The sequence below is a fragment of the Anneissia japonica genome, unplaced genomic scaffold (genome assembly GCF_011630105.1).
Source record: "Anneissia japonica isolate Jap-2015-1 unplaced genomic scaffold, ASM1163010v1 scaffold685_len2926416_cov193, whole genome shotgun sequence".
NCBI classification, from domain to species: domain Eukaryota; kingdom Metazoa; phylum Echinodermata; class Crinoidea; order Comatulida; family Comatulidae; genus Anneissia; species Anneissia japonica.
In genome coordinates, this window is record NW_022692922.1 from 606,286 (window position 1) to 730,974 (window position 124,689).

The 124,689-nt window shown below is 32.4% G+C and overlaps 2 protein-coding genes across 2 annotated transcripts in view; both read right to left on the reverse strand.

The window, feature by feature from the left end:
• Positions 1-10,893, reverse strand: part of LOC117100497 (multidrug resistance-associated protein 5-like) — a 36,065-nt gene extending 25,172 nt beyond the window's left edge. Inside the window, exons 1-6 of the mRNA XM_033240213.1 lie at positions 10,717-10,893; positions 8,259-8,407; positions 5,865-5,972; positions 4,340-4,702; positions 3,708-3,977; positions 1,803-2,006 (exon numbers count right to left, since the gene is read on the reverse strand). Coding sequence (XP_033096104.1) covers positions 1,803-2,006; positions 3,708-3,977; positions 4,340-4,702; positions 5,865-5,972; positions 8,259-8,407; positions 10,717-10,864 — 1,242 coding nt within the window. The 5' untranslated portion in view covers positions 10,865-10,893. The remainder of the gene's footprint in view (positions 1-1,802; positions 2,007-3,707; positions 3,978-4,339; positions 4,703-5,864; positions 5,973-8,258; positions 8,408-10,716) is intronic.
• A 39,046-nt stretch (positions 10,894-49,939) lies between these two features.
• Positions 49,940-118,322, reverse strand: LOC117100463 (multidrug resistance-associated protein 5-like). The gene is made up of 8 exons (XM_033240165.1): positions 118,154-118,322; positions 115,910-115,960; positions 109,651-109,852; positions 94,796-94,948; positions 68,614-68,761; positions 66,935-67,168; positions 51,738-51,911; positions 49,940-49,972 (listed from the first exon to the last, which is right to left on the reverse strand). The coding sequence occupies exons 1-8, from the start codon at positions 118,170-118,172 to the stop codon at positions 49,940-49,942; spliced, it is 1,014 nt and encodes a 337-aa protein (XP_033096056.1). The 5' UTR covers positions 118,173-118,322.
• Positions 118,323-124,689: the final 6,367 nt, after the last annotated feature.

The window sequence follows — 124,689 nt, forward strand, 5'->3', positions numbered from 1 at the left end:
AGAGAGTGCTTGACCATGCATAATCGCAAGTGTACTCTCTAGTTCTTTGCAGTCAGAAATAAGGTTAATTACATAAGTGCCAATGTCAAAAACTGTCTTAACAAGTACTGTAACTGGGGCAGATGCAGGATTTTGCACTAAGGGTGTGAGAGAAAATTTTGAGAATATGGACCTCTTTCGTACCTCAGAAATCTTACCGGCAATTCATATCAACAATACAATACAACAGTTATTTTTCTTCATACAATTTAGAGGGTGCAATTGCAATGTCTGCACACCCCTGCATCTGCACACCCCTGCACCTGCACCCCCTGCATCCCCTTGCATCTGCCCCAGAGTACAATACAAATGTTACAATTTATTATTATTATTATTATTATTATTATTATTATTATTATTATTATTATTATTATTATGTAAACATGCATGAGTGGAGTTGCTGAATACATAACTTAATTGTATTTTCAAAATAACTTGGCCTATATTCAACAATTCTTTTTCGCAATAAATTTAATGTCAGACACTGTGAATATTCGGTGAATATTTCAATGGATGTTTGTGCCCATCATCAGTCAAACTTTCACCTTGTTAAGATTTGTATTCTTACTTTTCTTTTCATTTTTAAGTTCCAAGTCGCCATTATCACTGATTTATTTCCTTTTCAATTTTGTAGTGTGAATCTTCAAAAAATGGAATAATATTTTCAAAATAACTTGGCCTATATTCAACAATCCTTTTTCGCAATCAATTTAATGTCAGACACTGTGAATATTCGGTGAATATTTCAATGGATGTTTGTGCCCATCATCAGTCAAACTTTCATCTTGTTAAGATTTGTATTCTTACTTTTCTTTTCATTTTTAAGTTCCAAGTCGCCATTATCACTGATTTATTTCCTTTTCAATTTTGTAGTGTGAATCTTCAAAAAATGGAATAATTTTTCTTCTGTGTTGTTTGTACATTTATCTTGTGAGGGTTTGAGTTTGTCACATTGAATTTACATGTTCCCAAAAATGTGACTTTTATATTATTCTGCTCATTCTTGATTGTTCATTCTTTGGGAGTGTTTCTTTTAAAGATTTTTCGTACATGTGTTTGTAAATTTGTTTTCCAACGTTACCCGGAATATAATATAATTGTCACTTTTTAAAAATATTTTAGTACTGTAATTAATTTTGTAGGTTAAATGAAGTATTTCTATGTATCGCAACACCTGTAATTGGGAACTTCATTCCTGTTGGTCGGTTAGAAATAAATTGCAAAAAATAAAGTACACATGGGAACACATGCTTAGTTTATTAAAAGCATTAGCAGGATAAAGCAATCTTACTTAAAAGATCAAAAAAGTAGGTCCAGCATTAAGCTATGGACCTTTTTAAAGTGTCAATCAAGCAAAAATATATGACCAATCAGAATACACTGTAAGTATTAGGCCACAGAACATAATGTCCTAGTTTATTGTCGGGTTTATCAAATAAAGGTTAATGCAGAGAGACTTGTTATTTGTTCTTTAATATTATGTTCATCAAAAAATTTGTCAAGCCGGTGTGTCACAATTGCTTTAAAGTAGTACACACAAATGTGAACATTGGATTATAAAATTTATTTTTTGTTCTTTGTCTGCAAAGTATTTTTGTAGCAAAACATTTTTATATACAAAATGCTTTGGAAACCAATATATTTGGGGTTATAAAACCAAACATTTCAGAATATAACAATAAAAAGAAATGTCAGCCATTCTATTTTGCGTGTACATACCATACCGTAGTTTACAAGAATGGTTCAACATTTTTAAAACTTACCTGTAACTGGTGAGTGACAAATATGACAGTTTTGTTTTTTAGTTCTTGGAGGATTAGGTGAGTAAAGAGGTGTTGACCAACATGAACATCCACTGAACTTAACGGATCATCCAATAAGTAGATATCATGATCTGCATACAGTGCCCTCGCTAGGCTCACCCGTTGCTTCTGCCCACCACTCAGGTTCATACCTCGTTCGCCAATCTGTTTAAAGGAAAAATTACACATTTTTATTTGGCATTACTTGGGTCGTAAAAATGAAAAATCTTTAAAAAATGAACAAAATTTTAAGCTACATATTTCTATACTAGCAATTTATAACTTTAACCTTTTACTTACTTCAATTTTATAACCATCTTTCTAATATTCCTTTTAATTTTTATTATAAATCTGTACAACATGCCACATACATTTATTTCAACCAAATTTTGTCAGTTTGTAAGTGATAGCAGCTTAGCTCTGTTGGCCAAACAGGTGGTAGCCCCAGTTCAACTCTCATCGCTAGTGGGAGACCTACTCATCGCGTTGAACAGTACTGTATTGTAATTTTTTAGAGTTAATGGTAAGCAAATTTAGAAAAAAAAAGCAAACAAATATTGCTAAAAATATTATAGACCTACTAAAAAAATTTAGTTGCCAAAATAAAAGATATTGAATACAGGTTTAAAGGTAGACTGAAGCTTTTTATCATGCACTGGTTAAAATTTTAGTTGAGTCAACTTTCAATTGTACAATGCTGTGAAATGGACAATAAAGTAATATTGTGTTAAATAAAATTTAATATATTGTTATTTTATTATTTTATCTTACACATCCTTATCAATTATTACAGGATGTAATGATGCTTTTAGTCTCTAAGGCTTAGGATGTGTGGTTGCTTTATTTTTCAGTCATAAGAAATGTCAGGATTTGAACCTAGGAGCCTAAGATTGGAATGCAACAAAAATGCTACTTTACCACTTAATGTGCTTGAATTGTTGAGTGATTTATGACTAAATTAGGTTCATAAACATTTTACAGTAAGGCATAAAGTTTAAAAGTTCTATTGTTTAAAGTTTACATCTTGGTAATAATACTTTAAAACTAACTTGTAAATCAAGTATATGTACTTATATTTATTTATGAATGTCATTAAATGTATAAAAAAAAGGTTGGCAGGGCATATTAGTTCATCCCAAATTTCCTCTGTTATCAAAGGTAAAGAAGGATACTGGATCGAAAGGGCTAAGGCTACCACAATTGTAGATATAGTATGCAACACATGAGGGTATTGGTTAAGTTATTTATTATTATTTATTATCATTAGCTAAAAATATACGCACTGGAATGTTTTAGCTGACAAGTTCACTACTAAGTATGTTGGAAAGTGTGTATTCATTATTATGGTCCCTAGAAGTTCACTGTGTGAACAAAGTCCATGGTTTTTTCAATTACAGTTTGCTAGTCTGTAAAGTACAGGCTATAGTTTTACAGATGTAGATATTGTTTCGATTTTTGTTTTGTTTTGTTTTTTTTTAAATTATGTATTGAAAACTAACTGTGACTATCAGAAAACTATATTATTTAAGTTTTATGTTTCCATATTTTTTCCAATTAATTTTCATTTGTGTGGTTAGATCTTCTAGCAAATTACTGAAGCTGAAATCTTTGATGATAGAGCCAAAATGATGCACTTTATCAAAAACACCAAGCAGATAAGAAATATAACAAAAGATTTTATAGTTTACATGTTTTAGGTTGAACCTTCATTAGTACCGTATCAAAATTAAAAAAGAAAATCCAAGACATTTCCAAGTGAGGACTTATATTAATTGCATATGGCATGTACATGTAATGTAAACAGGATATCTGATTTTCTTATAAATATTAAATAAATTTTAAAAAATGCTATTATTCAAAAATTACAATTGTTTCATCTCCATTTGACAAGGACTTGAGATCTTCCAAAAGGCAGCAGGCAAAAAGTGCTCTCTTGTAGCGTTCTTCGTTAAAAGGTTCTCCGAAAAGGATGTTCTCACGGACTGTTGCATTGATAATCCAGGATTGTTGTGCAGCATATGCAAAAGAACCGTCTGTAGCAATACTGCCTTTGGTGCGTACCATGTGGTTCAAAATGGCAGACAATAATGAACTTTTACCTGTTCCTACACTACCACAGACACCTAGAAGACAACCCTGTGGAAGATGATTAGAAGTACACTTAACAGGGATATTATTAAGACAGGACATAAAAGATGTATTTTAATTATTTAAGATTATGATGTAAAAAGGGAGCACCAGTTTAGGTTAGTTTTTTACATTTTTACTGAACATATATAATCTAAATAAATGCAATTTTTAGTCAATAGTTTCAAAATGAATATTAATGAGCAGAAATTAATGCAGTCCTACCCACCAAATATAAATTAATTTGCATATTATATAATACTGATAAGAATGTTATTTTTTAATTGTTTTATTTTATTAATTATTTTAATGAAAACAAAAACTATACTTTTCTGTATTTTACAAGAAATATAGTTTTACAAACAACTTACTTTTTCTATTTCAAGATTTATATCAAATAATGTTTCTGTTAAGTTGTCTTTTGAACCACATTTTATAAATGGTTCACACTGACTGCCATGATTAGCAATTGTATCTTTTGAAATCTCCTTAATCATCAGACCGTCTCCATTTGTAAAATGATCACCATTCTTTAAATCGTCCATCTCCCGGTCGACTAATTTTGATTTTTTCTTTGTTTTCTTCTTGCCTACTAATTCCTCTTTAACTTTACTGCTTTCAAATGGAAATGTGTTCTTGTTCCAACAAAATGTTGCTTTTGATATTGCAATTGCGATGTTGTTATTTTCAGGCTTCTTAAATTCTTCTTGAATATCTTCTAACAATAAAATTTCCTGCGAGACAATAATAAAGATAAAACAATATGATCAAGTTAAAAAAAAAAAATTAGTCAACTAAGGGTCAAAGTAGTATTGAAACACAGTGTAACAACATTCTTAAATATTCTTTAATTGCTGAAATTGAATACCATTTGATTTGATAACAACTTAAGATTTACATTTCGGAAAAAGCTTCCAAATCGGTATTTTTCACGGCAATTACACTTCTATTAATCAATCAAACGTCATATCAAGCGTTTTTTATTACGCTCGTTAGCTTGTAGTAATTAGAAGAGTACGTGTCTATGGAGACATGTCCGTGTGCATGTGCAGTCGTGATAATGTGCAGCAGCACGGTAGTACAGCACGTATCAATATCTTAACCGTAAGTCCATGCTCAATGCGCATCATAAGTGCATATTAAATTATGATGCTCGTTCAATTTCTCAGGCCATATGGCCATACAATTTTAGGAAATTCTAATTTACTGAAAGAAACATAGTACAGCATAATGTAGATAATTCAACAGTGTAAAGTCTTCAAATTTGATGCACATGTCAGCGATATTGGCAGATTCTTCTCTCATTATAGATAATATCTAATGGCCTGTCAAAATCAAAATACTTCCAGCGTTTCATATCTTACTTATTGTATTAGAATTTTTTATTAGAATATTTTGATATAATTATTGACTAATTCTGTTATTGTAACACTTATGATATAGTGTCTGTGGTAAAATAATAATAAAAAAGAAGAAAAAAATCAATTCAAATATTCACTTTCTCATCTAAAGGATTAAATATATTTCTTGATTTCAATGAGATAGTTCAGTTTTCTCTTAAGTATTACTTTTGAATTTAAAATATGTTGATTTTCAATTCTATGTAAAAACTGTAGAAATGTTCTATGTGTGTACATTCATTATTAATAGTTTAAATTGTTAATAGAAATCTAATTTCAAACTTTCTCAAAGAGTTTCATCCGGATCCATAACATAGTAGCAAAAAAATATAGTGATGAAAGAAAGTGGCCGTAGCAGTTGCTGAAACTGTTGCTAAGGTAAATCTTAATTTTAATAGAGTAAAGGAGATGGTAATTTATTTTATAGAAAAAAAAAGTATCAATAATCGTTAACCAGTTCTTTCAATACTGTATTATTATTTGTTATTCTTCTTACTCTAATTCTTTTTGCTGCAATAGATGCCTCTCCTATTCCTTTGATAGCGTAGGGCGTCGACATCAGGGTCACCCTCATTGAGTTCAGGCAAGCAACATACGTAAACGCCTACAGTATTGGTAAAGAGAAAAAATGGTGAAAAGTTATGGTTTCAATCAAAATTTTTTCAGTAATCTTGTAGACGTGTGACTTCCTTAAGTTTGTATTTAACAAACACTGAGAGTTAAATTAAGAGAGTCGGATCATAGCGCAGGAACATTTCTAAGAAAGGTGATGATTAGATATTAAAGCTTAGAACATTAAGATGATGGACAACATGTGGTTAATGTATGAGTTGCAGATTAGTGGCAGTTATGATGTTCTTCTAAATTAAGAAAAGTTCACCAATTCAATCCTTGCAAATGCAAGTACAGTATTTCTCTGACAAAAACAACTCTCATTCCATTCCAAGGTGGTGCCCAATGAAATTGCTCCAGTGGGGTTTAGAGGAAAATCCTGAGGAATCAAACAATTTAACCATTACTTTCATGAATGGAAAGAAGGGGGTTCAGTTTTTTTAGAGGGGTAGGAGATATTTACACAAAAAGACAAAAAGGAGGTTAGTGCAAACACCACAGAAACCACCTTAGGTATGGGCCTACCTTCACAAGCCAGAACACCCTTCACTAGACTTGTGTTTGTGAACCCTCTGCAATGGGGAGTGTATATAAAGTGCATGATATTCATTTGTATAAATGAAGTTTGAAATGAAACAAATCAAAATACCTCTTCTGAAACAAGCACACATCTTCACCTATAAGTGTACATTACACTTGTTATCATGGTAATTAATATTCAGTTTGTGTAGTAATTCCCAATATTTATTAAGATTATTCACTATAATCAATCGATTGAAATTCAGTGTAGAGATATTTGTGAAGCCAGAGGAGAAAATTCAACTTGTTATGAGTTAACCTGTAGGGCCTAATATCACTGCAGTCGAGTTAATTGTCATAATGCGTGATCAACACCAGTAGGCTATGCATGATCGGGGTTCACTAGTTCAGGATATGGTTAGGATAGTGCTTGCTTAAATGGGATTGTTAATTCAAGAAAGTCTTAAGTATACTGTTTACATGGAAGGACCCTTGTCACGATGATCGCTCCTGATTCTTTAAATCCCTTAAGGACGAAAGTACAGCGAGTGAGTGTTAACTGCTCAGTGAACTATGCAGTCTTAATGGTTTCTTCACTAGGGGCTAACAAGTATTCATCTATTTATGATGCTCTGTATTTTTATATTTTTTATTCAACATGAAATGTGACATTCGGGCTGTTATATTCATTGGGAATACTAATTTTTAAATTTGTTATCAGAAAATTGACTAAAAAGGTTTTTTACATACATTTGTACAATGGAAGAGAAAGATGGAGGAGTATGAACTATTACATAAACCTGTAATGCCATATATTTAAATTCAGAAACTTCTGACATTTACACAAGATATGAAAGCTAATATTTATCGAGTGCCAATATCACTACCAAAGTAAAAATGAAATGCACTAGGTAATTCTAGTTTTTAAAAAAATAACAAAAGAATGAGATCTTATGATGTTGAGGTAAAGAATTTTAAGAAAAGACAGCCATTTAAAAAAAAATAAATATTAAACAATAATGCTTTGGTTACATGTGTATATAACTATATAAAAACAATAATTAAACAATACTGCTTTGATTACATGTGTACATAACTATATAAAAACAATATTTAAACAACAATGCTTTGATTACATGTGCATATAACTATATGAAAACAATAATTAAACAATAATGCTTTTATTACACGTGTATAACTATATGAAAGCAATAATTAAATAATAATGCTTTGGTTACATGTGTATATAACTATATGAACACAATAATTAAACAATAATGCTTTGATTACATGTGTATCTGCGTATACTTATATGGGGAGCAACATTGCCTCGATGGAATAATTGGTATTTGGATTTTGCTGAAAATTCTTCTGGGAATTATTTGGATCTTGTTGGTTTAATTGTCTATATGCCTTGAGCACCTTTGGTGGAGATGTGCGCTTTATAAATCTTTATTATTATTATTATTATTATGTGTATATAACTATATGAAAACAATAATTAAACAATAATGCTTTGATTACATGTGTATGTAACTATATGAAAACAATAAGAAAAGAATAATGCTTTGATTACATGTGTATATATATATATATATATATATATATAAACTAAAATCAACAGCACAACAACTCAAGATTGAGCATAGTTTTAGGTTATATGCTACTTCAAACTTTTTGACACTTTTTGATTACAATCCAACATTTTTTGGAATAGTAGGCCTAATGGAAAAAAAACAAAGTATAAATAAGAACTCACCTGTGCAGCAGTGAGGCTATCACCTAATAAGGTGTGTACCAGTATTGTGACTACTGTTGCTATGATTGGAACCAAAGGGGATAGGGACAGGTTTAGACTCTGGACAATCGCTGCCTTCTCCAGAAAGCTCTTCTCATTCGAACGTACCTCTAGAAACAATTAATCACCATACAAAATTATTTCTTAAAAAAATATAATGGATAACAACAGACACATTTAAACTACATACTGTAATTATAAATATCTATATTACTTGATCTAAAATCATTAACTGCGATTAAAACTTACAAAGAGAAACATTTTCCATTAACCAGACACAAGAATAAATTGTTCCTACCAGTATATATTTAATCAATTTAAATATTTTTATAGAAAAACAAGATTAATGGCAATCAAATATATAATCTGGTTACATAAAAGAAACATTTCATTTTTAATATCATAGAAATATAAATCTTGATTTCATTAAAGAGCAATTACAACTCTTGCATTTGTTTATGTAAATATTGATATTTTATACCTCAATGAGAGGTATTTATATTAAAGAGTTCTGTTCAAATCATATTTCAAGGCCATAGTGAAGCCCAGCTTATAAGTAATTATAAACAATCCCACGAGGACATCATTAAAAAAAGAAACAAAATCTGACATTTGTTTATGTAAATGTTAGTATAATACCCCAAAGAGAAAGCTATTTATATTAAATAATAATTTTTTATTTGTAACATCAATAGCAACGCTTCCATTGCAATCGAAAAAATTTCAAGGCCATGGGGAAAGCCCAGATGACAGGTTATAAACAACTCCCCGAAGGACTTGGTAACTTTTTTTCAGTATCACTGTTACTGAACATCAGCGAGTTTGACTTGTTAGATGAACGAGAAGCCATAAGGGACGTAGTATCCATTGCATATTCATCATGCTGTCAATGTCGTTCTGCTAAGATGTATTAACATGATTGTAGGAACGGCAAGATGTGAAGAAGGGTCACCTAGTGGCCCTGGGCCATTGCTAATGAAACCTGGGGCCTTGAAACGCTAGCTCACTACTCTTAATAATATAATATCCACTTTATTAATAATACGTCTTTGGAGAAGCATGATATGCCTACTTGATATTAGCTACATACAAGACACGACAGTTAATAATGTAACAATAAAAACTAGAAATATTTACTATAATACGAGAAGCTTTATTGCAATTTTATTATATAAAATTGATGTTGAACAATAGACCAAGAAAACACAGTACAATAACATCACAAAAAAGGACATGAAACGCAAAATAAATAAAAAATTTCATGAAATAAAACAAAGTAAAAAAATTTTGAAAAGTTAAAAAATAAAGCAAAAAAGGGATTAGGCCTAAGAGAGAATAGAATTACATTAGAACCTCGTTTTTACGTACCCCAGATATACGAACCCTCGGTTTTACGTACGCCTCGTATCGACGATGACGTCATCAAAAACCCCAAAAATATTCAAAACAAACGGCCCTTTTCAGAACAACCATAAGTAAAAAGACTATTACAATAAACTATAACCATACACAAACCATAATGCAACGTATTTTCATTAAACTGCAACGCTGATTGAGCCTAATACCGGGTTGTTATAATTTAAAACCATGTGAACTGAGTGAGATGAGCAACTACCGATGGTGCTCAAAATAATTTATTTCCTTCTTAACTTCGTGTGGCAAACCATGGAAGAACTCATCTGGTCGAATTTTCTACACGAAGCTGGGTAGACATAGTTTCGTACACGAATGCTAATTGGTTGGCTCGCCCAGTGCATAGCACATGGTTGCTGTTTCACGTACACGAACGCTAATTGGTTGGCTCGCCCAGTGCAGCACACATGGTTTTCGTTTGTCTCAACAGGCCCAGACAACACCACAGCTCTGTTGTTTAGAATAGGAATGAAGGGGAATTCCCAAGTTATACCTTTGTCGTATAGCTTATCTTACAATATTTTCATTTTCTTTATTTTAGTTAAATAAAAGATATAAAGTGATGAATTAATACACTAGACATGGTTTTATTTGAACACTTTATTATGACATCGTAAAGTGATGAATAAAAACACTAAACACATATAGTTTTATTTGTAGGCCTAGAGGGTAGGTCTAGCTTAGGTAACATCCTTCGTTCGTATGTTTATTGAGCGTTACGTATGTATTAGGTCAAAGGTTACCACAAATTTAACCCAACCTCTATTTTACGAATCCCCCGATTTACGTACGCCTTCCGGTCCCGTACGTAAAATCGAGGTTCTACTGTAGATATATTTACAATTTTATATACAATTTAGAAACATTAAAGCAAAATATGCACATATCAGCGATTCTAAGTAAAAAAATTTAAAAGGTATAAAAATAAAACTAACTAAATCCTACTAAAGTTTTTTTGATATATTGTTAACAAATTGAAAATGCAAATACCATTGAAATCCCATACCTGAGATTGTCTTCAAAAACGGTATCTCCCATGCATACATTTTGATGAGTTTTATATTGGTTATTATCTCGTCCATCTTACTAACACGTTTGTCAGTGATGGCAACCGCACTTTCTCGCAGGTTGAAAACTATCTTGAAAATGACCATCTAAATAGAAAATTGACAAAGATGGAATTTATTGCCATCAGTTCATGAAATTACATGTGCCTCTTCAAAATTAAATACATACATAAATCTAAATAAAAAAAAGTAAAATATATTTTTAAAGACCAACTGTCAAATTCAATGTGTGTTCAATGTATAATTTAAAAAATCAATTAATTAGGCTAGTATTTGTTTAATACTGGTAAGTTTTATCCATAATCTGTATCGTATCATAAATCCTATCCCTTTATACTTCAGCAAAAAAACGAAAATACTTTGGTTGACATAGATAACTAAGTATTAAAAACAGTTATCAGTGGACCTATTACTTTTCGGTTTAATAGTGTGGCAGAGGAAGTAAAGATTTAGATTAAAGATTTATTGATCAATTACATAAAAAATACATGAAATTTGTTAAAATACATAAATATTAAAAAGTTATATAAAATGGACTTAACTAACAGTTGATAAAAACCAAATAAAAATATTAAAAATATACAGTATATAAAAATAAAATTGCAATTTATTCAACAATCTTTTGAGATGTAAGCCTGAGGACGAAAATGAAACCCTCTGTCAAAACGATATATATAAATATATATATATATTCAATATATAAAAATCCAAACTACAATGTAATCAAATATACCATAAAAAATTCATTTTTCTTTTTTTTTCTGAACTTCTTTAATAGGAAATCGATACATGTTATATTGAATGATGAAATTGGTAACATAGTAAAATCTCATTCAAATGCATCATTCATGTTTCCAATTAAAACACTTAATGGCTCATTTAAAAGATTGAATAAGTTAATAACTTTTAATGAAACACACATTGAAACACTCCTGAAATTGAATGGTTTCAATCTGTATCTCGTTGAAAGTTGTTAACTTATTCGATACTTTTGAATGAGCTATTCAATATATATGTTGAATGAATACTTAAGCACGTATGACCTAAACTATTTAATTACAGGAATCCTGATGAACAAGAAGATGGTCTAAATTAAAACAATACAAAAGCAACCATAAATTTTGTACTACCGGAAAAATTAGATATATAAGATACAACATTCCTCTATTTCCTGGGAATTATTTTCTTCTAAAATGATAATGATAGCAATACAAAAAGTGATATGTAAACAGGCCTTGGGCAGTTGCACCCAGGAGACACTAATCCATTAATATACTTTAATTGATCTCGTATATTCAAAATTTTATCTAATCTCTGAAATCTTCCACACACATCAACAGAAGGTTTGAAGTCATCTGTCATCATACCATAGCCTATAACCACATCCATGCAAAACAAAATGATACTCTAAAAACTAACACTAGGCATAAACTGGCTGATCCAACCTTTCACTAAGGTTGATTGCTAATGTCAAATGCCAAAGCTATTGGGCCTGTCATGTGCAAATATCCCCAACACACTTGCCAGTTTTTCCCCAGACAAGGAAATAGAATCACTCGCCAGTCCACACCAGTATGGGGAAGGGGCCTCCCAGTTGTAACATCATTTCCAATTACTTCCTTCCACTAAACAGAAGCCATACATCGCAAGGGACACTCATATTTGAAATCTTTACGAGACGACGCCAATTGTGCTTTTGCTGCGAACACTTCAAATCAACAAATTATGTACACTGCATGCAAACATGTAACGTTGTATGTTAAGCTATATTGATTTCAGAAACATAAATCCAGAGGAAAGTAAAGGTCTGGGGGGTAGTTGCCCTCGTGTTATGAGTATCAAATAAATTATGATCCTTAACCGTGATTCATTGTAACACTCAATGCTACCAACGTCTGTCATATACTATCAGATTTTGTATGTCAGACTATAAGATATACTATCTGTCTTGAAATATGAGGGTAAAAATCCCATCAAAATTTTAATTAAAATATTGAGGCTCACTTTAAACATTAAATAAGTTTTGTTTTGTTTGTTTATTAATATTTCTCCACATACACATAAATTAGAAGTACTGTAAAAAAAAGTATGTGGATGGTGGCCAAAATAAGTTTGAAAACAAATTTTAAGATATGACCACCATTAAAAATAATTAATAAATCATTATTAGTACGATGACAAAAATAAATTTAAAAAAAAATAAATAATATGCAAAATTAAAAATTAAGTTTTAAGTAGTCTGGTTTTTATAAACAAATAAGAATTAAATATATACAGCCACAAAAAATATGAAAAAAAAAATATATATATATATTTATTATATTTATTTATTTATTTATATTTTTATATTTAAAAAATTAAATTTAAGAATTTCCTAGAAAACTTTTATAATTTTTATTAATTAATTTTACTGGTTTTCCTTTCTTTCTTTCTTTTTTTTTTTTTGTGGCTGTACACCTAATAAATTTAGTCAAGAGAAGAAAGTAATGCTACAAATGTTACAAATGTTACAAATGTGACAAATGTTACAAATGTGACAAATGTGATGCTTAAATTAACAAATTGAAAATATTGTTGGAATAAGTTAGTAACTATAAGGCAAGACTTTTTTATACCTTGTTTAGCAAAAGACAGAGGCAAATGTTTAGCTTTAAATTAAGACCATCAATAAACATGGTTGTGAGTGCCAAAAGCCTTACCGTTGCACCACCCATACATAATAATAAGTTCTAACCTACACAAAGGCAGTTGGTAATTAATCAATGTTAGATTAAGATTAGTCAGAAGAGAATGATAATGCAACAGGTACAGCTGAACACATTGTCCTAAATAATTATTTATAAAGAAAAATATAAAAATTTTATTTCAATTAAAAGATACAAACTACTATATAGCACCTTTGATAAAATGGGAGAAAAGGTATGCTTTTTTTGTTCTACTTCATGACTGTGTGGTGACACTGACAATATGAGCGGTATCTCAACTCATTAATATACACATGTATCATCTCTCTGTGGTGACAACGGATATAATAATATCTGAAATTATTGGTACTTATCTGATAAAACTCGTTATTCATTTTGGCCAAAAAAACATTGGAAATTTTGGAGAAAAAAAAAATTCTTTATTTTGACCCTACCTGCTGCCACCATATCTCATAGTAAAAACATTAATTATTTTTTCAGGATTAAATAAATATAAAAAATTTATCAGCCAATTACTAAATCTGCTCCACAATACGACAATGCAATGGGATCTCAAATGAGGGCGCAAACAAAAACACTTTTTTATAGTCATTCACATTCTTTCCGCCATCTAGATCACAGGTGGGCAAAGTGCGGCCCGCAGGCGAGATGAATTAAAAACCCTATGTGTGCGGTCCGCCAAGCAACACTGACTAGAAAACACCTTGTTTTCTACAGCCTGGAACCTATCATATGTAAAAAATAACATTAAAGCTGAAAATAAAGTAGTGTAAAAGCAGTGCTTGGAGGTTTTTGGAAGCTCACTGGAAACATCAAAGTTTGAGTGCGGCCCTCGGTGTTAAATCAAAAATTTATTTTGGACCTCCAACCGATTATTATGCCCACCCCTTATCTAGATGCCCTTCTTTGTGGGATTATTACTATAACAAAAAAATACAATTTTATAGACTTTTTCTGTCCTTCTCTGAAGATGTTCACAAATTGAAGTTTGCTAAACATGGTATAAAATGTCAAGCCTAAAAATAAAGTATTTTAAAAAAGGATAAGGCCCCCATTCTTCATCAAAACAGCCAACACAGTGTAGTTTATGGCTTGGTCAGGACTTGCTACATGAATAATTTATTACCTTATTATTGCTATTATAATTTATACAGAGATGTTTGAATATCTCTAAATATTAAGTTTTGTTTGTTTAAATATTGTATTGTATGTAGCACACTTTATTCAAAAATTGAATACGAGGCCCACGTGGCCCAACATGTAACACATGCCTGGCACGCACAAGTACCAGGTATAACACCAGGTGTACCATCACCAAACCTTAGATTATTTTTAATTGTCTGTTTATTTTCTCATCTACTTAATATTGTTATTTATTATTATTATTATTATTATTATTATTTTTTTTTTTTTTGCTTTATAAAACAACTGTACAAACAATAATATAGGGGACAAGAAACATGCCTGGTTTGTGTTTGTGTTTGACCCTATTTATGAGATTTTATATCTTTTTAGAATCCATGAAGAGGAAAGGAGACCCAAACTAGTTTATCAGATCGTGTCGCCTTTAGATTACTTAACTTTGATTTGATTTAAACATGTGCAGGGGTTTCAGAATCTAAGTGAGAAAATTAAGTTGGACAAGCATGGCGCGCTGTGACTCTCCACTCTTGCTACCGTCAGGTGGTCATCCTACATTGTAAAGCCTGTGGAGAACGTCGATAATCATCAAAACCTGAAGCTATCAGCAAGATACAACGGTGATCAAATACATATGATGTATCCTGCAGTGAAAACCACACTAACTTTACATATCATGTTGACTGTATAGATTGTACTTAGTTTCCTGACAATTAAACTATATGGTTATATTGGTAAGCCTTCACATAACTTTAAAGAGCTTAAGTTTTAAAGCCCACAAGAACAGCCCACTAATTCCCCTATCTGCAGTTCTTTGTTATTCTGACCTTTCCCGGAACTTGTTTCTTCTAAATACAGTTCAAAGATCTCGAACGAGCAAACTATGTAATTCTGACTCGATATTTACCGAATATAGATAATCTCTTTAAACTAAAAGTTACCTCAATAAGAACACTGGGTTAAAAAATTAAAGCCTGTGACCTTTCACCACAGAATGAGTCGTGTCTCCTGTCACACATAAATGCTGGGAACATGGTATTAGAATATTTGAAGTATTACATATTAGAGTATGACAAAAATAGGCACAACAATAAAACAGACGTTGGTGGAGACCACATAATTGGGGCCTCCAGAAAAGTTTTCAGGCAATAACCGCTCCTTCGGGTCTTTATTTTCCAAATCAAGGACTTCAAAACTTCACAAGAATTGCTTTCTGGTACAATCATCCATAATTTGTGACCTCTTCTCTTGGCGAAGCTAATCAAACTTTATATTTTCAGCCCCAGAAGAAATACCTTCAACATATTCACACCCTATTTCGTATCTATAACAGTTGTTATTAAAGAGAAGCAAAGAGCACTACCTAAAACTTAAATTCAAACACCAAGCATGACAGTTGATAGCTCGAACCAGAGCCCATGTGCCAGCAACTCCCAAAAAAACTAGATAGTACGGTAACTTACAATTTTCACTTAGTTTACATTTTAATGGCGGGAGCACATACTGTAGTTTCTTTAAGGTGTAAACCAACTAAAAGAAACTGTAATTTAAAAAAATAAATACAACAGATGTACACAAAATTTAATGATTTGGTATGCCATGAGATCCAGGAATGAGAATCATGCCAAAAATAAGAAAAATAAAATTAGAAAGCGAATTACTTGAAAGAGGAGAAACGAGAAGGTAAGTGGAGATTCAAAAAAAAATATTCCTTCTGTGGAGTGCAGCAGCTATTTCTGTTATTAAGTTTGAGGAAAGTGTTCTGGTATCTAAGACTGAATCACACTATTCTATATTTATAACAGTAATAATTAGTATTTTAGCATTTATATAGTGATCTTTACCAGAGTGTCAGAGCACTTAAAAAGTATGAATTATGAAAAAAGGTGAGTTTTAAGAAGAGATTTGAATTGAGAAAAGGTTGGAGTATAACAGATGACAGTGGAAAGTTGGTTCCAGAGAATAGTGAAAAAGCATAAAAGCCTTTAGGGACAACATGCAGGCAACTTATTATTTACTTGTTATATAAAATCATTAGCAGTATAAATCTGCAATACATAGCAATAGGTTTGTAGTGCTTTTTGCATTATTCATAGCCATTAAATTCTACCCTTTGGTAAGCTTTTTCATACATGTGTGGATGAAATTCTAAATTTTGTTTAAATACCTATAAATCTTCTATTTAACTTTTCTCTCACATACATATGCACTTAACTTTTAAGTTGATAATGTAACTTAGTGAATAGAGACAACATAATTTTAGAGAGTATTAAGATATTGCTCAATGGTTTTGCATGGAAAAGTAACAATCGGTAATTGCTTGTGGTACATCACTTACATGGTTCTAAAAAAACTGTACTGTTGAGAATACTCAATATTTGAATAGATTTCACAAATATCATCGTGGTATTATGTTTTCATTTATAAATATTTCTAAAGATGTCCACACAATAAAGTTTTATATGGTATGAAACTGTGATTTGTATACAGTATGTATGGGTATGACATCATCATGAACATTGGGCAAATCACAGATAATTTTCACAGAAAACTTATAGTGCGGACAACTCATTAAAAAAGAGAGAATTAAAGTCGATATTGTACATTTATGAGTCTATGAAACTTGTATGTTCCTCTTGTGATGATGTTTGCCAAGTCTACGCTATATTCGTAGAATTTGTGCTGTATTAATATATCGGGTGTTGAATCAAAACTCATGATGGGGTATGGTATTTATTTTCCTAAGTTTTCAAACCTAGCAAATACACTGCATCATGGAATTTCATGCCTTATATCTGAATAAAAAAAATAAATATAAGGTACTGTACATTAGAAATCATGTTTGTTTTTTGGAAAATACATTTCCTAAAACTGTAAATGAATTTTAACATTTAAATGTAACATTTATCAGAAAGAAGATATGACATGAAACATGGAAAGTCCTTAAACATTTAACTAAAGCTTGCTTATTTAAAAGGGGGAATTATGTTTAACCTTGCAATGAGACAGAGATCAAAACTTTTCACTAGAAAATTCCAGCCAAGTTAAGAAGCTAAAGTGTACAAAAGTTTAATAGGAATGCATGGTATTATTTATGTAATGGTAGGTGGTGGGAAAGGGAAAAGAAAAAGAGAAAAACCAAAGGCAAGATGAAGAGATGATCTACGGAAGTACAACTGGCTGAGAATAGCTAGTATTAGGAACAAATGAAAGGCTTTGGAGGAGAGATACGTCCTGCAGTGGACTGCTAGATGCTGAGGGAGGGAGGGGAGGTAGAAGGAAGTCGGGTAAATGCATAAAATAAACTGGCAACCCTTCATTGACTTTTAAATGATTTATTACACAAGCTTTCACCAGAAGTCTTTCAGTTGTCAGAATAACTGCAAAGTAAGTAAAACCAATACTGAATTTTATTTCTCAAGTTTATAAGAAAAACAGTACTCTATAAATGTGACAATAAGGAACAACATGTATCATAAACAACATAGAGATTTCAGGGACCTAAAATATAATTCTATTTTAATATAATTATAAATTTGGGATTTTCCTCTTGATAACATATCTCAAATATTGAATCAAAATCTTAATATGAAAGTGGATCCGCTGTTCCAAGAAAACATGTGTAACGGTCCAAAGGGATTTGCAGATAAATTAGGATTTAATTTGAAATAATGTACAGTAACTTCCTAAAAGGTGCAGCAATGTCAAGGAAAGGCACTGAGCCTTATCAAAGTGTTTTTAAAAATGAAACACAAAAGGAATATCAAATGTCTGGCAATTAAGCCTCCTGATAACAGATTGGAGTTTCATGAACCTACAGTAAGTTCAGTTATTTGGCTGATGTGTTATTTTTTCAGTTTATATCAATTATACCAAATCTTTGCAAACATTGAACTTTCTTATAGTGTAATTCTCTCTGTTTTAAAATAAATGTAGTGTCTGTATCTATTTGGAACTTTTAAAGCCTCGGGGAGGGGACTCACTCTTAAATATTTCTATACGGGGAGGTGCCACATTTAAAGGGTATAGTTGCAGCATCTATGGGGTATACTTGGGAGGACTTTGTAGCACAAGTGAAATAATAACCAGGGTGAAATTGGTAGTTAAAGTCCCTCGACTATCCTGTGTCAAATTGACACGATTTTCTGCACAATTTAGTGGGAATTTCAAGCTAAACTGGGTGTAAGCCGGTAAGCCCTTTGCTAAGCCTACCTTTGGTACAGCCACGAGATCGGGACCAGATTTTTTCCATCGGGAACCAGTTGATATTGCGCCCTTTCTGGCACTATTGAGTGGCTTTTAGGGCACAGTGCGATTTTTGTAAATGGTAGTTCAAGTCCAAAAAAATTGTCAGTAAAATAGGTAGCGCAATTGTCTCGTCTTGAAGTGGCTGCGGCACCCCCCTGTTTGGTTGATATGCAAGTGAGCTACCCCAGTTTGAAGCAATTCTAAGACCTGTTTTAAGGCTTTATAAAACATTAACCTTGAAATAAATATATGAAAAAATGATAACTGATGTAAAAGTTAAATCGTAGGTAGACAAACAACTGCATTTTTATTATTGTTGAAAATCGTTAATCTTTATGTCATCTACTTGCTAAATATTCAACCACTCATGTTTATTAATAAAACTATAAAACTCAGATCAAATCAACATACAGTGGGCCCCCACAATAGGTTTATAAAAGGAAGACCTTAGACATTCACATTGCACAAGAGGGTGTTTTGTTCTCTCTGGTTTAATACTCGGTATTTTGCCAAGCCTGGTCAAAGAACTGAGTAAAAGTAAAGACAAAATATTAACATCACATTAGTATTCAAGAATCAAGAAAACTTTATTGTCATCGATCAAACAAGTGAACAATGAAATTTGTTTTGCCAGTTGCTAAAAGGACATTATTACAATATGGTTAGAAATAAAATATTGTTTTTGTAAAAACGTTGAAACTAAAAGATGTGACAAATAAATGTATTGCATCAGTTGAGTATTTGTATCGAGTTGGAATTAAATTACAAGTTTCACGATATATTGCATAAAAAAATATAAAAGAGAAGATAAAAAAGCATAATATAAATATGATACAATCTATGCTAACATTTTTTTATGTTAAACTTTAAATGCTTCAAAATACTTAAACATTTGAATTTATGGTCCTTAAATTCAAACACAAAAAAAGAACATATTTTTACAAAGGGATCTCTGTTTCCTTGGTAACTACTTCAAGTTTAAAACCTGCTAGCGTGCACAGTTCCTTTTTGTACTTGAACGATGTGTGACAGGACTGATCAAATACAAAAGGATGATCCTACATAAAAAAAACCATTAATCTTATAAAATCCAATTTAAATATTGGACTATTGAACTATTACAAGGATTTCGTAGCCTTGTCCCTAGGAATATGTTATTTCTTTACAACTGTATATATTTTTCTGGTTTCTTTTCCATTCAATACATTTTATTTAAAGTGAGGAATATTAGCCAAGTCAGCTAAGCTGGTGTTGGACTGCGGGCATCCTTCTCCATGGTTTAATTCTACCAGTGTTTCAGCCACATGTTACAATAGCTTTCAGAGGATCTGAGCCACCGGCAAATAGGACAAGAAAAAAACTGCACTCTTAGCAAAAAACAAATGATTGTCTCACCATTTACAGCCCAATATACTGCACTGCACTCGAAATAATTATTCAGACTTTGGTAGGTTATTCTTAGTGTAGTACCAAAGTAATCTAAACTCATGCATTCCATCCATATATCTTCATAGTTAACAACCATCTCGCATTGTGCGAGACGGTCCGCATTTAAAAGTGATTTTTGACCATAAATTTGTCCCATATTTAGCACAGGTCTACGTGTGATAATGAATTAACACGAATTCAGGCTTAAAATGTATTTAAAATTAGAAGAAATTGGTTTTATTAAAAATATAAAAACGGTCACAGGCTTTCGTTATCGTTCCAGAATCAAACTGCCAAGAAAATCTCTCTTTTCCAACCAAAACAACCCAGCCAACCACTGAATCTGAGAGGCGTGTGCGGACTTGCGTGTTCATTGTCACAAATTGTTGATTATTGTGACTGAAGCCTGGCCCCCACACCGGGGCTCCGCCCCTGGACCCTGGCAGAGGCCCTGGCATCCCCAGCCAACTGGTGTAGTCACGCATTTCAAATCTCTCAGGTTGGTAACTATGTATCTTGGTGTTGGTGTTATGTTTTATATACTTTCTAATTTGTGATCTTTTGTAGTTTTACTTTGTACCAATTTTTTTTTGTACAGTCTTATCTCTGCAATCTAAATTTTTATTACATAAAAAATACTTTTTATATTATTAGGCCTAAGTTGCAAGATTTCGTGTTCTTAGTTTGTTTTTTGTTCTAGTCATATATCAGAGTCTGACTCTCTAGTGTATCCTATAAGGCTGATATTAAGGGGGATCATTTAAAATTAGTGAAGTAATTAGGTGTTATATAACATATATAAGTTTTATTAGAAAGCTTAGGGTTGAACCAAGGACACTGGGATTGGAAGGCAAGTAATTTATCCACCATGCAACATTCTATGAGGTTGTTTCTGCTTTCTGCTTGCAGAAGGGTTGCCTATTTCTGTAACTAAAAACCGAGATAATGAACACCTTTTATAATTAAGTTTACTTTTAATAGTTATTTAACTGAATTATTGGTTAATCAATTAACCATTAAATCAATTAAACATTCATTCAGTCAATCAATTTACCATTTAATCAATAATTATTTAACCAAACAATCAATCTATTTAAATTAATAAAACCATCTATCTATTTATCTTTCAAAATATCAGAATAATCTGCAGTAACTGACTTTCCATCTCTAATCAAATTGATTTTTTGATTAAATCAATGATTAGAAAATGTAAAATGCATGCCAGAAATAATGTCATTGAAAATCAAACCAACATATGCAAACTATCTCAATATACTCTGTGCGACTTCTAACTTTAAGACTTTACCAAGAATAGGCCTCCAATGCATTGCCCAATCTTTGTATAATAGAATTAGTGTTACTAACAGTAAATTATTGGGAGCTGCAACATTCTGGGATTGCAAAATCAAATTGACGCACTATCACTTCAAATTATATTTGAAAGAAATCCATCGGTAGTGAGAAACGTTTCTTGGGAATCGTAGCGAGTGATATATATCAAGTTATTAGTCACGGCATTCAGATTGAGCGACATCGAATTCACTTAGAAATGGGAGATATTTTAGAATGCAAATTAAACATTAAAAAGTAGTTTGTATTACAGGGGCCTTGAACTTGCTGGGGGAAGGAGTCAGGTAGGGAAACATATGACTAGATTTACATATGCGCCTTTGATTTATTGACAGTGAAATGAGTTTCTCTGATACATCTTCGGTAATAGATTTTCATTATGAAACTTTCATGACATACAAGAAACTAACTGATTAAAACAGCGTGAATTCGAGTCTCTCAGACTCTTAAATTTATCCAATACTCAAGTTATAGTTGAGGAAAGAGAAACAGGAATACATGCTCCGAGAGCTAATCTATGATACGCGGTAATCTCGTTCTCAATTCTCCAATAACTATCACATATCAGCGAAACAGATCAATTAAATAATCTTCTTTATATTTGTGGATAAAATAAGGAATTATATTCTGAAAGAAAATCATGTAGTACATATTTTTCTCATTTTAGTGCGCTTTAGACGGAAATCCACACTATTATGGAGGATAAACCGTTCATCTATGTGTACAGAAAATGGCCTTGGGAAAATGGATTATTATACATAAAGGATTTGATCATATCAAAACATGTTATGCTATGGTTGAATGTTACTATATTTTCCTCTCAATTACTACAAATATAAATCAGAAAATGCATTGCCATCATAATTAAAATCATTCTTTTCCATCTATAACTCAAAACTTGATCATAGCAGAGGGAGAAAATCTGAAGAACTGATTGAACATAAGACAAAGTTGGATATGAACATGAAACACAACAATAAAGATTAAATTCCCTTTAGTATTTAAACACTTGTCTTTTTGTCAGACAATACTTTATACTAGAAAACGATATTCAACAAATACCATCAAATGCAGTTTAGTCAAAAACTATTCACAACTACAGTATTCCGTATTAGGTATTACCACCTGGTTTCCTTGCAGTCAAATTTCTTGGTCAAATTTAATTCTTTGGTAAGAAGATATTTTAATGTGCTGGTTATTGTGTTTTATAGTTAATGATAAAAAAAAAAGAGTTTTAAGCATCTTCCAACTACCCTGCATTATCAAATATATTTGTATAAATCCCATCTTCTCGATGTATAATATTTAATTGCATACGTAAATTTTATATAAAAATTTATTAACATACTGTATTACTTTGCCTAAAAGATTCAAATTCCATTTAGTTATTTTAGTACAAACACAAAAAGCTTAATGTAATTATTCAGTTATCCTGTCGAGTGTTGGTTAACATTTTTACTTTCATAGTTTATATCTATATTTGAAGATGAAATAAACAATAGGAAATGATGATTCATTACAGTATTTACTAAGTATAATAACGTAGGATTACTCCCAATTTTATTTATGACTTGATCTTATGTAGCTTTTAAAAATGTTAAGGAGTATTATTACTTTGTTTATAGGACTATTATCTTGATAAATGGAAGAATATTTTGATTGTGAGAACACAAATAATAATAAAATAACAATAATATTATTACTTAATGGGTCGTCCTTGCATCCATTCGTATATCTTTTTAGGCAATTAATTATTTTACATTTCAATTTTAATAATGCTGTTTTTATCTTGTATTTTTGATGTTGAAATTTTAACGAATTAAATGAATGCTAAATAAATAAATAAATAAAAATAAATAAATTAACTTGAGCATACTTTAAAAAATCTGTTCAGACTGTAAAAAAAAAGAGAAAAATACCAAAAGTCATGTAAAACGGTGTATAAACCTCAAAAAACATTTAAAGAACCTTTTATTCATTTAGAATCATGATTCTTCTACCTATTTGTATTTTTATGGTGAAAGTTACATATAATTGTTAGTTTATTTTGAAAATAATATAATTAATATGTCTCAGAGCACTTCTGCACCAGTAGGTCTACAATTAGTATTTTATGTGATAGTAAATTATGTAAAATGTTAGAAACCTTTACTGGTGGTGAATGAACACAATTAGAAAAAAAAAATCTGCAAATGTAGACTTCTTATAAAATTACCAAAATGCAAATTATACCCAACTATCATGTTTAATTTGCATTGCACACCTTTAAAAATCAATAGAACAATTACTACAACCAAAAAAACTGCATCCATATTAAATAAATCCATCATTTTTCTACCAACCAATATTTCCCCTGAAGTCAGTCAGTTCAGTTTTTCTGTAATCCCTCAGGCCTGTCAACTACACTCTTGTCATATGTATTTTAATTTTACAAGAGCTTCATTGTAGGGTATTTACAAGACACAAAATAAACATAACAGCTACTCAATATGAAAAAAGCAAATAAAAAATGATGATGTAGTTTTATCTTTATTTGTGTGTGGTATGAAGTGGGAAAATTGATGAGAATGGCAAGTTTGAAAACAAATGCATATTGCTTTAAAAAAAGCTTGCCGCTAAAACGAACATGGTCAGTTTATGCACAGTGCATACATTCAGGATTTCTAGAATACGAGACACACAATACAAGTCAAATTTATTGTCGGGATTCCTTTTTGAAATATATGGTGCATTGTTCTCCTGAAGTTGCTTTAGCCATTAATTTTACTAGTAAAAATAAACTGACCAACCAGTGAAAATTGTGTGTTGGTAAAATAAAAAAAAAGCACTTAGTAGGAAGACTAGGCTGGTCCTCTTTCAATAAATGAACATCATTCCTGTCCAGGCCTAGGCTAATGATTATGTATTGTTATTTTTTGAAGCGAATTGAACTTCACTTAAAAGTGGCAATAGCTTCCATTGCACATGCTTAGCTGGCTCTATATGAACAAATTTACCAGTAAAAAATGGTATAAACACGGTGGTTTATTTAAAAAATAATAGTAAATGATATTTCATGATAATAACAAGAATGCATTATTTGGTTTTGTTCTTTTGTTAATTTAATAAATTGTAGCCACAAACTTCTTATTTCCATTCAGGTACCTGGGTTGAAACACCTATTTTGTACTGCCAAATTCAAAACCAGGGGAACACCGCAATGATGCTGCCATCAGTCTCTTGTCACCCATTAAAATTTACTAATTTTCTATATTTGGTCTTGAACATCCTAAGGTAGCATTGTCAGAAAAAAAAAAGGTAAAAATACAAATTCAAACAAAACGGTAACTGAATAAATAAAGCACCTTGATGATATATAAAATTAGGCCATTTTTTAAAAATTGTAGATTTCTTTTTTTCAAAAAATGTTATTTATACCTCAAAGTTGATTAATGCATGGCATAATCTAGCATACAAACAAACTGCACTCGAGTACTCTCTGTTCACATTTTAGTCAAGATGCTGTGCACAAGTTGATACTGAGTTGCTAGAGCAACAACTTTCTACAATTAAACTACATGTCTTTTGGCATTGAATTAAGCGTCAATGGGATTATTCTCAGTAAGAAGGAAGGGATGGGGATGATGAACAATTATTTTCTTATATGGCCTTATAGTATTTTCGTAAGCCTTCACGCTCACAATTTCCTTGAATAAGAAGCGGAAATCTCATTCTTCCAGCAACAACAGTGCTAGTCCTGCATATGATGACATAAAATGTAAACTCATTCATTAACGATACTACAATTTGGTTCTCTATGGCCGGCAAACAAAAGAGAAAGTCTGCATAAATTTGTGATGAGTGAAACCACAAATCTATACAGAAGGACAAAACAGAATGCCATAATTCCATCTGGAATTAATAATATCCATAAGGAAAAACATCCTAATCCAGATTATGCTGTGTACTTCCTTCAGCTATGCTGTTCATCTAGTTTACTGGGGGAATTATGGGATGGAACAAAGTGTGAAGCATTAGTGGTTGACTAAGAATCAAACTCGATAATTTAAAATCTGACATTAATGATAAAATCATATATTTTGGCATCACAACAATTATACATTTATAGCAGAGTACTTAATACTGTAAGGAAACTGCTGTCCCCATTGCTATAAAAAAATTTCACTGGAATTCTCTATTCACCTCAGTGGGATGTTGTTATCTCACTGGGATCCCATCCTATAGTAGTTTGGTGGGATCCCATTCCAATTGAGTGGGATCCCACTATTAGACAAAATTTCACTGGGATTTCTTTATTCACCTAAGTGGGATATATTTATGACAGTGGGATTCCACTCACATTGAGTGAGATCCACTTTCAAGACAAAATCCCACTAAAATTCTACATTCACCCCAGTTCGATAGGCAAATCCCCAGTGGGATCCCAGTGGGAACCCACTTTTTTTTTACTTGGGCAAGTATACAGTTAGAGAAAAATAATACAGGAAATATGAATGAAAGCTAGCAGGATAAGTAGAGGGGTAAAAAGGAGGTCCCTAGTGTCTAAGTATGAGCAACTTATAAGGTGGCCACCAAGTCTCTCTTATTAATGAAAATATAAGGAAACAACCTAATTAAAATATAGAACAAGTATACTTATAATTATATATTTATGATTTACGTATTGCCTAATAAAGTATAACCTCAGATTTGAGCACTTGGCCTCTCATTAGGAAGGTGCTTTCCATTGTGCCATGTGAAACACAATAGAAATAAAATATATTTAAATTTTTAAAAATTAATAAAATTAAAAAGAATAAGGAGCAAAAACAATAAAACCTTTTATATCTTTAAAAGTAAGGAATTCTTTTTTTTAAATCATTTTTTAGATTTTATTGTCCATCAACATGTTATTATCTTTTTCTTCACAGGGTTTTCAATCATTTTCAGATTGTCCTTGTATTTTAATCTCATCCTACTCAAGTTCTTTTTTAAATTTTATTCTCCTCCAACTGCAAGTGACACACCACTTAGGATTAAAGTATGCGAAAATTTGTTTATGAGCCTTGTAACAAGTAGATAGTTTAGTCATGAGATCTTGCACCAAGATCCTGACATTTGGAAGGCAAGAATGTTAGCCTTTACTACATTCTCATCAATGAGTTTCTTACAGGATGAATTAAACTATATATGATATGATAAAATATAAACCTAATTAACCAGAAGTACCTGTCAGTTTGACTACAAAAAAACAAGTGCAGCTTGTGTACGGTAACACTCTGTGTAACATTTTTCTTGGTAAACACACATAAAGCATGTTAAAGATGTACTGTCCCTTGAAATAAAACAAAAAAAAATCATAAAAACCATTTTTGAAATTTACTTGCCCATTTTGAAGTAACATAAAAATTATCAACTTGAACATAGAAATTAGTGTATTTAAAAAATGCTTACCCATAAAAACCATCATTTTACAGCAAAAACTGATATGAACAAAAACTGATATGAAAAAAAATGATAGAAACACTTTGAGTCACTGGAAGTGTTTTATTATCTTAATTATAATTACCCAGTTAAAAAATCAGGAAACACATTTTTTAAATTTAATAATTTCTATGCTCAAGTTAATAATTTGTATGTTACTGCTAAATGAGCAAGTTAATTTAAAAATTATTTTTTATGATTTTAGTCATTTTCAATGGACAGTACATCTTTAAGGTTTCCCGAGTGAATTGTGACCAGTAAGATTATGGTGGCCAGGCTTATTAAAAAAATTTCATGGCGCATTTTGTGTATCTGAAAGTTAGAATTTGGATTTGTCTACATTTGAATGAGCCATTTACTAGTGACGATTAGTGTTTAGCCACAATTTTAGAAAACCTTCAGCAAGTGCAAACTGTAATACAATTTTGTTAATGCAGAATTACCCTTCACGTTGGTCTAAAAACTGAATGCAAACATAGCATTGTAATGTAATTGGATTATATAGCACTTTATACTAGTCTCAAAGTGCTTGAGGAGTGGACTAGCTCATACAGTAACATACTTCTCTTCAAGGGTCTTTTCGTGTATGAGCTACCTGGTAAACTGGTACCACCTACTGTCGTATGTCCACAATAGGGGCTGTATGGACAAGTAGACCGGGGTATCCCCCTTGATTCTCTATCAAGATGTGTCATATCTAATACAGGGGCTCCGCAAGGATGCGTCTTATCCCCCTTACTGTTTACACTATATACAGGTGACCTTAAGTGCAATACAAACTCTTGTCAGATAGTAAAAGTTGCAGATGATACATTTATCACTGGCTTTATCTCTAATAATGATGAAAGTATCTATAGAAATTTAATAGATCATCTTGTAAATTGGTGTAACTACAATCATCTTCAGATTAATGTGAAAAAAACAAAAGAGATGATTTTCGACTTTAGGAAAAAGAAAGAACATGTACTTGCACCCCTTAAAATAAGCAACAGTGATATTGACAAGTGTACAGAATACAAATACCTTGGAGTGTGGTTTGATGATAAACTAAATTGGAATGTTAACACTACTAAATTGTGTTCTAAAGCAAACCAACGTCTATACTTTTAAAGGAAACTCGGGGTTTATAATGTAGGCAGAGATGCACTCTTTCTTTTTTATCAAAGCATGGTTCAATCAGTGATTACATACTGTTGCATCGTGTGGTTTATGGGTTTGACCAGAAAGAACCAGGACCAACAAAATAAGATAATGAAGTCGGCAGGAAAAATTATAGGTATAGAAGTCACTAACATTAAGAGCATATACCAGAAAAACATGTTAACTAAACTTAGTGCAATAAGAGATAACGATACCCATCCGTTTAAATAAATATATTGTAACAAGCAGATAAGGTAGATTGGTAACAATTAACTCAGACTAATACAGTGCGATATAGGAATTCATTCTTGCCAAGCTTAATCCGTCTATTTAACAGTAACTTTCAACGATAATCATTTCATACTATAGCTGATATCTCTATTTAAGGATATTCCATTAAAGTAATTGTAAATAAAGAACTAATATATTTGTTTGCTTATGATACATATTCTAATATTGTGATTGTACAGAATGATTTTTGGACAGAATGTTTTTAGGTTTGAAGTTTACAATGTGTATATAGCCTACTAATATCTTTGTTGTATGTGCTAAATATTGTATGTTTAATTACCCAGGAAGACAAATTTCATGTATTTTTATATATGACTGAATAAATCGAACCTTGAACCTTGAACCTTGAACTCATCTCAAACGATGTACTGGATTCTTGAAAGTGCACATGAGCCAATTGTGCGCACTGGGCCTACAGTTTACAGTCCTTATCTAAAAAAGACTTGTTCCACCACCAGAACCATACGCAAGTGTGCCGTTCGAACCAGCGCCAATATTATGGCTGTACATTGTGGCAACCTTTTGTGTCTTACAAAAATCAGTTGTATGTATCAAATATATTTAGAATGTGGAATTTAGCAACTGAATCTGTTATTATTTATCAATATATTGGCATCTTTTAGTTTCCTTACTAAAGGTTATAGCTCAACAATAAGGAAACCAATTTCACTGATAGGCAACTTCCAAATACTTCCATGCATACAGTATTAGGATAATTAATTACTTCCAATTAATGTCAAATATACTAATTAACAATACTATATTCTAAATGATTTCCGTGACTGTTTCTACATAAGTGCATTTTGACTGTTGCCTATTAATATACAGGCTGAGGGTGCCACCATTGGTTATTATATAAAGATTGCTATGTCATGATGTAAGCAGTTCAGTAATTGAACTGATAAATGTGGTACATTAATTGAATTAAAAAAAAATATATATCGAATTGTTTTATCCAATGTACTTATAACCAACTATACCTTATGCTCTTAGACATAAAGTACCTTACAAGGAGTACCTGCATTGGTAATATGAGTGAAGTTTACTCCATATCCTTGGCCAGTCTAAGTTATAGTATAGTATTCAAAATGCTAATTGTTTACAAGTGCTTATGAATAGATTAGGCAGGGGTGGATTTAAGCCTGGTTCTCACAAGAGCCCTAGTATCCGGATCGGGAGCTAACCATTAGCGCTAACCATTAGCACCTGTGTGAGAACGCCCAATCGGTTAGCGCTAACCGATAGCGGTATCAGGATACCGCTAACGGTTAGCAAGCGCTATCGGTTAGCAAGTGAGCGCGTTTACAATTTCCAGTTTCTTATTGGCCAGTGATTCGATCATCATATTCTTGGTATCCGGATCGGGATCTGTCGCCAATATTATGGCACATTGTGGCAACCTTTTGTGTCTTACAAAAATCAGTTGTATGTATCAAATATATTTAGAATGTGGAATTTAGCAACTGAATCTGTTATTATTTATCAATATATTGGCATCTTTTAGTTTCCTTACTAAAGGTTATAGCTCAACAATAAGGAAACCAATTTCACTGATAGGCAACTTCCAAATACTTCCATGCATACAGTATTAGGATAATTAATTACTTCCAATTAATGTCAAATATACTAATTAACAATACTATATTCTAAATGATTTCCGTGACTGTTTCTACATAAGTGCATTTTGACTGTTGCCTATTAATATACAGGCTGAGGGTGCCACCATTGGTTATTATATAAAGATTGCTATGTCATGATGTAAGCAGTTCAGTAATTGAACTGATAAATGTGGTACATTAATTGAATTAAAAAAAAATATATATCGAATTGTTTTATCCAATGTACTTATAACCAACTATACCTTGTGCTCTTAGACATAAAGTACCTTACAAGGAATACCTGCATTGGTAATATGAGTGAAGTTTACTCCATATCCTTGGCCAGTCTAAGTTATAGTATAGTATCCAAAATGCCAATTGTTTACAAGTGCTTATGAATAGATTAGGCAGGGGTGGATTTAAGCCTGGTTTTCACGAGAGCCCTAGTATCCGGATCGGGAGCTAACCGTTAGCGCTAACCGTTAGCACCTGTGTGAGAACGCCCAATCGGTTAGCGCTAACCGATAGTGGTATCAGGATACCGCTAACGGTTAGCAAGCGCTATCGGTTAGCAAGTGAGCGCGTTTACAATTTCCAGTTTCTTATTGGCCAGTGATTCGATCATCATATTCTTGGTATCCGGATCGGGATCTCTCATATGGACGCACGGCAGCTAACGGTTAGCAGGATCTGGATCCTGCTAACCGTTAGCTGCCGTATGAGAACATAGCCCCAGAGATGTCCAAAAGGAAGAGAAACCAAAAGTGGCGCCGATCGAGATAAAAATATCATAGGGCGTCCGGGGACATGCCCCCGCTAAATTTCTGTGTTCCAGACGCCCAAAAATAACCTCTAATGCCTTTTAGGCGATCATTGTAACAATGAAAAAAAAAAAGAAAAGAAAGAAAGAAAGAAAAAGAAAACAATTTGTTTTCTTTTTCTTTCTTTCTTTCTTTCTTTTCTTTTTCTTTTTTCTTTTTTGAATTTCCAAAAGGGGAGGCTGGGGCCGGTCCGGCCCCCCCCTCTAAATCCGCCCCTGGATTAGGTAGAATTTTGCTTTCTGTAGATATTAAGACCCCTGTTAATTATATTTTAAGTACTCTTGGCTGGAGAAGACTCAATGCTAGTTGGGATGAAAAATTACTTATCATGATTTTCAAATGTTTAAAAGGTTACGCTCCTCAATATCTGACATCAAATTTTATCTTCAACAAATACCTACACTAAAGGAACACGTAGCCAAACAAATAACAATCAAGTCATCCCAGCTTGGAACAATAGTCAAGGAAAACAGACTTTACCGGGCAACAAAAATGTGGAATTAACTTCTAATGAATTAAAAATTAACTTTCAAAATATGACGTTACATTAATTACAAAACAATATTACTACATAAATGTATTTCACTGACTCTTCTCTTGCTTGGTTTTTATTTTGTGTGTTTTTTTATATTTACATTCTTTTTACTTTTTATTAAACAATTCTTTATATTGTACTATATATACTTTTGTTATGTTTTAAACTGTACCACTTTGAAAATCAGTGTAATAGTACTGAAAGTGTCTACAGTATGAAGAATAAATAAATAAATAAATAGAATGGATACATTAATTATAATAAAACAATTCTAAGAATAATCATATTTATAACTTCGATCATAAGGTTATCTTATACTAGGACATATTTTGTCAGCTGATACCATGACAAGAGTTAGGATACTCCAGCTGGAAACTATGTGAATCATTAAACATTGTAATGTATTCAAATGTCAACATACTGAAGAGCATTCTTTAATGTATGAATTATTTATCACAATCCATACGATCTCAGTGTCCTGATGAGCACTGATTTTTGCGTACACTGATGGCATTTGCACTTTAAGTGGTTTTTTGGAAATGTTTGGAAGTCAATACACACAATTACACTGATGTATTTAAGTTAACATCAATTACTCAAGAAGCCCACCCTGCCCCCCTTCCTCTTTCAGTTTGCAAAAGTAGCCTTGAAAAGAAGATGGGCTTCTTTTCGATGCTTCTTTTCGAGGTAGTACAGTACATATAATGTACACGAATTTCAAAAAACAAAATAAATTAAAACACATGTCTGGTTTATACTGTAGTTTAGGTGGTTTAATGCTGGTTAATACACTCCATGATACAGACTGATGTAGTGGCCCTAATAATTGTTTTATAGTAGTAATTCCCAAAATTTGCAGCATCAATTTTGAAAAGCCTCCCTCTTTACTGTGCAAAAGTATTTTGAAAAGAAGCCTATCTGGAAAATAATCCCATCTGGAAAAGAAGTCCATCCAAAGGTCGCAAAAAAAAAAAGAAGCCCAGAGCTTCTACTTAAGGTTTTACTGTATTCTTTCTTATTATATCATAGGTAAAGTTGATGAGAACATGTTCTGTAGTTGAACTGTATGTGTCCCGTCATTAAAAATTGATACCCTATTCTCAATTGCGGAATTCATTTCTTTTTATAGAAATAAACAATATATTCGCCAATACTAAATAAATCATACATCACTAGATATCTAGACAGTTGGAGAATGAAGAAAAGATCATGTCACAACATTATTGTAGGCCTGTGTCCACTTGTCATACAGGGGAGTGATGACACCTGGTGGAACAGACATCCAGTGGATGCCTATCTAGGGCAGCCATCAGTTGAAATAGGCCTATTCACTTGATTTATTGCCTCATACAGGGTATATACAGATAGTCCAAACACTAAAACACTTAATCCAGTTTTTTACTTAATTAACATATCTCTACCAGATTCAATTATCATTGCAACCTAGCCTACATTTGAACACATTTGAGGGGATTAACAGGTGAGAACAACACTCTATGCTAATTAGTAATTTACTTTGCCTAAATAAGTCATGTTATAGCCAGATTTTTTATATGTTCAGCAACTGGCAACCATAATACCGATGAACGGAACATAGGCATGTGGAAATGCTCTATCGTATTCATTAAAAAATGTTGATCATTGTTAAAGCCTGTTCCTTTTTTTTCCCTTCATGATATTCTCCTGGATGCAGACACATATCAAGTTTAGTAAGGTTCATGAATGCTGATTGTGGGACACATAGAAGGCTGTCAAAATGATTAATCTTCCAGCAAACTTTAGCTGAAGGAGTCAAGACATTGATTTGATATAGGCTCACATTAGACTTAATTTGGGAGCATTATGGATTATTGACTGTATTGAAAAAGAAGGCTGCTGTATTATACTTTCAGATAAATCCACTTTTGTGCAATTCTATGCAGTAATCATACTGAATATTCTTCCCCAATACATTTTATCCCAGTTAAAAATATTCCATTTGCAATGCTACCTGAACCTTTTTTTTCCCTGTGGAAACGGCCCATCCCACTAATATGGCAGAGCATGCCAGGCGACTTCCCACTTCAGTAGCATTGTGCTACAGATTTCTAGTCCAGATTTGGTACAGCTTGTCTGAACCAACCAAAGCAATGAATAGAAAATGATTACGGAGGTACCTTAAACAATACAAGAAAAGTACCAGCTTTTTCCCAGGAGCAGTACCAGATTTTTAACTGGCAATACCAGCCTTTTCCAGGAGCAATACCAGCTTTTTCCCAGGGCAGTACCAGGCTTTTCTCCATGGGCAGTACCAGCTTTTCTACAGGGCCAGCCTTTTCCCCTGAGCCAGTACCAATTTTTTCCCAGGGGAAGTACCAGCTTTTTCCCAGGGTGGCCAAGAACCTAGTCGTAGGGACCTGTGGCTCAATGGTTAGCATGGTTACCTTCTAATCCTGGGTTCAACCCCGGCAATATCAAGGGTCCACTCCCAAAGTTTTATTGAGAATCAAGCATCTCAAATGATTTTTTATATCATACTTTATAGGACTTTTGTAGTGTACCTCTGCCAAAGCAGGTTATGTATTCACCCCAGTTTGTCTGTTAGCAAGATTACACAACAACTAAGGAATGGATCATCATAAAATTATGTGGAATGGTAAATAAATAATCTAAGAGATAATTGGAAAGAAAAGGTCAAAGGACAAGGTCATGGTCACGGAAGAAAATAATGGAATTGCTTATACAGGGCCTGTGTATTGTTCAGTATCCAGGGACAGGCCAGAGGTATGCATTCTATGGAGGACTGCTCTAGTTATATGTGTAATTTTGCACTATTACTGTCATTCAGAATCATTCACCTCCTACCAAACTAATTTATACATCTGGGTGATGAGAGGCAAATGTAAAGTGTCTTGCCCACTGACACAAGCAGTGTGCCCAACATCGGTCTCATGCTAATGTCCTTACGACTAATAAAAAGTCCCATATCGCTATGGCTTCCACACCCTTGTCACCCTTGTTAATCTGCTCTATTAATATTATTATTTAATTTGATGTGAAATGGCAAAATAGTATGCTTTTCTAAGAATATATTAAAATTTAAAAGAAATATTGTGTTTGATAAAATCTAAAATTCTATTAAATCATTAAATTGCTCATTTAAGAAGATCAAATAAATAAGTTATCAACTTATCAGAAAAAGATTTATAAAAACAACTAATTTTCAGTTGTTTATAGACAAATACAAAAATCCTTAAAATAATTACCAGCCAATATGATGATCTAACAAAGTGTATATAAATTCTATCAATTTCAACTTGATACTTAATTTTAGCTCAATATATATACACTCAGATTAAGAAAAAAACAACCAGAAAAATATACAAATGTCAAAGAATACACCTCGTAAAATTATATACAACAAACAAAAGAAGAAAAAAACCCATTTAAACATCAGAAAAATAAATCATTTTGTAATTAAAATTTACCTTCACATGCACCTGCAAGACGAAATAAATTGCGAAAAAAAAAATTACAGCATTAAAGACTCCATCAATCAAAAATAGCAAAACACTGAAGATAGACAATGTATTATGTATCGTACACGTCCCCAACCATCACCAATATCATTCAATCATTTTCACAATTAAAGGCATTTATCATACCATAATCATACACTATCAGAATTTTACCTGTCAAACTCGGACATTTAATCAGATTTTAAAAGCTACCCAGCATAGACAAAACGTTAATAAAGCATTCACAAATTCTGCGAACATTGCGGTTAAATTATCACAATATTGCAGTAATGTCCGCATATATATTTATGGTACTTCTACAAGAAAATGTTGTAGACACCACCAAACTGCAACATTATTTTTAATATAAAATTTTTGGTGGGTTGTTTCAAACAAATCTGATCACACAATTCAGGTGTCTTTCCATACCGTTCGTTTGGTCAGACAATAATATACAGATATTGACTGCTGATGAGGGGAATGGTGATATCTATGCCCCAAGGTGATGTGGAGATCGCAGAGATCCCAATTCTCCAGAGAATTGCGGGTTTCTCCCGATTTTTGAGGCCGTCTCCCGCCCTCCCGATTTTTATTAATATCTCCCGATTTTTTTAAATATCCCGAAAATTTCACGAAAAATGTGATTTCCACGATGACATAGAGCAATGAAACAAAAATTCTTATCTTAAGCCAATATACTATGGCGCTCGCTCAGCCATAAAATGTGATAAACAAGGCCGGGAGTTGTTATTTAAGTTGTTTATCAAAATAACAACTCCAGGGCCTGTCGCGATAAGGCAAACAAGTACTATCAATAGGGTGATAGTAGTTTCTATTGCCCACTTCTTAAGCAATAGATGCCTTGAATCTATGTATGTGGTATATTATCTACTTTATCAGACAAAAATAGTCAACCAATTTGATAGTATAGGACCATATGATGACAAATTTTTTCATCTGCAAATATCTGGCTATGTATTTATATGAGTAAACACGAAAGAGGATTTATTGCTGGGGGTTTTGAAGTTGAATTTATTTTAGGAAGGTATTTATTTATTTATTTTTTGTAAAAAGAATACGTACATACTAAAATAAACGCTCCTTCCAGACATTTTAAAGGGAGTGTTTATTTTGTCCATGTTTAACTCTCCATAAATGATAAAGAAGCAAGTCCCATACTCAATCCACTATTCTACCACAATGTTTTACTCTTGTAGAATTCAATTATTACTAATCTGGATTCTACATAATAAAACACGGATTTTTTTTGGATTGATTATTCAAATTACTGTCACTATAATTCTGAAAGCAGATCTATTTCCAATAACAAAATAAAGATAAGTTTGTAATTTAACTAATATTGATAAACTTTTTCTTGGATTGTTCTTTTTTGAAATGTCTATCTTATCATAACCATCAAACATTAAAAATTAATCTTATATGCTTTTGACTTCATGATTAAAATGCCTCAAGACACAACAACTACTAACAACATTATTAATGATCAAAAAATGTCATTAACCATTTGCACTCCTTATTGTAATGACCTAATTTCTTGTGAAACATCAAGCTTAGCACAGCATAATCTAAATGCTTTTCTGGCAAAAGGTAAGTCAAGGAATTAAGTGTTCTCAACAAGCCCTCAAATACTTAGTATGTTCATAATGAACACATCAGATTTCTGGAAATGTTTTTTCCATGTACACTCAAACTAAACAAAAAAACATAACACAGACCAAACAAACACTGTGCACACAGGGGCAGATCCAGAGAATTTCTGATGGGCGGGGGAAGGGAGAATACAGGCCATTATTGCCCCACCCCCCTGTGCACACTACACATTTCAGAGATCTAAAAAGAAAATTCAGCACTATTGAGTATCAGATTATAACTCTTAAAGTAAACTGTACCAAGTGTTACATAAATTGTATTGAATTACAGTAACACTAAATTGGCGGGTAGAATATCTATGTAAATAAAGGCTTGGTTGCTAAATGAGTTTTGAGGACACGACTACACTTGCAGTGGCGTAAAACCAATGAGCTTTCACCAGGGCACCTGATTTTCAGGGTCCGGGATATAACAGAGAATCGGATTTGCCTTGTCCTGGGGTCCTTAACAGCTTAAATGGTAGGAAGGAATGGGATTTGCCTTGCACCCTGATGGGGCCCTACACAACTCAAATGGTAGGAAGGCCTGAAGTAGCTTAGCCAGGGGTCGTAGGCCTCTTCAATACACCACCTTACATGTATTTTCTGGTTTTTAGGTTTAAGTTTACCAAACATGATCCAAGGAATCTATCGCAAAAAATCAAAATGAACTTGTAAGTAATTTCTGAATTGATATCTTATCTTAAGATTTATGGATAATTAGTATAATACACTGTATTTAAAAAATTAATTTCATGTACTTTTTTCTTAAAGTGAAACATTTAAGGTTGAGTTTAGGCTTTTATTAGCTATCACAAAATGCTGATCCATAAATTGGAAATCTATCAGTTAAATATCCACTGTACTTCAATCCTTGCAATCCAAGAGCTTAAAAGATTTGAAAGACGATTTTATACAATCCGTATAAACATGTACGTTTAAAGCCCCATTCCTGGTGAAATTTCACTAAAAAAGAATTTTTCTTTTTGAAAAAGAATTTTAAGAAATGAAAAATACAGACTATTTCGAGATTACCATTTTCTAGATGAATTCTTCGTTACTAGGCAAATTCAGAGGTTGTAATCACACCTGCTGAAATGCTCTCAATTTTATATGTATACATTATACAGTCAATAAAGTGCACCCTCTCTAATGAGATTAGTTTTTGCACTTTGCATCTCGCACACTGCGGTAGATCGAGTAGGCCTGAGATATGTTCGTTTAAGTGTCAAAATCTCGGTCAGAATCACTTTTTTTTAAACAAATTTGAAATAATTCCTATGATATATTATATTTCACAAGTGTCAATACTAGCAACGGAAAATATCATGTTGGCCATTTTTATTCATTCATTCATTCTCTTTATTTCGAAAACTAGTTCATAGAGTACAATACTTAAAATATAAAGTAAATAAATAGACATAAATATACTGAAAAACACCTCTCAAGTACAATTCAAACTTGCGTTTATGTATGCAGTAGGGACATCCATTTTACATATAGGCTACGGTCACACTAGAGTTTCAAGCCTGGCTTGACTCACCGCAGGTGAGATTGACCACATCTGCACCGACTCGCGCCTGGCGTGACCTCGATCTCAATCTACCTATCTCGATCCCGGCTCAGCACCCATATTGACCCTGGCATGACCGAGATTGACATTTCCTCGCCGGCTGTCGACCAATCACAGTCGATGACACCGTTGCGTTTAGAAGTTCTTGAATAAAAATCCCGCGAGTTCTTCATGTGTGTTCAATCAAGACGCAATCATTACTTTTCATAAAAGTTAATTCAAATTTTAATTAATAATAATGCTATTGATTTGGAGCGACCAGGAAACTGCTGACCTGGTAGATTTGTGGGGCCAACCCGAGCTGAGAGTCCGGATAGAAAATAACAAAACGGGAATTTTTGGCGTGCTTGCTGACAGATTAGCCAGTCTCGGACATGAGAAGAGAACACGGCCCAAATTCAAACAAAAGTGAAGGCATTGCAAGCCCAATACAAGCTGATAAAAGATCAGTTGAAGAAGAGTGGTTCGGGCACGTCTGGTGTAAAATCTTTGATTGCGATCCATCCAATCACACGCGCGTATATCTAATTCCGTGAAACAGAGTTGGCCAAGCTCTCTCTTTACGGCTCTGCTGTTTCGACTTTCATAATTTGGAGGTCAATCCAACTAGTGTGACCGATACAGAATTTCGAGCCTGGCTTGAAATCTCACCTGCGTTGAGTCAAGCTAGGCTTGAGACGCTAGTGTGACCGTAGCCATAAACTGCTGTCCTTGAGAACGTGATCATTATATGCACTTTACTAATGTATTCTCACAAATTTACACCCTCTCAATAAATCCATAGACGGATTTTCTAAAGAATTCGCCAAAACTGGGAAGGGAGTTGGAAACAAACATTTTGCTAGCACTGCATGATCTGGGTTTGTTCAACAATAACCGCAATGCATTGTTGTAGCACACTATAAGTGAATTAAACGATTTACATTTGCACCATAAATTGACACAGTAAAAATTAATGCAATAGGCATTAAACATGTGTGATAACAGAACCTAAATCAAGGTAAGGCTAGGCCTAGCTTAGCAGTGTTGGATAGGTTAATGTTTCCGGCGCCTACTGTATTTCTTCGCAGACCTACTGCAAAATGAAACATGAAACAATTTATGTGGAACACAAAAAATCTAATTTCAGACTTATTTTACATTTTTTCATGTTTGGGAATGTCTAAATTCAATTCCAGCAATCTTGTATTATATTTATAAATCTTATAACATATACAAAAATCAGATTTTTCTTATCAACTGAAATTTTGCTGGGAATGGGGCTTTAATGTTATGGTTATCGTGCTGATTGCATTAAATCTATACAAATTAGTGCTAAAAACTAAATTTGTTGGGACTTGAATCTGGATAGAGGATCCCATTGGAGTATGTGTCAATTTATTCTGCAATTTATTTTATCAATACTTTTATTTCTTTATTTTTTTAATGAATAAATAATATATTTTTACGGATTACTGTATTACACTGCCGGTTTCATTTCTCAGAATAATAGACAATGGGCATGTTTCTGCTGCAAATCCCAAAAATACAGGAATAATACAGGTATTCAAAATACCTGTATAATACCGGTACCGAAATCCTAACCCCATTTCTACTGCCGATCTGAGCTTATTCTAATGGGTGGTCGTGTCTGGTTTCTGTCAAAAACACGACGGAATTTCGTCATCGTTACCGAAAAGGCCATTCGCAAAGCGGAAGTTTGAATTGACCTTTGACGATACTATCAACAACAACTCCACCGTAACTGCGCAAAAATTCGAAGATGCTAGCGATACAGCTAAATATTATTATTTTAGTATTGGTAATTTTGTCGATGCTAGCAAATGGTTGTCGGCATGGCAACTGTTCGGTCCATTATTCCGAACCGCCAAGATATCGAAAGTTTAGGTGGATTTTGCAAAGGCAAAGAAGGCGATTGCTGACAACCCTAGCAATGGTACTGGGCACGGCTAACACCATCGACGACGATAGAGCTAGGTACGTTTTGTGCCACTGAACTTCCCATTCAATCTTTTCTTCGCCCCACGCTAGAACCAAAAAACGAGTTATCTCTTCAGTCCACATCTTTTCATTAGGCCTACAGACAGTATTTTGTACCTTCGCGCGCCTACACACTGGCTAGGCTAGCAAAGAGAAAAAGGTCGTATCGGGGTCATTCCGGGGGTCACCAATACAGGTATTTTGTGTTGCAGCTGAATTTAGGGACTGTGAATACCGTTACACATTCCTGAATACCGGTGCGTACCCTCAATCAATAGCGATTTTTTAAGCGGTACAGAAATACCTGTATTTCTTAGGATGGCCCGTTTCTACTGCAAAAATATATTATATATATATATAATGTATTTTAAAATACCTGTATTATACAGGTATTTTCTGGCAGCAGAAACAGGCCCAATGTTAACAGGTATTTACGCCATTCTACAAGATATTATGCAACAAATGCAATATGTAATAATATAATAATAATAATAATAATAATAATAATAATAATATAATAAATATATAATACTGTATATTGTAATAAAAAAATTTTTCAAAGTAAATGTAAATGAAAGGATGATAATAACTATTTCAGGCCCCTCCTTTAACCTTATCAATGAAATGTTTACAGTCATAACCTGTAGGTTATTTATCACATTGTCCTTGCAAACAGCCTTGCCTTTCAAGATACCAAACATTTTAATATCCTATATTTCACTGATGATCAATATGTACTGTAGTAGCATACTATATCATTGAACAAACAATAAAATATTGACCTCAGCGACCTTTCCGGTTAAGGTGAAGGTGATGATAAATTAGCCCGTCTACAGTTTTGCCTCTTAATATGCGCCTACACTCTGTTACCCTACTCAATACAGTGGCTGGGTAATTTGCAATATTCCTGATATCTCTGGAGTTGCTTTTCGTACGGTAACTGATGTTTAATGAGACATTTTGAAGTATTTATTTTGTAATTGGCAATTCAAATTGCTAATTAATTAATAGTTTCAACAATACGAGGAGAATTTGAAGAATAATTTCCGGAGAGAATTTTATTCGTGATACAAAGAAAAAAATACACATTTGTAGAAACATTATAAACCTTGAAGTGCAATCAATGTACAATTAGGATCAATTTCAGATGCATTTTATCACCTGTTTTATATACCTTACAATTGTTAGATTTTATTTGTTGATCAATAACAGCAAATCATTAATTTTAATCATAGGGTTGGAAAAAATTAAAAATCCTGTTAAAGCAGCAATTTTAAAATGAGATACAGATTTTAAAAATATTTATAAACTGGGGAAAAAACCAGTGTATAACCATCCTATTTTTCACTTTTCCCCATTTTCTAAATATTCAAAAATCTGTATCTCATTAACCGTTCGTCAATCACCCTTTTTGTGTCTTAGAAAAACGAGTTGCATAAAGCATCAATTATTTTTCCTCTGGAGCCTGGCTTAAAACTTTCATTTTCATCTACTTGTTAAAAATGTAAACATTCTACGCACTCTATACATGATTGGATAATATCATTATAGCAAAATGCACTATTCATAATGCTGTATGAAGGCATGGTAGGCCTACATACATTAACAGTAGAGAAATACATAAATGGGTAGCTTTAAACAAAACCTTGAACTTAATGCAACCTATTCCACTCTCTAGTTAATAACATAGTCATTAAGCAGTTAATTGCTCTTCACTATTATTTGTGTACAATTCAGCCAATCATAATAAATGTAATTAAATTATCGTTAATATCCCCCTGATATGGTCACAGAGGGATGTGAAAAAATGAAGAATATAATATCATTACAAAACTAAGAGAATTATAGTTATACACAGAACGCAGTGATGCAGCAGTATTGGAATAGACTTTGGAGCATATGTTCCCTGGTTCCTGCCAATGTTAATTATCGTTTGTCCTTGCACAAAACCTTAACCAAAGAATTTTTTTTATATCTTACTTGTTTAGCAAACTATATCTTTGAAAGATTGTCTTTTTTTTTTTTTTTTTATCATTTAGCGAAACAGTTTTGTATCTGGCTAGAGGAGAAAATATATATAGTATTTTATTAAAATTCATGTGTGTGCTTGAGATATTACGGCATCGTCATGGGGTACATTTCAGTAATTGAATTATATTCAACTAATTGTGAGGAAGAAATAAATATTTCTAATTAGATTTCAAGGTGAAGGCAGACATAGTTTTCCTTCCACGAAGGCGGGGGCACTAGCAAGCCAATAATAAAATCGTTATCAGGCAATGTTTGACACCTGTGTCCAACATATATAAATCAACACTGAGTAATTATTATTCATAATAAAAGATGAATATAAGATTTCATAAAATAAAACCCTAATTCTTTAGGAAAGATTATTTATTGCTGCTAGATTTATATTGCCTAGTAAATGAAAATTCTGGTAAAACCAGAATACTTTAAATGACAAAAAAACAATTAATTTTTGCAACGGAAATCTATGCAAACAGGAAGAGCATCATTTATGCATTATTAATAATGGACCACTGCTAGCTCAACACCTTGGATATTTTTTAGCAGGATCCAGATAACAAACTTACGCGCTCACCTTTGCATTCATACAAGAAATCCCCAATTGGAAATGCGTATGTGTGATTGGTTGATGATAGAAACGTGCTCAACTTGCTAACCGATAGCGCTCACTAACCGTTAGCGATCCGGATACTAGAGCTCTCGTGTGAACCTTAAAAAAGTTCTACTAGCAAGTATAACATTTTCTTGTATAAATTCTCAAAGTTATTAATTCATATTCTTAGTAATCTTAGCATTATTTATATTAATATTTGTATTATTTTAGGAATCTTTTCATATATTTATATATAATTTTGGATAGTAATGGTATTTAATTGTGCTACATGAACTTCAAAATATATAAAAATTATGATTATTACTTCCTAATGTTTTATGATTTTAGCACAGATAGTATACTAAAGTTTTAACAGAATTTGACCAGATTTGGTCAAATGTTTATGATGACCAATGAAGGTTCATAAAAAAAGCTGGGTTGACTCTGACATTTTGTGTTCTATCATCTTTAACATTTATCTACACAGGATTTGAAAACTACCAGCTTTGCACCTCGCTGCAAGTCAAAATAAGGACCACATTTTGCGGTCAATGGCAGGAGAAATTTGTTTAAAGCGAGTGCGATGTACTACTACGGCAATGCAAAGAAATATAACACATGATTGTGGGTTTAATTGAATTTCCTAGTTAAATAAAGAGTAATTTAATGTCTTCTCAGAGGAATAACATCACACAATTACCTTTCTAGTATCTAAGTTGCATCTAAGTTACAGTCGAAGGTTACTGTTCTACAGGATTTAACACTTATTGTACATTTACAGGTCGTAGTTCTTACACCCTGCAGTGAATTTCTTGGAAAATTCTGTAGACTATATAATATCTTGATATTTTTCAATTTCCTTTCTTAATTCTGTATTTTATTTAAAATTGAAACAGATGTATGACAAAGACTTTGCATTTCCATATTTGCAATTAATTAATGGTGAAAAGGAAGAGCAGGGTCACAGAATATGAAGTAAATTTTTGCAGATGGAGGAACGAATACTGTGAAGTCAGCAATGTTCCTCTGTTCAATATGCATAACATTCATTTTATGCAAATTAATAAAAACAGTTGGAGTTACCTACAGTAATGCAATGTCATGCCCGAAACATGGTTTTTCACATGACCACCATATTAAGATAATTTAACTTTGCTAATTATTGTTTTGCAATTCAAAATCTTTTTGGCTTACTATTATGTATTTATTTTGTATATGTAATTTATCAAAGTATTAGGTACTATTGTCACCCAAAAATTTGAATTACACATTTCAAATAATAGAAAAATATAAATATAAATACGAAACATGTTTAGCTGGTGGTAGATATAGACTTTGTGAGACATTAAAAGGAAAATGACTTGACTTCAATTTTTTTGTGAATTCTGTTTTGATTTTTCAAGATTGATTTCTTTTACTTTTTATCAGTACCGGTATATACAAAGACGAAAGACAGAGGAAAAATGAAAAACCTAATGAAAATATGAGTAGGGCTAATTAAAAAATCAAACCATGAATTATAATACATTGAAGGTGAAATGTATGGATGTAGGAAATAACATACAGAATAGGCCTATATAGAATTATGTAATAATAATTTTAAAAAATGAATGATACTTCAAGTTTTATTATCCCAAATATATAAGAACCATAAATAGGAAAAGCCAGACCATTTACATAAACACGTCCATAGTACACTCCTACTCTCTTTTACTATAAACTCCTTGATTCTGATTCTACTACTTTGTAAAAAAGGTAACTAAAAACGATATCAAATTCTATGACTGTGGGGTACTATCATCCGTCGTTACAAATCACAATAGAGCTATGAGAATTTTTCCCATAAACAAATTTCAGAGGGAAAATTTATTGCAAGAAAAATCTGAAGCCCATTATATAAAATCTACAAAGCTAATATATTCTACAAGTTGTATTATTTTTAGTATTTTTTTGTCAATTTGCATAGGCTCTTAAATTGGTTGGTAATAAATTTTAAAATTGTGATTTTACTTCTGTAAATCAATGTAAACCAAATCATTTTGATCTGTATTTCTTTTTTTTAAATGAACTTTTGAAATTTATATCTCTATATCTCATCATCGACACAAACTTTTACAATTAAATCAATAATCAAAACCACATAGTTCAACCAATATTAATGATTAAAAAAAAATATGTTACTACATACATCAAAAAGCAATTACAATTCCTTTAAACGTTAATTTATCATCTTTTTAGAATTAGTTTCCAGTTGTAAAATTGTTGTTAAGAATTAAATTAAAGAATAGCAATTAATAATAATAATATTATTAATTTAATTTAATATTATTAATTTAATATCATTCTGGTGGGACATAGGGACAGTTATACAGAGTTCACCTAATGGCCAAGTCACTTTTTATATTTTCCCATTTTTTCCAAGGAAAAACTGTCAGCAATGAAACAAATAAAATTTGATAATATAAAAATTTATATCACAATAAAATATTAAGTTTGAGTTGAGAAAATGGTCAAAATTGAAGCATTAAATGCATCATTTATATCACAATAAAATATTAAGTTTGAGTTGAGAAAATGGTCAAAATTGAAGCATTAAATGCATCTAACATTTACAATTAGAAGCATGCGAGGATAAATATTAAGTATGCAAGATGATTTATAGTTGGCATAAAAATCAATAGAAAATGAATTTTAAAGAGAAATTGATTTTATAAATATTAATTTTTGCTAAATACCTATAAACTGTGATATGTATTCAAATTAGTATTGTGAACTAGGGACATATGGCAATTCTTTTCTTGAAGGTTTTTCGTACGCCTGAATCTTTATCTACAAATACTAACAAATATCACCATACATCTATCTTGTTTCTACCTCGATCAGAACATACTATGACAACAAATACATTGATAATTCCAACATGGAAAAATACTCATGGGAAGAGAACCTTCCGATACCGAGCACCAATGCTCTGGAATGACCTTCCAGTTGATATTCATAAACATTTCCAAACTATTAAGTTGATTTTTAAACCTTTTAATTTCTTTGGTGCATTGTTTTTTTTTTTTTTTACCTCTTTTTTTCTTTCATCTGTTATTTTGTTAAATTATTTTTACTTAATCTGGATCTCTTGGGAGACTAGTACATCAATTGTATTGAAATGAGCTTTCCAGAATAAAGAAAGATTTGTATTGTATTGTAATAGGAAAACTGGGAATACATTTAAATGCAGGCTATATTAGTCCACTGTTTTTAAATTTTGTTTTTTTCATTTAGAACAAAATTTCCTGTTTGTTTTCATTTCAATTATTTAGTACAAGGAACAATAATATTGACAAAAACCTTTATAAATTTGGCAGGATATATATGAGCACATTCATCAACACATTAAATATGAAAGGTTCTTTTTCTACTGTATTTGAATGTCAATTTTAACAGATAAAACGTAATTCAAAATCTTTAAAAAATTGGCAGAAATGGTGTGAATGGACACCCAAACAAAACCATAAACTTAACCAGATATTGTTCGCATGGCCAGAACCTAGCCTATAAACTGAAATAACAAAGTTAACATCAGCAGAATAAGTAGGACAAGAGCTACTCATTTTAAATGTTACTCGCATGAGTAGAGTTAACATATTGCGGTTGATGACGGATGCTTCCCTGTAATGACTGCTATTACTGAGTGAATGTTTCCCGATGCTTTAGACACAACCGGAGGACTCTTTAATGAGACTTCCAACACAAATTATGCGTAATTAAACATAGTTTCACAATATTTGGTAACAAAGACATTCATTGTAATTTGAAGAATCTTTAATAGTTCTTTGTTTGTTATATTTTATAATTTTGTTCTTACAGTACAGTATACTGAATGATCATTTTCAGTGAGGAAGCAATGATATCCAGCAGTGGTTCAGCCAAACATTGATATAAAAAGTAAATGCAACTAAAGAAATAAAATAATAGCACAGTCAGTTAAACTCAAGACATGATGTGTGTACTGAACCACGATGATCTTTTCAGAACTTTTGGCTTAATTCTATCATTGCTCTCCTTTGGTTCCAGATAAAATGCAAGTTTCAAAAGCAGATGAGAAAAAGTGGAAAGAGTAAAGGATTGTCCTCTAGCCCCAATTCCCTACCAAAAGGACCTCACTAGAAAATTGTCTTCCAACTTTCGTGGCCTAACATTGGTACATTTCGTACCAAAGAAATCTCATTCAATCAAATCCTGTAGTAAAAAAAAATTATGACTGACATAACTAAAATCAAGTATGTGAAAGAATTATGAGGAATTAAAATATGGTATTTTAAAATGCTGAGTGGCTCAATCGATTTTTATATAATTTGAGAGTCAATTCCATTCTTTAGTAGGATACGAGAAAGTGTTCTTTTAAAGCTGTATGCTATTCTAAGGTAGTTTCATTGAGTATCCTTTAGTAGTATTCTTAATCACTGAAATTACAACCACACGGAAATCTAAAGAAAAAGTATCTCACTGCAGTATTTTTAATAAGTTGTGATGAAAGACGTAGATTTGTAGAATGTACATATTATTACAAAACTGTCTGTATTATATTCAGTATGTATGATTCATTCCTACAGTAGTTCATAAAGACTATGCCTACCATATATTCTCGCATGTAAGACAAGACTCAAAATAGCAAATTACGATCGAAAAACAGGGGGTCGTGTTATATGCGTAACACATACCATACACATTTTTTATTTTAAAATCATGTTTGTCTTATATGTGGATTGTCCATAACATGCAAATTTACTAACTGAAATAGGCCAAGCCGTCACGGCAAAGGTGGCCGTCCTAAATAATTGTAGGCCATCCAAAAGACGGCCGGACGGCTCACTGGCTAAGCCTATGAATATGTGGGGATAGAAGATTTTGATGAACATTTATAAGCCCATAAAATGGTATTACTGCCCATAAATGGATTGAGCCTATATTTAGTTCACATTATTAGTGGATTAGTGGTCTTATATTATTTCGACATACAAAAAAGCGTCCAAAAAATATTCTCAAAATCGGGGGTTGTCTTACACACGGATTGCCTTATAGGCGAGAATATACAGTATATTTCTTTACTGTACTTTCTTTTATCTGAAAAAATGTGGGTTCCATGGCTTTATATCTCTTTCATAGTAAGGACAGGCAATAATGATATAGCAGTCAGTGAATAAATCTCAAGATGTAATTAACACAAAAATCTTAAAACATAGTGCCGTATTTTTGTACTATGCTATAGAAAGTTTTACACAACCCCATTTTATTCCAATGTTAAACACCATAATTTTACATCCTATACTTAGCATTACATTTATAGCTTTAATAAATTGAATTATAAATTTATGTGAATTATAATTTTCAAAATACAAAAATTGTAAAATTATTTTTATTTCAATTTAATTAAATACTACAGATACTACTGAAAGTAACATAATTAAAGTAGAACTGTCTATTTGTAATCAAAATTTAACTTAAGCAACTGTTTGTTTATTTATTCGGCATCTTTCAATACATAAAAATAGCATTAAAATATTATAAAAAAAATTAAAAATTATATACAAAATTTTTTCATAATTTTACATCCTATACTTAGCATTACATTTATAGTTTTAATAAATTAAATTATAAATTTATGTGAATTATAATTTTCAAAATACAAAAATTTTATTTCAATTTAATTAAATACTATAGATACTACTAAAAATAACATAATTAAAGTAAAACTGTCTATTTGTAATCAAAATTTACCTTAAGCAACTGTTGGTTTATTTATTCGGCATCTCTCAATATATAAAAATGGCATTAAAATATTATAAAAAGTTTAAAAATTATATACAAAAGGACACAGAAAAAAATTCTGATGCCAGGATAAGTTAATAAGTTAATAAAATAACTTATTTCCAATGTGGTGGAATAAAGTAAGAACATGAGCATCTGCGATACAACTATAAATAATTATTGAAAAGTTTGTGAAGCAAGAGTAATTCATGGTATTGGAAAGGAACCACAGAACATGCTAAATTAAATTTTTGGAGAAGAGGATTATCTTGGAAATGACCGCAAATTGAAATTATACTTGGTTTGCTTGGTTCGTTAAATTAAAAAATTCTGGAAACCTCAAAACTTTAAGATACACCATCTGTCATAAAATTTAGATAAAAGTCTAAAAAAATCAAATTATCATATGGAATAGCTCATTTGAAATTTGATATGATTGATTTGGAATTACACTGGGCCTGCGGTTCATAGTCTGTATCCGAGAAGACTTGTTCCACAACCAGAAACATGACGAGCATGCCGCTCGGACCATCACCGCATTATGGTTGTTGTGAACCTGCCTTAACCACTAGGCCATTCGATTCACCTAAGGTTAAGGTCACCAGATTCATGTAATTTATTGTCAAACTATACATAAAGAATATATTTTTTTTACGTTAGTATGCTGTACATGCAGGATGTAAATCTAAACTTTATTCTGTGGCATATTTTCTAAAAAAGATGAATATTGTAGGTGAAAGCATAATGTAGGTAAAAAGCTAAGTGAATCATCACAAACCAGGATTTTTTTCTACAAGCTAGCCAGGGTCTTACAAAAATAGAATTAAAGCAATAAAAAATACTAGACAGGCAATTCACTGTTCTTTGATCACATTATATCTGTGACCAAATACAAAACCTTTTTGTAGAACATACAGGATAGACAATGTATAGAAAAAAAATGAAAAAAATTAATGGCGTCGTCTGTGTAGTTCTGAATAAATTTAATTTGATAGATTGTGATTGTTGCAAAATTTAAAATAAAAGGGGATTTTTTGGCATCCAAACTCAGCATAGGAAAGAGAAACTGCATTAACTCAGTTGGCTATATGGATGGTAGCCTATGTGCACTGAGCCATGAAGAATTTTGGGACCCTGGTTTAAACCAGACCTTCCTACAGTGTCAATCAAACTAATCAGGAACAGGGTCTACAAAGCGCATATGTTTCACAAACACACATAAATTGGTTGAGGTCCAGGCTCTCAACCCTAAGGTTATCGGTTCACTTCTCATGGTGAACTCTGGTATGGTAAAATGGTACTGGATTCGTAACTGGACAACGCTACAATTTCTCATCTCCGTGAAGGTAGTCCTCCTGCAATATATCATACATAAAAACAATAATATCCAATATTACTAGAACGTCCTACTAGGTACCCATCTATACCTCTGGTTGGAGTGAGAGAAACATTAGTAATATGCCTTAGGATACCATAAAGAATTAAAATAATCATGGGAGGCAGAATAATGGAGTGACTGATAATGTGCTCAGCAACAAAGCAAGTAGACTGCTACCTGGATGCAACTTTCTATCAATAGAGGGCTCTTTACAATGTCCATCTTAATGAAGAGATGTTTCTCATAGTTTGTTATCCCATTTGTACAGTCTATTGATGAAGTCCACTGTTTGGATGAAAGAAATTAAATTTTATACAAGTTACTCTTAAAAGTGCTGCATCATTTCTTTTATATTAATGAAGAGAGAAATTTGTCAATTCAGTCAACACATAGGGCATATTTTGAATATTATTTTTGCTTAAAAATAGACGATGACTCTTTCTTACACAATGACTAACATTCATATGCCTTAGATTTACAAATAATCAATTTCCAAGAAATTAAATTAATTTCTGACTTTAACATTACATTAAGTTATATTGACATTATAGACCTCTCAGATATCAGTTATTTTCTTAGGTGTATCGGCCTTATAAGTGCATAAAACAATAATGAAGAATATATATAATGATAATAACAAATTTGAATATGATGATAGGGGGCAAGGACAGCTCCCTCCTCCCCATCCTCTGCATCACAGTTGGCTTTATACTGATAAATTTATTGTTGAAACAAAATAACAAACACAATTTTAGAACGCCAGTTTCAATGTACCGTCTGCGGTGTAATATGTCAAATGAATAACTGTATCAGCCACAGTGGTTCAAGTTATCAACTTGCAATATCAAAACAATTTAGTTTTTCAGAGGTTGCTTGAAGATGATAGACCTCAAGGCTTCGTTTCCTCAAAATCGCCACACTACATTTTCAGTGCAATCGTTGTACTGTGTAGCAGTCCCTGACGCAATCGAGAAGGCTCCCTGACCAATCAGCATCACCGAAAGCTGTTGGCGATAGTGTGTAGCGATTGTATGGAAACCAAGCTTAACCTAATTACCAGCCAATTTAATATTACTTTATGTATTTGTTAATTTGTGAGTCAAAATTTACATGTGGTAATTTTAAATTGAAAGCTAATAACTCACTTAACATAAAGTAAGCAATTCTAATATAAACAAATTACCTTAAAATTGTTATATTGGTGAAGCTGTAGAATGCGTGAGCTCTGAGGCTTTTCCCCTTCAATCCCCCCCCCCACCCTCTACAGAGACTTTACCTCTAGACATTAGGCATCTCCAGTGAGAACCTACAGTATGGGTCCCCCACAGTTAAAGCTTATTCCCCCTCCTCTGCAAAAAATATTGAATCTCTGCCACTGTGTGGAAGAGAATTTAAGCAATTTTTAAGAGTATGCTCCTAAAGAGAATATGAACTGCCATACCATCTAAGATGTGTATGTGTGTGTGTGTGTGGATGTGGCTATACAGAATATCAATTCATTTATGGACTCGATAAGAAGTATCTTAAATAGTTTATACTTGTTTAAATACCAATAGTATTAGATTTGCCACTTAAGTATGTGGAGCATGCTATAATACCTAAATGCGTTCAGAATTCCCAGGTTATTAAATGAACCCTGGAAACAACCTCTGACCTAGAATAAAACATTATAGTTGTGACTGCATCTGCAACAAAAAGATAATGGTACTGTATTGTCAGTAATAGAGCTCATTTGCACTTACCTGAATTGGAAAGAACAAGAAGAATACCCCGGTACCCAAAATGGCAGATGGTCCAATCAAAATGGCTGTGTAAACCCATCCGGTTATAGCTAGCACTGGACCGACAAAGAGAAATGGTAGAAACAGGACCATGTCCAACACACGCTGCCCATCACTTGTACACAAATTTATTATCTACGGAAAAATTCAATAAGCCATATAATTATTTAAAAACATACCACTTTGGTAATCATAGTTTGTTACATAATATGAAATTATGCAACTATTTCTGCCATCCAGTAAAGTAAAAACAATTACAAAAACAGAGACATATTTACATATTAAGCAAGACGATGACCTTTAGAGCATTGGAGAGTCAATTTGAACCTCTAATACACTAATAAAGTCTCATTTTGGTAATACTACTTATTCAGTTAAACAAGGTTAGTAAAGTATTCACAAAAAATATTCATAAATTCAATTCTTACTGTAGTAGTATAAGACCAGACTATGTGCTGTTAAATGTTTAAGTAAGTTAAACAAACACGAAACAAAAATATGTACACAAAAGAAATGTAGAATTATCTTCAAAAAAGTACACAATGATATGTAATGAATATAACGTAAGAATTTAACTATTTCGACATCAGTTAATAACAGTTCTAAGTATTAATCAAAAACTAAAGTATAAAAAAAGTAAGATATTGAAATATTGATTTTTTTTTCGTTCAAATTTATTGGAGTTGCTATATTTACAGTCTAACACTAAGCTGCTAGTCTGGCAATACGACCAGTAATAGTATAGCATGGTGGGGAGCTGCTATATTTACAGTCTAACACTAAGCTGCTAGTCTGGCAATACGACCAATAATAGTATAGCATGGTGGGAGTTGCTATATTTACAATCTAACACTAAGCTGCTAGTCTGGCAATACGACCAGTAATGGTATAGCAAGGTGGGGAGTTGCTATATTTACAGTCTAACACTAAGCTGCTAGTCTGGCAATACAACCAGAAATAGTATAGCAGTGGGGAGCTGCTATAGTTACAGTCTAGCACTAAGCTGCTAGTCAGGCTAATATGACCAGTAATAGTATAGCGTGGTGGGGAGCTGCTATATTTTCTGTCAAGCACTAAGCTGCTAGTCGGGCTAATACGACCAGTAATAGTATAGCGTGGTGGGGAGCTACTATATTTTCTGTCTAGCACTAAGCTGCTAGTCAGGCTAATACAACCAGTAATAGTATAGCGTGGTGGGGAGCTGCTATATTTTCTGTCAAGCACTAAGCTGCTAGTCGGGCTAATACAACCAGTAATAGTATAGCGTGGTGGGGAGCTGCTATATTTACAGTCTAACACTAAGCTGCTAGTCATGCTAATACAACCAGTAATAGTATAGCGTCATGGGGAGTTGTTATATTTTCTGTCTAGCACTAAGCTGCTAGTCATGCTAATACAACCAGTAATAATATAGCATGGTGGGGAGCTGCTATATTTTCTGTCTAGCACTAAGCTGCTAGTCGGGCTAATACAACCAGTAATAGTATAGCGTGGTGGGAAGCTGCTATATTTACAGTCTAACATTAAGCTGCTAGTCATGCTAATACAACCAGTAATAGTATAGCGTGGTGGGGAGCTGCTATATTTTCTGTCCAGCACTAAGCTGCTAGTCGGGCTAATACAACTAGTAATAGTATAGCGTGGTGGGAAGCTGCTATATTTACAGTCTAACACTAAGCTGCTAGTCATGCTAATACAACCAGTAATAGTATAGCATGGTGGGGAGCTGCTATATTTTCTGTCTAGCACTAAGCTGCTAGTCAGGCTAATACAACCAGTAATAGTATAGCGTGGTGGGAAGTTGCTATATTTACAGTCTAACACTAAGCTGCTAGTCATGCTAATACAACCAGTAATAGTATAGCATAGCGGGGAGCTGCTATAGTTTCTGTCTAGCACTAAGCTGCTAGTCAGGCTAATACAACCAGTAATAGTATAGCATAGTGGGGAGCTGCTATATTTTCTGTCTAGCACTAAGCTGCTAGTCATGCTAATACAACCAGTAATAGTATAGCGTGGTGGGGAGATGCTATATTTTCTGTCTAGCACTAAGCTGCTAGCAGGCTATACGACTGGTTATAGTGTATCTAGCTTACAGCATGCTAGGGAGTTTCTATGTTTCAGTCTAGCACATAAGCTGCTACTCAGGCTATCGGACCAATATTAGTGGATTGTAGCTGTAATACCGTATGCTGGGGAGTAGTTATGGTTCTGTCTAGCTCATAGGCTGCTAGTCAGGCTAATTTGTTGGAAGATTAAGAGCCCAAAAATTTAAGTGAGCACCAATCCTGAACATATGGCTATAGCTTAAAACGCTTTCTCGATGGTTGAGTTGGATTTCTGAGCAATAGTGACTACTCTCTAAATAATAGGTTTTAAAGTGGCGTAATTTTGGTAAGCTATAACTGCTTTCAAATTGGAATATAACAATGCTGACCTGTTGTTTGTGATTGGTGTGTACTTAGTTAGATGTGCTTGTTTTTATACAGACTATTCTTATTATTTCATATACAGTAGGCCTAATTCAACTCAAAATATGAAAAGATACTTTAAAAATTATGATTCATCATCATTACTACCACTAATTATCATTGTCATTAGAATTGTCATTATTAACATAACTAAGATTATTTTCCTTATTGTTGTATAATTAGCACTGCACTGTCATTAAATGCTATAAGCAAAAAATGCTAAAGATTTAAAGAGTTTTAAAAATATTGTGTCAAACCTGACCAGATTTTATTATTTCAAATTTGAAATTGTTTAAAAGTAGTATTTAGTTCCTAATTTTTACAGTTGGTAGGTTTTTACTTTTCCATGTTTGTTTTCCTTTTCTTTTATCATACCAGTAGTTTAAGAACATGGCCTCTTGGAAGACCAACCTTTGTAAAAAGATTGAAATGAGTATCCATGGATAAATAAAGTTTATTATTATTATTATTATTATTATTATTATTATTATTATTATTATTATTATTATTATAACACATTATACTTATAGTATTCAACAGGACAAAGATCTGTTTAGTAGTTAAGAGTGATTTGATTGTATTGAATACCACTCTTAATTTCCAGGGCAACAAATAAATTTTATTTTGATCCCGATCTTTACCATGATTTTTGTATCATCTTGATTGTCATCTTTACTATTTTCATTATAACTATCATATAAAAAAATTTATTAAATAATTTCAAAGATTTCATTGGTAAGTTGCACATATATTTTTTTTATCATTGTAGAATTTTTAATAATGGATTTCACAAGGACCAATGTAGCAGGGAACATGCTAAGTTTCCCCTACATTAGCATAGGTTGTGTGTAACATTTTTCCTTGAGTAAATCAGGAAATGGGAAGACAAAAAGTTCTACTTCTTCTACTGCTACTACGAGCTGCTGTCACTCCTCAATTGGTCTTTAGTGACATTACCAGTTAATATCATTGTCATCCCTACGAAAATTTCAGTGTCCCCTTTGTCAATATCATTGTCATATCATTTCCATTAACATCCTGGAATACCATTGAACTAAAATAGTTTTGTCATAAACGTTGATATTTACGACTCTGTTATGCATTGTCTACATCTGCACTGACAATATCAGCTATGACTGCCAAATATAAATGATTCATTTAGACAGCCAATGATTTATGGGCTGGAATGTACTAGAAAAAAAAAAAAACCTTTTGTAAAATCATTCCTTAAATAATATTTCTGACAGCATACACAACATTGTACGGTATCATACATGACCCACTAGTATGATGAATATATGAGGCTTGCCATCCGAAAACCTGTATCAATGACCAATTGACTTTTTAATATATTCTTTTCTCCATATTGTGAGCTTTACAATGATGGAGCATATAATTGAATTGCCTTTAACTAATGCCAAAGTTGAGTAAAAGTAAGGCTTCTCTATGCTAAATTACAGAATATTGCCACAATCTGCTAATCACCAAGTTTAACAATTAACGACAGTAGACAGGCTTTGGAATGGTAGCTTCATATAAATTAAAACATGTATTCAGTCACACATAACTTTGAAATGTAAACATTAATATTGTACTTACACTCAAAAATCTTATGTCACAATGATAATTCTAAAGTTGGCATATTAACAACATTTTAAGTAAACTGAAGTAACTTTACCAACAAGAAACTTCTACCCTTCGCATGTTTCCTGAATAAGGAGTTGCATATAAGTATTTGTTTAAAGTCAATCAAACAATAGAATTAATAAATAGCTAAATAGTAAAGTGTACTGTACACATGTTTTTCTGAGTGCTTCTTCTGTTTGATTTGATGTTACCTAGCAATGCACATCAAAGTCCCTTATGTATAAGCAAAGTACCTGTGATTGAATATGACTGTAACTATACCAATGAATATAAATTCTACCTTTTTGGAAAACACACAAGTGACAATGAAATTACTTTACACAGATTCAATTCACAGAATGCTTATAATCCAATATGACACACTTGACAGTTTTTAGTGTCGGTCATAAAAATGAAGAACTACAGTACAGGCCTTATAATATTAAATGTGTCACATTGGCTCATATCTATTTAGTCTACAATTATATTGTATTGCAAGATTACTAAGAGGAATTTAAGGAAAAAGTTGAACTGGCCCATGTCAATGTAGTAGAAACAGGGAAAATTATGTTCAATATATAGAAATATATCAAAGACTTTACTGATTCACAGACATTCCAACAACAATTCAGAAATATTCTGCCTGGGTTTATGGATAATTAAAACCAGTACTAATCAGATGCCTTTGTTAAGCCAACAATATACTAGAAGGCTATTAAATGTATCATAAAAGGAATCCCCTCAGCACATGCTGGAGTAAATTAGGGGGAACTAACCATTATGAAGAGTATATTGCCCTCATTGTAACAAGTAGAGATGGAATGGAAATGCAAATATTACAGGGAAAAGATGATGTGGAAACGACGTCAGAAACATCAAAATTTAATAAATCGTCTTTTACCCTAAAATGAAATTTACAATTAAGTTTTTCTTTATAACTTACTGAAGGGTTGTATTACATTTAATTTCTTATACCACATGTTTAACTCATATTAAACTGTACTTTTGACCAAAAGTGTACATTGATTTTCTAATTACTTTTCAATTCTAAAATGATATTTAAAGGTAAACTCTTGTTTTTACATATATTAGTGCAAATTACTTTTATTGATTTTAGGCCTTTGTGTTTACTTTGTACAATGTACTGTATACTTAAGTTCTACAATGGAAACTTGTTTTACTTTGGTAAAGTTACTTTTATTAATTATATGTTTTGTTAGAAAATAAAACAGCTTTATCATAGTTCAGTTGTAAGCAACCTTAAAGTAATCAGGGGTCTTAGATTAAAATCCAGCTCAAACAAAATGTTTCACTCAAAAACTTTTTATCTACATAATAAGACATTTATAAGGCACTGCTATCCACTAGGAGTGTGAAAACTTCAAAGGTTCATTACATTAAGTCAACTTGGTTCATAATAGGCATATAATTTTGGGATTTTTCTCAAACATGATAATACAAACAAATGCACATCCTCCTCTCAGATATCGAATTGAAACAAACATGTTCCTTTACAACCAGTTTTCTCCCAAACCCAACCTATTCCAAACAAACTTCTATTTTGTCAGAAAATGGAGAAAATAGGGAAAAGAACTATTAACTATTTATTTTGTTATCATACATTTATAAGAATTTTAATAATGATATTTTACAATGTGAGTACTTCATATGAATATGTAAAGACTGGAGTACTGTACATAAGTAAAGACAAAATTCTGTACATGAATATGCTAGCATGGATTGAGGTGAATAACCTAAAAAGAAAAAAAAATGTGATTTACTGTACACACCAACTGCTGGCTTATAATATCATTTACATTCATAGATTCAATCATTCTACATGAATATATGAGACATAAAAGTGGTGTTTCTGATGCCATTATGTTTTTCATATTTCCATTCAGGAGATACCTTGATGCTCTCAACTTATTTATTATATGAATTCTACTTCATTTTTACAGTATATGTAGTTGTATGATATTTATTTATTTTTTAATTTGTGTAAAATATTGATGATGTATTTTTGTATTTAAAACATCAAAGGATCATAATAAGAGTAAATCTTTTGTAAAACGGATTGAACTTCTGCACCCTAGAGTTGAATGTGGAAGAAAGGCGATTTAAAAACCAACAAGCAAAAAGAAATCAAAGGGTTTAAGTGGGATTTTCATTGTTATATTATCATTTTATTCTCGTCTTATGTAAAAATGTGTCGCAATGTATTGTAAAATAATGCATGTGCGCTTTGTGGTAGACTATTTGACCACAAGTCATGGACGAATGAAATGATGATGATGACTACAGATAAATATCACACAACACGCTACTTATAAGCTTTGGTTTTTTAAACATGAATTAAACAAGGTTCAATAACATTGCATACAAGAGGTTATCTGCGGTGCATTGGTGGTCACATGATCAACGAGTTAATGGAATAAGTTGGCTAGTTTCTGCCAATGGTTCTCCTTCAGTAACGTGCTTACACAATTCATCATTTGTCCAGTCTCCTCACCATCTAGCTTCGGGCACATTTTGAACGTTTTGTTACACTTTTTCATGACCCTAGATTTTGTATTGTTTTACTACTACTCCATCAGAAACTCTAAATAAAAGCTTGCATTATCATTACAAAAAAAAGGCCACTGATGGATGCAGATTTCAAAGAAATTATGATATTTATGTTTTTTGCAACACAAAAACTTAAATCATATTTAAGAATTAGTAGTACAGCAATAAGTGGGTGTGAGAATAACTGTTTTTTTTTTCTGACTGTGAAATGAGCTATATTTGTAACTGCTAATATTTGTTTGTATTGTATTTTATTACCAGAATTAGTTTTACTCTACATTATTTGAATCTGTTGAACCATGAAGCCTGTGTGGTCTAATGGTTATGACGCTCGCCCTGACAGCGAGAGGTTGTAGGTTCGCATTTGATAGGGGGATATTTTATTACACAATTTCTTTATGTCCTTAAACTGTATTTACCATTCTTTAATGATTTATATTAATCTTAATATATATATATACAGTAAAACCTCGTTTTTACGTACCCTAGTTATACGAATCCTTGGTTTTACGTACACCTCGTATCGCTGATGACATCATCAAAACCCCCGAAAATATTCATTTACGCACGCCCTCCGGTCTCATACCGTACGTAAAATCGGAGTTCTACTGTGTATATATATATATATATATATATATATATATATATCACCAGCACGTATGAGTTTATGGTCAATGGTCGTATATTTATATTACGCCTTCCACAGAAAACCGCCTCAAGGCGCTTTTGAAGCTACAAGAAACAAAGACAAAAGAACGCGAAGGGGGAGGGGGGAGTGCGCACCCCTGATTTTGAGATAGCGTCGCTATCACTACCGTGTCGTACCTCGGCATCAGTTTGCTGGGCTCCGGTAGCTTCCACCAAGGATAAGCCTATGGCTCCCCTACTGTGCACTGCTAAGTTGGCGGCGCTACCTCAAGTAAGGAGGTGCGACTTTTCAGGGGAAAAAAAAAACTTGACTACAAAACAACTTAACTACAGAAATTTAACTACAGAGATTAACAAATAAATGAGAATTATTAACCATGAGAAGTTAATAGAGATTGAAGAGATAAGCCTTCAAATTCTTTTTAAATACAAGGAGTGAAGGTGCCTCACGAAGATCAGCCGGTAATGAATTCCACAACTTTGGGGCAGCTACAGAGAACGCCCTGTCGCCGTAGGTCTTGAGACGTGATGCGGGAACTGATAGTATAGACGTGTCAGTGGTTGAGACTGAGAACATGTTGCAGAACGAGACTCCAATAGTTGAACAATGTATTGTGGAGCATTATGGTTAAGGGCCTTGTATATGAGGAGTAAAATCTTGAATGAGATGCGCTTGTTTATCGGTAACCAATGTAGTCGATTGAGGATAGGTGTAATGTGCTCGCGTCTAGATGTTCCGGAGACGAGCCGGGCTGCTGTGTTAAGACATAGCTGCAATCTTCTCAACCGACAAGCAGGAATACCACAGAGAACAGCATTACGGTAATCCAACCGAGATGTAATAAGAACATGCATTAATTTAAGAAGAGCGTCATTGGTCAGGAGCCTTTTAATGTGCCTGATGTTACGAAGGTGATACGTAACGGACTTGCAAATGTTGGATGTGTGTTTCGCCATCAACATGTTAGAGTCTAAAACAACTCCAATATTGCGAACTTCTGATGATAGAAGAACATTAGTCTCGGCTCCAATCGCGATGCTATTGATTGGAGGCAGTGTTGAAAGGTACTTTGAATGAATACATAGAACTTCAGTCTTATCGGGATTGAAGCAGAGTTTACATTCATACAGTACTCTATATCCACACGTTATATTAAATACCATGTGTGCAGTCTTGCACTTTTAAATAAAAAGTAAAAACTGAAATTTAAACATTATTTTAATACAAATAAATCAGTGATAATTAGAATTATTATAAATAAAATTAAGACTGCTAAATTTTACATGAAAGTATATAAACTTACGATCTTCCTCTGGCTCAAATAAATAAATAAATACGAATTCCCGATTTTATGAACGTAAAATCATATCATTGTTGTCATAAATAAAGTTCCTATTTCATGTACAAAACACACACGTGTGTCAAGAATTAATCGATAGGCGCGTGCTGGAGTTTATTCACTCGGTCTCACACTATCAGCGATCTCTATTACAATACAAAACGCAGATAGTGCGCTTTAAATACACTGACATTCAACACGGCGATCATACTTCATGTCTGCAGCCGTGAGAGAACTCTGCCCAATGCGTAAGTTGTCGGCATATCAATAGGCGGATGATTTATTCAGTGGAAAATTCTATTCACTTTCAAGTTTGTTTACGAACATTGTCCACTGAATAAATCATGTGTGTCTTAGTTAAGCAATCGTCCCACAACACGTGCAATTACTAACGGCAATTATTTTATTCCTAGACCACATTGTGAAATTTTTAAAACTGTTTTAGCTATAAGGGTCCAAATTTATATAATTCTGTTCCAAATTCTATTCGCTTATGTACTAATTTGCTATTTCTAAACTTAAATTTAAACATTATATTCTGTAATTTTCTTGTTTATCTTTTTAAAATGTTTTTAATTAATGTTTTCTCAAATATTTACAAATTATCTTTTATATCTGAATTTTATAAATTTGTGCAATTAAGTGATTCTTGTTTTTATTCTTGTATTGTATGAGGGCCCCTAATGATCAGCATTGATGGATGGGTCACCCTCTTGAAATATGGTATTAAGCCCTAACTCTTGCGTAATATAAAACACAAAATAATCTTCGTAATTAACCCACCTATCAAATTTATTTTAAGCAATGATATTTAAATAAATTTCACACTAGAGATTACTGTGTGGCGTATAGGCCTACAGTCAAGTTTAGGTTAGATTTACAATTTTAATTAAAAATGGATTTTATTTGTCAAATCTTACTAACGTTAATCTACCATTTCATTATTTTCCCTATAAAAAAAGACACTGACACCCACATTTTCTTTTTAACTTTATTATTCATTACATAAATGGTAATGTAGGCGTAGAACAATCGTATGGCATACAAAAAAATAAATAAAATAAAGTCCAAGCGCTGTTTCTACAGCCAATCAGCGCTGTGTTTCTCCGTAAGCTAAAAGATAAGTCATACTGTAGGCCTATTAATAAAGTTTGTATACACATTAACAAGTGTGTATAGTACTGTACATTTATGATCGTTATTTTGAATTTCTTTTAAGCGCAAGTTTGAGTTTTGGCTCCAATCCACCAATATTCCAGTCCAGGCCTAGCCTAGCCCAGCCTAGCATATCGGTAGTGTAAATACACAGAATTTCACACAAACACGATTTTACGTATGAATGCTTTTTACAAACACCTCTGGGCCCGTCCCGTACATGAATGAGGGGTTATACTGTATTGTAGAGGGGATATCTTAATTAAAAGATATTGAAAATTCACCTAGTACCATGGCAAGAGAAGACTATTACTAATTATTATTAAGCAGAGTTTTACTGATTTAAATTAAGGATTTCCCCTGCTCAAACAATGATTTTGATCAATATTTAGGTCAAGCAAAACATAACCTATAATAGCTAGTTTCCAATATTGAGCCGAATATAAAACATTACTTCAAAAATCATGGGAAAACAACATTAAAATAACATGTATTGACGTATTTAGCTAAAGTTACAGTATAAACTGGAAATCGGCATCTTAAGAATAGACTTAGATTTAGACCCCCTGAGAGAGAGCCTTTCAAAATTCATATTTATTTGTAACAGTTTAGGATCTAAATACGAAAGGACCATCGCTGTCCACCCTCTCCTTCAAATCCCACTTACATCCTGGTTTCTTTAATTACTAAACTCACAGTAAAACTGAAATGAACTGTGACTAAATTTACAAAAAAATCATCATTATTATTAGGCCTACGGTATTATTATGAAATTGAAATGATGTATTCTGAAATGAATAAAATTAATTTTGTTAAATATGAATTATATTGTACAAGACAATAAAACAATAAAAAAATAAAGAATTTAAGTTACAAAAAATGCCGTATGAATGTCCTTAAGTTATAGATGCTCGTAAAAGAATCAATGTTCCCTGACAACAACCATAATAGCCTATTCCATTCAGTTTGAAAGATGTTCTAATTCTGACACCCTTATGATCCATGTTATATGTTACCTCTTCTACAATCAACCCTTGAATTTCATTGGTCCTGGGGCTAACACATCAAAGCATATCAAACACACTAACCTAAATAATGCGTTATGGTTACCATCATCATCACTCATTCTTAATACATGTGTGATGAAATAATTGTGTCAAAGGTCTTTTCCAAGATGGAATAACGCAGAAACTAGGCTAAATTGTTTTATAGTCCATTTTAAAGTTGCTGCATCACGACTTTGTGGCCACATATACAGTGCACAGCATACATTCTAACCCTTAAATGCTCATTTACAGCAGTTCCCAATGAAGAACAGGTTTTTCCAAATTCAAGCAGCATAACCACGCAAATAGAATATGAGTATGGTGAAAAATGACAGCCGTGAGGCCACACAAATTTCTCATAAATGTTGTTATTGTTACAAGATGTCTCGGTTTTGGGTAAACTCGAACAATAAATCCAATATGTTAATTGCTTACTTCATGAATTAAGTCATTAGCTTTTAAAAGAAATATTGAACAATAAATTTCTATTCTCTTTAATTGACAGATGCATAGTTCTGAATTCTTTGAATAGACTGTTGTTCTTTGAATTGGTTAGTAGGTCCTTTAAGGATTATTGTATTCAAGTCTATTATTCAACGAAAACTGAATTTATGAGGGGTATTTCAAACTTTGCAGTACAATATATATTTGAATAATTGGCCCACTTTTAATTAAATGCCACTCCTGAATAGATATCCACTCCTCCCCCTTCCCCCAGAATTTCATTTGGAATTAACTTCTTTGAATAAATTCCCCCACACCTAACTGGAAAAAAACTAATAAAAGAATCACCAATCTTCCACCAATGTTTTACTCAAGTAGAATTGAATTTATATGGTTTTCATGACCATACAAAAACTCTTTCTCTTTCCAGGAAAATGAAAGCGTGTTTTTATGAGTAATGCATACATATATCCATATTATACGCCCCTCAAAAATCCCCACAGTAGGTAAACGCTGTGACATCTTTTTTCCCCTTTTTATTTACATGGTACTAGTAGGTACCGGCAAGGAAGTGTAAACTATGCAGGTTTTTAGTGGAATTTCCGGAAACTGGAATGATATTCATCTTTTTTAATTGAGTCTCTCTTGAAAACTATTGATCAAATATAAATTTTAAAAACACCTTTGTAAAGCTTATTTCATTATCTTTCATATGGTACTAAATATGTTCAAATCCATTCACAATAAACATATATAAAACGTACTAGAAGTATAGTCACTCAGTAGAGAATTGGGTTAGTGAGTACAGCAAACCTGGCGGCGCCGCGCACAGCCACATGAGCCATAAATGCACACGGGACCAACAGCTTAAACGTCTCATCCGAAAGACAGTGCGCTAAATTGTAACTTGTATATTCAGCCCTCTAGCTGAAACACAAGGAGAGGCAGCGATGGGAATTGAACCGGTGACCTAGAGATCTCCACGGTTCAGCGCACACACAGTGGCTACCACCAGATTAGCCGACTGAGCTAAACTGCTCTCTCTGAGCTAAGCTGCTCTCTTTACCTATTTACTGTAATAAGAATGAGAAAGTTTACCTGACCGTTTCCAAGAGGGGGAAAACCTTGAATTTTGAAGAACTTAAAAGTCATTAAAAGCCACCTCAGAAGTCTGGAAAGCTCATTTCCCGCCATCTAAGAATAAAAATTTTCCAGGCGGTAGGAGCCCCGGACCCCCTTTTTTGGCGTTTTTATGAAAAAAAGTCTGACCCTCCTCCTAAACCTAAATGTTAACCTAGATCCGCCCCTGCATAAACTATAAAGATGAATAAAAAAACAATAGCTGCAGAGTATGAGGTCATTTAGCTGGGAGAGAAATATCTAAAGCCTATTTACATCATTTGCCTTTATATAGAGTATACCGACATTCACTGTCAAAAGGAGAGAAACCTCGATTTCAATTCCACCTTACAGTATCACACAAAATGGAAAACAATTCTGGAAAGGACCAGTATGGTATGGAAAAATTGATAAAAACACCTTTTCATGTAGGTAACGTTAAGTGAACTGATTCACAACAGGTGAACCACAACAACACAGTTCTGTTTCTGTCACCTGGGGAGTGATTGCAAAAGTTGACCAGAGGTGGCTGACGGCCATGAAGGGCAGTAAGTGCCAAAATGAAATCAGATAGTCAGCCTCTTTACACTGCAAACTAGTCTAATGAAAGATTTATTGATCCCAAGTGAAACAATAGTACTAGTGACAGACCGAATGCCAATTTAAGCTTTATCGTCCATTGTCCAGGGAAAACGTGACTGAGAGTGGTTGAAAATTGTCAAGTAGTGTTTTGGTAGTAGGCCTACAGCTAAACCTAGAAAAAATGGGGAAAAAAATGGACTTCGCTTGCTATACACTAGACAATCATGTTAAAACATTTTTTCTTTAGTACATTAAAGTATGGTAGAATCTGCTGATTCAATGGTGGTATTTGTAGTTTTTGTGAGTGGTACACTTAGGCCCAATAAAAAAAATTATTAGTTTATCATGCATGTCTTCTATGTTAGGCCAAATAAAAAAATATACTTGTTAAGCGTCACCGCCTGCTTCTGATTTTCTAGCCGGCACCCTCCCCCACCAACCTTTTTTCCCCTTTTTTTTTAAATGATGAAAATCAACTAAAAAATGCCGATAATCGAAGGAAAATGATCGTTTTTATTCATCTCGAGTGCAGGGAACAAGCTGTGAAGTGCGCCCCCAACATCAAAGCATTTTTTTTGCAGGTAGGTTTTGTAGTGATTGGGCTTATTCGACTGGTTCATTTCGTTGAGTACGAATTTTAGTTAAGTATCATTTTCATTTGATTGGTTCGTAAAATAGACTTTGTTGACAACGAAAATTAACGTAACCAGAATGCGTTAATCAGCGTTAAGTTATGCACATAACCGAAAAAAATATGGCCGATTGGCCAGTTTTGCCACAACATTTGCGTTAATATAATTTAGATTAAATTTCAGAAAATAAAAATTAGAATATTTACCCACATTGAAGTAAAAAAATAATTGTAGGCTAACAAAATTCAAAAACTGGATGAAAACATTTTTTACGAAAAACCAATACTGCCACAATCCAAAGCAGCCTTGATTACGCAGCGTGTATCACGGTAACTATGCAGCCATTTTGTTTTGTCAAGTATTTACCAGTTTTCTATTTGACTGGTCATCTTTGTTAAGTAGGTGGGTGTGGTTTAACGAAGAACAACCAGTCGAATACGGCCATTGGTTTAGAACTTGCAATAGGCTCAACCAACCTGCAGAAAAAAACTCGCTTCCCGCACATGTACTGTACTTGACAGAAGTTCACATACATCAGTAGTGTAGTACATGTTTAATTTGGTTGCTTTTCGATAATAAACAATGTTTTGAAAATGATAATAATACTCTACAATGAAAATAAATAAGGTTTGTGTTACGATCTAGACAGCTACTTAGCTTCAATTGGCTGATTTTTTAGGCCTAGGTTGGATAGTAGCTAGCTACAGTACCAAACGACTAGGCCTAGGCAGGCCCAGCCCTAGCTAGGCTCTCAGTCAAGAAAGTCAAGACAATTCACACACAAAATCGTATGTAGGCTAGGCCTTGCCAAAAATAAATATCGTACAAACAAATCTGTTTTACGTACACTGGTTTGACGGCGTACGTAAAATTTAATTTCTGTTATGGCCTGTTTCATTCAAGTTTTGGTTTGCCACCCATTCATTCATTTATTGAAGCTGAGAAATGCTAGGCCTAGGAAAGCAAAAAAATCGCCATACTTTGCTGTGGCCATTCATGGGCTGTGTACATAAATGGTCCTAAATGTGTTTCCCAATGTTTAAAAAAGATGTACTAACTCATTTGTAGACTTTCTTTTAAGTAAAAGCCAAAAGGATGACATAAATTGAAGTTGAGGACCGTGCAGAGATGTCAATCATGGAGCAAAAAAAAAAAAAAAAATGCCCAAATTACTGAACTAAATCATTGAATTTCAGTCCCGATTTCAGTACAATGTACCCTTTAATGCTCAATGACCTACAAATGTCATAATCAGACTCAGACAAATCATCTTTGATTTGATATAAACTCATTAGAATGAATAAATTTAAATTTTCAGTCAACAATTAACTGAAGATGTCTGTAATTTCAGACCTATATCACAACCAAATGATGTAAACAATAATTATTCAAAGTCTTTAATCCAATGTCTGCAATAATGCAACCTAAAGGGCATGAAATAAAAGCTAGCCTATTATAAAATTTAAATTATGACATAGAGTAATAAATACATGGACTTATATGAGCTGACATGTGGAAAATACTAACCTCTCCTGCTGTCTTGCCATGTAGGTGTCTGATACGCATGATTTTGCGAAAAACGGCATGAACAATGGCTGTGCGTAACCGCATCCCCCATCGTGTGTTCAAGTAGAATTCTAAGCCGAATCCAAGGCAGGTTACTGACTGGCACAGGAAGAGTGCTAGAACAAGGATCATGCCATAATGTAGGTCCGCCACTGGCTGCTCTGAATATTCCAACAACTTGCGTACAACAACACTCTATGAAAAAACATCTAGATATCATAAATGCTACAGTATAATACAGATATAGATATGGATAAATATTAACTTAGATATCATCCCCAGAGTGAGGATTGTTTATGTTGAGTGCTACAGTTATAATAAACAATATAAATTCAATCTTATTCAAAAGTATGTACATACATGAATCTTTCCAATATTGTACTGTATCCCTTAATTCCCTTCTTATCGACAACCTTCATATATTAAAACTTTTTTACAACTGTAGTTTTCTATATAATATTGTTTTTCTGAATGTGAATTACCTACTTATTGAGCAACAGGCTCCCATGGCCAAATTAGAAATAAAATTTGTTTCTTGTATTGTATCATTCTTTTTTTGGCTACCTCTTTTCATTTGTTTTTTTTTAGGGTGGTTTGGTGCAGCAGTTTCTTCTAAGCCTTGTGGTCATGAGCTTAAACCTTGCACTGACAGGTCTGAGCCATGCTTAAATACAGTATCCCAACATGCATTGTTGACAGGCTGTATTATTGTGGTTTCAGTTTTAAGGTGCATGCATTTCATGGTCCTAAGCTGCTGTGAACATTCACTGGTCCATTGGGATGGCTTGTATCGTGCTCTGCTGGCTACACTTGTGCATGACTAATGATGTCATATTTAATGTGGCTATTGTTCGCCAAATCATGCTATAAACAAACATTTTTAAAAGCCACAGAAAATCCTGCAGAAATTGAATCATCCTTACAAACAATGAGTATGAGAATTAATTATTAATTAAGAATTATTAATTAATTTTTTCACAATTTAAAAATCAGACTTTTGAATTGTTAAGGCTTTGTTGCTCTGACTGTGTTAATATTTGACAGACCCTATTAATATTGTATAGCCTACATATATCAGTTCTGTTGTGTTTTATAATTGGGGGTTTTGATAACTTTCATAATGTTTAAGTGTGCCACGGTTTAGAAAGTCTTGTATCCAATTCAATTACTTAGCCTTTTTACTATCTGTAGGTTTATGCTGGCTAAGGCCTTGATATGTGGCTGTATATATGTTGTGGCAATATTAGTAAAGAAAACTAGAAAACAAAGGCTTCAAACTTATTTTTACTTTGAAAAGCTTAAATGAGAAACATTTTTATTTTTTTATTTTGCCTAATGCTCAAATTCAGAACTATTTCCGATTGCCAGAACATTTTCAGGCTATGTAGGATTAGGACATCAATATGTCAATTCAATGTCATTTCTAAAGTGTATTTTGATGAGCTTAAAATGTCCTGATCGTGTGTTTCTAGGGCGATATGTCAGGTAAGTAGGAGTAAACTAAATGCACAACTCTTGTCACTTCAATAGAAAGTTCAAGATGTTTTAAAATGTTCAACATGACTTACACCTACTTAACCCAAATCAACGTTTCATGTAAATAAATTTCAAGTCAATTACTCAAATCATGCATTACTCACAGCCTCAATAAACCATGAACCCAGTGTGATGACAAGAACAAATACACTAATGATAACTGGTCGCCATAGAAACTTCTGGAAAACTTTCCCAACAGATGCGTTTTCTGCTCCCTTTTTGGCCAGTTCCTCTTCCCAAAGCTCTTCAAATCTGAAAAAAAAAATGTTTTAAATGTGTGAAACCAAGGTAATCAGATTGAATTGAGTCGAAAAAGATTTAAAATTAAATGCATTTAAATTTACAGTATGGACAGTGGGCTCTCAACATTTCCAAGCCCAGTAAAATATTGCCCAGGCTCAGTGTTTCAGACTCAAAATGTTCTTATTTTGTTCTTATTTTTACACTACTTTTAAACATAGAAAATCATTATTGTAAAGCAGTATATTACTGACTGTATTATAAAGGGTATTACATAGTCACACATACTGCAAATAACATACAGATCATAAGATCTGTTGACTTTTCTATTTAAAAAAAAATAGAAACCTCATTTGACATTTTACTTCAGCCTCAATTTGTTCTTATTTTGTTTTCAAGCAATTTCAGCCTCAGTGTTCTTATAAAATGTGTTCTTATATTAGAAATGTCAGTTTTTAATTAATTGGTTGATTAATGTATTACTGATTGGTAGCTTATTTGATTAATTTACTGAGTTCAATCATTCAATCAAGTTATTCATCAATTTATCAACTGTTCGATGGAAAATTATTTATTTGTCAATGTATTGGTTGGCTCAATCTTATTGATTTTTCAATTGATTGAATCAGAAAAGGAAAATTTGTCCCCATTGTAATTTTCAGATAAAAACAATATACAAAATTAGATATCAATTTAAACATTTACTTTTATTTTTATTAAACAAAATATAAATATGTAGTTAAAAACTAGGGTCATGACAGCGGCAGAATTTCACCTTGCTCTTTTGCTATTGTTAAACGCAGACTGACAACAAAGAGTTTCTGAATCTGAGAAAGCCAGATTAGCTGAACTACACACAAATACTGTCTGTGTTTGTGTATAGCCTAGGCCTATTGGATTATGAAAGGAAAGACCAAAGCAGAAGGCTCAATTCCAGACAAAGGTAGTTTCCTAGAGTACTGAAATCACCATCAGTGGGTATGTAGGGCCTACAGTACAAACTGAATCATTTTCAATAAGGGCATACCATGTTGGGTAAAGGAATTATAAACTTCCAAGACCATATTACTTAATAGCTCAGTTACAACCTCAAACAAATTATAAGAAATTTATATAATAAACAGGAAACAATACACCATGCAAAAACAATGAATCCAGTCAAAAATTAAACTTCATCTACAATTGATCCAAAGCATTGGCAATAGCTAAATTACAATCAGAAAAACAATGAAGAAATGAAATTTACATAAACTAGAAACTTGATACCCACATACTAAAAATTGATCAAAATATATGGTAATTACAATCAGAAAAACAATGGAGAAATGAAATTTCCCGTAATAAACTGAAAACAATACACCCAACATCCAACAACAAAACTGTATCCAGTCAACAACCGTAATCAATACGTTAAAGGGCATTTGAAGCTGGGTCAGGCACACATGAAACGAGAGTGAAGGATCCTAGAAATAAACCAAATATATAAGAACTTAAATTTGATTTGATAAAAGGAATATGCAGGATAATGGACAGATAACTGAAATTTCAACTGGATTAGATTCACATGAGTTGTGGCTTATGTGGACTACATTCAATGGACCTGTTAAGCTGGCATACAATTATATGAATGACTGTCTGGAAAATCTGATCAGATTTTTGTGACAGCAATGTATCACTATCATGATATTTGGAAAAAATCTTATCAAACAATTCATTTCTTTTCATATAGGAAATTAGCTATGGTAGACTCCAGATTTCAAAATAGAGGAGGGCTAGGGAGGAACTTAGATAGATAGATGGTCTGCATCACCTCAGCCCGACCAAGGTTGGGGCTAAGGTACAAAATTTTATAGTAGCTATAGGCCTGTGGCTGCAAATGGCACTATATTAAAATATGAGTGTATTTTTCTTTTTCTCCTTTAGTTCTTATGGGAGGGAATCCAAGCCAGCTACCTCCCCCTCCCACCCTTAAATCTGTCATTGGACAGTGTTCTACTTCATCAGAAAAGTCTCATCAAATGTTGTCTATAGAGTTTGACAGAAATATGTGGTAATACTTACACAATTTCTTTCTTTTTTATTCTTACAATTTCATTTATCATTAAATTGTAACATTATCTGACTCTAGAATCAGCAACTATAGAGAATGATTTCTAAGGATTTCTGTAACTATGTTGGCCTTCTTTTACACACACAGTGCCTGGAATTAGTACGGTATACGTAGTATACGTATACGTAGTATTAGTATATTACTGAAGCACAAGACGAGATCACAAACACAAATTTGAATCACAATAAAACATTACCAAATTTAAAATATAATTTGATATACAATTCATTACAAATGAGAAGAAACATTATTATAACACTAATAAAGAACACATAAAAGGAAATGTTAAAAGTTCAAAATATGAATATGACTATAAAATAAAAATTAATGATAACAATAACATTAACATTGAACAAAAATTGATAATAATATGAAATAATCACATGGTTTATTATATGGTTTGCTTAATTAGCATAGTTTAATGGCATATTAGCAATCTGTAGCATCTATTGCAATCTATTATTAATGTAGTAGGTCTATAAATCAATGCAGTTGACTATTTAACAAACTACAGTATAACAATCTGATTCTTAAACTAACTATTGTCTATTTTAACTAGGCACACAATACATTGGCCGACACGACTTGATGGAGAACCCAATCATTTTTAACGACGGTACCCTCTAACGGCCACTGGCAATCAGCAGAGAGTGTCGCATCATCTAACACTCGTGCAAAGTAGAATCTAGGAGGCGCGTGCGGTTTTGTACGTTCATTGTCACAACCAACCGTTGATTATGTGACTGAAAACCGGACCCACACCGGGGTTCTGCCCCTGGATCCTGGGGCCCTGGCACCACCCTTAGCCAACTGGTGTAGTTGCTCATTTGAAATCTCTCAAGTTGGCAATGTTTTACACCCATACATTGGTTTTTCCATGACTGACTATTTTAGCACAGGGATTTTCCACAACTTTATGGCATGATTGCGACTTATCAGGTCTTTTCAAGACTAAATGGCATGCAAGACTTTTCCATGCGAGAAAAATATTTTTTAATTCCATGAATTTTCAAGAATTTCCATTAAAGCCTGGATGTGTTTTGCTACCATGTTCAATGTGTATACGATAGCATAATGCTTTATACATAGAACATATCAAATCTCCTATAACTTCCGTTAGAAAATTGCTCATTGGGCAAAAACAGAACTCGATATGAAATACAATACTGAAAATTGATACATAACTTACTATTTATCATGAATAGTTAATTCAAAAAGAAATTATAGGCCTACATAAGTGTGGGTATAAGGTTTCTAACTGAAGAGCCATCTGGTTTTTTTCAAACTCAAGAAAATATTAAGGTATTAGTCGGCCTCTAAATGTACTGTTTGGCTCTAAAATCTGGAAACCCATCAAGAAATAAATTAGAACATAAACATTAATTTGCACAGTTAAAGGGATCTAGTTATCAACTTGCAGTGAGATACACTAATGTTGCATTCACTTTTACCTGATTTACTGTCTTCTTAGGAAGAAAATCCTTAAATTGATTATCGACCACTTTAAAGGCTTTGCAAAGGATATTGGAACAGTATTATTTATTAATCTGCTAATTGGCGAGGGAAATATTTTCCCATTCTAATTTCCAGATGAAAGCTAATAACTGACTAAATACAAAGTAAGCAATTTGAATATTGAATTTTAAATGTTTTTGTTCATTATTTTCAACTGAACATGAACAGTATTAATTATAAACCTGAAGTACCCTGTGTGCGCAAAAGCTTGGTGCATCAAATTGTGTAGTTTTTATTAAAATATAAACAAACAACAACATGCATAGAGCAGTCAAATTTTTTTACAAAAAATAATATACAATTAAAATTGGAAATAAGTTAACAAAGACCTATAGTACACAAATTAACAGGTTGGACAATAATAAATAAGTTCAAATTAATATAGTGCAGAAGCTAGACACCTACATTTTACTTTACAGTAATAAAAAAGGGCCAAGCTATGTAGGCCAATGTTTTACGACAAAATGAACCCTTTAAGATGTCATAGAAATAATATTTAGGTTCATAATCAAATAAATGAAAATGTAAACACTAGTCTTCCACATGTTTCTATTAGTCATTATTCTAGATAGCTCAAATTATTTATAAACATTTTAAACATTAACAGGGAAGTAAATTCACATTATCATAAAGCAAATACTGTCAGTTTTTCAATATTTGAACTATTTATCATAGCAAGATATTTTCAATTGAACTTTATTAATTGATTTTAGTTAGGTTTTTCTCAATTTTACCACAAGCAATACAGTAAATGAAACTTTGTAGTAGTAATAATGATGATGATGATGATGATGATGATGATGATGATGATGATGATGATAATAATTTTTTTTTTTTGACGCCTTCACCCTGTGAAGGCGTCAAAGATAAGATAAAAAAAATTACGTCAATGTACTTAATATTGAAGATGATGATAAGGCTTTTCAAAACACATTAGTTAATCATGTAAAACTATGTTGTTAACTTAATATTTTTCTTTATATAAATTATTAATGAATGTCATAACTCAAGTATCAACTAAACTCTGCCTTATGTATTACACTTTGGATTTATTGTGTTGTGCCATTTCTTTGTTGTTTTTTTTTTGTAGGTTTTTTGAAATAAATTGAAATTGAAATTATCCAAGAAGAGAATTAGAGATGAGTAGGACTATGTCATCATAATGTGACTATGTCATCATAATGTGACTATGTCATCATAATGTAATTTTACCTTTCTGTATTCAGGGTATGCATTCAGTGCATTTGGCATCAATATAATGCAGATACAGTACACTTAAGGAAAAAGCAACATAGCTAAACTGGTGGTAGCCAGTTAGTATGTGCTGAACCGTGGAGATCCTCTCAGGTCCTTTGGTCTCTGGTTCAGTTCTGTTGCTGGTCTCCTTGTGTTACAGCTGAAGGCTTTAAAGTTTGAGCTGTAAGTTCTGTGTATATAGTATTATTGGCTCATGTGGACATTAAAGGTTACAACACAGTAAACTCAGAAAAAAAAAGCAGATTGCCTTGTAGCATAAACTGCCACTAAAAGTAAGGATTTTGGTTTTTATTTCACACCAAACCAAACTAAACCAGGCAACATAAAAACCCTAAAAATCCTGTAACACATTTCGTGGTATTTTGAGAAAAGCAAAGCTGGTATCAGTGATACAGTATTTCCTTTCTAAAATAGAGAGCGATAACATTCATGTTGAAATATTTTTAACGAATGACACTGTGTTACCTATTCAAAAGCATGCTGACATTTCAAATAATATAATAATACTAAACATACTAATAACAATTGACAAAATCTATTTCTATTTACAGAAGATTACAAAAATAGCAGCCATTAAGATCAGCAACAATAACATTGTTTCCATAGGACATATTTTCAACTTGGTACATGGTAAAAATTGTGCTGAATCACCTGCAGCCAGAAATTTATGAATAAAGATTAACAATACTGCCACACAAAAATAATCTCAAAAAATAAAACAAACAAAATTATATTATAACTATATATAATACGTATAGGTGTAATTTTGCCCTACCTGACGTGGAAATGTACCGAGTACTCAGTACATTTGAAAACAACTGCGAAAAAAATCGCAAGTTGTTCTCGCAGTTTTTTTTTTGCGATTTTTTTTTCGTAGTTGTTTTCAAATGTAGGTCTACTGAGTATTCGGTACATTTCCACGTCAGGTAGGGCAAAATTACACCTAATCCAGTTATTGTCTATTATTCCATCACGATAATAACAATTACTATATATAATACTCTAAAAAAATATATATATATAAAATAATCTTTGAATTGTTCATTAAAAAGCACCACACTTTTAATTTACGTACGGATCAATGATTACAGATTTTAATGAAAATCCTTATTAAATCTGCGAACAGTTAGTTTATTAATGTAGCCCTACTGAACAATATCAGCTCAAAGTATCCATGTTGAAACAAAATATAACATTAAAACATTTGGATATTTTTTGTTATTTCTAATATTGACAATTTATTTAATTTTGCCTTAATTTAAAATTGGAGATATGTGTTTGTGATTGTTTCTGTATTGCTCAAGATTTTTTGTTAAAGACAGATTTAGAGACAAGCCATGTAGGGTTTCCAAGTAGTTTCTCGAACCAAATTGCTTTTATATATTTTGCTAATATATTGTTTTAAATGATTTGATTTGATTTTTTTGTTTACATTCATTTGAGTAATCTGGTCAATAAATGTATTTTGAATTTTGAATTTGAATTTGTTCACAAAAACTACAAGAATGGTAAGCATAATCACTCATGGGTAAATCCAATTTTGTACATACCATACTGCATGATTCTATAGGAATGGTTTTATTTAATTTTTTTTCTCTCATTCTGAATTTAAGTCTTCAAAGCGTCTAGTATTAAAATACAACATATACCCAGAGACAATCTTTGCAATTTTCAAAGAGTGTATTGTGTTATTATAAAAAAGTAAGTTGGATTTTAAAATTTTTACATTATGAGTGTACTGTGTTCTTCATTTACATGAAATCAAGCAAGTTTCATTATCTAATTTTTAAGTTTATAATTAAATATTCAACAACAATGAAATTGAATCAATAATTTAATGTTGATAACATTGAATAAATCCTTTTAATTAATTTATTCAATATTTTAATTTAATTTTTAATGAAAATGTAAACACTTCAATACAAGTTAGGTAATTTAACGAGTATTATTATTAATATATATTATATAGACAGTATCTACTAAATTGTTGCTTTGTCAAATGAATGAATAAATTCATTGTTGAAATTAATGCTCAAAATCACAAATTTCATTGACAATATTTGCTGACATTATATCTGCTACCTCTATCATAACTTTGTATAGGTTTCTGCCTACCATCAGCAAACAACATAATTCTAAGATCACATAATGGCTACAAGGAATGATAGCATTACAAGCTGTGAAGTCACTCTTAAAACCCTTAGAGCTGATACACAAATATAAGATAATAAGCTGTAATTGATATTGTTAGTGTGGGTATTGTAAACATAGCCAAGAGGAGCAGTAGTGAAACTTGATAAGTCAATAACAAATTATTACAACATTAGACAAGCAACTCCATAACACTCCCTAATTTTCCTAAATCTCAAACTTTTAAATTCCTTTTCAAATGTTTATTTATTCATTTATATTGCTGTTAAACATATTGTGTTTTCTCCTAGGAGACAAATAATAAATTAAAGGGTAAATAGAGAAACGTTTGGATTCAATTACTAATTTCATTTCATTTATTTAGTCCAAAGAACAATAAAACTGAAAAAAACAAAATAACAGAAAAAATAAAATACTTAGACAGGATTGCCAAAAAGTGAGCTGAATCACTGTCTAGATGCTTTCTGATGCCAATGAGAACATAAAATAGCATAAAATATTCAAAAAAAAAATTTAAAAATCATAAAAATATTAATTAAACAAAAAAATGGGTGTCTATAAAACGAAGACCGAAGACCCAAAAACGAAGACCCCTATTTTTTCTCTTTCATTTTGATAATACGCCAGGCTGTCACAAAATCAAAATTACGAAATTTTTTGGCCGTCTGTTTGTGAAATTTTTAAGGGTCTTCGTTTTATAGACACCCTATATAGGTGTCTACAAAACGAATACCGAAGACACAAAAAACGAAGACCTCCAATTATTTCTCAATTATCTTATTGAAAGTATTTCAAAATCATCATAAAACAGTTGCCAAGTACATATTTCATTATTTTATCAGGATTGGGAAAAAAAAATGTGGGTCTTCGTTTTTCGGGTCTTCGGTCTTCGTTTTGTAGACACCCATATAGGGTGTCTATAAAACGAAGACCCTTAATTATCTCGTCCATTCTGTGTTGGTGTCACTACCAAATGACCGATGCTGCACATAATGCGTCACTATACCACATGCCTACTGTATATTTTAACGTGGAACAAGTTTATGAATGAAATATTCAAGGTTTTTGTAGGCCCCCCCCCAAAATACGCGTACTGCTAGGCCAAGCCTTACTTTCGTTTAGAGGGTAGGAGCGGCAAGACGCACTCAGCCACCACCAGCTGTGGACGTACATTGGTTGCCGCTTTGGAACTGGAATAAAGGGTAAATCATTCAATTGACTCAGATTCAGGCAACAATGTGCTAAGAAGACGAATACTGTATATACATAGCATGAAGTGATTTAAAAACATTATTTTCATCACGATTGAAAGAAAAAAAATGTGGGTCTTCGTTTTTCTGGTCTTCGTTTTGTAGACACCCATATAGGGAGACCCTTAAGTATTTCTTGATATTCCTCATTTCATTCCGATAAAATAATGAAATAGGTACTTGGCACCTGTTTTATGATTTTGAAATACCTTCAATAACATAATTGAGAAATAACTGGAGGTCTTCGTTTTTCGGGTCTTCGGATTGCGGTCCGGAGCCCGGAGAAAAAATCAAGAAAAATGGGGTCAGAAATAAAGAATAGGACCGTTCACATCAAATTCGTATGATTTCCAATCCAGACTCCGGATCTGAAGCGATGGATCTGAAGCGATGGATCTGAGAGCCATTTGCATCCTGAAATCGTACGTTTTTTTTCTTGGACCAATCAGCAACAAGCTTGGTTGGTTCGAACCAATTGAACGCATACGTACTTAACCTGAGCAACTTTGTTCCGTGCGCGATTTTTAACGCAGTGTCCGAAAAAACGTAGCAACTCACGATTTTTTGTCCGGGCTCCGGACTGGATCCGGGCTTCATGTTAACGTAGCTTAACAGACATTGCCCTTTGCATTAATATAGATTGCAGGGGTGGTGCTATTAGGTGCTACGGGAGACACCTGGCCAGACACTGGAGAATCATGGTAAAACTTTTCTGCAAAAAATTAATGCAAATATATTATTTTCTAAGCCAGAGATAACCAGCCTGAGAGTGCCATTTTGGGGCATAGGTGACATAACCTAAATTTGTTTTCCTCTTGATCCTAACCATGGTGGGACTGAAGTGGGTGTGCCACATCTTTCGGGAAACGATGGACCACCTGTCAGGAAAATGCTGATGCCACCACTGTCCAAAAATGCAAAATAGACAGGAAAATTGATTGTTTAGGGTGTGCTCCTGTATTATAAACATGGTTGAGAAAAGCACTTTGCAACTTGATAAATCAGAAAAAAAGTAAGCACATTCAAAGTCTCAATATTAAGGAAATAGAGTGCAAAACTATGGAAATGGACAAGTTGCTATACAATGAGATTGTTAAAGAAATACAGTACCGGCCAGTTTTATTGCAAAAACCTAGAAAGCGTTGCAATTCCTGTCTCTTATACACATCTAGATGTGTATAAGAGACAGCTGTTAATTCAACGCTTTGCGTTGAATTCAGAATAAACTATTTCTGAGCTCTCAACGATGTCAACAGTTTCAACGACAACGCCAACGAAAACGCCAACGCGTTGTCAACGAAAACGCAACGGGTTGAATGCGTTGAATTTTTGCAATAAAACTGGCCGGTACTGTAGGGAGCACAACTGAAATCAATCTATTTTAGACAAAATGTTTGTAGAGAAAAAAAAAAGATAAAATTCAATTAAAACATTGCGTCATTTAAAGAGATCAAATAAGTTGATAAATTCTATTAATAAAACACAGTTAAAAGATTTTTGTTCTGATAGGAAAATTTAAAAATTTATTTACAGCCAACTTAAGGTTGATGTTTTTCCATCTGTTAATTGGCAACAACAATATTTTAAACATTCTAATTTTCCATTGAAAGCTAACTCACTTTATGTATAAATAAGCAATTAAATATTGAATTTGAATTCTAGCTCATCACAGACCATCTTGATGTGACTACTAAAGTGATAATACTGTACAAAGCTAAATATAACTACAACTATTTATAGAAGTAATATATTTGCACAGTGGAAAGACATTTTGGCTGGGAAATAATGTGCTATAAATGTTAAAATGAGAATCATAAAAAAGTGAGGTCTCTCCACAAAATGGGTGTTATGGCTGGAAAATCAAATATTGAGTTTATAGTATGTGGGTAGATCACATTATAAGCCTTAATTTGGTCTTCTTGAATGGCTTTTCTAGGATAAGTAGATACAGAGATGTGATCATTTGGAGTTATAAGTGTATGAGAACCTGGTTTTATGAAAATCAGCCTCAAATATGAACTAAATAGAAGTATAGAAATATGTGCAGAGAACACCTGTATACAGAAAATTCACAATGAGAGTACTGTATCATAAAATAAATAAAACATAAACAAAAATCAAAATTTGATCAACATTTTGGCTTTAACTTACTCTGATAATTATCTTAATACGACTTCACCAACAATGCATCTCATTATAATAATAATAATAATAATAATAATAATAATAATAATAATTGATTGTGTTCTTCACAAGTATATAATTAAAATTTAAATTAAAAAATCAATTACAAGACAAAAGAAAAGACTTAAATAATCAAAAACAAAACAGAAATAAAGAAATAAAAAGAAACAAAATACATATATGTTTCTTTTTACTATCTTATGTAAGAAACTTTCAATTATTTGTTAATAGGTTTTTTAAAAGCATGAACATTTGGGGCCATTCTCGAATTGAAGTTTAGGTTACTCCGGTCAATGGCTCCCTGATAGGAAAAACTTCTTTTCTTGTTCAGTACTTGGTTTGGGTACCTCAAATACCTCATTTTGTGGTAAGACCTCACAAATTAGTCGTCTGACTACCCCAATATTATTACCCCAGGCAGAATTCATAATTTGTTTTAGAGGTGGTGGGAAGAGGAGGAAACTGAAAAATACATAATGACCGCATGGTCTTCATACTGGGTTCAGCTTAAATTGAAATTACACCCTTTTTAATTTACCCTGTTGCAACCCTTCTTTATTATCAGTGAATATTGTAATTAGATTTCATGTTCTAATTCCAAAACATGTTCATAAAATTAGAACAGACACACAAAAAACATATTGTGGGGTGAAAGACCCTCACATGAGTTGATCAAACTGCAAAACTATTGTAATTTTGTGTAAAAAATTGAATATGAAATTATGTAATTAGATTAAATATTTATAGGCACATAATCCAAGAATTGCCAATATCACACGTCACTATTAATTGTAATTGGTAAATCTTTCTCAACACAACAAATCATGTATTTCTCAATTGTACACGTACACGGACATTACAGGAAGTGATTTGGCTTGGTTCGCTGAGACACAACATCCCCAACTCGTTCTACGTATATAAAACCTAATAAGTTTTGCGATGATTTAACCATGACCTATGTCCTATGGATTGGAAAGCGAACACTAAACCAGCAATCCATAGTTCCGCTCCAATAATAACAAATAGAATCAGAGTGACCGGGACGGAAATTAATAAGTACGTTCTTAGCAGAGTATGCATTGCATGGACAGTACTTATTAGATTAAACCTTGAGTCCATACAGTAGTAAAACCAGAGGGAAACCACAAAAAAATCAAAACATTGCTCATTTCAAAGAATCAAATATTAAATTTTCTAAGAACATAGACTTATTATTACAAAAATTGATCATCAGCCAACAAAAGGATATACTTGAAAATGAATTTATTATGCATCTGTTATTAGACAAGAAAAATATTTTATCTTTCTATGTTGCATAAAAAAAAATAAATTCAGAATTATTGTATTTAATTATTCCATTTTTAAAATAAAAAAACATTGTATATTTTTATCATATATTTTTAGAATTTGAAAATGCTTTTATGAAAAGCATGCGTTCTATAACCACAAATGAGAAATCCATGTACCATCCCTGCATGTTGTTAAACTTCATCTTCATTTAACTAACCATTGATTTTTTTTAAATAGTGCATGGTCTAGATAAAGTATCACAGACTGTAAGAGGAAATCTTCAATTATCTTAATTGGAGCATGTAAAATATCCCTTTTTAGCTGGCTAATTAATTAAATGAAAACCCTATGATTTGCTAATGAAACACGACTGAAATACATTAGCTAATTGTATCATCAATAACCCAAATTAAATCATTTAAACCTGTAACACGATTAAATTAAAGTTAGACCGCATTTTGTAATTTGATAGAATTTCTTATAATTTTGGAAACTGCAAATTGTTTATCATTTCAATTATATTTACTGTATTGTATTGTATCTTTCTCTTCTGATCACTGACAAACATACACTTTTTACAGTTGTACACAAGGAAAAATAACTTGAATAAATGTAAAATAACTGACTCAGAAAGGATACAAATTTGCCTAGATACATTATAATTATCACAAACATTTTAACAAGGATATGAAAAAGAAATTGTGCTATGAGATAAACAATATTTTGTGAAAGCAGTCTATCCAACCAGAGCTGATCACTAGGCTCCCTAATCAGCTCCCACAAAATATTGTTTAATTAATTAATTAATCAATTAATTAAATAAAACAAATATATAAATAAATAAATAAAACAAGAAACAAAGGAAATGAAATAGATTAAACCAAAATATAAAGAATATTAAAACAGAATTACTGTGGGAATGTTAATACTTTCTTGATACTGTATGTGATCACCAATGAAAATCACTAGCCCAAATTTTTATTCATCAATGTTAAGGTACTCTTTTAAACAATTACACAAACAATATCGATTCAAACAACATGGAAAGTAAAGAGAATTAGGTAAAATATCAAAAACCATCACAACAATACAAAATTGACCCACACAATTATATTATCTTTGATATTATTTTATATTTTTAAAAGAGTGATACTGGAAAAAAATAGAACGTGAGTGAAATTCTGGTTTCTGGAAAGGTTTTAGGCATCATGGGGCACTACCACCTTCTCCAGATGTACTGTAAATCTGTGTGCCTATAGACAAGCAATTGTAACACCTCATTTGATATTTTAAGAGTGTGCCGCTGTTGTAAAAGTGTTGATTCAAATACAGTTATTATTATTATTATTATTATTATTATTATTATTATTATTATAGGGTTTTTACAATATCATTTTAGGTATATTGGTTTCTATCTTAAACAAAGCTTCTTTTTGTAATGATATTTACTGGACTTTTTTAATATCATTTTTTTTTTTGTAACAAGAAGACTAATTCTTAAGACTTACTTCTTACACTGTTTTGATGACAAACATTAATCTGCATTAATCAAGAAATTGTTTACTCATTCTCAGCTTATGTGACAAACAAAGCAAATATTCTGGCAATTATTATATGCATTTGTTAATAAGGAATTCAATTAAGTTCAATCAGGCTTTCCCAGACTTTATTTCATAATGCACAATCATTACGGCTCTTATAAAAACATCCAAAATGTATGTATTGCATTGCATGTCATTCGGTCATTGACATACTGTGATTATCGGAGTCGGCAATAACACAGCGATCACATTGCTAAACGAGTGATAGCTAATACTGAATGAGATGGCTCCGTAATAATGATGAGCATACAATACTAATTATAATTAGTCTCAAACAGTAAAATACTATGTATATTGTTAATGTATTATTGTTTTTGAATATCTCTAATGCCATTTGAAGACATTAAACCAATTTATAGTATATGCCCTGAACAGGATAGTTCCATATAATGAACAGGAAATATAAGTTACTAATTTTTATTAGTCTTAAATAGTACCTCTCCTGTTCCACATTATGTATTTTATCATGTTATTAATACATGTATATTGGTAATGTTTTTAAATATGCCAACTTTAACCAATTGGTTACGTTACTCCAATACTGGTGTATTTATAATATACCGTAATGAGTTAATGGATAAATGGTTGGTTGGATAAATGGGTGGATATTTTTATTATTATTATTAAAAAGCATTTATATAGCGCCTTACAAAAAAAGATCAAAGTGCTGTACATCAAAACCCATTATTACAAAGATAAAAATAAGTACAATATTTTAAATCTATCAATAAAAATGGCAAGTACAAATTACAACATTCAATAAAAATTTCCAAGATCAAAGTATAGTACATTAAAACCCATTTTTACAAATATAAATGTAAGTACAATAAAAATCAATTAATAGAAATGGCAAGTACAAATTACAGGCCTGGAATTCAATAAAATTTCCTACAAAAAGCTAGTTAACAATAAAAACATAGCAACAATAAAACACAAGATAGATGGATAGATGGATGGATATCAATAGATAGGTGAATAGATGAAGATGAATGAACAATATTTGTTTACTTTAATTTACAGACATAGAAAATATTTCAAAAGATTCCAACAGAGACAGTATACTTGTATCATAAATTGGAGGCACCATATTAGAAATTTAACTATTATATATTAACTAGAAATTAGGTAAAACATTATAAATATTAATTACCAATTGGTTTTTAAGAGAGTTGCATACTTGGAGCTTTACGTTATTTTGAACTTACATTTGTAATTAATTTTGGCTAGCAACCTCTTAAGCTTCACAACAACCAGCTTATACCACTTCAAAGTAATCCAGTCTGGTGTTGGTTAGTATTTGGACTCATTAATTGTATTTTTAACTTTTATTTTTGAATTTCTAAAGAAAAAATAATTGATATATGGCGAGCTGGTGACTTTTATATACAGAGATTATTATAGTTGCAGTGCAAGCAAGCGCTCTTTGAGGCCTACCAATAATCACCTACAGTATCTGCCAGTGTGATGCACATCTGATCAAGCGTAAACAAAGAATGTGTGATTAAAGATTTCCTCTGGTCTCAAAACTGCTACTTAATACTTTTCATTAGGCCTAATTATAATTATACTGTTCAGGCCCGTAGCCAGGGGGGGTTTTTATGGTTTGGGCGAACCCCATTTTTTTTTTTGTGAACCCCCGTTTTCTAGCGAACCCCCTCGAATTTTTGAATGAGTCCCACTCGGACGGAATGTCTGTTTTTAACTTACCTAACATTAAATCAAAATTTAGCACCTAATTCATTATTTGGTCACCCGTTTTTAAATTGTAGCCTGCGATTCAAGCCTACATTCATAGAATATCTCAGCTTCAGAAGTTCGGAGATTTAAATTGAATGCGACTTCAGCAAACCATGACTTTACGATGGCACACATAAGGATGGCAAACATCGATAAAAACCCGGCTGCCGTCTCAAATGACCTTTGGCTGAATGTTTGTAAGAAATGTACCAACCTTTAACGAAACCGGTCGTCGTCTACCTAGAGTAAATGGTGCCACCAAACAAAGCTAAAGTTATGCAACTTAATCCACCATATGCAGATAAAGTTTTGCGACTTAATCACCTGATTGTGGATTCTGTTGTTAGTAAATTCCATAGCCATACTGTCCATAGCGCACATTAAACTATGTGCTGATGGAGCATTTTGGGGAAATGACTCTCCTTTTTTTCATCCCAAACAAAATATTATTAATAAATCAACAATGTCCATCTCAGTCATCATAGCCAGTCACAAAATTAGCTAGGAAGTTTGTTTTCAACAGCAGACACACACACTACAGAACGGAGTGCGTCAAAACGAGTGTTTGTTAATTTTTAGTGATAAAGAATCATAAAACATCCAAGAATAACTGACTTTTTTTCGTCCGCTGTTGCAAAGAAGAAAACGACAGATAGTCCTTTAAGTTGGGTTATTGATTTCAAAATCAATTAGCCTAGCCTAGATGTTGACTAGCTAGGTTCGCTCCTCGCTCAATTAGAGACAGAATTATACCCCGATGACAACAAACTAGTGTAGGTCTAGGCCTAAGTACAATAGGACGTACTACAGGTACTAGGCCTAGGCTTTTGTTGTAAAAGTTGAAGTGCATATACAAAATGCGCCATAGGCCTATATTTAAAAAAAAAAAACAAAACAAAACAAAAAAAAAAACATTTTGTTAATTATTATTGGTTGGCCTGGGACTGGAGCAGGCAGGCCAGCTTTACCATCGAAAGAAAGTCCTGGAATTCGACGATGACGTCAGTGCACGTTTACAAACGCCATTGATTAGAGTGAAAATAGACGCGCTGAATTTCGTTTTTTTTTTATGAAAGATAGAATTTATTGAACATTTATCTATAAAAAAACAAGATTAATATTGTAGAAATTATAATTCATATTTCATTTGGTGGACAATAAATATTCAGGAAGATACTAAAAATGATTATTAATTCTAAAAATCTCAGCTATTAATTATCAGTATGTAGCCTATTATGTTAAAGTCTTAAAATAATAATTTCAAATTAGGCCTAGTATATAACAAATATTTGTATTAAAGTTTAGTTTCTCATGATGTCAGATTACGTATTGAATATGATGCTATATTTTGGGCTCTGACTTAATTTAACGATGGCCCTGTCAGTAGTAATGACAATATTTGTGCTTTTTTTAGCCATGTAGTAAAATAGTACTATTATTTTCAGTGTACAAAATGAGAGTCAGACCCATTAAACACAAAAACTGCTCTGGCTTGGGGCTTCGTCCCCGACCCCACCATGGCCCTTAGGCAGGCCCCTCGCGAAAACCCCCCCCCCCCCTTGAAATGACCTGGCTACAAGCCTGCTATTCTTCATTATTTTGTATTAATCTTGCACTGTTTTGTGATGTGATACCAACTGATTTTCCAAGAGGACACAAATAAAGAAAAAAAATGATGCATTATTTTGAAGACCGTGTACTACTGCCACCTCACACATCGTATATCTAGTCCAGGCACACAGGTTACTATTTGAAGAGCATTGAAATGAAATTCATTATTTCTTTAGGATTTTTATACTGGGAAAGTGAATTGATTTGAGTTGCAACAGTTATTTTAGTAAGGATGAATGTAGAAGACTGGAAAACCTCTCAAAAAATGCAGAAAACCTGAAGCTGATCTCAATTTCTTGAATGAAAGTGAATTTGAAAATGATGAAAATTGCAGACTAAAATAAGAAGTAAAAGGAAGGGTGTAAGAAACATTTGCATTTTTTCCCCATTTTTGATATGGTAGTCAATAACAGCATTTCATAGCAATTTGTATTTTTCTTAAGGAAGTACAGAAATATTCATATCATCATTAACTGCCAGCAAGTATGTCATGTTTCTATGCATTATTATTCCATATTCAAATAAGAAGTACCATATGTTAATAAAATAATTATATATGATTTTTTAAATATTATTTAACTTTCTGGTGCCTATTCAATTCCAACGACGTTTGGTGGTTTAGTGGTACCAGACTAGTAACTTATGTTCGATTCCCAAATAAGTATTTTATTATTTTATTTGTAAGTGTTTGAGATATACTGAGTATTCTGTGTGATTTTTCACGTAAAGCTTTGGCACAGCATTGGCAGACATTAGGTGGCGCTTTTGGAATCTATAAATTTTTAGGTTAACCAACTACAGCAGCAACTACTGTTGTTGTTTCCCAAAGCCAAAAATATAAAATTCTGTTGTAATGTTAATTTACTTTACATTGGACAGATCATGTAATGAAGATTATAAGAAAGAGTTCAAGAAAAAAGGTTGATTAATGTGATGAGTGAGATAAAAGAACTTGATTGGATCATTTGTCAGAAGGGAAAGACTACTGAGACCGGTGATACACAACCAGACTGGACAGAAAGAGGACATAAAAGAATAATGATATTGGCCTACCTTAAAGGAGAGAGAAAGGCAGAAAATCGATAATACTGGAGGAGGAAAGCAGAACCAGCATAAACTAATGAGGATGATTGTAAATGATTAATTATTTAATAAGCAGTTTCACTGAAAAACAATAATTCATTTTCGAAATCAATTCTTTATGATTTTTTTTTTCCGAAGACGTTCACTGTGTGGTTAAACATTTTCTAAATTTCTGTAATCAATACTAATTTTAATCATATTGGATGAATATATTTGTATACATATTATTTTATATTGCATTTATTTTTTCATCATAACAGAATAAATTACAGTAAGACTTACACAAAAGATGTTCACATAAACACATACATGAGCCTCAAGAAGCTATGGTGTAGAGTTAGTTGGTGCGAGGACAAAAAATAGTAACTTAATAGAACTGATGGCAAAACTTTAGAAATGTATTAGGCAAGCATCGTAATTGCCTAGTAACACCTTAACAATGGCTTAAAGATATTTGTGTTACAATTTTTAAATAAAAACATTAATTGCTTCTTTATAAAGGATTAACTTTTTCCAATGAGTCGCAGCTTACAGTTTTGTTTTAAATTTACAGACTATCATTATGAATATCTTTAAATTGATTGATTATTATAAATTAAATATTATTAATTACAACTTAACCACAGATAAGATTTAAGTACTATATGGATTGAATGAAAGACAAAGATTATCTGAAAGCTTTCATTTATATGCAGTGAATAGAAACATTTAAAAATCATAAACCTGAGCTTGAGTTTTACAAATCTGAAGGCGACACTGCATTAATTCATAGTCAATCATAAAACTTAAATTAATATCTGTTTATTTTAGATATTTTAACAACAATATTAATAGCATTTGACAACTGTAAGAGAGCTGGTGAGGCATTTGCATATAAAAACGTTTACTCAATATATTTCCAAGATAGTGTGCATTACTCAAGTGTGAGGATACAAATTTATAAAAACTAATTTGAATGAGGCCCTCAACTTTGACGAACTACTTTCTGTAGTGTAGGTGATTTTCTGTCAATTAGTTTTATTAATCATTCAACACTGCAATCAATGAGCCGCACATGTTTCTGGAGACTATGGGGACACTGCTTTTGCAACTTATGGGCAGTGACAATGCCAACTGAATAACATTAAAATAAAATAAAAAATAATCAACTACCAATAGTCTTCATTGTAATTATAAACAGGTTTAAGAAAATAATAAAACATAAAAATAAAAACACCAATAAGTACTTTAAATTAAAGGATAGATTTGAAATTAAGAAAAAAGAAAATATTGTATTTTAAGTAAGTAGAAAAGACAAGTGCAGATACAGCATATTTAGGATAATTGTCTATTCTTTCCTGCCAAAATGTGCTTTTTAGAAGATTGCCATATAATTATTAACTAAAAGATACATTCATAAAACTATTCTTATAGGCTAATTTTTAGCAAAGATCCTTAAATTAGATGGCAATAATTTATGTTCAAGTAACATGCAAATAACCAAAAACTTATTTTCTTTGATAATTTATTAGATCATTAATTTTGAAAAGAACAAAATATGTTCTTTTCAAAATAATATGAACTATATGGAAGAATTTTGTCTTCATTTTACCAGACAATGGCCTACTATATGTTTCTATACCACAGACTTACCTTTAATAACATTGCCAAAAACTCATTGCTGCGAAGCAGCCAATTCATATTCTTGACAGCAATTTGACCTCTGAAAGGTCATTGTTTTTAAAAAAACAAGGGCCTAAGACGATTGAAAAGCGGAGTTTCCTTCTTTCGTTCTGCCGGGTAAAATCAATTACTTTAGGCGACGTTTGTAGACTAACCTACATGACCAACGTCCGCATGTGGCGACGCTCGAGTATTGCTATTCAGCGTTTTTACTAAATTTCTAGGTTTCCTATTTCTACGTTTAATCGGCCCATGTCTCAGCCACAATATTTTGAGGCCAATATTATTTATGAACCCAGTTAAACTTATTTACTAGCCTATTTCAGCGTGCTAATTATTACATTTAGGGGACGCTTGTTGTAGACTGGCATACACGGTACCAATGCTCGTTTTTACTATGTTTCTACGTCAGCTCGTCAGTGTTCTAATATAGACAATGGGTCGTGTCTCATATTATTTGTTATATTTTTATTTTTCATTATTTTCACTTGACTCGCATAAATAATTTTGTTCAAAGAACATTTATATGCAGTTGTACTTCACAGCACTTCACTTGCAATTTGCAATTTCTAGTACTAACTTAATATTAGGTGATCTTTGTGGAGCTATTGTTTAATCAAATGTTTAATCTCATCTAGACCTATCATTAATCTTTTTCTGACCTAATAATATCTAATGTCAATCCGCACCCAACATCAACCTTTTGTTGACCTAATGTTTGACACTTTCCTGACCTCCAATATCAATGCAGAATTTAATAGTGTTTAATCATCAAGGGGACAGATTAGTTTTTATGACTGTGCTGAAAACATGCTTTAATAATAAATATATTTTATATTCGAGTACTTAAACTTCACATTAATGGTGTCTTGATCACATCCTACAGTCAGCAGCGGCGTAAGAATTTTTCCTCTTGATTTTACCTATTCCGAGTGTCTGTGAGGTCATCGCCCCCACCGCTTCGGCCAACACATACAAAAATATAGGTGGCGATGACAGACGAGAAGAAAATTGAATTACATTATGTATGACGTACCCAATCAAGAAAGCTGTCAATCAGTTGATTGTTTGGTTAGAATTAGTTAAACGTTTGCTATAAAGACACACTTTTGAAGTGTTGGACGTCTCAACTATAATTACTGAAAATCAAATTGATGGGTGATGCAACACCTGGCCATGGACAGTGGCTAATCGTAGCGGACGGGAGAAATTCACATGACACTTTTAGCAGAACCAATTACAGAACAATTTATATCATGAGTCAAGTTGATCGAACCATGTGCTTAGAATCTTCCAGGTGCAAAAAATGCACCCTTTGTAATTATCGTTTTCAGCAGGCAAGTTTCAGCTATGAATCCTTAGGTTAGACCTCTTACCTTTAGCCTAGAATGATTCAATTCAATTAATTTAAATGTGTCTTATATATTCAAATATTGTTAATTTTACAATTATTAAATAGAATTTTTTTTTCAATTAGGCTTCTTTCAAGAATAGAGTATTCATACCAAGTTAGCTAAAATTAAATGTACATGTTATTGGATCTGCACTGGCTGTAGGAATGATTCAGCTGAATTTGGGAAGGGGTTACAAGGGGGCTTGCCCAGAAGGAAGTTATTCAAGAACCTTATAATGATTTGCTCATTTCCTCAGCTTTGGCAAACACATGAAGTCTGTCTCCTACAATTAGCACACATTTTTTTATATTAGGTTGATTGACTGAATACATTCCTAAACAATATTCTTTTTAAAACATTGGCAGAAAAAGTTATAGAAATAGTTTTTTTTTTTTATCTAACTGGTTGCTAATACAGCATAATGTTTTTGTTGTGTATTTTATCTCTCCATTTTGGAAGTTTTTTAATAAATTGAAATTTAAATTGATATAATTGCATACTTATGAATTAATTTACTACAACCCCTAAGTCAATGTAGAGTGAAATTAGTAACTTTGCGAAAACTATTGAACAAAATTTATGTAAAGCAATGAAGAACAGTATTTGAAAGGAGCATGTTTAGAGCTTAAACTAAAAAATATCTCTGACTGATATCTGAAAAATCCAGGTTTTATACTGCTGTATGTAATCACCGAAAACAACAAATGAACGTACAGTAGACGGCACAAATTGCTGGGATGAAGAACATATAATATTTAATATAATATTTACAAGGACCACAGGCTCAAAACATAATGGGAAAAAAAAACTAGAGGGACAAATTGCACAATTTGCCGCCACTGACGGTATGGCCCCAAACTTCATGACAAAGACAATCTTTAAAGATTTTTTGTCTACAGTGGGCTAAAAGTAGCTGTCGATTACCATCATCATGGTACATTTTGCTCACCTTCAAAAAATCTTAAGTTCAAAGCCTGCACTTACAAGGAATTCTTAAGCAGTACAAAACCCATTACAATGCTTCATTGGCTGCTTGTATGTCACAGAGTCTGTGTAAACTCAAATACATATGTAATATAAAAATAGCCTTGGGGCTAATTCCGACGGCCATTCGGACGAGTAGAATAAGAACCAGTAAAACCAGTAACTTCTCGTATGTCTTTCCTTCAACCAAGGTCAGACACAAGATTTTTAGCAATATTTTTGTTGTTACTGTTTAAAACTATACATAATTTAGCCTTTGTAACTTCATTTGGAGCTTCAAGTGATTTCTTTACCGTGATAACAAAACTTTATTACATTCGGCACACGTCCACCGCTAGACGACGCCATGTTAAGTTGTTGTCGCCAAGTAAAGTTTAACAAAAGTTTGTATAAAATTATTTTTCTGTTATTGAAATACAAATTACATCTAATTATAATTTTTAAGTTTGTTTTTAAAACAGTAATACTCACTTAACAAATAATAAACTATGAATTAGAAATACAACATTTGAACGAATATAGTGACATATGTAAAAATGTCGCTTGCTCACTGGCCTACTACAAAGAACTTTTTTTTGTTGCAAGTTTAAACGTCATTTTCTCGTGATCTGCGAAAGTTCTTACTGTCAAACTTTTTTAATGCTTTTAAATATTATTTAAGGAGTTAAATTATTATGAGAAAATTGGAACGGGATTGAACGATCGGGATTGAACGATAGGAATTTTACTCTGGCCCGGTTGTATACAAATTAAGGTCAACTTGTGACATGGGCCCTGTTACATGTGATAAATTACGCCTGGAGGCAGCATGTAATTGAAATATCCACTACAAAAGATGGGTTTTTGGGACAGATGTTTTTCGAATTTTTTATGGCTAGAGGCAAAATTTAATTGCCACGCGTGGCCTCTCAATTGAAAGTACCCAGTAAAACTTTACTCCTCCAAATGGGCCCAGAGATGGATTTCTGGATGTTTGAACTTTTAATAGGATTAAAACTGTAGCAACACACGAACAACAGATGAACTAACAAACAGAACTGTAATAGTGATATTCAACATTTTCATTTAAGAACCTATGTAAATGCAACCCATTCATGAAAATATTTCTAATATAAATAATTTTGTGGTTTTGTATGGATTAACAGGTACAGCACCTCACGCAGGCTGATGAAGCCATGTCAACGAAAGCTTGCTAAAACCAACATCAATCATGTTTGGTCTTACCATAATTGATTAATTATTGATTCATTCATTCATTCATTCATTCGAGTACTAGTTTTCAAAAGTGGTACAGTTACAAACAAACCATAAAAATAGAAAGAAAAAAACACACAAAACAAAGTCAAAAGAAAATTCAATGTAAAACATATAAATTAATGAAATTTTGGAATGAAACTGTCATTTCTTTTAAAGTTAACTTTGTTTTGCTTGGAAGCTCATTCCAAATTTTTGAAGCGCAATATAAGAAAGCTCTTTTACCTTGGCAGATATACCAAGGTAGTACAAGTAAATTCCTAAAGCTGAAACTGAATATTAGAAAAATAGTCTCTCATTTTATTGTAGTCTGGTAAACTTTGGAATAACTTTGCTGATGATCTAAAATGTGCTCCTAATAGACATCTTTTTAAAAGTTTACTTCCATAATTGGTTACTTTTGTTTTTCTCTTATTTTTGTCTGTTATTTTTTTTTTTATCTTCATATTATTATAATTTTTTTTTAACTTCCCCACCCCTCCTTTTTTTTCTTTAAATGTGGTTTTCTTTTTGTTCTTTTACTTTAATATTTTCCTTAATACATTTTGTTACTTTACATATGGCCTTGCATGGCCTTGACGAAAAACACCCTTGGGTGAATCAAGTGTATTCCTGTAAAAATAAAGTATATTATTATTATTATTATATATCATTACGAGATTGGCTACGTGTGCATTTTGAATGATTATGTTAATAATGACGGCAGAATAACAAACGACAAAGTTATTACAATAAATGTGTATAATAAAGATGTATTGTCCCATGCAAGACACCAAAAAAAAATTATTTTTAAAATAAACTTGCCCATTTTGAAGTAACATAAAAATCAAAACTTGAACATAGAAATTAGTGAATTAAAAAAAAAATGTTTACTAATAATTTTACAGCGGAAATGTTTTTAATGACAGGGTACACAATTTTTTAATTCAATAATTTCTATGCTGAAATTAATAATTTGTATGTTACTGCAACAGAAGTTAATTTCAAACTTATTTTTGTCATTTTTAAGGGACAGTACATCTATAAAGAAATTTATTTCACTTTATAATTCAAGGTCTGATATTTAACCTAAGGGTTTTGCGATCGATCTAAAATCAGTCTGCGTCCCAATTTTGTGTTCAGAATCTAGGCTCCTGCCATTTATAAATTTGATTAACATTTCTAATATCCTCTAATGGTATCAATCATTTTTTAATCTGTATCTGAAGCCAAATAAAAGTAGGCTACACTTTTATTATTATCTCATTTCAAAATCCACTATACTTTTTATTATTTTTCCTAAAATTTCTGATTGTGTGCCTTTTCCTTAATACTGAATACGTTTTTACAATTACAACAATGTAAGCGTTATTTTCATCACAATATTCACTATCCCGAAAATAGTTTGATGTATTATGTCCAAAAAAATGTACAGATTAATAGATGTCAAATTTCTATACATAATTTGGAAAAGCCAACCATCAGCACAAATATTTACATGGAAAATCTCAAACCCCCAGAAACCTATAATATGCAGATCTTTAGGAAAAACTTTCTGTCTGGCTTTTCTCAGCTTGTATTCCCAAATGAGGAAGTACTGTGTCAAGGGAGTCATTACACAATAAAATTTATAACAATTGGGTTAGTAAAAACTAACAAAAGTTAGGCCAACGATTCTCCCTAATTAATGCATCCACTCTTCATAAAAAAGACCTGGATTTAGTGTATAAAACTAAAACATACATTGTGTTCAAGCACTCATTATTCATCATTCAAGATTCAAGATAATTTTATTGTTTGAAAAGCTCAAAAATTACATTCCACTGGCAATTCTACAAATGTTAATAACAGCAATAAATAAAAGATAACTAAGGATATAAAAATATGAATCTATGAGCACCAATCAATATCGATTCATAAGATAAAGAGTACATACAAAGAACAGAATATTAAACATAATATTAAACAATCTAATTTGTACTATTGTTTTATGTATATTTTTGCGTATTTTCACCTGGAAATTGAATAAAATAAAATAAAACAAAATAAACTGATCTGACTTAAGCTTTTGTGAAAGTTTAAACAAGTTACAAGGAAGAAATTATTAAAGTTTGATGAAAATTTGCATTTGGGTGTGAATTTGAATCATTTTAAAGGGCTAAGGTCACAGCCTTAAATATCTCTAAAAACTTATCAATCCATGGACCTACTGTACATGACACTTTCCAGAATAGTTTGCCATGTTTCAATGAAGAAATGTTTAAATTTTTGTGACGATCCGGAGTAGGGTGTGGATATGAGGACTATTCAAAGGAAAACGTCCCAGACCAGATATTTCAAAAACTATCAACTGACCTGAATGAAACTTTCGTGGAAGTTATGAGGAAGAAATTATCAAAGTTGGTGACGATCAAAATTTGGGTGCGAACTTGAGGGTCATCAGGACCCAGACCTTTTATTTTTATGGCTGATTAAAATGAACTGTCTTGCCCTGCTTAAATGTACTGTACATCATTGTCATTTGTAGATCTGTAAACAGAGTAACTGCAGTGAGCCTGCCTATGGTAGTTAGCCCAAAGGGAGGGTAGGAGATTACTTGAAAAATCGGGAGAAACCCACCAAAATGGGGAGCTCTTTCTAAAGTATAAACTAAAAAACAATTTTGTACAGTAGGTTTCTGCATCATGTTAAAAAATGAGTGGAAATTGTAAAATCGTAAAAATTAAGGGGCTGCGAAATATTTCAAATTGTAAAATTGCGAGAGACCCACCAAAATAGGGAGCTCTAGCTAATGTATAATCTAAGAAACATAATTGTAGGTTTCTGCATCATGTTAAAAAACTACTGGAGATCGTAAAATCGTGAAAATAAAGGGATGAAAAAATATCATAAAGGGCTTTACAGTATCTGCTTTACACACATCTAATATCCAAAAGAAAAGTGGACAATAACTATGGTAATAAAACTTAAAATTGGATAATTACCTTTCAGCATTTTCTTTAGCGCTATCACTCTGGGAGCACACAAAGAGGTCATTGACATTTAGCGGTCTCTTTGTAGCTTTCCGGAAGAACTCAGTGCACCATGAATACGTGAGAATTGAAAAATATCCGACAGACTCCAAAGGATTTGGCTTTCTAAAAAAAAACAAAAAAAACATTTTATTTTTTGCTGATTAACAATACTGTATGCTTTTTGCCTTAAAAAAAAAATTAAAGTGTCTATATAGATCAGAAGAGAAACTGAAAAATGTCTCCATACATTCAATGTCTATTGTGCGAATTGGTTTGTCGGCCATTATTACATAATGTGATGTTACTATAATCATAACGGCTTCTGATAATTAACATATTTCATGGATTTTAGTATCAGCATTAACAGCGTTGTTGATCAAAGGCTGCGATGTTTCTCCAGTTTGTAGCTCTCTTCTGATCACTTTGACACTAAAACATTATTTTAAATTTTAGAGGCAATCAGAAAGATTTTCAATGAGATGTTACATGACAATGTTTGTTTTTCACAAGAACTTACCAGAAATTGTGATCTAAAGAAGTGGAAATGCCTACAAGACCATTAATTTAATGAATAAAATTATTATGACAATAAATAAATTAATAATAATTACCAGTATAGGACTCTCAGTGTACACAAATGGCTTGTGTGCACTTAAAGAACCCAGTACATCTTTCGAGATGAGTAGGGGGTAGATCAGACACGAAGGGGACACGAAGACACCCTCAGGGGAGAAGCAATACAAGCTAGCCCATGCTTCAAATACTTTGAGCCTCTGGTTAAGTGCTACATAAATCTAACTACATTACATTATTAACAACAATTAGTAATGTTCTATAGATCACACAGTATCACAGGAAATAATGTTACACGACACTCCAAAATGAGAAAGATCAGGAAAATCATAGATGTAATTAATTACAACTATTAATAAGAGTTAGAAATATTATTACTGATTGTACAATATCAAATAATAATTATGAAATCATACATAATAAAATAAACATATTTTCATTTTGAATATTATACGATGCTTGGTAATTTAATAACTAAAAACAGTGTACTGTAATTCACATTTTGTGAACTGAATCTTTAATATGAGAAATGGATTTTACTGTTTTGACTCAAGACCCCTCCAGGTATTATGGTTATGGCTAAGTAAAAATGATAACATTATCATCAATTTATTAAACATTTTCTTAAAATGATTACAAATAATATAGACCTACAGTATAGCACCATTGTAAATATAGAATTATATTACAAGAGATAATTATATAAAAGAGTAGAATTTTTAATTGAATGTTAATAGTGAAAAATCATTACTTTATTGTGTAGCCTAGCAAGAGTAACCTTTGGGTATGTGGTTAGTGAATTTGAAATGTTAATAAGATCACATCATTAATGAACATTATTATAGTAATATATTAGTATTAATAATTGAATAATAAATACAATAAAAATTACAAATTAGAACAATTTTCAATGAAGTGTTAACAATGTTACAAGAACTGTTCTATTGTGTAGGGCTGTAATATAATGTGGCAGGGAAAGGTGTGAGTGTAATGCTTGTAAAAAAACCTGATTAATAACAATACTGGAATGACAATAAAATAACACACAGCTATAATATCATACAACATTTTTTTAGTACATGTTAATGACCAAATTGTGCTAAACATAAATGAGAACAGTTTTCCTGAACAATTATCAACTGAACGGTAATAATGACCACCTATAATTACATTTCGTCACATGATCCTCAAGTATTGCGGTTACAGGTTGAAATGCCAATTAGTCAAAAGCCTTCATAAAAAAAATAAAAAAAACTATCATGCCATTAAAGTAAAACTATGCAGATGACAATTCATATTGTCATTAGTTAGAAATAGGAGGCTACTCAAAGATAATGAGTGAATATTGGATACTTTATATTCCATATTCAATAGACTACAGTACAAAAAGGCATGGCATTTATTATAGGGGCACTCTATAATAAAAATAATAATGCAACATACCTTTGTTTCGATACATTAATTAAACAGTTGGACTACTTATTTTAATAATTCTAAGACAACTAATATTGCAGGTACACGTTTAGATAACTAAACTTCCTATTGTGTTTAAATGTTAGTATACTAACAGAACTTAAGAGAAATATTATTCCAGGGTTTTGGATGTGTAATAGTAATTAACATATTGTACTTCCGTTAAGATTTGTGAAAGATATTAGCACAGTACCAGGGAATTTTTTTAATCATACATTACAAATTTTTATGAACAATTACAGTAGATGTAAGGATTTCTACTTGGAATTAATAACTCAAATGTGACCCAAGCTCACAAAATGGCTGTAAACTCGTCCTCAGGCTAAAATGAGTTTTTGTTATAATGGCATAGAACCTATCATTTACTTTAAAATGACAGTTAAATGAACTCCATCGGGTGTCTGGAAGCAAAGTTATGACCGTTTGAATAATCGTCATCTTATCAACTTTCTTAAATCAAGTTTTGAGAAAAATGCTTTTATTTGCGGCAGGTTTCTATTCATTTTTCACTAGCTCCCATCCGAAAATGGCTAAATTTTACCTCTTACAGTTATAATTTTAAACTCAAACTTTAGGAATAGTAAGATTAATAGTTATACTTTATTTATTACACAAAAACCCAATTTACACAAATTTATAGTTTGCCTATTCTGGCTATAGAGGCTTGTTTCTCAATACAGTGCAGTGCGAGTTTACAGCCCTTTTGTGAGCTTGGGTCACAAATGTTGTTCTGTAAGGCAAATGGGTAATCATTGTTTTAGTAATAAATGTGTAATTTATGCAACTGTGTGGGGATTACCATTATTGCACTCTCATGATACCATCTATAAGCTATCCAAAGTATGGTCATAAATAGAATGAACAATGTCCTCTACCCTTTGAGATAGTAAGAGGTGGCATAGACAACCCTACATATGTTATCTATTTACATTATGTTACATGGCCTCAGTCGGGACAGCTTTACATTTAACAGCGACGTTCTCCATTAACACGTACGCACACAAACAAAAAATGAGGCAAGCCGATTATGAGAGAAGAACATTGTCATAAAGCAGCGTACACTACTGCCAAATATAATAAAAGTTCTCTAGTCCTGCCGCTGGCATTAAGTATCTACCATTGAGTAACTAATGTTACCTTGTGACTTATACAATGCCAGGAGTGGAGATTCCATCTGGCGTCTTTCATGTTCTGTATTAATAGATATTTCGCCTGTAGGCAAAAATGGTAACGACAAAACTGCCTTTTCAAAGTTATCCTAATATTGAAAATAATTTGGCTGGATAACTTGAAATCAGCAGAAGTCCTAATATGCCAAAATTTAGAATTATTTAATTGGTTTTTTTTTTTTATCTTTCTTGAGGTTTCAAGTAGCAATCCTCATACAGCTCAAGAACCTAAACAAATCATTATTTTGATTTATTTTTTGTCATTATTCCAAATTTAGAATTTCATGGATGGCAAATACTGTACTGTTATTTCCACAAGGACCTAAACCTGATACTGAATCTGAATAAAAAGAAAAGTTAATAAACATCATTGATATGAAAAATAATTATTTCAATTAAAAAAATTAAAATAGTTTTTTAATCAATTAATTAATGTTATTTTTATCCATCACATCTAAATGATGATTATACTAATAATAAGTTGTCCTTATATAGCGCGACAATGCTTAAATAAAGATTATACTAATAATAAGTTGTACTTATATAGCGCGACAATGCTTAAAAAAAGATTATAAATTTAATTAACTGCTCTCCTTGTGCTTAAGCTGGAGAGCTGAAATAAAAGTTTCAAAAGTGCACCATGTTTTGGTAAAAAACATTGGTTCTGTGTACAGTACTGCTCATGTGGTACTGTCACTGACACGTGCGCCTCTTCCTAGCGATTATAAAGCACAGTTCTGTTCCCTAGTCATTTGGTCCACATGCTTTAAGTGTTGCTGCTGGTAATCAGTGCAGGAGCAGGCAACCCCACCAGATACCCATTCATACTCCTGGGTAGAGAAGCAATGCAGATAAAGTGTCTTGCTCAAGGACACAAGTGAAATACACAGCGAGGGATTGAAACCCCGACCTCGAGGTTTGGAAACCAAACCATTCCCGCTGCGCCAAACCACTTCCACATGTTAAAGAATGCAGCTCTTCCAAAGAATGTTAGAGAATGCTTCCCAGTGTACTGTCCAATTCACCCCAGAGAAATCCCACTGGAATCAAGTCTTCATTCCGACTTAATGGGTTTTCTCAGGGGTGTTTTATAACCAAAAACTCTTATCCTTTCAAAATATACAAATTCTTTACTCTGTATGTTGGAATTGGATTTTAGAAAATATTTCCCTCACCATTTGGTTGTTTTTTATTTTTAAGTAGGTTATCAGCCCTCCATTGAATATTAGATTTAGAAATTCTGTTCCTTGCCAATTAGCAGATGTAGTAATACAGTTAATATATCCCTTTGCATAGACATTTAAATTGACTAGGATTAACATTTAAGAATTTTTCTTAGTAAAACATTTGTCAGCAAAAAATGAATTATTTTGATCTGTGTTACCTTGAAAGTCATTACTTGATATTATTAAATCAGCAATTTAATGTTGTTATTTGATTTTGACAGTTTCTAGATTCTACAACAGACAGTATATTTAAATTAAGACTTCTACTGTATATTCCAAAAACAATGACATGAAAATCAAAATATAAGAAACTGTTTGAAGTTTGAAATTTTATAAAAGGGAATCCATGAGGATTTACCTATTAATTGTAAGCTGCAAATCACTAATATTTATAACAAATTATGTAACTCAGTTATAACCAGAAAGCAATCAATAATCTTCCATTCAACTATTCATCCTTTTTCCTAGTTTGAAGTACATGTAAAAAAAGGAAAACATATTATGATATTAATGAAATGATGTTTACAGTACATTGACTGTGTGATTTTTTTTCATTTTTATGTTGAATAGATAAGGGTCACGAATATGTAGACCAATGTCCCAATAAATGTCATAGCAATTGTGCACATCAGTTTAGCATCCTCAATAAAATGACATAAAAAATACACTAACATAAAAAGGGGCTTAAGTGACGATAAAGGAAAACTTAACAAACCGAAACAAAATGCTTTATAATTCTTTCCAAGCTTTCCAAGTCACAAGGTACGCTAGGCACTTGTTATATAAATAATGATGATCTGATCTCATTTTATTGCCAGATTAAAAGTTTAGGATTTAGAAACTTTCCATTATAGTTTTTTTATTTATAATATGACTTCAGCTGGAGGTGAATACAATACTGGTAAATATACTGAGTTTCTGAGGATTTTTGTTTTTTTGTTTTTTTGGGGGTTTTTTTGGGGGGGAGGGGGGTAACAGTGTTTTGAACTGTAATAGATCTACTTAATAAGTAGCAATAAACTCTTTAATTGCTAATAACATCACCAAAATATAACTTACAACTCTTTGATTTAATGGTAATTTGAATTGTGTAAAGCTATTCAGATATGGAAAGCACTATATATAAATGCCAAACATAAGTGTAATTAGAAAGAAAACAGGTAGAGACTACCTATTTTCCATCATTTTCACTTTATTCAAATTCTAATTTTATTAAAGTCAATGGTGACATCATCCATTGTTATATCTCTTGACATAAACCCATGTTGTTGGTTTTTTTCAAAACCACATTTTTGTAAGGATGACCCTTCCAGCATATCCTAGAAGGTCGTTTGGTATTCAGGCGCCCTCTTAAATAAATGAAATAACGAGATGATTTCATCAGTGAAGTCTCTTATGAAGCTTAGGGAGTGGAGTTGTTTTAGTTGTGAGAAAAAGTCCTGCTGTTACAGGAATTGAACCCAAGACACTAGGATTAAAAGGTAAGCATCTTAACCACTAAGCTATTCAACTCCACTCCACATTGTGTGTATGTTTTTTATGTCGATTCCCCTTGATACAAGCATGTGCAGTTCAATCTACATATTGACTTATTGTACAAGACAGACCGAAACACATACTAAAGGCAACAAAGACCTACGTGTATTTTTAGGGCATTGTCAATGCTCAAGTTTTAATCACCTTCAACTTCATTGTCGTTGAAGAGTCTAAAGTTCCAAGTTCGCAAAATATTCAACATTTCGTGCATATTAACATTTTGACCAATAGCATTTTAACAAAAAAAAATTGTTAGAACCTAAAATGCATGTTTTTTTTTTTTTTAAAGTAAACCTACTAATTTCTATGTATACGAATGTGCGTTAGTTGACAACTTTTAATCTATCATGGACAGTCGCCACTTATACTTGATATTCGCCTTATAAGCTAAACATTTGTTTGTGTAAACAATCGTGTGTGTATGTTTGTCTTGTGTAAAGGATTGTCACCAACAAGTATGACAGTCATGATTCACTATTGACAATCCTTGGCACATATTATGTTGTGCGCCCCTAAATATTTAAAATAATAAATAAAAAATAAAATAAAACTTTGACTATGATTATGAATTTTAAATTTTATCCAATTAATTCTACCATTAAAATGCAATTTCATGCAAAAGTTATGGGTCCTGGACAAAGAGAATTGTGGCCCCTGTAATTTCTCTTCAAAACAATTTAAAAAATTAATTTTTGTTATTTTATTTGGTCCAGGACCCTGTGAATATGCTTTGACAGGAGTAGCACAACAATTATTTGATGCACATTTTGATATGTTTTTGCACTACTACTCCCAAACAGCCTAATTTTTAAAATAACTTTTATTTATTTACTTATTTTGGTTGGGGCCTCCAAGTGGTCTTTGTGTTATTCCCTGTCTCAGCCCCAAGTGTGACGCCACACTTCTCACTGCCAAGTAATTCCAGAATGGTATGAATTCAAATTATACAGATGACTATAGGCCTTATAGTCAAATACACCATAACAACAGTAACACTGCACTGGCAAGTTATTGTTAGAATATTTTTACAGCTAGGTCTGTCTAGACTCTTTGTTTATCAATTGTTATCAGTAATGAAAATGGTAATGAAAAAAATATCTTGACCCACTTCAAAGTTGTTGCAACTGTGTAGAGCTCACTAATCGCGTTCCAATAAACTTTGCACTTCAAAAACTTGTCCCATCAAAACAACTGCAGGCCTTGTTCCTTGTAGCTATTTAAAGAACGATTATTTAATTCCACAATGCATCATTAAAAACGAAGAATTGAGAGTTTTAAAGTATGTAAAAGAACGCAAGAAAAATATATAGGTCATAATTAAAATCGTTCAATTTGTAAATAATATTTTTGTTTAAAGTGTATTCACCTTAGAAGCCATACACTACGATTTTTGTTACAATGTTACCTCCTAACTACTCAACCTATATTTTCATCAATACCACCATTCAGTAACAAAAGTAAGTTTTATACTCTCAATTTTCTGTTTAAAAATAGTGCAGTATTCTGTTGGGTTTTTACTTCTTTGAATATGGCATATAATATTAATGGCTAACTTTTTAGAAATCCTGTCTCTAACAAAATTAATGAAACCTAAATAAAAATTCAGGAGATGGCAACAATCAAGTACCTACCCCAGCATCCTACTCCCATGTAAATCCAAAAAGATTTGACAAAAACTAAGACAAATATTTAAGGTTTACATTTTTTCTTGATTGTAATTGTTCTGTAGTGGTAGTGGTTGGTCACACAGAGCGCTTCTGTCTGTCAGCTATAAATTAAGGTTTAAATTCCTAGTAGGTGATTTGCTTGAGTTTTAGGGCAAGGCACTGTATCTACATTTGCATTTCTCCGCCCAAATGTACATTAAATTCACCCAAGTACAATAATGGGTATCTAAATACTATACTATATGTTGACTTTACCACGCACATGTGCTGGTGAGGGGCGGCGCTAGCAGAGGGTCCAGGGGACAAAAGACCCCCCCGTTGGGGACCTCTGGACTCCCCGCTCGGGGAATTTCCAGCAAGGTTGTCGGGGAAAATGAAATGTCAACCACCGAAAGTTCAGGTATGGTTTATACTAATCTGTCAAATTGTAGGGATTAAACTCTTTAGTGCGAGCAGTACCGTATGTGTGAGGTGTGTATATTATCGCGATCGTATAGGTTGCAGGTGGTAGCACCAGATCTTCCCCAAGAGGGGTCTGGAACTTCCGACAGGTGGTTAGTACCCCCGATAGGGGGCCTCCTAACATGGTATTCTATCAAATTATCCTTTTTAAATAAAGAATAGCGTAATCAAGACAATTTTTCCCTGAAGTGGGTGGGGGTGGGGGGAAGAGCTGCTTGGCTTCTTCAAAGGGAGGAGGGGGGGAGAGAGGAGAAATGTGGACCCTTTGTTGGGAGCTTGGACCCCTCTTCAGGGAATTCCTGGCACTGCCCCTGGTGCTGGTTATTTATACATTGGCAGCAATTTCCCCAAGGACCAAAAAAAAAGGTTTGCACTTTGATGGATTGTTACTGTTTTTAATGACCAGGGTAATTTGAATTTTGTAAAGCTATTCAGATATGGAAAGCACTATATATAAATGCCAAACATAAGTGTAGTTAGAAAGAAAACAGGTAAAGACCACCTATTTTTCATCATTTTCACTTTATTTAAATTCTAATTTTAGTATAATTCAATGGTGATATCCTGCAACTACCAATGTTACATTTACCATTCAGTACAATAATTTTTCACATAGTATACACTTTACACTTGGCTTGATTTTTTTTTTAGGTTCGTGTGTAAACGATCAATTGAACTTGTACATCACACAGCGATGAATTCTAGGCTTCAATTGTCATTGGTTGACAAGTCAACTGAAAAATTACTTTCGTAAAACAAGGTTGGTTATAACCCGAAGTTACTTTAAATTCAATATTGAGTAAGAAAAATTAAGGAATTCTTTGAATTAATGGAACCTAATAAACTAAAGAATGAACATTTAATAAGAATATTCTAAGAATCAAGGAACAAAATTAGATGTAGGCCTCAGCAGGAGGCCGACAAAGCCTAGACCTAGATGTGAAATCATCACATCATTTTACCTGTCTGCACTGAACAAAAAGTGTTTAAAGCCTACATTTTTTTCTGAAATTATTTTTAAAATGTTTAATTCTTTGACAAATGTCTATCAAAACACAATAAAAAATAGTCCATCATTAAAAAGACGACAATTGAACTTATAAAGCTGCATGCATCCTACAATATCTGAAACTTATTATACTTAGGTTAAATTTATTGCATTTAAACATTTTTTCAAGCATTAAATCTAATTTTTGTATAGTAATTTTCCTATAGTGTACTATGTGCAGCTCTACTAATTGCTTATTATTATCTTAGCCTCATTCTCATCTAAAACTACAATTACATAATTACTAAAAAAAAAAACTATAACATATACGGTAATAGTACTATGTGCCACCTACTATAATAGGCAAGTGTTCCAATGCATAGAAAATGATTATCCCCACCTCCTCCACAGTTATTAAATAAACAAAAAGCCATGACAAATTTAAAACATCTCATACTTCCAAGGGAATATTCCTAATTCTAAGCTACTGTAGTTAGTTCTGCTCCGAATTCATTCCAAGGTCCTTCACACAACCTACCAGGTACCCATAGTCCTGGGTGGAGAGTGACATACTGTCGAAGACCACTAGATGACCAACACGGGACTCACAACCAATTCAGGCTGAAAATTATGGCACATGGAAATGTGATGCAGAATTCATAAATCATTGCTGCATTTGCTTTTACAGATAAAAAGGTAGTATTAGGCCTATTGGAAATATTTAATGAGTAAAGCTGCACAGTAACTTAATGGGATGAAATGCTCGCCTTCAAAATCTAGAATTCTGGGTCCAACTCCTATCAAAACCTACTTCTCTATTTCCTAACTTCAAAAGAATATCCTGAAAGAGTTACTCACTATCGGATAATAATGAAAAAAAATGAGATAAATAAATAAAAATGCAACATACAGAATACATCATTGGTTGTAGCAAATGATTCAGTTGACATAATTTATGGGCTATTGCTAACCTTTAATTCAAAATTAATTGGTTTAGGAAATTCACTTCATTAATTGCTAGAGATGTAACCAATTACAGAAATTATATTGCCATGACCTCCTTACACATATGATTTCGGCAATTATTAATGGCAAACGCTCGATATTCTTTGGGTCGGTTCAACATTGGATTGGTTCACAGGGTTCCAAGACCAGCGATACATTTGTGTCCGCTTATTAATGTGTATATTGTGACTAAAGGTTTGACCCAAAACCACTAATTTCACCAGGGTTACATCAATCAAAATGGTAATTTGTCATGAAATATTTTTTATAGCTATTATTTATTACTCAATCAAGATACTGTTTTATAGCCTTACTGTAGATAGTTATTGTAAGCTAACTTATACAGTACAGATGTTTACATTATTTAACACCCCCTACCTTAATAATTACCATAATTTAATCATACATAATTGTGACCAAATCTGGCAAAATCAGACGCATGTTGTCAAAAACTAAAGCCTTCAAATCAGCTAAAATTCCAATGTTTTGACAAACTTACAGTAACACATGTTGGACTGAAAATATAAATTATATCTTCACCAACTGTCATCGTGTTTTCGCGCAAGTTTGTTCATTGATATCTGACCTTCATTTGATGGCCAGTATTTACCTGTAGTGAGACGGTGATATCCTAGCTAGCTACGTACGAAAGACAGGGGTGCGGTGTAACATACCCAACGCGTGCGCAAACCCTAGGTTTTTCCTACGCATTTACTACGTGTAGACTATGTTAATCCTATGCGTAGCCTAGGAAGCATATGCCTAGGAAAAGATGCAGTAATCTTTCTGTACTCTAATGCATGTTGGACTGAAAATATAAATTATATCGTCACAAATTGTTATCCGTTTTTAACCATTTTTACATCACTTATTAGCTTTTTACCTCCAGATTATATAGGTCTAATAATGTCATTGTGTTTTATGGTACTTAGCATCTTTCTAAATTCCACAATGTTATATAGCGATCAAAGAGCTATTACATGCATAGGTGGATAATTATTTTCAGTTACCTTAAAATCCTATTATCAGAGCCATTGTTTATCATAATACATTATTTTGTTTTAATTATCAAATCAGATTATCTTGATGTTTACAATATATTAGGGAGCTTTCGATTTGTTTGACGATGCGATGCTAGAACGGAATCACTCATGCGTGTCCCTCCTACTGGGAGTCCTACTTCTCTGCATATGTAGATTAGGCCAAATTAAGACCTGCAATAGAATCCACGTGAGGATGAAAACTTTAGTGACGTCATTATGTTTTACGTAACAATGTCGCCATGCAAAAGGCTCAATATTACTGAGTAAAGCGAAACACTTCCTACACAACAACTGAAGGGGGTCATAACTTTTATCCATATACATTTATCTTGGTATGTTTAATGTCCCAGTGTGAGAATGAGAAATGTTAAATTTGGAGATTTTATACAGTATGGAATTAGGCTTTTATTGTAAGACCACTAGTTTTGGGCTCAAGTTTTAGACTGCCCACTTGGGTGCTTAGTCGAAGCATTTGAATCCTTGCTGTCTCCCTCCACCCAAGAGCATACAGCAAACACTGGTTTCACTGCCATATTAACTGCCATGTTTTAATACTCCCAAGGAGATGATTATTTTTTCATAAAGTGTTCGATCCCTTGACCCGGGAAATAAGGTGAGCCTTGACACACCAACAATAAATAGATGAGTGCAGTACAAGCAAGCGTACTCCAACCAAACTTATCTACTACTATTACTTTCCTTAAATTCACTCCTGCTTTTACATTTTAGTGCATGCATATCTAGATTTTGTAATTAATTCTGTAATTCCAAATGTAAAATTTAAAGATAAACTCTTATATTACATTATATTACATTTATTAATTTACTTTTATTGATTGCATATTTTACTTTTGTTCTGTATAACAATACATAATTAAATTCTACAATGAAAATTTCTTGTTTTACATTAATTAGTTGAGTTATGTTTAAAAATTGTTGTTACTTTTGTGTGTCAAACTGAACCACTTTGGAAACCAGTACATTGTATTGAAAGTGTATTTCAGAATAAAGAAAGAATAAATAAATAGATACAGAAATGGTGCAGATATACTTAGGTACTGTATACTAAGTCTCAGTTATAATTTCTATATAGTAAAAGCATACCATCACTATTATTATGTCTAGTTCAATCACAACAGAATACTCCACTTAAATAAAAGCCCCTCCCCTCCCCTCCTCCCCCCCACAAGAAGGCGAATTTATTTTCTGTTCAGCTGAATAATTCATAATGTACATGCTGTAAACTAATTGACATGAATGACATTCCCCTAATTAGAGCTAATTACAATACAATATGAATCTGCATCTATTGACCAGGATAACAAACTAAAAGCAGAGCAGGTGAACACAAGAACATTATCATAACCGATTTTCAACCATATACTACAATTTCGCACATGTGAGTGATTGTGGTTGTGGTGCAAACTCTTCAAGCTTTTTAGGCTCACTATTTGGAATCCCAAGGCTGTGTAATTCATTCATGTCCTTTGGCATATCTACTCTCTCCCCAGAGAAGCGTGAGGGTGCACATAATGCATCTTTGCTTATATTATGGATCTGATAACCAATGGGTATAATAATGTTTTAAGCATTTGACTGTCTTCGCTTGTTAAATTCTGTGACTCAACACTTTAAAAGGATGAAATAAACTATGCGTCACTTTATAAACCCATTAATAGGGTTGATAATGAAGTCGAGTTGGTTAGATAGGAGAAATTAGGATTAGAGCCACTGGGCAATGTGATTTGAAGGGCAGAATCTACAAATATCCCTGCAGGCTTCTGCACCCTTCTTTTCTTTTAATGTCTAACTCTGTCCACACTAGATTATTAAATTTCATGTGATAAAGACCCATGATCATACCCATATGGGTGTGAAATGATGAGATCATTATGCCCATATGTGCAAATCACATAAACTTATTGCATAAAACGTTATTAGTATGAAGAGATCTTTGGTTTAGAATATGTCATCTTTGTGGTGTATATTCATTCATTCATAAGACACTTATTTACTTCCATACAATATAGTTTTTAGGCCTTATCTAAATTATTCAAAAAATAAATAAAACACAAATAGATCTAATTAACATCTATAGGTATAACATATATTTTGGTTACCATTACTACGATTACTATTATGATTCACTGTACCATTATTATTAATAATTAATTATAACATTAAGTGTACATTAAACCCCTTTCTTCAGGCTCCATCTGCCTAATTAGGAAAAAAATACTTGGAGGCTTATCCACAACAAGGGGTTATACAAATGACGTAAGCAGATCAGGGAAATTTATTACCTCTTTAAATTAACATAATTAAGGTAAGAATGATTAGAAGAAGTACACAATTCTCTAATGGAGATGTACAACTTATGAACACAAGAAGAGCAGTAATAGAATCGAACCAGGAACCAATGATTTTCATGATTCAGAGCACACTCAGTGGCTACCACTGGATGTTGATTGAATCTTTGATTGGATGACTGATTGATTAGATAATAGGACTGACTGATTGATTGATAGACAATAGACTTTATTTCTCTAAACGGACCTCTTTCAGGGTAAGAGAGAACATTCAGCTTCTTGGAAACAAAAATATATATAATTAACGAGGTGCGGACACCACACTTTCGCAACAGAATGTACAAAACTAAAATAAGCTCATAATTTTCGAAACAAAATTGGCGAGATTAGACTCTTTGTTATTACTTGTGTTAAATAACTGGTACATTTTCATGACATTGGGTCTGGTGTAATAGTACTTTTTTATAAGTCGCTCCCGTTCAATATTTAACAGTGGACATACAAATAAGTAATGAAATTCGTCACCCACATTATTAAGATTACATAGCATACATTTGATATCAATATCATGACAGAGGTATCTTTTATGAACCGGTAGCTTATGATTACCACATCTAAACCTACATAAATCAATTCTATCCTTATTGGGTAGCATGATTAGTGTTTGAACTCAAGTTCGGATTTAATATTTCTATAATTTTCACACATCCTATTACTGTTTAAATCAGACAGCCATCTTGTTTCAATACATAATCTAATCGTAATCCAATGCTTTTGACTATCCATTTTTTATTTAGATAATTACATTCATTCCATACATAGGACATACCACAATTGTCAAGTACACTTTTAATCTTACTTGTCCATTTTGAAATGTATGTACCCTGATCATGTAATCTCTTTAACAGCTTAAACATAATATTTGACAGTTTACTCTGTTTACCCTCCAAAATACGAACCCAGAAAATTAATATTCTTTTCTCAATTGTCACTTGGAATTTTGATCTACCTACTTCACCCAAGACCATACTGTTGGGAGTAGATTTATTTAGTTTTAAGATATTTTTCAAAAATCTTCTATAAAACACTTCAATCTGCTCTAATTTTTGAAACCCCCAGACCTCACAGCCATAAATGAGGATAGGTTATTGATGATTGATTATGATTCATTCACTCATTCTTTCATTAGATGATTATTTAAATTATATGATTAAATGATTTACAGTATTTATTTAATTGATTGATTGCCTTAATAACTAATTAACTGATTATGTGATTCACATTTTTATTGATTTATTGGATAATAATTATAATATTTTGGTCTCATTAATTTTAGCATTAATAATAATATTATCATATGCTAATGTGACTTACTTTTCATCTTTCTGGAGTTGGTTGTAAACACGCTTGTGCTGGGCATACACGACCTCCATCTGCCGATGGACCGCCTCAGAGTACGAATCGTACGAGTTACATCTTGGTCGCATTGTCTGTGGTGAATCACCTTGAGTGGCAGCATCCATTGGTAGATAACCACCATCAGCCATAGTTGTAAAACAGTGGAAAGAAACAGCACCTAAAGAGATGGTTAAAAAACAAAAGATTTAAATAATTACAATAATAATAATAATAATAATAGCTATAATGCCTGGTTATTAATATATAATGTAGAACCTACTAAGGCAAAACATGCTTGACATGTGTTTTACATAACCATAAGAAGGAATGTTTTGGAGTTTTTTAACTTTCTGAAAAATGTTTTACCCTGATTCTGGATTAGTTCAACCGTCTTGTTGTCACTATTGTTATAAATTTATTAGATGTTTCGGTGACTGAATTAAATAAATAAATTATTTGTTGAATGGCTGATTGACTGATTAGAAAAATGATTAATTGATTGGTTGATTAATTCATTAATTCACTGGTTGATAAGAGGAGCTATCTACACTTTGCCCTGACCCAAACATAACAACATTGAATTCTGAGCTTATTTCAATTAAAAAATAACAAAACAAAAAAAAAACAAAAAAAAGATTTCAATTAAATATAGTACAGTATATCACATATGGGATCAATGATTGATTAAACAGTTTATACCATATTCAGCCCATGATGGCTTTCCTTTTCTAATAGTTAATTCAGTCAGTGTATACTGTATGTTATATAACCATATGTTACATTGCATTTGTTTCACAAGCTTATTATAGCTACTATAGTACTGTATAAATTGACGAGACAAAAATTTTGAGTGCTTGTGAGAAATTAGGAATTGCGACAAACAGAGGGTTTTGCCAGAGCCGGTCACATTTTCCTATAACTTAAATAATTACAGTGATTACATACAATTTAAATGTCTATGTAAAGAATACATTCCTGAACAATATCGATTTAGTGTTATATAATACAAAAAAAAGAATAAATCTTTAAATAATTTTGAATTGAAGGCTACTGGCTTAAATATACAATTGTAAGGAATTCAAAAATTGTTGATTGTAATTTACAAGCTTTATTTACTGCATTTTTTAATATCAACCAGCAAGAGTAGTAAAGAGTAAGAAACTGCACAAATAATAAACAGTGCAGATACTAGTGTTGAGATATTAATCCCTATATATTGATGCGGTCCACAGTATGCTTAGCTACAATAATGCACAGCTAAAATAAGGCCTTGTACTCTGCTGTTGTAGTTATGCAAATATTGTAGGTCAAAAAATGACTACTGTAAACCAAGACAAAATATGTAGTGGTCGTCAACAATGCCAACATTATATTATTTAAAATATGATAATATTTAGAGATCATGCAATATGGTAATAGTGAATAAATTTAATATCTCATTATGGTACAAAAAATAAAGTAAACTAAAAGAAAAAAAGGAATATTATATTTCTGGAAAATTCCATGACAGTTGTATAATATATTATTTATTTTTTAAAGTAAAACAAATGCTTAGTATTGACCTCTAATAGAAACAAGGTCAGGTGCATTCTCAATATTAAAGAGAATGAAAAAAAAAGTCAAATAAAAAATTATTGATGACATTTGTGACGACTGAGTTTTCATTGTGAAATGAACTTTATGGTTAAAATGCTTGTTTTCCAATCCAATTCCAGGGTCTCTGGTTGAAATCCAGCAACCTGGATTTTTTCACCCAACATGCTCCACACCAATCACTTGGCATCGCATAGAGACTTAGGTCCTGTTTTAATTCTAACCATATACCTGGTCAATTTGGCCAAAACCTTTACAAAATGTATCTACAATTAGACTGACCACACAAATCTTATCTACTGGTCGTTTAGCCATGGACTCGGTAAAACCTAAGTACCGGTACTTCAATAGTGTGAACAGTTCAAATTTATCAAAGGTATTTAGGCCTACTTTCTCTTTTGGTCAAAATTTATCCAATGTGAACAGGGCTTATGCTTATCGTGAGAGTTCTCACTTGCTGTTGAATGCAAATAATTATTGGAGAAAAAATCTCTCTTGAGATTTAATTTTATATTTACAGGTCACACAGTAATGGAGAATGACTTAACAAATTTAACAAAATTAATTTAAAAAAAATAAAAATGTTAACTTTAAACTAATTTTAACTTTAATGTTATACTTAACAATTTACTAGCTATTAATTTATTATATATATATAATAATAATAATAATAATAATAATAATATTTATTTCAGATTTCTGTTCAATGCGCTTTAGATAAAAAGATAGAATACAATATATAATAGGCAACATTATATACTGAAATTACAAAAATATTATATGGAATACTACAAAAATATACTTATTATTATTAATTACATTATTAAAATAATTTAAAAAAATCAAAATTCAGTAAAAAAGTAACTAATTACATATACATATATATAATATACAATATATAATTTAGATCTTACAGTACCTTAATGACGCGATCAGCTGGGTGATGTGCTATAGCACCGACCAACAGACAACAAACAAATAGCCAGCCACAAGAAGTGAGACTGTCCCAGTGTTAAGTGGCCTCTGCCTGACCCTGTATCTATTCAATGGGGCTAAAGCCAACAATCAACAGGAATCCTTCCCTGAATTTGCTAAATGCTGCAAATGAGAACAGTGCTCTGTTGCAAACGACCAATCAGACACAGAGTGGGGGATTACTCCAACAGCCAATGAATGCTCTATCTCAGATTCTGATAAGTTGAAATAAAATGCATCTTCCTGCAAGAAGGAATTACGCCTTAATCTCGCACACACTTAATACTGTCATTTTGAACAGAGATCTCAATACATAACATTGTATGAAAAAAAGCCTTAATGCTTAAAACTGTACGCATTATGATGTCAAGGAAAAAGACATTTCATACAACATAGCTACTTACTGCAAGCATCTCGCAAAAAGAAAGAAAAAACATCATTTCAAGTACGAGAGTGTGTTTTACAGTACAAACCAAAGCCACGATATATTTTTCCATTGGACTTAACATAAATGGTTTGATGAGACTTTTTTATGATAAATAGATCTATGTTTGGCTTCCAAATGAAAAAGAAAGAATTTGTTTGATCAGACATACAGTATTAGATTTAGTCTGACCAAACTTTGTCTTTTGTTTCTGACAAAAAAAATGATAAAAAGCCTTAATTTATAGTTGAAAAATAAATCCCTGTTTGATTAAATAGCCCCTGAAAAGTGTTTGTATCAAACATTGGATCTATAAATAAATTAACTTGGCCTTCTGACGAACTAACAGACCCTACAGATCAGTTTTGAGAAATTTCATAGTTTAAAGTTAATAATAAATAAAACATCAAATACAATAATTCTAAAATCGATTAAATAAGCATTTGAAACCTCTACATTATCAAACCTTTTTGTGGCTTCACCCACAGAGCCAATTTCAAAAGATTTAAAGCCCACCCAACAATGACCACTTTGCTATTGTCGGGTACATCAGCTTTCCTGTTGGGGACATCGGACCCCCACCCCCGTTGGGCAAATCCTGGCTCAACCCCTGTATTCATCAAATGATTGGAAAAAAAAATATATTGCATTCTTCAGTAATTTCAATTGAAAGAAAGCAAATAACTCAAAAATATAAAACACAAGTAACAGACTGAGAAAAGATGTCTACACCAAATAAAGTAATGTGATGAATAAAAACAATTTAAAGAACTGAACACTTTGAACTATATACTTTTGAACTCTGTTGTTTCGTCTTTAATCTGCATAGATTTCTAGTTTAAATGTTTTCAAATTATTACAAACTTCAGTTACACAAATACCATATTTATTCCAATAAACACCACAGAGCGTTTACTGTTGAGAAGGATTTTTCAGGAGGCGTATATTCGAGGGAGGCATTTATTCGAAGGAGGCATTTATTCGAGGGAGGCATTTATTTTTTTGTGTAAAATGGATACGTATATACTCACGTATAATTACTGCCAAAATGTGTTATTGCAAGACTATAAAGACTTATTGATATTGCACTACATTTTAATAATGATTTTATATTCTTTGAAATTTTTCCAGTCACACAATTCAGCATATGATGCAATGGATTGTTTTTTTACGTGATTTTTACGCAATAAATACTGAATACCCAAATATATTAACTATTGATCTGGAGAAGAACATTAATAGAGTGTGAAGAGCTTCCATTATTTTTGTTTACAGTCACATGAGGGTGTTTATTCAAGGTATAAATAAAAACCCCCGGGGCGTCCTGGGTGCTTATTCCAAATGAGGCTTTGAAGGGGGGTGTTTATTCAAGGGGAGAGTTTATTCAAAGCAGATGTTTGGATAAACACTATATTTTCAATATAAAAGAAAAATACCAATTCCAGATTAATATTCTTTAGATGAAATACCTGAATAGTTTGTTAAAAAAAAAAAATTTGATTAATTAATCTATTATTGCTTAGACTCCGGTTAATGTGGTGATCAGGCACATGAAGAGCATTCATTTTTTCCTCTTTTAAATGACCTCATCACATTTCATAAACTTTGTCCATCATGACTTCTACCACCCAGAATCAACAGTTTGAAGAATATCCCCATATTCAGAGACATTGCACAAAACAAAAAGAAATGAAAACAAATAATCCAAGAAATAGCAACAAAAAAAAAAGCGCCAAGGCATGTAAGTTAAGCAAAAGTCAAGCAAAATAAAAAAATAAAATTAGTAAATAGTGGTTAATATTAATAAAGTCCATGCTAACTTACATAGTACCAACCCCTCTATAGTAAACTACATTAAATTCTAGTGGTTCATTTTTGGGGGTTTTTTTCTCACAAAATTTTATCCATCAACATTTCTTTATAGTCACATAATTAAATGTGAGACTAGGCTCCTTGTTACAGTCACATAAAAATAAAGTAGACTCGCTGTAGTAGTACATAAAAATATAACATAAAAAAAAATGCTCTAGATAAACAACATCGGATCATAACAAAAATAAAAAATATCAAGCTGGAATTTTTAAAAGACATGGGAAGGGGGATAAGCAGTATCAACAAACCATGAAATTTCAAAAATTGATTTTCTGTCAGTAAAAAACATCAGAAACCATACTCCAGCAGTTGACTGTGAAAATGAATGAAAATCACAAAAGTAATTAAACGGAAATAATTTTAAAACTCTTGCTAAAGGTGATTGATGGTCAATTGATTGACAACAGATTTACACATTACAATCAATGATAAAGGCTAAACTTTACATACAACACAAAACTCCCAGCCCCACCAATCCAGTGAAAATAGAAGCTTGCGAGTTTGCAAGGCTTGTGCACTCATTTTTAGTATGCCACGCAAAAGGACACAATCATTTTGAGCGAAAAAGAAGCAAACATAAGCAGAATCTGAGCTGATACAAGGATGGTAGATGGTAGCTCAGCTGTATTTTACACTTCATGTCCAGCAGGCTTAATCCCGGATATACCAGCACAGATTAATGTACAAAAACAGTCCACTTGAAGTATTAGCATTGTTGCAGAAATATGAAGTGTTCAGAAAATAAAAGGCTTGAGAGGCAGTTACCAGATTACCGTAGCAATGAACTCTCACAAATCAATATTCAATTCCGAAGGTCATTAGTCACATAACTAATTGAATGAATTAATGAAACATAAGAGATTTCTTGCTGTTTATACCAATAAGAAAGAAAATATTATTAACAGCTTATGAGAAGCAAATAATTAATGGTTTGGCCACCAACGACACATTTGAAATCAATCCAAATTATAGAATTAAATTTATTCAATCAGCTAGGGGAATGTACTATCTAAACAGCAAATCACTGTATATTTATATTTTGGTTTTGAAATTGTAACATCAATGCTGATATTATTAGATTTGATGGTAGGGGATTTATTTAGAGGTAGATATTCCAATATTTCAAAGGGGATATTCATGAATTTACTCATTCATAAGTGGGAGGGGGAGGAAAGACTAGATAAGGTCACCCTGGGGCCTCAGGTGGGATGTAGTGGCAGAGCACCAATGGAGGTCTGGAGTGAAGCCCAGAAACTTTGGCAATTCTCAGAATTAGGAGTTTTAGTCAATACCTACTGATGTGACCTGAAACAAATTTTAATGAAAATATAAGTATTAAATCAAAATATAGACAATATAAATTTAACTAACCGAAATGTGTCCAACAGAAACTTGAAGATATAAATGGATCTGTTACCAAATCTGGGGAGAAAAAAATTAAAATATTTAATAAAATAATAAAGTGCTTGTTTAAAAGAATCAACTAACTTATTAACTTGTAACAAATCACAAAAATATTAATTAAAATCTTCTTTTGTCTAAGCCACAACAAAAAGATTTGATTTACGTAAAGCAAGTTTTAGCAAATTTACCAAATAGGTGTTTAAATTACTGAACTGATGTTTTCAAAAGTGGAATGGATCAAAGGTTTTTCATGTACATATGACATTACTTAAAAAAGGCCCAACGTCTATCCATGCCGAAGTTGAGGCTCTGGGGGGGGGGGGAAGCTGAATTAGACAAGAATGTTTGACAATCTCATCAAGTCCAAGCGATCATAAGGCCAGCTCAAATGGCATCATTCTACGGCCACCTCAGACAGCGTCGTACGACATAAGGGACATTTTAAGCTGTTGTGAGAAATATTAAACATGTTCAATATTCTATGAGGCGACTCTACCCAACACAAACCATCGCGTCTGTGTTAAACTCACACAGACCCAACGCAACAACAAATTGCTGTGGGCTGCATTACACAATGCTTTCTGAGTTAGCTTTCAACAGTGAAGCTCTGGTGGAGAAACTAGAAAAAATTAGGGCATATAAAGCTGTTATCACTGATGATTATTTTTATTTATTTATTTATTTAATTCTGTCTTTTGTGTGATTACACTTTCAGTGACGTAGCACTGGTATCACAAGTGGATCACAAGTAAAAAGAAAACCAAAATGAAACAAAGAAATTGAACTTAAAACAAAACTAATGAGTTAAAGAAAAACAATATGTACATAAATATAAAAACTACTGCATCTAAAACAAAATTACTTAAAACTTACAACAAAATTGAAAAGGAAAAGGCAAAAAGAAAAATCTGTAAAATTTTGATTCAATATTTTGTCTAGAAGAGAGTAATTAGCTAGTGTTAAATTATATACTGCATCGTTTAAATGATTTTCAAAAGACTATATACAAAGTTCATCATATATCGTTTTAATTTCATTTGGAAGGCTGTTCCATGCTTTAGTTCCACAATATAAAAATGTACTTTTGTCTTGTACCCAATTCCATTTTTGTTTAATCATGTTGTTATTAGACTTATTCCTAGTACATTGAGGGTGATTACTGTTATTAAATATAGATTTATTACATAAGTAAGATGGAGCCTTTTCTTTTAGACATTTGAAAGTTAATATAGAAGATGTTCATTCCATGTCGACCAATCTGATCCATCCCAACTCATTCATGATTGTAAGAATTGGAGTATGAATGTCAACAGATAAAAGAATTCTTCCTAGCCTATTTTGAAGAATTTTAAGTGATTATTGGTTGTATTGGACCAAATGCAATCACAATAATCAAATAGCGGCATTACAGTTGCATTTGACAACATATTTGTAGTTTTAAAGGAAGGTATTTGAAATTTTAGAAGACATATTATCAATACACAAGTCCCAAGTATAAAAAATGCACCGATATAGCCAGGCATACTTGAGGCCGACATTGGGTTTGACTTGTCCAGCGGTGGCTCAAGCCTCTTTTCCTGGTGCCACACTGGTGACACTGCTGGTCATTGCCTGGATGACATCGCTTCATTATCTCATGATATTCATGATTTCCACTTTGCTATTCACAGCCAATCACAGACGTGGCCGAGAAATCACAATTTCTTTCTATTTTAGCAGGTAAAGTAGCTTGAAATGCATGAATGAGTAAAAAACAGTAGAATTTAACCACTATTTCCTCAATAAATTAGTATATTTTTGTTTGCTATTAAATTGTGAATCAAACCAATTATGTATTCCTGCGATAGTTTGGGACATTTGATTTGGCGACATAACTAACTCCACTTCAGGGATAGCTAGGCCTATACAGCCATTTTTTTAAGCGGCTGATCCTAGCATACTGTACGTTTACGTTGGATACTTAAAAGAATCCCTCAGTTGAGACTTGACAACTAGGAATACTGTACTTAGTGTGCACTAAAACTAAGCCTTAGGCTAGGCTGGCCGACATCACAACAACGAAATTAATAATAAACAAAACAAATACCCTACCACCACATGACGGATATTGTACACGGCATTCTTTTCTTCACTCATGTCTCAATCAGTCACTGAGACAACATTGCAAAAACCCACAAATAATGAAAGCCTGGATATGCCCTTATCTCCTACCTAGTAAAATCGATGTCATGCCTTGCAGGCTCGGTGAATCTAGGAGATCCTACAAATGTGATAAATATACCACTGCGGTGGTGTTGTTACTAAATTGCAAACATCACACCTCATAAGGCCTACGTAGCAAAATATGGTAGCTGTCAATATCACTTCAAATTTCGAAGTAATCATATCCACTGACACTATACCTAACACTTCCCAAGGTCTGGACTACCTATATAAAACTTTTGCAAAATTAAAAGATAGCATACATTACAACTTTTATTGATGTTTTGCCGTTCCGTATTTCCCACACTTGCCGTGTTTATATTTTGTTTTGTACTAAACACTACTGACGAGGGCGCTCTTCGCATTTTGAGGCATTGGACACAACGTTTTTTTTTTTCATTTTATAAATCATTTTAATTCAGGTTGGGGTTGCTAAAGAAATTCCTATATGTCACGAAGATAACACAAATACTGTAAAATGATGTTCTGATTATATATTTATAAAAGCATTAGAATAATACGGAAAGACAATGAATTGCGTAGGATAGGCCTACGCACTGACACATCCATTGACCAGTTAGGTCCTTAATCTAGGCCCCTAGATTGAAATATTATCATCATTCAAAGTGATTTAATAATGTTAAAAAAAAAAAGTTCAAACAAAACGATAGCAAATCAATAAAACTAATTAAAATAAGCACTTAAGTTCGTTAAATCAAGCTTTTAATTATAAATTCATTAAGGCTAAGCGAAATGAAAAACCTAAATGCCTGATTGGTATTATTTAAGAACATTATTTAATTTCCTCCTCCTTTCGATTTTTTATTTCTGTCATTTGATTCTGCCGCTTGTAATAAAACTAAAATTACTTTGTTAGGTAAGAAATTAAGTAAGTGTACTGTTTCTATAGCATATTTTGCTAGGTATAGACCCTGAATTTGACTGGAAATCAACTGAATTCTTTTTGTAGTATTACGTCTGTGTAACAAAGATTTAATTGGTAGTTGATAGCATATTTGATCATTTTATTATGAGCAATTCTATTTTAAATAATATTTATGTTTTCTCTATATAAAAAGAATGATGGGCATATCCAACAAATTGAGAACAAGTAGTCTTTTTATTGCTGATTGTATATTCATATATTTTAAATAATTATAGTTTTATCTATTAGAATAAACCAATAATGAAATAAAACAAATTGCAAGAAGAATTTACTATGTAGCGTTTAATATTTAGAAATAAAGAAAGATGACATCAAAGAATCAGGAAAAGAAGTTATATTAAACAAATTAAGTATTGAAGGAAACACTGATATTGTTAAGGTAGGCCTATTGTACAGTATGTTCCGGTTCTTGTTTTCCATTTCGGTGTATTTCCAAGAAGTAACTGGAGAAAATAAACCTGTGGTGAAAACTCTTTAATAATATACTTATGCTGCCCTCTATACAAGTAAAGTAAATGACAGCAGCACTTTGAGACTAACAATATAGAATTTATTCTTTAGTTTCCGTCCACACAGTGGACTTCATACAGTCTCCTGATGAAGTCCGCTGTGTGGACGAAAGCTGAAGAATAAATTCTATATTGTTAGTCTCAAAAGTTCAATACTGTACAGACTAACGCGGCTATACTTTTTATTCATCATGTTGTCTACATAAGTAAAATTTTCATTACCGGTACATCCTCAACTTTTAAGATACAGAATTTTCATAAATTCTGCAAAGCCAAAAGTAATATTCATTACTAATTTCCCCCCTCCCCCCGAACACTTTCCCCTGGTACTTTTCCCCCCGGACTTTTCCCCCTTAGACAATGGCCAACCGGACTTTTGTTCCCCTCCCCCTTTTACATCATGCGTAAATCAAACAAAAATTTAAAGAATTATCATTCTTTTATATTAATCTTTATTAAATCAATTGCACAGGTAACAACAAAATTTATATGGAAAATATTTTTACATATGTAGGCAGCAAAGTATCTAAATAATATATGCTAAGAAACGAATTACCGTACTGAAAAAACTTAAAAGCAACAATTTTACATGACGACTTTTATTCATTTTTTTAAACTAAGATACATTGATTACCTATTTCAATTTACTTAATAATGCTATCCATATAGAATGAACAAGGTTATCACATTTGCTCTTTATAGTTATTAAATTTTTATTATTCTTATTATTGTTATTATTATCATTAACTTATTATCCATACAGAATAATAGAGTAAGAGATTATAATAGCTAAAACACTGGAGCTTCTTTTCAGAGTGGGGTAGGGGGATAAACAGGCTTTAGCCCCCACCCGTCTAAATTAGTATCGAAATTTATGGTTTCTATCTAACCGTCAAGTAATACCCTAGTAAGATGATCTATTAAAATTATTATTTAAGAGAGTCTAAAAAATGTTTATCAAACACACCATCGTCATGAGAGGACCATATTATATACATTCCCATGGTGAGGCTGAGGTAGGTGTTGATTCAAACCATTTGGCATTTTGGTAACCCCTCCTCCAAAGAAAAATGTTGGATCAGCCTCTGCTAGTGTACAGTAACCCATGTAGGAATTATTTGTAAGATGTTTAAGATATGAGAGTGCAATTTCGGGGCACCAATAGGTTCATACTCCCAACATTTTTACACCTCAGCCCCATGTTTGGGCTGAGGTGGTATGGACTCTCATGCACCCATGGGCGCAGATCATGGGCAGGGGACACATTTTTTTTTAAGACGGTGGAGTTGGTCCCCTTCGTCCGCAATTTTATAAGTCAAAAAGATGCCTGAAAATTGTTTAAATAAACTGCATAAATGACCCAGGTTTTAATGAAAGAGGCTGTACGGCCAGAGTAGATATTATAGCAACATACTGGTATCTGGGTCGTGACAAAGTGCAAGCCAGCGAGTCATGCGAACCAAGCGAGCCAGCAACCCATACATTTTACATCTTGTTTTTTTTTTTTTTCAGGTTATCCAGTTTTGCAAACACGTAGGCCTATCTTATATTCTTTGGCCTAGTAGATGCAAATGAAGAACACACCGGGGAGCTTTGTGTAGTCCAGTCATGCGCGGTACATACACTTTTGGACTAAGTTACTTTTTCGAATCGTCGATCCGAAAGTATGCAGCGCTGATAGATGTTGTTATAATACAGATACATATATATATATATATATCATCTTATTATTTATCTTATTAACCATCTTATTATTTATCTTGAACATCGTTCTAACAATTCGGCTCCTAAAGGACTACAATTTCATGTCAGGTCTGGTATTCCATTCGCAGATCGTGACTTCCATTCCCGCTGGAATGGCGTCCTTAACAAAAATGCATGTCGATTAAAATATATTTGTATATGTATTTATATATATTTATATATATATATGTTTATATATTTATTTATATAATTATTTAATTTTTTTATATATTGTTTGTATATTTATTTGTATATATATATTTATATATATTAATATGTTCATAGGACTATATTTATTTATATATATATATATTTATTTGTATATTTATTTCTATAATTATTTATATTAATAAGTTCATTTTTTTAAATATATTTATTTATATATTTATATATATATTGATATATATATATATTTATATATTTATAAATATTGAACCTTAATGATTTCCCCAAATTTTACCACGTTTTATTTTCTGTAGTACAGTACATCAAACATATTAATTAGATCTCTATGGTTACCGAAAATAGCTGATAAAATATCACGAGAATTTGGTGGCGCTTCATTTTGATGTGATGATGATGAATTTTACTATTTAAAAGTGTCATTTCTGGCCATCTAGAGGTACCATACCGTACTATTTCCTCACATTTTCTCACTTCAGCCCCAACCATGGTGGGGCTGAGGTTGGTGTGGCTTCACGGCTTTGAGGTAGGTCAAGTAAATTAAATAAATCAAAGAAAGTGTTTCTTAAGTTTTATTTTCTATGGTAAAATCACTTAGGCCTATATTGATTAGATTCCTGTGTTTGCCGAAAATCCTTGATAAAAGATCATGAGAAATTTGCTGCCGCTTCATTTGACCACCGTTCCGCAACCTACGGGTCGCGACCCAATGCTTGGGTCGGAAAAAAAATTGATGGGTCGCATTATCTCTTCAGATCGTTAAAGCTTTATTTAACCCTAGTGAAGACAAACGAAATTAAATTACGTAAACGAAAGTAGTGCGATATGTGAGTCAGTTTACTTTGGTTATGCGTTATCACAGTTTCATGTTAAAAATATACTATCAAAAGATTTCTACTTCAGATATGACAACTTAAAAGTGTTACCGTAGTTTTGATAATTTCAACGTGTTAGGCTTTCAGCTGCAAATTATAATAAGAAAACATTTTAAAATTTAATGTGTCTATCGGTTAATCTGATGGTAGCCACTGTGTGCGCTGAACCGTGTGGATCTCTAGGCCCCCGGAAGGACCCCATACGAACCCATAAATCTCTGGCAGCACTAGGAATTTATAACATTTCTGTAGATCATTAATTTTTGTAAATCTTTAACTTATTGAAAAATTTGATAACTTAGAGTGGTTTTGTTAAATGAGTAACTCAAAATTTTATTTTTATTTTTATGGGTTTTACATATGTAAAATCACTATAGTGATTTTGTGGGTGATAGCCTAATATCTTTTAATCAATTGACAAAAGAATCAAGTGGGTGGTTCTTCCCGCTATCCCTCGTCCATATAAAACGACGGATGTGATTTACTGACTTTGGATTCGATGGTTCGCTTCTGATTACTTAACATAGGCCTATAACTTGAGCCATGGGCTAAAAAGGTTGCGGAACGGGGATTTAGACTAGGCCTATATAATAGTGATGTGATGATGATGAATTTTACTATAATAATAAAAGTGTCATATGACCATCTAAAGGTACTATTTCCTCAAATTGTCTTACCTCTGCCCCAACCATGGTGGGGCTGATGGTTGTGGACTCACGGCTTTGAAGTGGTAAAGTAAATACATCAAAAACAATATTTTTTAGTTTTATTTTCTATGGTACACACATATATTAATTAGGTCTCTGTGTTGTCGAAAATCTCTGATGAAAGATCATGAGAATTTGTTGGCGCTTCCTTTTGAGTACATAAAGGCAAAAAATATGTTTGTAGGCCTATTGGCCACGCCCGGCCGACCCAAATTTTACGAAATTAAGGGTCGGCAGTTTATTTTTTTTTCTTGACAACGAACAATATTTTTATAAGCAAATAAGGCTGGAATAGTCTTGGTGATGCTAGGGGGCCAAGGCTATAATATTTTGCTAAATGGTACGCGATGCGAATCCAAAATTACTGTTTTAGGCATAAACACATATTAGGCTGTGAAAAAAAACAAAAAAAAAACGTGGCCAACACAAACAATTTTTATTTTTTGGCCTAATGGTAATGTGATGATGATGAATTTTGCTATATAAAAGTGTCATTTCTGGCCATCTACAGTTCTTTCAAAATAGATCTGCGCACACCCCTACCACCGAATCCTGCATCCGCCCAGCCATTGCTCATTTATGATAGTTAAATATGGGCCGCAACAGTCAGTTAATTAATTGTTTCTATTAGGGCCTATATGTGCCTAATGTACTGTATGAAATTGTAGGATCATAGCTCCTAAATTATCTTAATTTAATAATAACAGATACTGTTATTTTGATTTTGTTTAATACTGTAAAGCTATAATTGTAGTGCAGAAAATAAAATAAAAAATGCTTTACATAATTTTATGAAAATTTAACTGAAAGAGAGCAGCCAGGTCCTATCCCTGCTACAGTCAAAATGAAGTTGTCTTAAACTTGCTTCACTGCTCAACAAATTCAGGTTGTGGAAGATTGCCAAGTCGGAGACTGGAGGATTGGATGATGGTAGTAAGAGACTGGGAATCGCGAACTAAGAAGCAACTTTGTCAGCGTGATACCGACCAAACAATCCGCTTTGACAGGATCGAACACGGCCGCTGCTGTCACCGAACCATAAGTTTACGCTGTTATATTTACCTTGTAATGGATCAAACACTTTTATGTTATCTTAAACAGTCATTGTACAGATACATTGCTAACTTGATTTTATGAATTTATTTCACTTTAAAGCCAGTTATCTGTGTCTTCTCGTTATTACAAGTCTAGTGCCATCATCCCTACCTAACTCGAACCCGATCAGCTCATTGTGTCTATGCGGTTACACTATTCTCCCTGGATACTTCTCCCCACCCTTCCCCTCGGACCATATGCAGTGCTCAGTGGCGTAGTGATGCGTGAGGATGCACTCCCTCCCAAAAAAGCTCCCTTCCAAAACACATCTTCCCCCACTGGAAATTATTGAAGCAAAACATTACGTTAAAGTAGTTAAAAATATCCGCATACACCTCCTTACTTTTTCAAGTCTCACACCTCACGCTCCCATCCCCACCCCCCTTCGCATTTAAGTACCCCTGATACGTCACTGATGTCCATATATCCTTCGTTTACACTTCGCCTCTCCACCCTATACCCAGCTTCCCGGCAGTGGGGGGGGGGG

Bases quoted from the DNA above. Each gene is read 5' to 3' on its own strand.
- LOC117100463 (XM_033240165.1), bottom strand. The intron at 109,853-115,909 runs GTTAGTTAAATT...CCATCTCTTTAG, and splicing joins TTTCTGTTGGACACATTTCG to GTGCTGTTTCTTTCCACTGT. The intron at 94,949-109,650 runs GTAAGTCACATT...GTTTTTTTTTAG, and splicing joins CAACTCCAGAAAGATGAAAA to AAAGCCAAATCCTTTGGAGT.